Source organism: Pongo pygmaeus, chromosome 12 (assembly GCF_028885625.2).
Source record: "Pongo pygmaeus isolate AG05252 chromosome 12, NHGRI_mPonPyg2-v2.0_pri, whole genome shotgun sequence".
Lineage (NCBI taxonomy): Eukaryota > Metazoa > Chordata > Mammalia > Primates > Hominidae > Pongo > Pongo pygmaeus.
The window spans coordinates 36137649-36281827 of record NC_072385.2 but is presented as its reverse complement, the minus strand read 5'-3'; the positions used below and the strand labels follow the sequence as shown (position 1 = coordinate 36281827).

The 144179-nt window shown below is 39.9% G+C and overlaps 1 protein-coding gene across 1 annotated transcript; it reads right to left on the bottom strand.

Annotated features, from left to right (window-relative positions):
* Positions 1 to 54395: 54395 nt before the first annotated feature.
* On the bottom strand, positions 54396 to 115183 carry MRPS9 (mitochondrial ribosomal protein S9). Its single transcript, XM_054476606.2, has 11 exons — positions 114480 to 115183; positions 103924 to 104103; positions 82877 to 82939; positions 82763 to 82793; positions 74249 to 74328; positions 65236 to 65321; positions 64313 to 64388; positions 61751 to 61919; positions 60681 to 60789; positions 57023 to 57192; positions 54396 to 54674 (listed from the first exon to the last, which is right to left on the bottom strand). Exons 1-11 carry the CDS (start codon positions 114612 to 114614, stop codon positions 54583 to 54585), a joined length of 1191 nt encoding a protein of 396 aa, XP_054332581.1. The 5' UTR covers positions 114615 to 115183; the 3' UTR covers positions 54396 to 54582.
* Between the last annotated feature and the right edge of the window lie 28996 nt (positions 115184 to 144179).

Sequence of the window (144179 nt, the reverse complement as noted above, 5' to 3'; positions counted from 1 at the left end):
CTAAAGAGAATCACATAAAAATGCTTAGACCAGTTCATGGTACTCAATAAATGTTAGCAATTACCATGTGCAATATTTTCCATCAAAGAGCCCTGAAAAGTAAAGGAATACTAGGGATGATCTGGAGGAATGCCTCAAATCAGTCTCTATATGCATGAAATTTCTTTTAAGGCTGTTGTTACATGTTAAATATTTGTGCAATTTTGCATTCCACTCAAGATAAAGTTGAGTTTGTTTTAATATCTGACTAATATTTCTTCTGGAAAAATATCTAAGAAAAAATTATATTCTAGAAAGACGCCTCTCTGATGAATCTCTGGCACCAAGTGGAATCTCAGTGGCACATTCATACATTGGAGGTGCACAGTCCCTGCAGGCCTTGAGCCAAAGATGCACAGGACCAACCATCAGGCCAGCACCAGAAAGCGTGTCTCACTCATGAGTGTCATGTGGGGTGGGTGCAGCCCCTGCCTTCCCATTCCCTGACCTTCCGTAAACTGAGGCTCACAGTCTCAGTCCATCTTTTTCATTCGGTAGCACTTGCCTCTTGTTGGATGTGTGAAATGTGGTCAATGTCAGCATGGAAAGAAAAATCTTGGCTTGGATTTCCTGGGCTATGATCATGAATAAAATAGGGCTAAAGAGAGCTACAATCTAATGCACTATATTACTATAATTAGAGCTTCATGCATAGAGCTCTCTCCCGCCCTCCCTCCAAAATAATAAAACAATTTAACATAAACAGTAGTGACTTTAGTCTCTATCATGCAGTGTTCAGTGATTGGGTAATTATGGTAACAGCATATAGTTAATGGATGCTGAGTTCAGAATGTAAGAGAAAAGAGATGAGAAACAGCACACAAATGAATAAAGTCATAGAATCATAGCACTGCAGAGCTGGGTGGGACCCTGGCAGTCATGCACCTTACATACCCATTCTACAAAAGAGGAAAGTGAGATTCAGAGAGATTAAATGACCTGCAAATGTCAGATGCTTAGATAGAAGTGGAGTCAAAACAAAAACAAAGTTTCCTCTCTCATGTCCAATATTCTTTCCCACCCACGATGTTGTCTCTGGGAAACTGCATAAGGCAGTTTCTAGAAAACTAGAAAGTTTTCTGCATGGCAAGTAAACTGTGTTAGACAAAATTTGCTAAGTAGAGACAATGTTTCTGTGAGATTAAGCTGCTCTCTGTCTTTTCATTGTATGTCATGGCACTGGATGTCAACAGCAGCCAGCAGTAAATATTTTTCATTGTATCCATTTTGTTCATTTGATGTAGAAGAGAAGAGAGATTAGCAAATGCGCAAATTAAGATTATGTTTAACTGCTGATGAGATTAATTATTTTAATTTTAATTAATTTTAATGTTGTTAGATTTTATTTATATTACTACAATAAGAGCATCAAATAAATAATAAAACTTCTCATATGAATATTTACATTTCATAGCCCTTTCTTTTTTTTTCCTTGAGACAGAGTCTCACTCTGTCACCCAGGCTGGAGTGCAGTGGCACAATCTTGGCTCACTGCAGCCTCTACCTCCCAGTTTCAAACGATTCTCCTGCCTCGGCCTTCAGAGTAGCTGGGATTACAGGCGCACGCCATCATACCTGGCTAATTTTTGTATTTTTAGTAGAGATTAGAGTTCACCATGTTGGCCAGGCTGGTCTCGAACTCCTGACCTCAAGTGATCCAAGCACCTCTGCCTCCCAAAGTACTGGGATTACAGGCTTAAGCTACTGTGCCTGTCATACATTTCATAGTCCTGTACTACATGGAAGAAACTTAGGCAGAGTCAACACTTTTTGTAATGAAGGCACATGGACTTCCTAAAAAAAAATAAGCCAAAAGTCCTCATGGTACAACTCGGAACCAGATTCCAGCTTGTAGATGTTTTACCCATATTTTTCACAGTGTGTTGGACATAAACACAGTCACAGTCAAAGTCATCTACACACCCCCTCTCTTCTCTTCTCCTTCCTGTAGAAAGGGAGAGGCTGATGTCACTGGAGAAAGGGTGAGCTCATGTCTTCCACTAATCCCTGCTGACTGTCATCTGCTTCTCAATCCCAGAAAGCCAGACCTAGGGGAGGGGGTCAAGGTTCTTCCTCCTTCTTACTTTGTCCAATAACTGTCCAATAAAATGCCCCTGACACCACTACGAGCTGAGGCTAACCTGAAGGAGGTGGATGTGTAAATCCTATTCTGCCTATGGTGAGAACATGCACCACTTTGGAAAGAGCAATGGGGGTCATAAGGCCAGGCACCAGACCAGGTGGGTACTTGCAGGAAGTAGCAATGCAGTTGGAAGTCTTCTCTAAAGAAGCAAGGTGTACGCCGTTACATCCAAAAGAAATAAAGACACCACTAAGAAGCAAATTGCTCCTCAAAGATAACAGTCTTTCTTTCCTGGACTTTGACCTTCCTCCTCCCCTGAAAGGCAGTCAGGGGTCAAAGTCAGACTTCACAGAGCCACGCCAAGTCAGATTTCAAGATGGGAGTAGGAGGATGTTGAGGTGGCGAGGGACGCAGGCATGGGAAGCAGAGCTGAGGACAGGGACATGAGCATGGAAGACCCCTTTTCCTGGGTGCCTCTGCCTTCCTGTTGGGGCTATCAGTGGGGCCCCTCTTGGTGCCCAGTCCAGTGTAGTAATGGGTTCAGTCAGTGGCCCCACCGACCTGACATCTGGGAGTGTATGTGTCTCTAGAGCACATTCCCATCACAGTACTTTCATAGTCAAAGTTTTATTTGAATGTTCCCCACAAGCCTACTACTCAGTGGTAGGGCAAGTACTATTGTCTTCATTGACTGGAGGAAACTGAATTTAGCACTTGAAGATGCTAAATTTTCTGAGGATCTACTATGCTCCAGATATTCAATAGTGTTGTAGCTACTTAGTTTCCCCACCTGTAAAATGGGACTAATAATGGTACCTCTCTCATAGGATGTTATAAGGATTAAATAATATAATGCAGGAGAAATCTGTCACATGGTGCACAGGAGGCCTTCAATGTAAGTGTTAGCTGATCCCTACAATATCCCTACAAGTGCCTATTATAAGCTCCATTTTAAGGATCGGACACTGAGGCACAGAGAGGAAAATGGCGAACTAGGAGTCAACCAGCATGTTAAGAGGCCTCCTCAGGCCTTCAATGCAGATCGGCACTGTTTGCACTCAAAAACATGATTTTTCTGGGAGCTTCTGGTCTGTTTACAATTTCCATGCACTTTCCTTGACCCATTCCTCCTGACTAGAGACAGTCTTCTACATACCATGTTGTGACCTGGTTTGAAGAGCAATCACAAAGCCTTTTGTCTCCAAAAATACACAATGATTTGTCATCTTCCAAATAAAATTTCAAGCACCAGGTTTTATGAAGACTTCTATGACATAAAGAAAGAAGCTCTCACAAAAGACCCTAGAGCTGTGAAGCAATTTTAAAACAGGTTGAGTGTTTGAGGCCAGTAATAATATGAAAGTCAAAAGGATGTTCTCATCAATATTCTTACAATTTCACAACTCCTTTTTCTTTATTGCCTAATTTCCATCTCAGTCCTTTTTTCGTAAAAGGTTAAGGGATGGAAAAAAGATAATTGGAAAAAAAATTCCTTATTTCCATGGTTTCTTGTATACAGTAAGCATTCCATAAATGCTTGTAAGATGTATGAATAAACTGATGGTGAAAGAATGCGTCTATTTTCTTCATGTGAATTGGTTCAAAGACCAGTTTTATGGGGACTGACTATAACCTGCATCCTTAAGAACATCCAGTAATGCTTTCCTATAAGTCCCACTGCCTTTATATTTTTTATGTACCCGATGCAAGGATATGCCCCCTGATGCAGCCCAGAGGCTCGGGGGTATGCTAGCTCCATCGGAGCTCACTTCTGCTTTGCAGACAATCAACTTGAGCTTGAGCTTGAGTAGGAAGCCCCCGTGCTTATGTCAGGATCAAAAGCACATGCAGGCAGTCACCTTCCTTTGGGTAGTGTGCACATTATGTGCCCTTTACTGGCGACTTGCCAATTCTGATCCCATTTCCACCCACTTGATGAGTCTTCAAAAGAATCAACACTCAAATGAGATCAATAGGCTGACACCTCTGAAGTACGACACATGTTTTGCTGGGAGTTTCATGACTAAGAAGTTCTCAGGTGAAAAGAGAACTGGACTCGCCAGAGTACTTGAGTTGGAGTCTTGCCTCAGTGGTCTCACTGGGGAATGTTTCTCCTTCTTCCTCATCTGTAAAGTGGCAACACCTACTTAACAGGATCTGTGTGCACTGAAAATGTTTGTGAGAGCACCTTGCAAATGATGGAGAGATAAGCTGGCCTATTTCTAAGGATCATTAGCACCAGCAGAGGGGCAGGAGGAGGAGCTCATTGTGTGCCACTGGCTTGCCGTTGACTTGGAAAATAAATCACTCATGATATATTCTCAATAGCAAGTAACTTCAGATTTTTTTTTTTAGACAGAGTTTCGCTCTTGTTGCCCAAGCTGGAGTGCAATGGCATGATCTCGGCTCACCACAACCTCCGCCTCCAGGGTTCAAGTGATTCTCCTGCCTCAGCCTCCCGAGTAGCTGGGATTACAGGTATATGCCATCACACCTGGCTAATTTTGTATTTTTAGTTGAGATGTTAGTTTAGTTCTCCATGTTGGTCAGGCAGGTATGCACCCCATGCTTGGATACATTAAGCTTACCAATGACAAATGTGTGTGCACAAATGAATGAGACATCCCCAAAACAGAGTAAAAGTGCAGTCCTAACATTTAAAAGCAACCCCAAATGACAATCCATTATCTAATCACATAGAGCATGGATTATTTACATTCCTATAGCGCTTTACAATTTTAACAACACATTCACGGCCATTATACAATTTGGTTCTGACCACAAACATGGCAGCAAGTGGGGTGGGTGATACTATCCTTTCACATCAGGAGCTCAGAGATGTTAGAGAATTTGAACAAGATCACATTAGAAATAAGGGACAATGTCACTAAGCCATCCAAGTCTTCAGCCCAGTTCAGCTCATTGTACTGTACCTTCCTCAGGTGGAATAATATTTTTTAAAAGACTGTTTTTGCCTCTTTAGGTAGAAGTCTCTCACACCATCTTTTATCCATTCACTCTTTCACCTCCCCATTTATTTACCCATCCATCTACCCTATCCATCTATCCACTGATTCATCCATCTACTCATCTGTTCATCCATGCATCCATCCATGCATCCATCCATCCATCCATCCATCCATCCATCCATCCATCCATCCATTTATTGATCCACCCACCCATCCATCCACATATCCATTCTTTTGTCTGCCCTCTACATGTGTATCTATATCTATCCATTTATCTTCCTACCCACCCACTGATTCATTCATCTATCCACCCACCCATCCATCCATCCATCCGTCCATCCATTCACTCAACATTTGCGGTCCTTCTTTGTGCTTGTTACTATACAGATTACAGGAACTACTTACCAGTTTTTGTTCTTATAAAAGGCAAAGTTTTCAGTAAACAGGGATAACTATAAGAGTAGTTATATATATATCTGCATCAGTTTCTTCTCATTTACCATAGGTTTTCCCTGATGATAGCAAGACAAAATATTGTGTTCTAATTCTTCCCATGAAATGCAATAAAGTACCTGGGAGGCTGGCAACAAAAGCACCAGGAAAAGACCTAGTTAGTAAGAGTTCTTTCCTTTATAAGTGCATTAGAAGTACAATAATTATGGTTACGTTGTTGGATCACTTGAGATGAAAAGGGCACACTTCCAATTACTTCTCATGAGTAACAAGCTCAAATAATTAGAAATATTTCCCTAATAGGGTCTTGGAACTTTTTGGAAGAGCTAAATTAACCATCTAGGTGTTTTCTCAGGCTGCCATTCAGAGTTGAGACTCACTTATCTTTATGATTGCACTCTGTTTTGGGCAATGAACCAATATCAATGATGCAGGTGCCTTAACATGTTGAGACCCTGTAAAGTGATGTGTTTCAAAGGAGATAGGAACGAAACTTCAAAAATCTGAACAGATGGGAAAAAAATGTGGATCAACTATCAATGAATAATCAAAGAGGGGAAAAAAACCCAAACTGTGCAAAAGAAAATAAAAACATTTTTATTGCAAAAGAAAACAAAACATTTGAAATTTCTAAACAAATAGAATAAAACTTTAACAGTCCCACGAAACATTTTTAAAATTTGCCCAAACAGGGTGTAAATTTTATGAAGTTACTTTCACCAAGTTCCTGCATCACCAGTGACTTATCAATTAACACAATAGAGCTGTGGTGCTCAAACATTAGCATGCATCAGGATCACTGGGAAACCTTGTTAAAACATAGATTGCTAGGCCCTTCCCTCAGAGCTCCCAGAGTCACCAGGTCTGGAGTAGATCTCAAGAATCTGCAATTGCAACAAGCTCCTAGTGCTGCTGCTGCTGGTCTGGGGACCCCACTTTGAGAAGCACTGCAATAGATCATCTCTAGTCCTCATCTCCCTTAACTTCACAGTTGTGTATGACACTAGGAATCACTCCCTAGGCCTGTGAAGCCCAACTTCTCTTGCTTTCCTTGCCATCTCTCCTCTGTTCCTTCTTAGTCTCTTAGCGTTCTTGAGATTTTATCCTGGGCTGCTGCTCTTTCACTGAAATCTGACTGAGCCATCTCATTCACTCTGAAGCCTTCTGTCACCACTTAAACCTTGTGGGTCCCCAGGCTGCAGCTCCCACCTGTGCTTCACAAAGGCAGGGTTTTCATCGTCTTGTTCATGACTGCATCCTAAGTGACAGAGCAGGCCTGGCATATGGAGTGTGCTCAGTCAGGATGAGTTACAATTCCCCAGTAGATATTTCTACCTGAATGCATCACACTAACTTGCAACTGAAACTAAGTCCACACAGAAAGAAACATACCAAAGGAGGATATAATATATACAAGATTCTTCTCCCATCTTTCCAAGAGTACCATTATCCATCCATTTTGTAAGATCCAAGAAACCTAAGGGCTATCCTTGAATTCTCACCTGGCAAACATCAACCTGTGTTCATTTTACCCTGTAATTCTCTTTCCATTTCATTCATTTCTCCCCATTCCTGTTGCCACTGCATAGTCCGGGTCTCCACTGTCTCTTACCTAAATGACCACTTGGCCCCCCACCCGCACCTCCTGCAATCTCCCAACCCCAAGGCCGCCTGCTGAGTCCTCAAGTCTCTTCCTGCCATGCCCACCACGCAAGCCTGTCCTAGAGCTCTCCTAGCTCTTACAGCCAAGCCCCACCCCTCAGCAGGGCCTTTGTGTCAATCTGAAAGGGTCTCTATGGCCTTTCCAGCATTATTTCCCACTTTTCTCCCGCAGCCCTATACTCCAAGCATCTTCAACTTAGCTTTGCTCTTCAAACACTCCATGATCTCTTATTTCTAAGGCTGGAATTCAAGATGTTCCTTCCACCTAGAATAGGTTTTCATTTTCCCCCTACCACGTTTTAGCTGGATCACTTCTACTCAACTTTCCGTTTTCAAATTAAAATTCACATCCTCCACTTAAAATTCACATCCTCCAAAAAGCCTTCCCTTTCCCCCCACAAACAAAACAAAACTGGGTTAGACCCAGACTCTCGTGGGTTCCCCTAACCCTCCATATCTGCATACACGGTATTGCTTCTGCTTGTTGAAGTTTTTGCCTTATGTGTTAATAACACCACGTCTCAGGTCTATACAGTCTCATGTCTACACAGCACTGGGCTCAGGGCCCCCGGATTTGGTCATAAATGGAATAGGCCAAATGCATTTAAGGAATAGGCTAATTGCATTTAATGGAGTGACATGCAAAATAAATTACTTAGAAATTATTTTAAAAGAAATTATTTTTCTATGTTGATAGAAGTCCAATAGTGGCTCCACTGAAGGGATAGTGGCTCTGTTGGGGGGTACCGACTAGAAAGGGCATCAGGGGATCCCCTAGGCCTGTGGAAATAGTCTGTATCTTATTGCAGGGGACACATAGGCAAAAATTCATCAAGCTGTCCACTGAAGAGTTGTGCATTTTATGTATGTAAATCGTATCTCAACAAAAGCAAATGAATTGTTCTTAAATTAACATAGAATTAGTATAGGCTATAACAATTTGTATGGGCTAAAACAATGCGTGTTGGATATAACTTGGTACTCAATGCCAACCTATCACAGTCTGAATGTTGGTGTTCCCACAGATTCATATGTTGAAACCTAATCCCCAAGGCAACAGTATCAAGAGGTGGGACTTTAGGAGATTAGCTTCTGAATGCCCGATGTCATGAATGGGATTAGTGCCCTTATAAAAGAGGCTCAAGGGAGCCTATGTGCCCCAGGTACCACGTGAGGACACACAGAAGGTGCCATCTGTGAAGCAGAGAGCTAGCCCTCACCAGACACTGAATCCACAGCACCTGGATCCACGACTTGCCAGACTCAAGAATTGTGAGCAATACCTTTCTCTTGTTCAGAATCACGCAGTCTAAGGCATTTTGTGATAGCAGACCCAAAAGACTAAGACACTATCATTGGCATGAAGCTTCCTTGAGATGCTAATTATTTCCTAAAGATCCAGAATTAAAAACATAGCTAAATAATTCTTTAAGTCTTTGTTCTGAAAATGTCATTGTTTTAGACTGACTATGCCTTACTTCAACTTCAGGTCCTCAGAATGATTTCAGAGTCATTCTCCACAGAATTACATACCCTATTTAAAACTCTACTTCACAAATTAGAGAGGTTTGAGTTAATGACATATAATTATACTTCAACATTTGAGAAATCTTAAACTATGGTAACGACAAACGCAGCTCAGCTGGGTTCACATTATTTTTAATATGATCACTTTCCTTCTTGAATAGTAAAAACAGGACACAGGGCAAAAAAACCACCAGGTGGGGGACTTCATAGCCCTATTAAAAAGGAGCCCTGGCTGGGCGTGGTGGCTCACGCCTGTAATCCCAACTCTTCGGGAGGCCGAGGCGGGCGGATCACCTGAGGTCAGGAGTTCGAGACCAGCCTGGCCAACATGGTAAAACCCTGTCTCTACTAAAAATACAAAAATTAGCCAAACATGGTGGCCCACGCCTGTAATCCCAGCTACTCGGGAGGCTGAGGCAGGAGAATCACTTGAACCCGGGAGGAGGAGGTTGCACTGAGCTGAGATCATGCCACTGTACTCCAGCCTGAGAGGCAGAGTGAGACTCAGTCAAAAAAAAAAAAAAAAAGCAATAAATAAATAAATAAATAAAAAGCCCTGCTACATGGCTTTTCGGGAAGAAGATTTTCCAAGCATGTCAAGAAACATAGGCTTGTCTAGCTGTATTTTATTAGACTAGAACATAAGACGCAGTTCAAGATTCACTTTCTAACCAACAGGGGAAAAGGCGGAGGGTTTAAGAGCTTGTTTTTTGTAAGTTTTACTTCTCTTAAGAAGGTTCATGCTGTCTGGTGTTGGGCTTCCCAACAGCCCTGGGGCTCTGTCCCTGTGTTTATTCTGACTGGTCAGCCGTGCCTGGGGCTTGGTGAAAGCCAATTTTAGGTAGGGTGAAAACCCCACGGAAACTGTGCATCCAGACTGAGGAGCTCCCCGCAGACACTTGGCACTGATGGGGTGCTTTCTACATTGCAGATGAAAACCATTGCCTGCAGCTCTCTTGGGTGATGTCCCTACAAAAGTGCCTGTTTTGCATCTATTCTTGGCATTATGTTAGTCAAAGTTTCACTTTCCTTATATTTCTATTTGCTACTGGTATACTGACGCTCAGAAGTCAAAGAAGAGTAAGTCTGAAAACTCCCAACTGTCCAATTTAATGAAGACATTACTTTATCATCATCATTACCAAGCATATATAACCGTCCAGTGCCAGGACTGGAAAAACTGGAAGCAACCCAGCCATCTCAGTGTGATTTAGAGGAATGAAATGCCATTGTGCCCCCTTTCCTGATGAGAAAATTGAGGTAGCTAAATAGAAAGGGGAAGATAAATGTCCCACAGCGGATGTACTTATTCCTGACTTGGCGCACTCTGTCACTTTTCCAAAGTAGTACCCAGTGAAAAGGAGATGATCTGATAAAGTTGGCACTGCACAGGGATATGAGATGGGAGGTGAGGCAGGGGAGCTGGGATGGGCGACAGTCAGTGATGGTGATGGTGGTGGTGGTTGGTGATGGTGGTGACGGTGGCGCTTGGCCGGCTCCTCTCCCGTTTCTCCATCACAGCCCGTCCTCTCTGCCTCCTCCGTCCCCGCGTGGCCTCTGCCCAGAGAAACAGGATTTGCACCCAAGCCGCACGTCTGTGGGCGCCAAGCTGCGGCGCCCCGCGAGCCCTCACCCCCTCCTCCGGCCCCGCGGCCCGGCGGGCCCCGCGCCCCTCTCTGCGTCCCGCGCCCTCCCCGGCGGTGACCCCGCTTGGCTCTCCTCGCGCCCCCGCGCGCCGGCACCGCCCGAGCATCCCGGGACACGCGTGGCGGGAGGATCTGGCCGGCCCGGCCCCCCAACTGCAGGGAGCGCCCGCGACCCCCAGCCCACTCCCCGCCGAGCCCCCAGCGGCCCGGCCACCGGTCACTTACGCCTGCGCTGGGCCCCGCGCGCCCGGCGGCCCGAGACAAAGGCTGCGCGGCCGCGGCGCCGCCGGCTGCTCCCTGAGCCGCAGCTGCCGGGGGCCGGGAGGAGGATGGGGGACCGGGAGGAGGGAGAGGAGGAGGAGGACGCGAGGAGGAGGGGGCGGCGGCCAGGGAGAGCGGGGGAGGGGCCGCCGCGGTGCCGGCCACCCAGCTGCAGCAGCCCGAACCCAAGTCCTCCTCCCGCGGCCGGCCACCCTCCTGGGCGCAGTCCTCCGCGGTCCTCCGCCCCAAAACCTCCCCCGGGAGACTAGGGTACCGCCCCCCGGGGGGCGGGGTGAGAGGAAGAGGAAGGGAAGGAGGAAGGAGGTGTGTGTGTGCGTGCGTGTGTTCCTTCTTAATCGTGATGCTCTCCACCCACCCCCGCGTCCGAGAGCAATCTTACGAAAATGCTCGACTCCCGGCCTCACCTGGTCACCTCTAGGAAGCACCCTCACCTTCCTCCTTCCACCCGCCCACACACCTTGCCTTCGGATGGTCCAACCATTTTATGAGCAGCAAAACTGAGACCTGGGAGTTGAAATGCCCGAGGACGCAGGGATACTGAGTGGCAGGCTCAGAGGAGAATGCCGGATCTGAGCCCTTTAAGAGGAGGACCCAGATGCTACCTGTTCTGTCCTGGGCCCGATGCCCAGCACCCGTAGGGATGGGTCCAGGCTGGGAGTGGGACAAGTACGTGCCATCCTGCCTGGGCCTGCGAGGAGACTCCTAGGCTTCCTTTCTGGGAGAAGTAAGATTCTCAGTCATTTGCTTGACTCAGACGTTTGCATCTTGTTATAAAGAGTAGCTTTGATTTATTTTTATTTAAAAAACTTTTTATTGTGAAATCTAAAAAATTTAAAGTAGAATAGTATAATGAACCCACAAGTACTCAGCTTCAAAGATTGTCAAGATTTTCCATTCTCTTATCTACTCCTTCCCTTCCCCATCAACGAGGCTAAGGACTTTTAAAAAACATAATTACAATATTATTATGCCACTTTACAAAATTAAGAAGAATTCCCAGTGCCCTCCTACTATCACCGAACAGCTGATAGTTATTCATTGAACAGTTATTTTCCAGGTCTGTGTTTAGCGCTTTGACTGTGCTGCTCAGCTTTGTTTGGGCCCGAATTTTGTCCAAAGCTGCTGGTGGACAAGAGTCCTGCAAATCTGTTGCTGGCCTGCAGTCACTGAGGGACCATGAACTACAGAACATGATCCATCAAGGGCCAAACACTCATTACCCTGTCCCTGCCTTCTTGAAAATTTTGATTGAAGCCTATCCTTCTAGAAAAATGCATGCATAGAACTTTGATTTGAATGATAAAAGTTTCCATTCAATTCACACAAACTGTCTGAACCCTAGTGCAGGTTACAAACTACAGAGGTAGGCTGAAGTGTCCCCTGCAGTCCCTTGGAGTCCCATGAGTGGGCTCCTGAAGGCTCTGCAGGGTCTGGCCCCCAGCAGGAGAGCTGCGTTTGCCACTGGTTTCCCTGGTGTCCTGAGGCTGGAGCACAGCAAGGGAGGGAAGTTCGCGTGCCAGCTTTATTCTATATTTAAGACCTGTGCAGGTGTGGGATGGAAATGGATGCTCGGCTGTACCTTAGAAGACCACCTGAAGAGGATGAAGAGGCTCGGCTCAGGCTGTGGCAAGGGCACCTGGACAGTCAGCTTCCCTGAACTCCCCTAGTGGCAGAGTCGAGGCTGGCTGTCAGTAAGTGGCTTGAAGGGCAGTGTTAAGAGGTGGCAGGCCAGAGTGGCCAAGAGGCACGCTCTGGACTCAGACCACTTGGCTTTCAATCCCACACCTCTTGCTAGCCGTGTGACCTTGGCTGAATTACTTGGCATCTCTGTGCCTCAGTTACCTCATCAGGAAAACTTGGGGTTGTGGATCGAACCTGTGTATTGGGGCTGCCAGGGGCATTTATAGGTGTACAGTGTCTGGCACAAAATGGCTGGCAAGGTGCTTGGAGCATTCACGCTGCTGCTACCCCCTACATGGGAGACCACAGTGACTGAAGCCCAGAGGGATGACTGCCCCAAAGGAGTCACAGCTTTACTTTAAGCAGACAAACAGGGCCCATGCCTGCTTTCTGCTGCAGTAGAAGCAGAATGTGCAGAAGAGAAAATGGCTCTTCTCTCCTCGCCAAAGGCCAGAGAGTGGGTGTGGATGCCTACTGCCAGCCTCAGTGGGATTCCTAGACACTGTGGGTTTCCCTACTACCACGGATCCAGGAAATGATCCTTGGGATGCTGAAGGGAAGGGTTCATTCTCTGTCCCCTCACCCCAGTCGAACTGATCTCAGTTAATGGAACACGATGTTCCCTCTCCTGCCTCCCCACGCCTTACCTCCTCTTGTGAATCTGTCCCTGACAACCTCAGGCTGAGGAAGGTCTCTTCAGTCTGAGACCCTGGGCCTGTGCTGCATTCGTGATTAGAGCTGTTGGTTGTGATGAGAGCTGTTGGTTGCTGTGTGCGTTGTATCAGCCTCTCTAGACTGTGCACGTGCTGAGAGTTGGAACTGTTATCAAGTCTCAGTGTTCCCCATAACATTCTGTCCATTGCCCGACCTGGTACTGGTACAAACAATACTTCATATAACATACACACAGATAATAGACTGTCCTCCCAAGGGGTTCGGCCCAGGCCAGGATTTCCATGTCCTGTAGCCAGCCCAGCAACTAGCCCAGGTGACTCAAACCTGCTCACCTGCCAGCACTTCCCTGGGGTGGGCAGGGCCTGGAGAGGAAGAGACCTGCCTCTGTGAGGGACATTCGAGTGCCCCAATGATGAGTCTCTGATTTTGTACCTTCACTTCTTGGTTGCTGTATATTCGCATCCCCAAAAGAGGAAGTGCAGTTACTTGCCCTGGCATGGTCCTGGATTTCAGTGACCTTGTTCCGAAGAGAATAAACTTTCTCTTTTCCTTGTACCTTTCTACCACCTTCATTCCCTCACTTGCAACTCTCTTTTCCTTCCCTCTCTTGTAATATGGATTATAGTGATTTTTAAAGAAACCTTTTGGTGTACTTTGTATCAATTAGACATAATGTAGCCATAATGTAAAATTGAGTCTAAGGCTTTTGTGGAATGAGATGAACAAATGAAATGTAGGGTCTGGTTCTGCTCATGGGAGAACTGTCAGATTGTAGGTCTTCTTGAAGAATGAAATATTTTGGGGATACTCAGACCTTCTGATTCTTTCGGGAAATCATTTTTACCAAAAAATGTCTAGTAATGTGCTCAGATGAAACACAATGAAGAACTTTATGAGGACCCATTTGTTCTTTGTGGACAATCTGACACTTCAAACCAGCTCTAAGAGAGAACTCTATAAACTATGAAAATGACAAAGAACTTCAGTCTTGATAAAGAAATAGAGTTTGGTTTAGCTAAATGGAAGACCATACAAGTGTGGAAAGGACAGCTTGCGGTGAGGAATGGATTAGATGGTTATAAAGATCAACTTACAGAAGATTAATAGAAGGGGACCTGTATAATATCTGGGCTTCCAGCTGTTGAGGAATGCTAAGCTTATTGACATTGAAGATAAGCTTAGATAAAAGACATTTAGTCCAAATGGAGAGAAAATACTTTAAAATAAGCCTAGTGCTAGCAACTAAATTAAGGCAGTAAATATATGTGTGGTTCCAGCCCATTTACTATTATAGAGATGACAGATCATTCTAATGAACAGCAGATTATTAACCACAAAGTGCTCTATGCATCACAAGGAATTTGAGCCACTCACTCTCCCACATCAGAGGAAATCCAGTTGTCCTGACAAGGAAATTTCATATCCTAGTTGGAAACTAAAAAAAAAGTTGAGAATGTCATATAGGGTGGTTCTAAAACATCAAGAGGTGGGGTCCATGTCCCCTCCCTGTGGACCCCTGGATGGGCTTGCCAATGGGGAATGCTGGAAGAGCTGATATGTGGTCTCCTGGGACTAGATCATAACACACATGCACCCTCTGGCTCACTTGGAATGCTTACCTTCCAATATTCCCTCCTGGGAGACACCCACTCGGAACTCAGCCTGGGAGAGGTCCAAGCCACAGAGAGAGGTCATAGAGAGGTGCTCAGGTCAACAGTCTCAGCCTTTGAGGCATCTCAGCCCAGGCACCAGATGTATGAATAAATGTGGTGATTCCAATGTCTGGCCTTCAAGTTACCTCCAGCTGTTTGAATCTTTCTAGCTGTGACCCCAGCATTGTAGAGAAGAAATTAGTCATCCCTCCGACCAAGGGAATCCATGAGCATAATGAAATATGGTTGTTTAATGCCATTAAGTATGGGTAGTTGTTATGCAGCAAGAGATAACACGAATACCAAACAATAAACAAACATATGTCAGGTGGAATGAGACAGATTTTGCCTTCAAAAAGCTTACAGTCTTAGCAGGAATCAGTGTGAAATAAGCTAAACATGAAGGGATCATGCTGAATTTCAGGCTGTTTTCTGCCCTTCCTGGCTGCACAGCCCTGGGAAGGTGTTGGTTCTTGTGCCCAGTGTCCCCATCTGTAAAATAAGCATAATAATAGTACCTCCTGCATGGAGGCTTGTGAAGAAAGAATACGCGTGAAGCACTTAGGACATGGTGGCACTCCATAAGTGCCAGCCCATTGTTAATACTATTATACTCCAGGCACACTTATTCTGTGGCACACGCAGGAGAAACTGTTCCTGAACCCTGACCATATCACTGGGTGATTTGTGTTTCAAGAAAAGTAGATTCATATAATGGGTTTGATTAACAGGCCCCAGGGTTTTATAATGAGTTCACAACAGCTTCTCTTCAATCAGGGTTTTATCATCTTTTCTGGACTGTCACCTGCAGTAAGAAATACATTTCACATTGTGACCCGTGCACACACGTATCTGCCTATGTAAAACCATATTAAAATTTTTATAATACTTGACCTTACTATGTGCAACATACTCTATTTTCTATCTTGTCCCATTGCACTTTTCAAAATCCACTAAATCGATTTCACAATACATGAACGAGTCAAAACCTGCAATTTGAAAGCCATGCAATAAATAATAATTTTTATATGGTTTGTGTGATGGTCCATCTCATGTGTCAACTTGACTGGGCTAGGAGATGCCCAGATAACTGGCAAAACATTGTTTCTCTGTGTGTCTGTGAGGAAGAGATGAGCATTTTAATCAGTGGACTGAGTCAGAAGATCGTGCTCACCAGCATGGGTGGGCATCATCCCATCCCATGAGGGCCCAAATAGAACAAAGAGCAGAGAGAAGGGCAGTTTCGCTGTCTCTTCTTGAACTGGGACATCCATCTTCTCCTGGCCCTGGACAAAAGAGCTCCAGGTTCTTGGGCCTTGAGACTAAGACTGGGAATTACACCATTGGCTACCCTCACTCTGAGGCCTTCGGGCTTGGGCTAGAACCAAACCACCAGCTTTCCTGGGCCTCTAGCTCGAAGATGGCAGATCATGGGACTTCTCAGCCTCCATAATCATGTAAGCCAATACCATATATGCAGTCTCTTTGTATCAATCTCTCTACAGTCTATGGGTCCTGTTTCCCTGTAGAACCCTGATGAACACAGATTCCTTGCCCTAAACTTTGTGTTGCTTTTGCCCTTGTTTGCCCAACTCTTCTCCACTTTCTATAAGTCCTGCCCCTTCATGACTGCCAGTCTGTTGCCTCCCCAGCACAACTGACAATTCTGAGTTCTGGCAGAGTTGTGGGTCTGTCCCACGCAGTAATGCTGGATGTCAAGCTGTTTGATGTCATGGTTGCTATATCAGATGCATTCCTACTGTTTCCACAGTCCCTAGCACCATGCTCAGTACATAGTAGGTGTCAGACAGGTTCTTCTGAGTTGATCTTGGCATGGGAATACTAACCTATATTTTTCTGTTCATGTTATGTGTGTGCTAAGCAGTTAGCTGTTCTCAGATGGTGTGTAATTTGATGTTATTATTGATGATGATGTAATTTAAGTGTCAGGGAGAAGCGAGTTGGCCAGGCTTCTTTCCTCTGGTGTCTTAAGCAAACATATTTGAGGAGTTCTACCTCCTCACCTCCGACATGATGCCTATCCTTCTTGAAAGCTGTTTTCATTTTGTAACAACAAGGCATTTAAAATCAAAATCCAGAAAATGCCTCCCATTAAAATTTTACACTGCCTATTGCTGCATGCCAGCTTTGTTACTGCTTGTTGTTGCTGCCTATTATAAATAATGACCCTAGGACATATTTTGTTATGAGAGCCATTAAGCAACAACCATTCTGCTCATATGAAAGAAGCCACGTATCTGCTAAGGTGACTCGTGGACAGGTTTTTTGTTGGTTTGTTTGTTTGGGTTTTTTTGCTACATAAAGTGGAAATTTTATAGAAATGTAAATTACAGCTGCTCCTGATTTTTCAGGGCTCATAGTTCAAAACACTTTTTTCTGTTCTCAGACTGCTGTATCAAGAGTGTATTTGCATGGGGGTGTCACATTAATTAAGGCCACCTTAATGCTGTGGCCTCAGATGAAGAGAATTTCTTTCTCTTCAAGGGTAGCAGTGTGATGGGGTAGAGAGTGGTTTTGAAGTCACACCAAATTTGGCATTGAATTGCAGCTCTGCCATTTATTAGCTGAGCAACTGGAAGCCAGCTACTTTAGCTCCGTAAGCCTCAGTCTCCTTATTTGTAAAGTGGGGATAATATCATACCTCTCGAGGTCATAATACTAGAGAAAAGCTCATGAACAAAACGTGGCCAGAAGCCATTCCTTGTTCATATGAGGAATGCCTGCCTTGTACCATGGCATTCTGTCTTCCGGACTAAAATGGAAGAGGCCAGGGCTGATGGCTGAGTGAAAAGCAGCCCACTACAGGCTGACCTGTGACCAGGCTGTGGCCTACATAGAAAGTCAGCAGTGATAAATGGGCCCAATCAATTCATCTTTAAAAATAACTTTATTCAAAGAAATGATTACCATAAAAATCCAGACAGTCAGTATGGCAGTCAGAATAATGGCCCCAAAGATGTCCACATCCTAATCCCTGGAACTTGTGAATATGTTACATTATATGTTAAAAGGGCCTTACAGATGTGAGTAAGTTAAGGATCCTGAGGTGGAAAGGGTCAAAGCCCTTTTTGCCTTGTAAGGTAACATATTCACAGGTTCTGGGTGAGCACAGAGTAATCATAAGCATCCTTCTAAAAGGGAAGCAGGAGGGTCAGAGGAGGTGCCATTGCTGGGAAAGGCCAGGAACAGAAGAATGCGGGTACCTCTAGAAGCCAGAATAGACAAGAGCCTGATTCTCCCCCAGAGCCCCTGGAAGGAACACAGCCCTGCTGACACCTGGATTTTAGCGTGCAAAACTCATTTGTAGACTTTTGATCACCAGAACTGTAAGATAATAAGTTTGTGTTGTTTTAAGCCACTAAGTTTGTGGTAAATTGTGACAGCAGCCACAGGACACGTCTCTGAATGGAGAAAGGAATACACAGAGTCAGTGGGCTTCGGAAATGCTGACCACAGTCCAGTTTTCATTTTTGGGTGGTGGTAGCATGGGTGTTCCATTTATAATGACCTGTTCAACATTAGATCCATGTTATATACGTTTTTCTTCGTGTCAATTATATTTCACAATTTTAAAAAGAGTTTCAATGGATTTTTTATCTTTTATTTTATTTTGTTGTTTTCAGACAAGTCTGAGATCCAGCAGGAAGTAAATCAGACTGTCCAACTGGAATTGAGAAGAGTTTAAAGAAGAGATATTGACAAGCTGTGGCCAGGGGTTAGGGAAGGAAACAAAGACTAGTGCAGAATCCTGTGACTAGCAATGGTGGGAGGCGGTGACCCCTCATGGCCCTGTAGAGGCCAAGGGAGAGGATGGCTACCAGAACCTAGAGGAGCAGCTCCAGGCAGACAGGAGCTGTCAGTAGAGAAACCCACTGTGGGGGTGGTGACCTCAGGTTCCTAATGGTGCCACCATTGGCTGGTCCCAGCCAGAAACCAGAGTGCAAGGGACCTAGTGGATGCCACCCAGAGAACCTGCCTCCCAGCCACGAAGCCGGAGAAGGATGGAAAGTGGATCTGGATGGGCTGATGCAAAATATCCTGTAGAGTCTCTCTCCTTTTGTCTTCTGTTCAGCTAAAAAATACTCATGGTCTCTAAAGAGGGACATGCAAAATCTCGCTAGATATCGCATCATTGCACGTGATGTCAGTTCAGCCATAGGCCCCTGTGAAACCTGACATTTTAGCCCTAACAGTGCTCTTCATGCAATGTAGCAGGGGTGATGAGAAAAAAGGAAGAATGAAAACAATGAACACAAACCTATCTGCTGCCATCTCCTCTTCTGTAGCTGGTTCTGAGGCCCACCCGGGAACTGCAGCTGATTTTATAACATGTTCCTCCTACTCTCTGCAGCCCTTAGCTGGGCGAGGGTCTCTGTTGTAGGGTGTTGACCCAAACCTCCAATCCAAACAGGTTTGAGTCCTCAGTTCACTGCAGTTTTCTGTGGGTGAGGAGTGCTGGGCAAGAAAGTACTAGAAGGCTGCAGCTCCTGAGAATCCCTGGGCTACCTATGCAATCCTCCCTGTCCCCATGGGGTAGCAATAATGCAGCTTTTTTTTCCCCTTGTAACTAAGATCTGTCACCCTCTCAGTTCAGTGACCCTTTCCAGGCCTTTTGGTTCAGCAGCTGAGGAACCCCAAATGGCCAGGGGTCATCTCAGCTTCTAAATTAACACAGTGCCATGGTTGTGTTCCTTCTGGGACTTCCAAAATCATCCATTCCAAGACAACAGAACGAGAAGCAAAAATTCCTCCAATGAGTTTTTAGGTATTACAGGCTCAGAAACACAGCCACCTCACCCATTTGATTCTTAGACCCATGTATCTGGCTCCTGGGGAGATCAACCAAATATTGGCCATTGGTTTGAGGTATTTGCTGATTGTTGTTAGACAGCCTCCAGCAACTCTGAGGGTGCCACCTCCCATCTGCTACCATAACTGAGCCTCCAGCAGACCATCCTCCCATTCTGTGAATGCTGCTTCCAGGTGAAGGTGGGGCTTGGGGTAAGACCAGCGCATTTCATGAACTTTCATCATCATACATGGTGTCTCCTGGCTATTTGGCTATGAATCAGGAATTCTTGAAGCCCACACTCTGGGGGTCTGGCAGAACCCTGAGGACAGGAGAGGCAAATTCATACCTAGATTATGAGTTTATCCTTTTGAAGACAGATTGCTGTCTCCTCTATGACGACAGAGGTCAGCGTAATAAACCCCTTAAGAGGTAGCACGTTGCCCACCGTATGTTCCATCTCCCCAAGAGAGTGATGCCATATCAGGGGCTCAACTGGGTACTATTGGAAGTGCCCAGATCCATATTAGTAGGGAGAAGGCCCTGTTGCTCAGTCCTGCACAACTCTCATCCTGCCCCCAGGGCCACTTTGTAATTGTACAGTGTGGTAGGGAAAGGGGCTGACTGACAGCTACAGGACATGCCATCTTGTGAACCTGATTATTGTAGGACGGCCTTGATTCTGTTCTCTTAGGAGGATTCCCTTGGATTGTGAATTACTTCACATTCCAAGAGCTTTTTTATTCACATTCCTTTCTCCAAGAGCTCCTTGCCACCAGCTCTCTAATTTTGTTCTTTCATCCCGTAAGTCACCGCTTGTGAATCAGTGTAGATCCAGACCTCTTCGTCCACACAAGTGGACATCCTGATGTATGACCTGAAGTTTTGGGAAGATTTCCCTTCACCAATGTCCCTGACTGTGACTGCAGTGTCATCTGCCTCTGGTAAAATAATCAAACATAAAATTTGGTATGTTAACCATTTATAAGTAGAAAATGCAGTGGCATTAATTCCATTCACAATGTTTTGCAAACATCATCACTACCTATTCCCAAAACTTTTTCATGATCCTAAACCAAAATTCTGGAACCATTAAGCAATAACTCCCCATCTTCCCCTCCCTGCAGCTGCTGGTAACCTCTAATGTACATTCTGCTTGCCTAATCTAGATAGATCATATAAGTGGAATTATACAATATTTGTCCTTTTGTGTCTGGCTTGTTTCATTCAACACAATGTCTTCAAAGTTCAGCCACATTGTAGCATGTGTGAGAACTTCTTTCTTTATCCTGGCCAGATAACATTCCACTATATGTATATGCCACATTTTGTGTATCCATTCATCCATTGATGAACACTTGAATTGCTTCCACCTTTTGACTATTGTAAATAATGCTGCTGTGAATATCGCTGTACCAGTATCTGTTTGAGTCTTGTTCTGAATTATTTTGGGTATAAACCTAGGAGTGAAATTGCTGAGTCATATGGTGATTATATGTTCGGCATTTTAAGGAAGTGCCAAACTATTTTCCATACCACTCACAATGTACAAGAGTTCTACTATCTCCACATCCTTGCCAACACTTGTTACATTCTGATTATTGTTATTATAGTCATCCTTGTAGGCATGAAGTGGTATCTTATTGTGGCTTTGATTTGTGTTTCCCTAATGACTTAAGATATTGGGTATCTTTTCATGTGCTTATTGGCCATATGTGTATTTCTTTGGAGAAATGTCTATTCAAGTCCTTTGCTGTTTTTTAATTGTGTTGTTTGTCTTTTTGTTGTTGAGTGTTAAGAGTCCTTTATATATTCAGGATATTAATCCTCATCAGATAAATAATTTCCAAATATTTTCTTCTATTCCATAGGCTGTTTTTTTACCCTCTTAACAATCATCTTTAGATGGAAAAAGTTGTACAGTTTGATGAAGTTCAATTTACTTTTTCATTTGTAACTCATGCTTTTGGTCAGTCAGAGAAGGAGTTGTGATGACAGAAGTGGAGGGTGGAGTGATACCACTCCTGGGAAAGGGTCATGAGCAGAGGAAAGCAGATGCCTCTAGAAGCTGAAGAATACAAGGAACAGATTCTCCCCTAAAAGCCCAGTGCCCAATCCAAGGTTATGAAGACTCAGCCCTATTGTTTTCTTCTAAGTTTTTTTTTTTTTTTTTTTGAGACGGAGTCTCACTGTCGCCAAGGCTGCAGTGCAGTGGCATGATCTCGGCTCACTGCAAGCTCTGCCTCCCAGGTTCACGCCATTCTCCTGCCTCAGCCTCCCAAGTAGCTGGGACTACAGGTGCCCACTACCATGCCTGGCTAATTTTTTTGTATTTTTAGAAGAGACGGGGTTTCACCGTGTTAGCCAGGATGGTCTCGATCTCCTGACCTCATGATTCACCCGCCTCGGCCTCCCAAAGTGCTGGGATTACAGGTGTGAGCCACCTCGCCTGGCCTCTTCTAAGATTTTTGTAATTTTCTTTCTTATATTTAGGTCATTGATCCATTTTGAGCTAAGTTTTATTTATATGTGAGGTAGGGGGTCTAATTTCATTCTTTTGGAAATCCAGTTGTCTCAGCACCATTTGTTGGAGAGACTGTTCTTTCCCCATTGACAGACTTGGCACCGTTATCAAAAATCAATTGGCCACACATGTATGATTAATTTCTGGACTCTCAATTCTATTCCATTGGTCAATGTGTCTATCTTTATGCCAGTACCATATTGCTTTGATTACTTTAGCTTTATAGTAAGTTTTGAAATCAGGAGATGTGGGTCTTCCAGCTTTGTTCATTTTTTCCAAGATTGTGTGGCTATTTGGGGTCCCTTGCAATTACATATAAATTTGAGGGTTGGCTTTCCCATTTCTGCAAAGAACACTGCTGGAATTTGAACAAGGATGGTGTTAAATCTGTAGATTGCTTTGGGTAGTGTTATTATCTTAACAATATTAAGTCTTTCTATCTAGAACATGGGATGTCTTTTCATCTATTTAGATCTCCCTTCTTTCAACATGTTTTTTAGTTTTCAGTGTACAAGTCTTTCACTTCCTTGGTTAAATTTATTCTCTGGTATATTATTCCTTTTAGGTCATTATAAGTGAAACCATCTTCTTAATTTTCTTTTGGGATTGTTCATTGCAGGTGTTTAGAAACAAAACTGATTTTTATGTGTTGCTCTTGTACCCTGAAGCTTTGCTGAATGTATTTATTAGCTCTAGTAGCTTCCATGTAGATTCTTTGGAATTTTCTATATGTAGGATTCTGTTATCTGAAAATAGAGACAGTTTTACTTCTTCCTTTGCAATTTGGATGCCTTTTATTTCCAAAATATATAATTAGCTCAGCGTATTTAGCAGTTGATGCAGCCCTCACATTGGGTCCTTGGCCTGTGGGGTAAGAGGTACTGTGAGAGTGGCCAAGTGGAAACCTCTGAAACTGTCCATGTTTCCACCCAGACAAGATAGTTGGTCATAAATAATGTTGCATGGGGTGGTGGCAATGCAGACATTAGGGACACTTTTAAGAGTGTAAAGGATGCAGAGATGGTAATCCCTATCATATCTCCTTTTGATCACCAGTTAAACTGGTTGGATCCTGGAGGAAGACTATAGATATACCACAGGCTCAACCAAGTCATGCCCTGATTGCAGCTGCTGCACTAGGTGAGGTGGCTTTGCTAAAGCAGGGTGATTGCCTTAGTCTCTTTGAGGTGCTTTAACAAAATACTTTAAACTGGGTGGCTTGCAAGAACAGAAATTTATTTCTCACAGTTCTGGAGGCTGAGTAGTCCGAGATCAAAGCATTGGCAGATTTGGTGTCGATTCACTTTCTGGTTCGTAGATGGCGCTTCTCACTGTGTCTGCACATTGTGGAAGAGGCAAGGAGTCTCTCTCAAGCTTCTTTTATTAGGGCACTAACTAATCTCATTCATGAGGGCTCTGCCTTCATGACTTAATCCTCTCCCAATGGCTGTACCTCTTAATACCATCGCTTTGGGTGTTAGGATTTCAACATACGAATTTTGGGTAGACATAAATATTCAGAATACAGCAGTGATTCAACCGGAGGCACATGCTATGCAGCCATTGATCCAGCAAATGTGTTATTTTCTATCACAATTAGAAAAAGAGGGTCAGAAATAGTTCACTTTCACATGGAACAGACAACAATATACATATACAGTTTCCCCCGAGGTTATGTTAACTCACTCTCTGTTGTAATGTTGTCTGAAGATATCTGCACTATCTGAACCACCTGCATTGATCCATTACATAGCTGACATCATGTTGACGGGGCTAGATAAGCAGGAGGTGGCTAGGACATTGGAGGCCTTGGTAAGGCACATGTGCTCCAGAAGGTGGGAGTTGAACCCCTACAGAGATTTGAGGACTGGCCATATTGGTAACATTTTTAGGGGTTCTATGGACAGAAACATGCTGGAACATCCCTTCAAAAGGAAAGGCAAATTATTCCATCTTGTACCTCTAATGGTGAAGAAGGAAGTACAATGCATGGTGGACCTCTCTAGTTTTTGGAGGGGGCCTGTGTCACAGCATCTTCTATACTGCTTCTGCCCATGTACTAGTAACATAAATGTCTCCCAGCTTTGAGTGGGACCCAGCATGAGAAATGGCTCTGCAGTGGGTCTAGGCTTCAGGGCAAGCATTTATGCCACTTGGAACTTATGGTATTGGAAATATCAATGTAGGAAAAGATGATGTGTGGAGTTTGTGACAGGGTCCAATGGAAGAATCTTGTCATAAGAGCCTGAGGTTCTGTAACGAGGCCATGCTATCTTTTGACAAGCAACTTCTGCCATGCCGCTACATCCTGGTAGAGTCACGTCTCCTGACCACAAAACAGCAAGTGACCAGTGACCAGGCAGGAAGAATTACCTATCACAAGCTGGTTCCTGGCAGACTCCCCAAGTCATAAGGTTGGGTTGACTCACAAGAATCCTCTATAAGATGTTAGATGAAACTGATGCATTCAGGCATTCCAGACTCAAGGGAATGCATGTGCAAGTGTTCCAAATCTCGATGACATCTACCTCTGTTGTACCAGTTCCCATAATCTCAGTTCACATCTATGGCCATGTGTGTTTGTGCGGGTCCTTTACAACCAGAAGAAGGAGGAAGAGAAAGCCTGAGCTGGGGCTGCAAATGGGTTGGCTTGGTATGTGGGTGGAAGCTGCAAATGGACATCAAGTACATTACAGCCTATGCTGCAACAACTAGTACTTTCAAGGGTGACCTTGAAAGACAATGGCAAGGGAAAATATTTGCAAAGGCCAGAGCTTTGAGCAGTATACTTGATCATTGACATTGTATGAGAAGGGAAGTAGCATGAGTTAGAATATATATTGACTCCTGGGCAATGGTGAATGGCCTGGTTGACTGGTTAGGAGCCCAAAAGGAATAAGATTGGAATATCATGTATAAAGAAGTCTAGGGTAAAGTCATGTGGATGGATGTGTGGGAGGCATCGTGAAGAATGACGATAATTGTAAAACATGTTGTCTTCCATAAGAGTGCATCCACCTTGGAAGAGACACTAACTTGTCAACATTACTGATATTTTGGGCCATATAATTCTTTGTTGTGGGGACTGTCCTGTGCATTGTAGGATGTTTAGCAGCATCTTTGGTCTGTATCAACTAGACACCACTAGCACCCTCCCACTTGTGACAACCAAAAATGTCTTAGGCATTACTAAATGCCTTCAAAAGAGGGGTGGGCAAAATCGTCTCAGTTGAGAATCGTTGCACTAAACAACCAAATAGACAAAATAAGTCAAATATTTGATGGCCAGCCAGTCTCTATCACTAACCACTCCACTGCTGGCATGGTGAGCACATGAATTAAATGGCCATGGCAGCAGAAATGGAGGGTACACATGTGTACAATAGCATAGATTCCTACTTACCAAGGCTGTTCTTGCCACAGTCTCTGCCAGGTATCTGACCTGCCGGCAACAGATATGGACAATAGGCCCTAATATGGCACCATTCCTCAGAGTCCAGTTGGTCAGTTGGCAAGATGATTACACTGGACGTCTTTCCTTCTGGAAGGGTCAATGGTTCATTTTCACAGGAAAGATACACATTCTGGATCGAGGTTTGCCTTTCCCATTCATGCGGCCTTAGCCCCACCATCATAGTCTTACAGGGTGTTTGAGTCACTGGCATGTGAGCTGTATTGTGCATATCTTTTTATTCTGATGCTTTGTCATGTGGGGCCTTGTTGACCATAGGGAAGCTGCCCTTCTTTTTTTTTTTTTTTTTGAGACAGAGTTTCACTCTTGTTGCCTAGGCTGGAGTGCAATGGCGCAATCTTGGCTCACTGCAACCTCTGCTTCCCGAGTTCAAGTGATTCTCCTGCCTCAGCCTCCTGAGTAGCTGGGATTACAGGCATCCGCCACCACGCTCATCTAATTTTTTGTATTTTTAGTAGAGACAGGGTTTCTCCATGTTGGTCAGGCTGGTCTTGAACTCCTGACCTCAGGTGATCCGCCCGCCTCAGCCTCCCAAAGTGTTGGGATTACAGGCGTGAGCCACCGCATCTGGCAAAGCTGCCCTTTTTAGGGCTTGCCAATTCCTGGGGACAGTAGATGACTTACCTATGAGTGTACTTTTCATATGCACCAATCCAGAGCCCACATACTGACCACTTCCTCTATGAAGGTCTCACACTCTGGGCTAGTATTTCCCCGCCCTTCATACCCCAGGGCCAGGTACCAAATAACTAGGAAGCCCCTGCACCCCACAGCCTGCCAAAATTATTCAAATGAACCAATCCTAAATCTGCAAACCATGCCTCACTCATTACTTCCTGTGGAAGCCACAATGAATGTTCTTGCCCATGCTAGCCAGCATCCATCCCTCTGCCTTCTGACTGACCCTGGTGTTTCCTCATGTGTCTCTGCATGGTGTGGCTGCACCCCTAGTCCTGGGAACTGTGAGGAACAGACTATCTTTTCAAGGGCAATCATCTCCTGATCTGCTGGTCTCACCATACCTACATAGTAACAAAATCTGCATTGTAAATAACGGGCCCCACACAGCCTCAGACTAGAGGACCAATTTACAATGACAGCAAAGGAGGTGTGCAGCGAGTTCCTGACTGTGGACGCACTGGTTGTATTACAGACACGTTTTCTCTCAGAGATGGAGGTCTACTGGGATCCAGGAGAAGATGCAGTTACATGAACAGGGCGAGGAGTGGGCTGGGATAGACACGGAGATGTGCCACTTTCTGTGAGGCAGCACCGCCCTGCCCAGCGCAGGAAGCACAGGCCACAGGCACAGGCACCTCCACTCATCAGCTCCTTCTGGTCCTTTGAGCTGCAGAGAGCTGCCTTGCCTGAAGTCACACTCACATAAGGGCCACTCACGTCCGCAGACTAAGTGAGGGAAAAGAGGGAGGCACAGGTGTCTTGTGATTCTGGGGAGCCATTCTTGCTCTAAAGCCTCCTGCCAGATTGGCTACAGCTTTGTGGGGGTGCATGTCACAGTACAGTTTCCCTCGCTGCCCACTCTTTCCTCTGCCCTTTCCCTTCACAGGTTCTGATCTCTGTGTTAGTCATCTTGGACTGCACAGCAAAGTACCACAGGCCTGTGGCCTTAAACAACGGAAATTTATTTTCTAACAATTCTGGAGGCTGAAAGTCCAACGTCAAGGTGTCAGCAGGGTTGGTTTCTTCTGAGGCCTCTCTCCCTGGCTTGCAGATGGCCACCTCCCTGCCATGTCCTTACGTGGTCTCTCTTCTGAGTGTGTCTGTGTCCTAATCTCCTTTTCCTCTTGGAAGGACACTAGTCCTATTGGGTAAGGGCCACCCTAAGGGCCTCATTTTAACTTAATCATTTCTTTAAAGATCTATCTGCAAATACAGTCACATTCTGAGGTACAAGGGGTTAGGGCTTCAACATGTGAATAATGGGAAGACATAATTCTGTCCATTTAAATCTCCAATGAACATCTTGCATCCAAGCTCCGTCTCAGCATCTGTTTCTAGAAAACCCAGCCAGGGACTCAAAACCAATGGGCAAAGTACTGATTCCTGATGATAACAGGCCTAGCCTGATCTATTCTTGTATGTCCTCCCTTCTGGTCCACAACCCTTATCATGCACCCATCTACACTCCTGCACTGCTCCTTCAGTCAGTGTAAATGCTGTCTCCTCCTGGAGCAAACAACTGAGGAAGAAGCCTTAACATCTTAATATCAATACGAAGTATTTCTTTATCTTATTTTATTTTTTGGAAGTAAGTTTATTAAGTAAGTAAAGGAACAACTAATGGCTCCTCCATTGGCAGAGCAGCCTAAATATTAATATTTGTTTAATTTGTCTCTTTGAGATTCCACCGCCCCGCCTTAGTTAAATTCACCACCATGCCTTGCCTGGGTTTTTGCAATAGCATCCTCAATGGCCTCACTCTCTCCTGTCTTGTGCATGTTTAATTCATGTCCTGTACTGCAGCCTGAGTGATCTTTCTGAAGAACTCTGCGGGCATAATGTTTTTGTGCTATTAAACTGCTGTGTTTTCCTTTCTTGTACATGATGCAGGCTCCCCTTGCATGGGATCCGTGGCAGTCAGAGCTTGGGAGGAAGACTGCAAATGCCTAGAAAAAGGGATCCCTGCTCAGGTTTGATGACAAATCAGGTATTTTCAATCCATGGCAGGAGTGTACTCTTGTAAACCTGGCTGGAGTGAGAAAAAGGTTCATTTGTTTTTATTTCCTTCTATGTTTCAAAAGCATTCCTTTGCACATCAGGAGTCAAGTGGAGAGTCCTGAGCACAGTTTGCTGAGGACATGGAGTAGCAGTACAAGGAGATTCCCCCTCTGGAGTTGGGAGGAGGAACTACAGGAGAGAAGGCGGACCAGGATGTGGAGGGGAGGACGCACCTGCCCACGCCCACACCCATGTCCACGCCCACCTGAAACTTCTAGACAGCTTTGGGGGAAACCTCAGGACAGGGAGGGTTTCATCTCTATCCTTTGGGCAGAGGCCATCAACTACAGAATACCCTCCCTTCCTTCCTCCTTTCCTTCTTCCTTCCTTCCTTCCTCCCTTCCTCCCTTCCTACCTTCTTCCCTTCCTCCCTTCTTTCCTCCCTTCCTACCTTCTTCCCTTCCTCCCTTCTTTCCTCCCTCCATCTCTCCTTCCCTCCCTCCCTTTCTTCCTGCCTTCCTCTCTTCCTCCTTCTAAATTAACCAGTCCTGAGGCAGGGGTATAACATGGTCAGGAGGGAAGACCCAGAGATGCTAGCTTTGAGCGGGCTGCTACAAATGGCTTGAGCACTTGCTTGCTTGTATGCTTGTATCACCTGATTAGCCTGTTCTGGTGGACAGATGGCTATGAATGCAGCAGTTGAGTTGGAAGGACTGTAGGGGGCTCCCGAGATCCTGCCTCCTCCTCATGTTATTCTCCTCCCCTTGAGTGTAGGGGGACCCAGTTAACAACTAACCTCAAGATTGGCCTGGAAGGAAAGACTAGAAAAGGCGATATTTGGACTTTCAAGAAGCCATCTCCTTGAAGGCAAAGCTCCCTCCCCAGATATTAGCAGCACATGCCATGTTTGCATCTACGATGATGAGCAGTGCCTAGGTGCACAGAGCATCCGGATGCACTGGGAAGAATTTCCTTGCTTCAGGGAAGAGGGTGAAAAGTTGGTAGGCTTGGGGGTGGGGATGGGCTTTAATCTGCCCTCTGTTGAGGGGTAAGGCTGCCTGTCCTCTGAGCCTAGATGCTGGTGAAGGAGTAGGTTTCAGAACCCGGGGTGGCCTCTTAGAATTTTCCCAAGTAGATGCTTATCCTGCAACTATGTTATTTTGTCTGAATTGAATGCCCCCAGAATATTAAACATACGCATAATGAAACATAAGTACAAGCCCACATTTGAAAGTCAAATAGAAAAGATTCCTGGATTTGTATCATTTTGCATTATCCAGACCTCTGCTTTCATCCACAAGAAAGAATAAATAAGAGTAGTCTCAAACCAAAATAATTTTCTGGGCAAAGCAGAACAAGTGTGTTAAAATGAAGAAGAAGAAGAAGATGAAACCTCTGGAGATGAAAAGGTTTTCACCCAAGATTGAGCTCAGAGAGATGGAATCTGCCTGTTATTTTCAATTTTTATCATCCAGCTTTTTATTATCAAGGCAATGATAGGGGAGTGGAGCCATTGTGGAGGGGAAAAAAGGAAGCCAAAATGAACACGCAGTGCTCGTCAATTAGCCCCAAGCAGGCGCTGCTGGAGCCCCCGATACAAACCTCTGAACACATTAGATTCCAATCAGTTCTCCTCAAGGTCCTAATCAAATTCTTTTTTTTATGAAAATCAAATTTCGTTTGATAAACTTAATTAATATTTTCAGAGGGAGCTTGAGAAAACAGCCCACCAAGACCCTCAGTAGGCTGGATGTTCATTCAAATTAAGGAGATTCTCCATTCTGTTTCCTCTTTCTATTTTAGAAAAGAGTAGACATTTTATAGCTTGAGGAATTTTCAAACGCTTCTACATTGAAGAGAGATAATTTACTATAAAGCTATTTCTCTTCTGACAACTTGATATTTCTCATCTTGAGTTCTCCAAGAAGGCCTATCTGTAGTTGTAAAAAAGGCTTTCTTGATAATATTTATGCAAGAATTAGTTCTATTTTTAATTACACACAGATCTCCCCTTGTCAAATTTAATAGGTGCTTGGATTAGAGAAATGGAATCCACGGCTTGAAATCATATTTTTAAAGGGGCTACTTAGATTTTTCCTTCTCTGAATGCAGAGAATGCACTTTTTACTGTGGAACATAATGTGCATATAGACATGCAGAGTTTAATAATTCTGAAGAGAACACTAGCTATATCCACTACCTAGATCAAGAGCTAGAGCATTGCCAGCACCCCAAAATCACACCCTGTGCTCGGTCCCTCACCCACAACCCTGACTTTGCTGGCGACCATCTCCTTCCTTCTTCTTACATGTTTACTTCCTAGATATAGATCTCTAAAGACAAGCTTCTCTCTCCTTGCACTTCTCTCTTCATTCACTCATTATGGTGCCCTAGATTTTTGTTTACTCCTTGTTTTGTTTTTATTTTTCATTTTTAGAGACAAGGTCTTGCTCTGTTGCCCAGGCTGGAGTTCAGTGGCCCGATCACAGGGGACTGCAGCCTCAAACTCCTAGGCTCAAGCAGTCCTCCTGCCTCAGCCTCCAAGTAGCAGGGACTACAGGCACATGTCACCACACCTGGCTAATTACATGTATTTGTGTGTGTGTGTGTGTAGAGACTGGGCCTCTCTGTGCTGCCCAGGCTGGTCTTGAACTCCTGTGTCAAATGATCCCAGGTGAACACCTTGGCCTCCCAAAGTGTTGAGCCACCACACCCAGTCCCCCTTCCTTATTTTAAAGTGACGATTTTTTTTGAATGTTCAGATTGTCCTGATTTGACCAGAGGAAGCCCTTCAAGGTGGCTTCTGTGTCCTTTTGACTTCCCAGTTTAATCTTTTCTTTAAGTGTCAATTTAAGTGCAATATTACTTGTAGAAAATAAAATGCAATCATTCTAACTTCTGTGGAGTTCAGAAGTTTTTGACAAAGGTAAACACCTGTATGATCCCACCACTACCAAGACACAGAATTTCCAACATGCTACCAGTTTTCTTGTGCCCCTTTTAGGTGAGTTTTGGCCCCACAATATGCTTTCATCACCACTGATTCATTTTGTCTTTCTCAGTTTTAGTATCAATTAAATCATACAGTACGTGTTCTTTTGTGTCTGTTATTTTTTCATCGGCATAATGTTTTTGAGATTTATCTACAGTTTTGTGCATCTTTGTGGTTGGTTCCTTGTTTTTTCTCAGTAGCCCTGCACTGTAACATATACCAAATTTGTTTATTCATTTACCTGTTGATAGACATTTGGGCTGTTTCCAGTTTGGAGTTTGTGAGAATGAAGCTGCTATGAAATTTGCAGTGTTTGTGTGGATATACTATAGTTTTCACAGGTGTGGGATTGCTGGGTCATATGGCAAGTGTGTGGTTAACTTTACAAGACATTAGCACAAGACAACCATGCTCGCTTTGCACAGTCGCTGACCTAGACACTCCTGCCATTTCTCCAAGGAGTCAGGATTTCTTTGAAATAAACATGAATCTTTAGAAATCGGGATTGGTGGCTTGGTGTGCTCATTTTTACTGGTACCCACAGGCAGAAAAATGAATTTTGACTTAAACATCACAACTTATACAACTAAAATCAACTGAAAACGAATCACAGGCTTTTAAAAATGCAAAATGTCAAACTATAAAACTTTTAGAAAAATATGGAGGAACATTTTATGGACTTAGGACTAGGAGCTGGAACTCAGACTTGATTCCAAAAACACAATTCATAAAAGAAAAAATGGACCCAATCAAATTTAACAACTTTTGCTCTGCAAGAGATCCTGGCAAGAGGATGAAAAGACGAGCTACAAGAGTGGGAGGAAATATTTGCAAATCCCACTTCTGATAAAAGACTAGTATCTGGAATATAGAATTCTCAACACTCAACAACAAAACAAAAACAAAAACAATCCAATTAGAAAATGGGCAAAAGATACGGACAGAGATATAACACATCTCCACTGAAGAGGATACAGATGGCCAACAGGCAAGTGGAAAGATGCTCAACATCACTGACCACTAGGAAATGCAAATTAAGCCACAATTAGATATCAATACAGACCTGGAAGAATGACTAAAATAAAAAATAGTGATGACACCAAAGGCTAGTGAGGATGCTGTGAAACTGGGCCACTCATACATCGCTGGTGGGAACATAAAATGGCACAGCCAACTGGGGAACAGTTTGGTAGTTTCTTACAAAACTAAACATGCAATTATCACACAATTGTGCTCTTGGGCATTTATTCCAGAGAAATGAAGACCTATGCTCACTCCCAGACAGGTACATGGATGCTCATAGCAGCTTTAGTCATTCCCAAATTGAAATAAAAAATATTTTAAGTTAAAGAAAAAATTTTAAAAAAGCCGTATTCATCAGTACTTGCAAAAATAACCACCCCCCCCACTTAACAAAATTAAAAATAAAAGCCTTTTATGAAATTATTTCCTGCTTTGTAGATAATGCGAATCAGTGGATAATCAGGAAAAGTTCTTGTTATGATAAGCAGTTTTCTATTTAATTTATTAATATTTCAAGAAGATTCTCTCACAGCTGAAATGCCTTTTGAGAACAGAAGTAGAGAGAAATTTCTCTGTTTAAATGCAGAGACTCTGCCAGACCCCGGCGAAGAGCAGCACACTTCCTTCTAACAACATTTTAACACCTCTTATCATTTCGATGAATCGGCAGAAATCAGCACTCGGCTTCATTTCTTGCCTCTCTCATTAGAAAAACCCATAAACCTTACATTCTACTTATGCTAATGTTTTTAAACAAAACCTTTCTATCTTATGTGCATAATATCAAAATATTGTTTGAAATCTTATATTCATTTATCCTGGTTCATTTCAAGCTCAGAGATATGTGAGCACTGAGATAAGCCAAAACCCTCTGTGACCCCTAAATTCATCTGCTCTGTGAAACCTAGGCCTCTCTGACTGACAGGTAGGTGCTTTCATCATCACTGCTGCTGGCAGTGCCAAAGATGCTGAGAGAGCGGCCTCAAACAGACCAGCCTATGCATTCCTTCCAGAACTGGAGGTATTTCTCCTACAACTTAGTGCTGGATTAGAGACTTCTCTACAACTTGCTATGTGCCGGGCACCGTTCTAAGCATTTTATATATGCTAATTAATTTATTTCTTATAACCACTTCATGAAGTAAATAATACTGTAATTCTCATTTTACAGTTAAGAAAAGTGATGCAAGGGGAGGCAAATAACATGCCCAAGATCACACAAGTAGGTGGCAGAGCCCGGATTCAGGCCAAGTGGTTCAGATCTGGACTCAGGCTGTGCTACCTCCCAGTTGAATGAAAGAGTAAATGGCTGGAGACTGTGTGAATGTGCGAATGATTGAGTCAACAAATAAACAAGTTTGTCCCATGTGGCCCTAAGGTGTGGGGAGGATCCCACCAGTCCAGGAGCTCCACGGTGCGTGGGGCCTGTCTGGGACCTCTGACCTTGTTCCTGGCCAGGACTCGCTTTTCCATGAACGTTATGGTTGCTGAAATGTAGTATCAGGACTTCAGAGTCGGGAGGCGGGAAACCTGCCTTCTTGTTTTGGCAGCACCAACCAACTTGCTGTCTGTTCTCAGGGGACTCAATGACCTATTTCCCCTTCCCTAAATGAGAGTTCAACAAGAATCATTTCTAACATTCCACAATGCCATATGCTGGCTTGTGCAAGTGAAAGTCTATTGGCAAGGCTAGAAAAGTCCAGCTCTGATTTTGAGACTGATTTTGGAGACCATCCTCATCCCCATGTAGGAAAGCATGGGGCCTGAGGTCTCTAAGTGGTCTCCACAAACAGGTTTTATATGGGCAGGTTACAGGTCTACGTACTGTAGACATGTATATTCACCTCACAACTTGGGAGTCAACTTGTGTTGACTGTTGAGTTTAATAAGGGAAGGATAGAAGTGAATGCTTAGTTAGATAGTCCTGTGTTCAGAGCTGAAGGAAAGCTCTGTGCAAAGCAGGAATTATAGGGAATGTGAAAATACACCTTCAAAAGTTGAATAATGCCCCAGAGAAAACCTAATTCATTTTACGAAAGGGGAATTTACAGTCAGATAGCTCCATTCATTCTATGAAACCAAGTGTTCTCGCAGAAGTATTCATCATGTGTGTGAGTTTCAGAGATTGGGGACAGGACTCCAGTAATTCTGCTGCAAACATCTCCATAGATCTTCAAACACAAGCGGCTTTTCCCTGAAGTCCATCCAGTTTGACTTTGCCATTTCTGATATATAATTTTGCTTCTTATCTCTATGGGTGATTCAAGTTGGAAAGAGAGAGAAATTAGCTCTTTTTTTCAGTTAACAGGGCATGAACACGTGTAAATTCTCTGCATTCGTCCCGAGCCCCTGGTTCTTCCCATTAGTGGGAACTGAGCTGTGTCGAGGTTGTCTGAGAGCCCGGGCACAGCACAGGGCATGCTGCCCACTTCACAAGTGACATGGGGCATTCCCTGGTGAACAGCTCTTCAGTTTCCCTGCTTACTGCTGAATTTAGGGTAATGGCTATAATTGTTTCAAATATACACTAGTGCTGGAGAGACAATGTACTGGGGAGGGGGCGTCAGATTATCTTGCACTTGCAACTTTTCCCCAATTTTCTCTCGAGTCAGCTTCATCTAAACCAGTCTTCCTGACGAGGAGGCAGCCAGGATGGTCCTGCAAGCACACCCTCGTCAAAAACATTTCCACAGTGAAACACTGTCAGCAGTTGTTAGGGTGAGAAGGAAGTTTAGGTAGATGGACTAGAGGATAATTACTATGATTAGCATTTAGAGAAATTAAAAACTGCCATTTATTCCACAGCCAAGGGACATAATGAAACCAAGCAATATGACTGCCTTGCTACAGCCCTTGTCTTGAGAAAAGATTCTTCATTTCCTCTTTTGGCAAATGTGAGTTGATGTTTTACTCTCCATCACAGACTGGGCTGAGGCAGAGACGACAACCTGGCTGAGGCAGAGACGACAACTGAGTCACGTAAGGGAGACTGGCGCAGTGGACGCCCACGCATTGGGGTGGGCATGTGCAGTGAGTGCGCGTGCTCAGGGCCCTCCTGGGGCTGCATGGAGGCCTCACTTCCTGAAGGCGGCGCTGTGGATCCAGTCCCACGGACGCGGAGGGCCAGGCCGGGGACCAGGGGAGAGCCGGGCAGAGGCAGGGTGTTGGCCAAGGTCACGGCCCCAGAGACCACAATAGCATTGTGTCGCTGCAGCCAGGAAGAGCAGGCGACAAGGCCTGAAAGGTGAACTGAGACAGATCCCCCATGGCTCCGCACATGCCCTGGCCTCTCAGCTGCGTCTGTAGGCAGAGAGGAGACACTGAAGGGTTTTTTTTTCAATTGAATTTTTCTTATTGTGGTTTTAAAAATATGTGCATATGCACATAAACTATATATGTATGCATATTTAATAGATAAAACCATACATTATATATACATTTTGTTTTATATATAACATATTTTATTTTGTTATGCAAATATTTTATACACAAAATATTTACTATAAAATATACAATATTTTATATATAATTTAAATTATATATAATTTGTATATTTTATATTTATTAAAAATATATAAAATGTATATTTTTCTGTTATAAAAACATAAACATATATAAATATATATAACACAAATGTATATATGTATAAATTTATAAATATGTATAAATATATAACACAAATATATAACATAAAATTTATCCTTTTAACCATTTTAAGCACAAGTTCAGTGGCATTAAGTACATTCACATTGTCACACTACCATCGCCACCATCCATCTCCAGAAGTTTTCCATCTTCCTCAACTAAATTCAACCACTGTAGTTCAACTAAACGTAACCATTCTACAATAACTCCCTACTCCCCTCTCCCCAGCTTCTGGCAATCACAATTCTACTTTCTGTCTCTATGGACTGTCCACTCTAGGTATTTTCTGTGAGTAGGATCACACAGTATTTGTCTTTCTGTGACTGGCCTGTCTCCCGCAGCACAGCGTCCTCCAGGTCCGTCCACGCTGCAGCATGTGTCAGATCTCCTTCCCTTTAAAGGCTGGATGACATTCTATTGTGTGATAAGCCACGTCTTGCTTATCCACTCATCCCTCGATGCTCATCGGGTTGTTTTCACTTTTGGCTGTTGTGAATAATGCTGCTAAGAACACGGGTACAAATATCTGTTCAAATGGATGGGTTTTGAGCATGATAGTGGTTGGAAAAACCCTTTAGAAAGAGCTCCCTGCTGGTGCAGAAGATGATGATGATGATGATAACACAACTAATACTGAATGTGTGCTAGGTGCTGCGCGAAGTACTTGACATACCAACTCATTTAATCCTCACAACCGCCTCATCCTCACACCTACTTTTTTGAGGTTGATGTTGTTATTATCTCCATCTTAGGAGCCAGTGGAACCTACCCAAGTTTGCAGACAGCAGAAGACAGAGCCAGGAACTGCATCTGGACAGTCAGCTTGCAGAGCTTCAGCACTCACACTGCACCACATGGCCTCTGCTGGCAGACTGGGAGGGGTGAGCTAATGCATGGAGGCTGTTGCTGGGTCATGGGAATAATACAGGCGGGAGCTGACAAGAGCTGTGAACTGAGCTCAGGAAGCAGTAAAGAATAGGCATGTGGCCAGAGACTTGAGATGCTTAGGGAGTGAGATGGACAAGCTCCCCGGAGTGACTGTGGGTGTGAGGAAGGGGAGGGGTCTAGGATGACAGACAGCTTTTGAACTTGATCACCTAGGTGGAGAGTGGTGCCACTGACTAAGAGAACATGGGTAAATTGGCAGGTATAGTGGGAGGGGAAAAGAATGATTCTATTCAGTACCTGCTGAATCTGAGATTCCACAGGACATTTGGATACAGGTGCCCAACTCATATGATATGAGTCAAACTCAACAGAAAGATCTTGTTGGAGACACAGATTGGGAAGTCATTAGCATAGGGGAGAGTTGGAATCTTGGAAGTAGATGAGCTTGTCCATGGATCATGTGTGTGGAACTGAAAAGAAGAGGTGGAAATTGAAACCCAGGAATGGGGAGTTGAAAAGCTGGAGCAGTGGGAACACACTAGGGCTTATAAATTTCAGAACTGTCACGACAGCAGAGAGTGGGTGAGGCCCCACTGCATTGCCACATGTGCATTAACCTGCACCGTGCTCCCTTCTGGGGGAAAACCAATGGTTAGGGGCCAGGTCAATAAAGAGGGGATAGCAGGCATTTGGTGGGAAGCATCAGAAGGGTAGGAAGATATGGAAGACAATATGGGGAAAATATTTCTGGAAGGATGGTATCAAATGCCTCAAAGAGATCAAATTAAATGGGACCAAAACAGTGCCCACTAACTTCGGCAGGTAACATTGCTGGTGACCTTACAAAGGGACATTCTGTGGAAAGGGTAGGAGCAGGGGCCATCTTGCCCCGGACTGAGGCATAAAGGAGAGTGTGGGTGTACATGGAGTATACATCCACACAGAAGTGTGCATCTGGGGACTAGGGGAACAGGCAGTAGCTCCTAAAGCCTGGCCTGCGGGAGGCCAGTGCAAGATCTTGAGCTCATTCACAGATAGAGGGACAAAAACCAGTGCAGAAAGGTGGTCAGGGGGACCAGGCCTGGTAGGTCAGAGGACAAGAGGAGGAGCTCATGTTTGCGAGCATTCCCCTTCAGAAGAGGAGGGCTGCCTGAGACTGGAGAAGAGAGCGGCTGGGCAGGCACCGCACAGGGGCCGTGGGGAAGCCAGAGCCTTTGGAAAATGCAATCTCTCAAAGCTGATCTTGACACAGCAAGGCTGGGACACACACATCGGAAATGGCAAAGTCCTTTTGGGAAGTCATTTGGCAATGGATATAAAGTTAGTTTTGGAAATTTACCCAAAGGTTAAATGAAAGAAAAAGCATCCGTACAAATATGCTCCCGGCACATTATTTACAATATTATTTTTAAAAAGCACATGTGGCTAATGGTATGGAAACGAGTTGAGTAAATTATGGAACATATGCTCAATGGATGGAATATTATGAGGTCATTAAAGTTATAATTACAAAGCTTATAGCTACACAGAAACATGGTTATGATAGTAAATGGAAAATTCATCCTAAAATTGTATGTATACTCTAATTGCAACTATGTGAAGTATGCTTTCCCATGAAAGTACATTACAAGAGAATCCCTAAACTGATACTAGCTGTTGGCTGGAGATAATGGTAAGATTATGGCTGACATTTTTTTTTCTTTTTCCATTTGGAAAGCTTGTTTTGAATCCTAATGCTACAGTTCTCATTAAAACAACAACAACAACAAAAAGTAGCCTTATATCTTATTAGCTATTACCCTATTTAAAACAGAACATCACTGGATTTTTTCCTCTCTACCTGACAGTATTGAGGCCTAATAGGATGGATTTTATGTGGTGTGGCCATTCCATTAAAGCTCCTCACCTCTGATGTTGAGATTGAGTATTGATGGTAATGGGTGTCTCCTTCCCACAGTCCAAAGTGTACTTGGATGCTTCTAATAGAAAAGATGCTCGCTAAACCTTCAACAACATTCCCAGACCAGGCGCCATGCTGGGATGGGTTGCGAATGGCAGGCAGGGGCAGAGACAGCCATCCTTGCCAGTCGTGTATCCAGCACACGGGTACGTAGCTTTCATTCTACTGGGGCATGTCCCTGGAGGAGCCCACTAGCAGCTTGTCATAGAACCCCTACCTTCCTCGCGCCCAAATCTTAGGATAGACTGCAGTCCTAAGCCTCAGCCTCTTAATATTTTTCTTCTATTTTGAGTTAAATTATCTCTGTTTTTATCTTTTTTGGGTACACTAACATTTAGAGAGTTTATGAATGGTTCAAAACATTGATACAAATAGGCATTTTGAAATGGCAACTCAAAGTCAAATGGTAGCCATTCTATGCTAGGGACAGAGCAACATGGGGTGGAAGAAGTGGATCCCAGCCTCCCATCTGCAAGAATTTCCCTTCATTAGAAGAAGCTTGGGAGCAGCAGCCAAGGTTACAGTGAGCTGTGATGGCAGCACTGAACTCCCGTCTGGGTGACAGAATGAGACCCCATCTCAAAAAAAGAGAGAAAGAAAGAAAAAAGCCGCTGCTGTGTTTTTCTAGTACCTTAGCTCTGGCTTCTAGTCTTCTCTAATAATTTACCTCTTTCATTGAAAGGAATCAATGTAATAGGTGAGATAATTACAGGCTCAATGTGAGCATAAGAAAAAATCAGAATTTAGAGATTCATCTGCAAAAGATGGATTAGAAAGGATAATTAATACGCCTGATGTTTTCAAGAGGCATTAAAATGCGCATGAATCACTAGATTAAATCCAGGAGTGGGGCAGGAATTGCATCCTCTTCCTTCTGGTCTCTGTGCGCCTAGTTGCTTATTCGGTTGTAAACTACTCCATCTTGTGGCTAAACTAGGGTACTAATAGAGATCGAGGTGCTCTTATTTTCACACCAAAAATCACTGTATTTTCCCCTCTTAAAACTTATGCATAGGCTTTAAGAAATCCAAGCCATTTAAGAATTATGAACAAGCTTTAAAAAATTCCAAGCATATATAAATGAAGAAAGTAAACATTATCCATAATCTTGTTATCTAGACATCCACACAGACATATATTTTTAGGCAAATACAGGCACATAATATGCATACTGCTTTATACGAGAACTAGTTACAATTTGTCTTTTTTCACTTCGAATGAATCACTACGTTAACACAATTCAGGAATGAGGGCTGGTCAGTATTTGATAAAATTAACAGGTTGAGCTTTTTAGTTTCTATTGTAAACAGAAAAATCAGGAAATCTATAACTTTGGACAGGAGAGCTTTATTTCTTATAAAGGATTACAGACTGTAAGGTGGGCATTCCTATATGCTGGGAGGTGTAGCCTCCAGCCAAAGCCATAAAGGCAGACACTTGGAGGGAGAGAAGGAGAAGACAGGAATTTCAGCTGAACTGGTATACATATTCAACAGGATGTGGGAAGAGCCATGAATATTCATGAAAGGGGGTCTTGCACATGTGTGATAAGCAAACATGCATGTTATATACATCCCAGGCTCTCCTTGGGGTGGAGACGTAACATTTAAATGCATTATAATTAGGCCCTATATGTCAAAAGGTGAAGCAGGGCGTCAACACACCCAAGTGGGTATACTCTGTAAACCAGCCAGAACCAGTCCATGGCCTGTGATCTCTTATCAGGAGAAAGTTACAGAAGTCAGTCTCTTGTCCAATCAAAGCTGTAGTTATGGCTGGTGGAAAGGGGGTGAGTTAGTCAGTGTCTGGTGGTGGATGAGCTGCAACTAATTCAACACTGCTTATGTCAAGGCCAATGCTGGTTTAGCTGCTAGAGAGAACAACCTCTGGCAGTTAGAACCTAGTTTATTCTTTAAATGTTGGGTGCATGACTTAACCCTTCCCTGCCATGGCCTTAGGTCCTGTTTATAATTTGGTACCTTATTGCCATAATGAGTTTGTTCTGTCAGTCTTATGGTCTCTATTATAACATTAATGCCGGTCAGTTGTGTCTAAACTGCAAAAGGGAGAAGGTGTTATATAATGAGACTGACCTCCCGTCCTGTTATGGCCCAGAATTTTCTTTAAGGCTTCTCTGGGGTCCCCTTGGCCAAGAGGGAGTCCATTCAGCTTGCTGGGGGCTTAGGGTTTTATTTTTAGTCCTCACTCTACATATTTTCATAGCAGTTAGGGTAACCACAGTCTCCTTGGGCCTGGGCCTCCTGATCTGTTAAAGCCGATGAGGGGCGGGTGTCAGAGATTGCACACCAGTGGACCCCAAATCTCCCCCCGCAGACCTTCTGGCCTCCAAGGTGCCCAGGGTCTTACAATGCTCCCTGCATTTGTTGCCTGCCTGGGGAAGCATGTGGCTTGCAACAGTGGGATTAAATGATCCCTAAATTCCCTGCTGCTTGAGACATTGAGTTGATGCTGCTCCTGTCCTGAGAACATTTAATAAACTAGAGAAGTGGTTCTCAAAGTGGGGTCCCTGGACCAGCAGGATCAGCATCAACTGTGAAGTAGTGAGAAATGCAGATTCTGAGGACTCCTCTCGGGTGTCCTGAATGACCTTGGGGTGGGACCAGCCACATGTCTTGGGCCCTCCAGGTGATTGTGATGCACACATAACTTCCAGAACCACTGATGCAGAACATCAATGAGATCACCCCTTTCTTATTCATGTATCTTTCACCCTGTCACTACTAATTACTAATTTTCACAATCTTATCTCTACACAGATTAGGCTACTGCAATTCAACTGATCACAATACAATAAATCCAGAGTCGGGCTCCTTTCCTCCAGCTCCACTGCTAGCACCGAGGGCCAAGCCACTGCCATCTGTCACCTGACTCGCAGCAGCCACCACCCTGGGTTCCCTGCTTCCATTCCCGCCCACCGCAGTCAGCTCTGCTCAGAAGGCTCCCATAGCTTCCCTCTCACCCCAGGAAACACTGCTGCCTTCAATAACACCAGAGCCTTATAGGCTGCCCTTTGGCCTCTCTGACCTCATCTCCTACTACTCCCCTGTTCTCTCTGCTTGAGATGCATTTGCCTCTTCCTCATCCCACCACAGGGTCTTTGCATTAGCCGAGCTCCCCGCCGAGAGCCCTTGGGTCCCATATGTGCGCGTTGCTTGCCCTCTCGCTGCCTTCACACCTCTGCTCAAACACCACTGCGGTGTCGAGGCCACCCTGATCACTCTATTCAAGTTGCAACCTCTTCTATCTTGAGAACTCTTAATAAACTAGAGAAGTGGTTCTCAAAGTGGGGTCCCTGGACTAGCACCCCTCCACGTTCCTCCTTCCCTCCTTCCTGGTGCTTCCTACAAGGAAGAACATCAGGTACTTGGCTCAGTTTAAGGTTTGTTTCCCCAGCTGGAACGTAAGCTCCATGAGGGCTGGGCTTTTGATCTGCTCCAGGGACATCCTCAGCGCCTAGCACAGGGCTGCGTGGGGCAGTGATCAACAAGCATTTGCTAGATGAATGAAAGAAACAGATGCTTATTAGGGGCATGTGTGCCCTGACGTCGGGGGCCCATGACTGAGGACTGAGGGCAACCCCACTCCCACGCTTTGGCCAGCTTGCATCATGCTTCACCACCTGTGCATGCTTGGACTGCCCAGGAGGGCCCTGGGAGATGCTCTCACAGCCCTTGCCCCGCCGAGGTTACCTCGAGTCCCGCAGGGCTCTTTCTTGTCCAGTGAAATTCAGATTCTGAGTCCTCCCAGCAAAGGGCTCCAGGCTGCCACACCCGGTTAACCCATCCATGGGCAAGGCCCACGACTTGGCCAGTGAGAGGCTTCGCCATACGTAGAGGAAAAGAAACATATATTATTTGGTTTGTATCTGGCACATCTCTCAGGCACCTTGAGTTGTCGCACCAGCCTGATCTCATCATTCTTTTTATCTGTTCTGAAACATAAAACCACCAGTCTCCATTCTTGCTGGTATAAAAGTAACAACTCGTACTCTATAAACACCTGTAGCAGCTTCTATGGCTGCTGTGATGGATTACCACAGGCTTAGTGGCTGAAACCAGCACGATATCTGATCTGATGACACCTTAGGTGCAGCCTCGCTGGGCTAACAGCAGGCGTGGGCAGGCTATGCTCCCTTCTGGAGGCTCCCAACACCTTCACAGGGAGGCTAGGAATCTATTTTGAGGTTAGATTAAAAATAAAGAATATGAAGGAGACTCAGATCTAACAGTTACTGTGTGCTTATTGAGCTCAGAAGTTAATCAAATAGCTTAAGATTATTCTAAAAGACTTTAGAGCTACTAATATAAAAAAATGGGTCACAGCCACATACTGGGTGTGTTAGAAATGAGAAATACCAGGCTGGGCACAATGGCTCATGCCTGTAATCCCAGCACTTTGGGAGGCCGAGGCGGGCGGATCACTTGAGGTCAGGAGTTTGAGACCAGCCTGGCCAATATGGTGAAACCCAGTCTCAACTAAAAATACAAAAATTAGCCAGGCATGGTGGCGTACACCTGCAATCCTAGTTACTCAGGAGGCTGAGGCAGGAGAATCACTTGAACCCAGGAGGCGGGGGTTTCCGTGAGCCAAGATTGTGCCATTGCACTCCAGTCTGTGCAACAGAGTGAGTGAGACGCCGTCTCAAAAAAAAAAAAAAAAAAGAAAGAAAGAAAAGAAATGAGAAATATCCAACACTTCCAGAGCCACTTTTGTCTTGTTATCCTTCCAGCCTCACAAGCATCGAGGCACGCTCCCTGGACAACAGGACATTGTGGCTCTCCTTCTAAGTTACCCAGGAGTGGTTCCATTCTATCAGGAGAGCTGAGTTTGCAAGTTCAAGATCTGATTGGAGTTTGGGGTGGCTTATTAGAGGTCACCAAATTCTCCTGCTGCTTCGTCGACCCAAGAAACCCATAGAGGTTTCTACCGATAAGCACGGCAGCCTCAGCAGCGGCGAGTGGAGACCCAGGCGGCTCTGTGGTGATGCGCTGCCCCTCGCCCAGCACAGCCCCCGCTTCCTTGCAGATCCCACATTTGGAGGCAGGAGGGCTGGCAGCAGAGGGGAGGGAGGGAACGAGTCAGTCTGGGCAAGGAGAGTCCCCACATGGGGAAGCCCCACAGGCAGCTAGAAACACCCATCACATACCACACGATACCTGGGGCTTATGTTTAGGGAAATTATATACAAAATTAATCAAAATTAATCCATGATGCTTTTTAAAGGCAGGAGCAAGAAAATCGGAAACTAAATAAATGGTGATAAAATTTGACTACAAAATTTTGAAGGCTGGGCACAGTGGCTCACGTCTGTAATCCCAATTACAATTGAGAGGCTAAGGTAGGAGGATCACTTGAGGCCAGGAGTCTGAGACCAGCCTGGGCAACATAGAGAGACCCCATCGCTATAAAACATTTAAAAAATTAGCTGGGCATTGTGGCACACACCTACAGTCTCAGCTACTCGGGAGGCTGAGGTGGGGGCATCACTTGAGCCTAGGAGTTTTATGCTGCAGTGAGCTAGGATTGCATCATTGCACTCCAGTCTGGGCAACAGAGTGACACCACATATCAAAATAAATAAAAATTTTGAATGTGTCCCATCATAGTAATGAACTGAACAGGAATTCTGAAGCTGGTGGTATGTGGACCCCAGCCCACGGTGTGTGTCAGGGGCACTGTGAGTCCCTTGCTGCCATACAGCATTGCTTGTCCATGCTGCTGGCCAGGGTGAGAGTCCTTTGCTTTCATCTGACTCCATTACCCCAACATGGCTTAATGGAATTCTGAGGTCGTTTAAATTCACCTTATTCTGAAAGAAGGCCAAAGTGCTGACTGTGTGCACAATGGCCTCTAGCTTTGATGTTCTTTGTTTGCAAAGATGTCTATCGAGAAAGGCCTCCTAACCTTTGAGTCAGGCTGCAGCTGCTCACCCTGTGACTACAGTGCTGGAGCAGGCAAGGTGCAGGGAGACAGGTGAGGACCAACAAGGGCCCCCAGAAGAAAGAACATCACCACGAACTCCAAACCAGCCAATGCAAGCCAAACCAACTCATAGATGGAGAAATAACCATGGCCTGGGACTCCCAGACCCAGTACAATAGCAAGTGAGTATCGTTTTCCAATTAATTCTTTTCTCAGGGAGAAGAGGCCTGCCTCTCTAAACGCTACCTGTGAGTCAGCCTTCACTTTCCCCTTGGGACAGCCTTGCTTTTGCTGTTGATGCAATAACGCCTGTTTACCTAGGGTCTATCCTGTGTCAGAAACTCTGCTGGTGTTGCATCTAAGTCCTCGAGTGGCCCAGAGCCCTGAAGGGTACGGTTTTGTCAACAATTTTCAGGCAGGAAAACGGAGGCTCACAGAGACGCAAAGAGAGGCGTGGCACCTGAGCACCTAAGATGTGCCGGGCACCATGCCAGGCCTCTTCCAGCGAGAGCCCAAGACCCCACAAGGCTGTTACCTGCCACCAGCCTGACCCAACAGGTGAGGTCATGCCCCCACCATGTGGGGACAAGCCCTCAGCATTGAGTCATTACCCTGACACTCACAGTCGGCACCTCACAGCCAGGACTTAATTGCCTTCTAATTGTTTTCTCTGTTTGTTGTTTTCTGTAATTAGACTCGAAGCTCTCAGGACAAAAACTCTGACTTGACTGTATTTTGTAACCCTGACTGCTGGACCCAAAGGCGTTATTAGTAAATATGGATTGACTGACAGAAGAATCCAGACTGCACAAGGCAGATGGGTGGGCAGATGGCCACCTTCCAAATTACCTGAACACCGTTATGAGGCATTGGTCGTGAGGTCCTCCAGCTACTAAGCAAATACTGATTTCTGTGCTTTCTGTGTGCCAGGCCCTTGGGACCAAGGATGGGTGGAACAGGATCCCTGTGTGTCTGGGGGGAGGAGAACACACGCACGACTGGCCCCCATAAGAACCCTCATCAGTGCCCCAGGCAGGTGCTGCGGGGCATGAGGAGACGCAGGGTGAAGGTGGGAAGGGGCCAGGCCTCCCTCGTGGGCAGAGGCGCAAGGAGGTGCTGGGGCCCGTGTGGGCTCAGCCATCTGGGATGGCGGGTGGGAGGGTACTGTGGGGAGGAGGAAACAAACCTGAATGAAAAGATGAGGCAGGAAGACATTTTGTGAGGGGCCCCCAATAACCTGTGGCAGAGAGAGGCTTCAGACTGCATTCTACAAACTGAAATGACAACTTCTACTTTAAGATGGCTCTTTTGTCTGTGCGACTCACTACCTTCTGGGAAGAGGATCTGCTGTCTTCTAGGAATTACTCCTGCTCCAACCACAAACTTCAACTGGAGCTGCCATCATTCCAACATGATCCCAGCTCCCTAGAGCCAACTCAAGATAAGCTAGTGGGTGATTTCCTGACATCTTTTGGAAGAAGCAGTTCTGCCTAGAAGGGAAGAATGCAGACACGGTGGCGACGAGCACTTTGGGGGCATTTCAGCTATGAGACCCAGATGCTACTGCCCTGCCTGCAGGTCAGCTGTTCAACTGTTCTCTCAAGAACACTGGACATCCCAAGAGCATCTCAATAAACTGAAAGAGCTTCCTCCTTTCAATTAAAAGATAGAACAAGTTGGACTTGTGCAGCCTGCAACCATGAGTGTCCTAATGTCACCGAATACAACCCCTGACTGAAATACAGTCCTCAGCGTCCTTTATTTTATCTATTAAACACCACTATGAAAAAACACCTTCCCTCCACCACTTCCTCCCCTCACTTCAAAGAAGCAATATTCTGAAATTACAAAAAAGAGATTCAACTTAATAGAGGGGGACACTGTGAGGGAACAGTTTACTCCGCAAAAGTAATCATGGCATCCTTGGTGGAGAAGGTTTGCCATGAGGTTAGATACAATTATGGAGAGTTCTGGATGAATCTTTCATTCCTGACATGGAGGAAAAGAACTCTTACTGTGAGCCTGGCTCCCCTGGAGAGGTTTCAATCTTTCTTAGAAAGTACAATCAAGTCCTGGGAAAATGAAAAAGGAATAAATTTGAAGTTCTCCTGAACAGTCTTCATAGAAGATCCAACAGTGGCTGTAACTTTTGTTAACGCTTCCATAGCAGTAGTAATTTAATGAAAAGTGACATGAACTCACCACTCTAATAAAGGGGTCTTCCTTCTTCCTTTTCAAAAAATTTTCTAGAAGGAACTTTGGCTGGCTGATGTTTATCACCTTAGTAGATAAATATTTGATGAGTGAATGAAAATCAAATACAAAAAGACACAAACACAGGAAAGTTACACTCTGATCTGTTTTACTCCTGTAGTAACAGTGCCCGACACAGAGGCCTTGTTTAAAAAGATGGGTTTTATTATTATTCGTATGGGGAGGTCAATAGATCAGGAGACGACTGCCATAGAAAAGACAGTTTATTATTCATAGACCCCAGGAGGGGGCAGCCACGCTGTGCAGGACCACATGGGGAGGCAGAAGGAGCGAGGGTACGCATGGGCAAGAGCCTTGACTGTGGCTTTTCCTGGAAGAAGAGGCAGGGTAGGCAGCTGAGTGGATTTAGGATTGGCTACTTTGAATCATTTCATTTGGTTTATGATTAGCTACTTTGAGTAATTCCAGTGGAATTACTACTGGATTAGCTACTTTGAATAATTTCAGTAGGTTTCGGATTGGCTACTTTGAATCATTTCAGTGGGTTTAGGATTAGCTACTTTGCATGATTTCAGTGGGTTTAGGATTGGCTACTTTGAGTAACTCCAGCGGGTTTAGGATTGGCTACTTTGAATCATTTCAGTGGGTTTAGGATTAGCTACTTTGAGTAATTTCAGTGGGTTTAGGATTGGCTACTTTGAATAATTTCTGTGCATTTAGGATTGGCTACTATGCATTATTTCAGCAGGTTTAGGATTAACTATTTTGCATAATTTCAGTGGGTTTAGAATTGGCTACTTTGCATTAAATTCAGTGGGTTTAGGATTGGCTACTTTGAGTAATTTCAGTGGGTTTAGGATTGGCTACTATGTATCATTTCAGCAGGTTTAGGATTAACTATTTTGCATAATTTCAGTGGGTTTAGAATTGGCTACTTTGCATTAAATTCAGTGGGTTTAGGATTGGCTACTTTGAGTAATTTCAGTGGTTTTAGCATTGACCGCTTGCATTAATTTCAGCAGGCTCTGGCATGTGGGGGTTGTCCTTAATTCTCCAATGCCCTGGGGTGATCAGGGCTGGGGAGTTTCTGCCTAGGGTGTGACAGCCCATAAAGGAGGTGGCTGGGTGTGGCTCTGGATTGGCTGGTTTGCATAGGAAAGGTGTACTTGCAGGCTAGTCCTTCACTATCTCTAGAAAATTTACTATTTTTAGACATTGGCCAGCCCTGGGAGGGGCAGTCCCTCCAGAGTCAGGAAGACCCCAAAATTTTGTCAAAGCATCAGAAAAACACGGTTAAATACAGGCCTTCGCTCCATAAAAATGATGATCTTTAATTCTCTTCTAATTCTAATATAATTCTTTATTATTATTATTATACTTTAAGTTTTAGGGTACATGTGCACAATGTGCAGGTTTGTTACATATTCTAATATAATTCTTAATTCTATTGTTTTCTTGGCTATGACATTAATTTTATTGATTATTTAGTTTAAAAGGCTAATGGCCTGTATTGAAGGAAAAGTAATGCAGTAACATGACTTGAATTATTTTTAAAATATATTTTAATATTTCGTACCTCAGTATTAATCTGTATTTTCTGTGAAATGACAGAAAAATTCGTTGTAAGATTTTGCTTTTGTATTCATTTTGATTTTGAGTCGAGTTTCAGTAGTTTTTATAGCTTAGTGTTCAAAGATTACTTTCAATTTTTAGTAATGGGTTTATTACATTTAAAGTGTTTTAACCAAAGACTTAGAATAGGAAGAAAGGCTTAAGCTACACTTCTGTAGCCTACAAAGTTATTGAGCAAAGGTGGCAATAATTGTTTGCCTGATTATTATTATTACTCCTTGCCTCTTAATTTTGGAGAATGCATTATAGCCTTTCTATTAAACTTCAATATTTATAAAAACAATGTACTGATCCTTTCTTATAAATATTTATACGTTCTTAGCAGGAGCTACCTAATATGGTTCTGATGGTTCTGTGAGAGGCTGAACACACTCAATGCCTGTGGGGTTTCCTGAATGGAGACTAGCTGAGGTATTTTAACTGGCATAAAAACATCTGGTCTACGACATCAAATCACTCCAACATTGATATCATCATGTTTTAATTTTTTCTGAGTAGTCAGGTCAATGAACTTAGTGCTAAAAAAAGGAGGGAAAATGTACCAAATGACTTTGTCATTCATTTTCAAGGAAATCACTTATTTATTCCATCACTCTATGGCTTCCTCTTCCACACTCTTGGGTCTCTGTGCACCCTTGTTGAACCCTATGACAGAGGTTAAGAAGGGATTTTCTGAGGGGGGAAGAGAATCATAACCAATGTTTATAGAGCTCTTCCTATAGACTAAGCGGCTCACGTGGATTGTTGCGAATCCTCGAAATCCTCGGACAGGTGTTGCTATTCTCTCTTCTTCACAAATGAACAGTAGAGGTTTAAGGTGATCAACTCGTCCAAAGTCACACAGGAACTCTAGAGCCCGTGTTCTGAACCACGTACATACTTCTTCAGGTGGTTTTTCATCTACTTTTATGATACAGTAGTGCATAATAAGCATGTAAGTCGTATTTGGAAGGTATAATAAAGTGGACACTAAGGTAACCACCTCCCAGCTTCAGATAAACATCACCACCAATACCTCTGCAGTCTTGGGGGCCCGCCTTCCACTCCCACCTGGTACAGGCCTTATCTCCGGAGCCTCCTACCAACACCTGCTGCACTTCCCCCACTGGACTCTGTGCTGCACACAAAGGCTAGGCTCATTTTCCTTGAAAAAACAAAAAACAAAAACCAAAGTCCTTACGCCATGGGGATGGCCCCCTTAGGGCCTGTTCTGAACAAGGGACCTATGCCCAGAAACAACACACACATCTATGACACTCTGGAAATGATTTCAATGTTTGGCAGACTTCCTCAAACTCATGATTTATCATTCAAACCGGGACACTTGGGAGTAAAAGGGGGAACTATCTAGTAGTCACACTGGGATAGCAGGATGGTGGGGGCATCCTGGGCAAACAAGTGGCACAGTCACCTTGACTTCATCCCTGGACTCTCGTAGCTCTTCCCATCACGTTGCCCGGAATGCTCTCCTCCAATCATACGGCCCACGGACTGTCCTTATAATGATCCCAGCTTGACAGAGTGGTTATGACATCGCCCTCCTGAATAAGACGAGGGTTCCAGCTTGGCTGGAGATCATACTATAATGCTTACCAATCAACACCCATCCATTAGGATCTGGCTGACATCCACCTCTCCCAACAAGTCTTCTGACTGTACCAATGCAGTCTTCTCTCCTTTCGCAGACGGTTTTAGCACAGGCTGTGTGCCTGGCTTGCATGCCATCATAGCCGGCCTGGTATTCTTCCACAGTGGTTCAGAGCACTGGCTCTGGAGCCGGGATTCTAGGTTCCAGCCTGGCTTGGGCACTCACTAGCTGTAGGACTTTGGGCAAGTTATTGAACCTCTTTGAGCACTAATTTTCTCAATATCTACCTTATAGCGTTGGCTGAGAGGATCCAATGTGTTACTTGTATTTAGAACAGTATCTGGAACAGAATAGGAGCTATAGAAGCATTAGCTCTCACTGTCACCTTAAGGCAATAATCTTGTCAAATGCCTATTTAAAAAAAATAGCCCCTAGAGAGCCCTTCCCAATGTATGCACACAGTGTGTGTCAAAAATACTTCCCAACAGGTATTTCCCACAAAGGTGTGGGATGTCTGAGAAGCTAAGTGCTCCTGTGGTAACAAACCTGGTGACAAAGGAGACTATGTCAAGCCTGAACAAAGGAACAAGAGCTCCGATATACTTTAATCCTCTTCCCTGGAGGCCTCACATCAACACTGTCCACAGTCTGGTTCCTGTTACAGCTGGAATGGAGCAGATGGCTGGTGGTTTTACACGTATCTTACTTGATCGTCACACAAGGGCAGATGGGGCTGGTAGGGCAGAAAATGACCCCAATTTGACTCAAAGAAATTGAGACTCAAGGGGTACAGTGGCCTGCGAGGTTACAAGCCAGTATTTTCTCCAGACGTCGCGGAGAAAGGCACCTGTAACATCCGCCTCTCCTGGAGGCCGCTTCTTTGTCGTCACTGATGTCCCTGACCGCTGTGCCTGGCTTGCTATCTTCCTATCACCGCCCACCACCCCCTTTGCTGGCTCTTCCTTCCTTCCTACTTTAAACTTGACGGCTCTTTCTCCAGTTGAGCCTGGGCCTTCTCCCTGCCCAGTCCTCCGTGCTGATCCAGCCCACGTTTCAAATTCCCCTTCCATGCAGCAGCCTCCCAAATCTGTCAGCAGGCTGACCCGTCGCCTGAGTCACAGCCCTAGTTTCCAACTGTTTCAAGCATCTCACATGAGGTGGCCCCAAACACCTGAAACTCAAGGAAACCCGAGCCGACCCCTCTGGTGTCTCCTCCTCTCTTTGCATTCCCAGCAGCCTGTGGATCTCATACCGAATACCCGCCCCTAGCTCTCCTGCAGCCAATCAGCTATCGCACTTGGTCCGGGCGAGAGTGGCAACGTTTCTCACAGCTACTTCCTTTCTGTTCCCTGCACTGGGTCCCATCCCCTCCATGTACAATAGCTGCCTGGCAGGTCTCCTCCTTCTAGCAACTCCCTGCTCCTGCAGTCCCTCCGTTACCTTCCTGATGGGGAGATCCTCAAGACTTTTCCCAGGAGCTCGGGGCTCCTGAGGCCCAGAAGGCGGCTCCGATTTTGTTGTTATATTATGCACTATGAATACGCTACTTAATATATATATTTTTTAAAGGTTTAAAATATAGTTTAAAAACATAGTTCTAATTTCAACCCTCATCTGTTCTCTCAAAGGAGAAAAAAAAGGCTGATTCCTCTTTGGCAGTGCAGGAACATCACCGTGAATTTCAGGCCCTCCACAAACCCACCTCAGCCTCCTTCCCAGGTGGTTTCCACAGGGACCTCCTCCCTCCCCAGCAATACCCTGGCCCGCCTGGCTTCACTCCCTGCACACTTCCTGAACTCTCCTTCCTGCTTTCTCGCCATTTCCTCCATCTGTACTCCCACCCTCTCCTTCCACGGCCTCTTTTTTCCCCACCACCTCCTCCTCAGAGTGCTACTGTCCTCAGGGCCCCCTTCCTCAGCTCTCCTCCTGGCACTGTAGGAGCCGCACTCCAGGTCTCCCGTTAGACTTGAGGACTTTGTCTCCTGCACGATACCAACAGTAGCTAATGCAGGGCCAGATGGCATATACTTCAGGCAGCTCTGCACTGCCCCAGGACACCAGGTATGGCAAGAGCTCAGCAAGCGGGCGATCGGTGCCAACAGGGCCACCCGCCATCCCGTCTCAGCACACCCATGCCACGTGGGGGAACCACTTGTCACTTCTCTCTTGTCAAAGTGGTAAAAAGTATACTCCAACAGATACAGGCTAAACCAACACCACCGACCAAAACCTGCCACAGACAATTTCACTAGAGAATGACTGCCACACAGAAAGAACCCCAGAAAGTATTTTCTAGTTTCATCTGGAATAAAAGGGCACTGGGTACCGCAGGGTACTGGGTACTCGCTCTCACTTGTTCATCACCATGTTATTTTATTTTACCACATAAAGGATTTGATGTGTATATACATGTCTCAGAACTTATTCAAGATTATTTAAAAATAGACACGAAGAAATCAGTGGTACACAACTCTTTATATAAAGGGTAATTGAGCATTGAGGGTCTAATTCTTGAAGCAATATTTTTACTTAAAATAACTGCATTGAAATGGAATTTTTTTTTTTTTGAGACAGGGTCTGACTCTGTTACCCAGGCTGGAGTGCAGTGGCACAATCTCAGCTTACTGCAGCCTCTGCCTCCCGGGTTCCAGCGATTCTCCCACCTCAGCCTCCCGAGTAGCTGGGACTACTGGCGCATGCCACCACACCCGGCTAATTTTGGTATTTTTTTGGTAGAGATGGGGTTTCACCATGTTGGCCAGGCTGGTCTCAAACTCCTGGCCTCAAGTGATCCACCTGCCTCAGCCTCCCAAAGTGCTGGGATTACAGGCGTGAGCCACCACACCTGGCCTAAAATGGATTTTAAAGTACCCCTGTCACCAACTGCCCCTTTCCTCCCTCAAAAACCTACTGCACAGTTGCATTAGAGTTAAACTGCCAAAGCTTCTTCATTTTAAGGTACTTTAGAAATCCTAGAGCAAAACTCAATTGAACACTTAGCTATGACTGAGGAGTCTAGCTCCTGGCCAAATACCTATGGTGTGATCTTTCATGCCAAACCATGGTCAATCATAAAGACTGCCTGGTGAGCCTCACGGGGGCAAGCTACACTCCCCACACCTGACTTGTGCACAGCCAGTGTGTGACAGGTTCTGGGGGCTGTAGTCAAGGACTCAGCCCACCTCCCCGGCAGCCCATGCTCTTCCAGAGCTATGTGCACTCCTGGCTGGGTGCCTTCATTCAGAAGGATCTGTTCCCTTCATGGAAATCCTCTCTCAGGCACCTCAGCTGAGACTTCCTGGGGAAGGCAAGCTTGAAGCCACTTTTCTCTGTATCTGTGCTGATCCAAAATGGAATCCATAATTGTTTCAATAAAGAAACTGTGGCATATATAAACACAATGGAATACTATTCAACCTTGAAAAAGGAGATCCTGCCATTTGCTACAACATGGATGAACCTAGAGGATACTATGAAGTAAGCCAGGAACAGAAAGATGAGTAGTGCAAGATCTCACTTAGCTATGGGGTCTTAAAAAGTCAAATGTATAGAAGCACAGAGTAGAATGTAATCACCGGGGGTAGCGGGTAGAGGAAGGTGAGATGCAGGTCAAAAGGTACGAAGCTGCAGTTACATAGGATGAGTAAGTCTAGAGACCTAATGTGCAACATGAGGACGACAGTGAATCATACTGTATTGTATGCTGGAAATGAGAGGAGACCTTAGATGCTCTTTCCACACACCCACACATGGGAAACTATATGAGAGCTATGCTAATTTGCTTGACTGCAGTAATCACTTCACTCTGTAAATGTATATCAAAACATCCTGATGCATACCTTAAATATACACAATAAAAAGATTTTTAAATACCCCCAAAACAAAACTGATCCAAAATAGGGGGCAGGGGTGCCTTCTTTGCTGCAGCCTTGCTCGTATTCCTGCAGCAAGTGAGCACAGACAGGCTCGACTGTGCCTTTCACTTGGCTGTTGTGTATACCAGCACCTCCCACACCTGGCAGCTCAGCTCCCTGGCTCTGCTGAGCTCCTGACCAACTGAAGTTACTTCATTCTTCTGAGCAAGCACTCTCACTTCTCATTTTGAAAAATATGTGGTGACAATTGCCAAGTGGGGAAGCAACAATCAGGGGAAATGAGTTTTGCTCTAGCATTAAAAGTACCAACAGTATGGCTCTGGCTGGTTGCTTAATTTGGGGGGCTAAGCCTTCTTGTCTGCAAAATGAGGTAACTTGACTATATTTTGCTGAATATTCCTTTCAGGTCTAATATGCCAGATTCTATGAATTATGCTTCTTAAAACTATATTCTGAAAAAGTTTAAAAAAAAAGTGGCAGAATGAAACTAACATTCTTTATTTTCCTTTTATTTTTTAAAGGTCACCTTTACAAAGTAGCTTCCATCTCACAGCTCAAAGAAATTTCTGACAGTACTGCCCTCATGCTGGTCAGCCATTATTTACTGTGTGTCTGCCACATGCCGGCACATATATATAGCTCTTCCTCTTCTTTCCTGGGAGCAAACCCTTAGCGCTTCTTCCACGTAAACTTTCTGCGGGCTCCCTCTTGGCCTGGCTTCTTCCGTTCCCTCACACGTGGATCAGTAGTAAGTAGTCCAGCTGCAGCATAAAAAGAGAAGCCTTTAGGAACCATTAATATGCATGCTGCCAAGAAGAAAAGCAGGTTCATAAATTTATAGGTACTGTTGTCTGAGAAAAAAAAACTAGAGGAAAGCAACCAGACCAGTAATAATTTACCAGCCCAGTATCAACCTCATGACGGCAGTTTGCTTCCACTCTTTCAGGATATTTTTCCAACCTCTGAGACAAACACAAGTTACATTATTTAAACCTGCTTTCCTTAAATTATAAGAATCATGGCTCCCTTTTGGTTTTTAAGCTTGCTCAACCTAAGTGAGATAAAGCTGCTCTTGTGTGGGCGGTCACTATTCACTGTAAGGGAACTGAACCTGCACACTTACTATTGCAGAGGCCAGAGTTTTAATGGAGACAAGAGGCAGAGAAGAAAAACTTACTGTAAAGGTGAAGTATGAGAAAGCACTTAGATACCATCTATTAACAGTTTACATGAATATGCATATACATACAAATATGACTTGTCAAACATTTAAAAAAGGAAACTTTCATTATTTTCATTTATGCCATAATAATATTCCCTGTTTTTTTGTTTTAGAATCTAAAAAGTAAGTTTTAGAGTTGTATTCTCAGCACAGGCAGTTTCTTCTAGAAGAATAAAGTCAGTTTAAATGGGAAACTTTCATTCTCCCAATCATCAGGAGTGATTATGTTTCTAGGCAACTGCTGGGGTTACTCTTAGCTATGGCCCATAAGGAAGAGCCCCAGCAGTGGCTGGGGCTATAGTAAGTTAGTAAAGACCATAGATTCCAAGAATACCACTGATGGGAAAGCTCTTACATTGCTTTTATAAATATGTAAATGGACCATACTTTTTCCTTGTCTTTTTCACTCTTCCAACGTTAGCACTCCTCTTACTGTATACAAGGCTTGGGTATTTTATTAAGGACCATTTAATGTACACATAGCAAAGGAAAACTTTGTTTATTATATACCCATAACATTTACACTTGCTTGTACTTAAAGGACATGCATGGAATAAAACAGCAGTATTTGACAAAATACAGCAAAGACCTAAGTTCTAGTTTCAACTGTAAGTAAGAATGCTTTATTACTTTCAGATATGCACAGTAGCTCAAACTAATCAAATTGTTAAGGTTCTAGCAAATTACTTCAATGACTAGATATGAATCCCATATGATGACAAATTGCTTATAAGCAAATGGATTTTTAAGAGCCTTAAACAATTAAGTAGCCTAAGCCATAGGTAGTGTTTTTAATTGAACCCCAGTGGCTTGTACTAGAAGGTCTGGTGCACAGAGACCAACCTACTTGCCCAGAGGAGGAGCTTATAGACTTAGGTGCTAAGTGACTTGCCCAGGACCATGCAGCTGGCCGATAGCACACATGGTGCTCTCCTCTTCTCATCAACAGTGCAAAGATAGTCTTCAGCTCAAACTTCCCCGATTTATTTTAACTGCTAAAGCAGTACCCTAAGGAAAGAATCAACTGCCCACCCTTTTTCACATTACACAGGGACTCTTGTATTCATGCCCAGGTAATAGGGTTACACAGAGTAGGGTAAAAGAAAATTCAAACACCACAATGGGAAAAAATGGAAACCTCCAATAACTTACAAAAACAAAATACCCAAAGAACTTTATCATTAACCAAACAATTACTACAAATTTCTATGACAGGCCAGGTGTGGTAGCTCATGCTACCTAATGTCAGTGCTTTGGGAGGCCAAGGCAGGATTGTTTGAGGCCAGGAGTTCGAGAACAGCCTGGGCAACATAGCAAAATGCAGTCTCTACAAAATATACAAAAATTATCCGGGTTTGGGAGTATACATCGTAGTCCTAACTACCTGGGAGGCCGAGGCAGGAGGATTGCTCGAGCCCAGAAGTTTAAGGCTGCAGTTAGCTATGATAATACCACTGCACTCCAGCCTGGCTGACAGAGAGAGACTGTTTAAAAAACAAAAACAAAAACCCCACACATTTCTATGATAAAACAAAAACAAGCAATTTGTCTCTTAAATATAACTAAGCTAAGCACTTTGTTAAGCTGGACAAAAGGTTATACATTAAGGCCAAAATTAACTTTTCCCTGACCTTGGAACTGAACATTTTAGCAGGGCTCAAATAATCAGTGTGGGGAGTGCTCCCCTTTTTCTAATTCAAGCTCACCTTGTAGAAATCAAACCTGAGAAATACTGTTATGGTTCTGTAGCAAGAAAGAAGATAGCGAAGTGAAATAGTACACACGTAACTATGTATTTTCTCACGAACTTCAGGCACTAGGACAAGAAGCAGATGAACATGTATAGCCAGTATTGGGCCACCATGCCCGTCCCACCTAGACTCATACCTTGTCTCATCCACTCGACCTCGTCCTCGGTGACAAAGCTGCACAAGGCTTTTGCCATTGCCAATCGTATTGCTCCAGCCTGCGCCGACCTCCCGCCCCCTGAGACTGTGCAGGTCACATCGTGCTTTCCCAGCCGGTCAACAAAGTGGAAAGGGAACATCAGCTGTTCTCTAAAGCACAGCACAAGTAAATGTGGTTACATTTACTATAAAGATACATAATAATGTAAACAACTGAAATTCTGAATATTCATAAAAACAATATTCTGCATGCCACTGCTATACTTTTCATACTTCTCAATCAATCCATTTTACTAAGCTATAGAAACACTAACATTTCTGACATTTCGAATGATTTGCTGAGAGATTAAGATTTATTTCTTTTTCTTGGGTATAGCAATACACTCTTACTGTTTGCTGATCCCCTTTATCTCAGAAGATCTTTTCAAAGCTTGAAAATAACCTCGTAAAGAAGTCTTACAGTTGGGGAACTCCATTAATCAACTGAATTTAATGTCTCTGGATTGAATGATCAGATATAAAATCAATAGGCCTTCCCAAACAATTACCACATGTCATTTGGATTCACTAAATAAAGTCTACTATACATGTATCTGTATAATGTATAATGCTCATCTTGATATGGTTAGTTTTTAAAGTTTCTAAAACTATTTTCGACCTTGCACTTCCCTTATTCTTACAGTTCTCTAAATCGTAGGGTCCTGCTACCTTCCTGGGGCCAGGTGACATTCTACACAACCCCTGTCAGGCCTGCTCTTTCAGGGTCAGTCAGGGACCACAAGATCCTGGGGCAGGCACCACAGACAAAACACGGCCCTGGACTTTCTCCTGCTCAACTGAATAAGTATTTGTTGAATATCATTTTCACGCCAGGTAAGATGTTCACCATTACCTTTGTCAAGCACTTTGATTTTGCTATTTTGCCTTAATATCTTGCTACACTTTTATGCAGAAAAGCTCACTTATATTGCATTTGCTTTCTTTGATGCTGTAGTGTCTAGACCCAAAATAAAGTTTATATAACACAGTTAAGCTGAGAGACAGGTATGGACAGGACATTCAAGTGCTATTCTTCATACCACACTAGTAAAATAATCACAAGCAGATGGGCAAAAGATGACTTTCAAAAGCCATAGCAAATTGGAATTTATAACAATACGACATAGGGATGACATAACTTCTACAACAACAAAAAATTCATAAATCTATACTGTCTTTTTGAACAAATGCTTCCAAGAAACCAAATAAAAAGTAGCCATGTTATAAAAACAGTATTATAAGCAGTAGCTATTAATATACTATGATAACTAAAGAAAATTTAAGCTGAGCACCTGCAGTACAAGCTACTCAGGAGGCTGAGGTGGGAGGAGTGCTTGAGCCCAGCAGCTTGAGTCCAGTCTGGGTCCAGGAGTTTGAGTCCAGCCTGGGTGACATAAAGAGACCTTGTCTCTTAAAAAAAAAAATAGTAAATATAAAAGAAAATTTAGGCTGGGCACAGTGGCTCATGCCTGTAATCCCAGCATTTTGGGAGGCCGAGGCGGGCAGATCACCTGAGGTCGGGAGTTTGAGACCAGTCTGACCAACATGGAGAAACGCCGTCTCTACTAAAAATACAAAACTAGCCAGGCATGGTGGTGCATACCTGTAATCCCAGCTACTCAGGAGGCTGAGGCAGGAGAATTGCTTGAACTCAGGAGGCGGAGGTTGTGGTGAGCCAAGATGGCACCACTGCACTCCAGCCTGGGCAACAAGAGCGAAAAAAAAAAAAAAAGAAAAGAAATGTACAGACTGAAAATCTAATTCCACTATTGCATTTACCTCGACCATCTGGCTCCATGACTCAGTTATATATCTAGTAATTACATTATGAAATCTATTTTTCTAGATTTTAATTGAAGTCTCTTTATTTATCTTTATTTATATAAGCATTTGTTAAAGAATCATAAAATTTTAAAAATTAAGCCAGGGAAGTGTTTAAGCTCCCAAACAAATGGCTGTCCAGAAGCCTCCTTTGTAACTTCACTTACGTGGCTAACCCACTTAACTGTGTGTTAGGTGATGACAGAATTCCGATCAAGATCCCTGATTCTGGGTTGGTTAGTCTTCCTATTAGTCAATGGTCACCTCACTGCTGATTTGTAAGTTCCTGAAGTGGCTGCCCCAAATCCTTACAACTACTTTAAAATAGCTGTAGGTGCCCATTCCCACCAAGACTAGCCTTAGGCTTCCCAACCATGTAGGAAGTTTCTCGCCAATAGGAATCATATCTTAAGTATCTCTGATATCTTCACAATGCCCAGAACAAGACTGGAGACATAGATGATCCTTAGTAAATAGCTACTGAATTCAAATCAAAGAATAAGATCTAAGGATGTAATTTCATTATGAGATCAAGCCAGAATTGAGACTTGCTGTTAAATCATCAGGAGTTATGTCTGAATACAAATCCACAGACAGGTTATTGGTTAAAGGACACTCCTCCTATAGTTCCCAGTGTTGAAGTTATCAGACCCTGGGGTATGGGTTTCTCTCTGGCTTTTCCTAAGGGAAATAAAAGCTTCTTCCATTCCCTGCCCTGTGAGGATAATAGCAGAACTAATTCATCTTAAATGGAGTTAAGAATGCACTGCTTGTTGGCACAGGCACACACAAATAAAATAAACATACATTTCCTAAAGTAATTATTGTGTTCAGAAGCTTACACTGTATTAGGAGGGTCCTCTTTTGCCTATATCAGCATTGGTATCAAAAGAGCTTTAGCCCTTTTGACCTTAAATACTGTAACACATGCAGGAAACAGGAGAAGGATTAGGAAAGGAGGAACTAATCACACCAAACTTCTGTTACTCGTGGATAATGACAGTAACTACTGGGAAAATAATAACCATATCAAGAAGAGGCCTTTATATAGCAAGTCAGAGAGAGTTCTGAGATGAGTATATTTAGATTAGAAGAGCTGTAGTATCTATTTATGATTAATGTCTATTTCTCCATAGGATACAAAGTTTAAAAATTAAAACTGCCATATTTAGCACCCAGAACTAAGCAAAGCCTGATGAGTTCTTATTTTAACCCATAAATGCTAGGTTTCTTTGCTTGCTCAATATATATAATCACATTCCTCTGAATAGGAAAAAATCCAAAATGATAAAGCAGAATTTTTCTAATACTTATGATCAGAAAAACATACACAAGCCACAAGAAATTACTTGCACTTTTCTTTGCCTAGTGGGTTAGGTCAGTTTTAAGTGCCAAGGCTGGTTGTTGTGGTGGTGGTTTTGTTTTGTGCACACCCATCCCCAAACTAGAAGGTGGAAATCTAAATCAAAATTTCTCACATTTGGGCACAGTCTGCACTTCAGAACACAAGCTACATCTAAGACTACTCAAACTGCAGTAGGATCTGATGAAAAGGGGAAGAAAAGTCAATTAATGAGGAATTCTAGAGATGCTTTTTAAAAAATCTGGAAGCTGCTTTAAAAAATAGCTTCAATAAGCTAGTTTGATATGTTACATTGGTAAAGAGAAATAATCATTCAGATAAACAGAATTAGAAGATCACAAGCCTTCTTAAATGATCATGATGTATTATAAAGTATGTTTCCTTTAAAAACAAAAAATCAGAACCCAAAACGAACCTGTCCTGTATGATCGGGAAGTAAAGCTGGTAATCAATTCCATTGACTTTTATTCTTCCGCTTCCATGTTTATAAACAATTGCTTCTGCTTTTGCAGTCTTTCTTTTACCTTCAAAAATATAAAATTCCTATTAGTAAATATCTTGAAGACCTGCGCTTTGAGACAGGTAAAACTACATTAAAATTTGTTTCCCCAAAATAATATACAACACTGTACATAAGCAGGTCCTATAACTATTATTTCAAGTCAAACAAAAATAAAGCAGGTAAACTACACCACAACAGATGCAATAAAGCACACTGTGGGGTAATTTTGTTCTTCAATTCCTTTTTAGAAACACTACAATGATTTTAAATTAGTTTGAACAACCAACAAAGTAATTTATATTCATTTCCCTTACGAGAATCCACAACCAATTTACATAGCATTCTTCTTTTATAAACAGTAAGAATATATCTAACAACATCAGTTTTAAAAATATATAAATAGTATGATGAAATATAACCAGTAGAAATAAAAAAATACTCAGGAAAGGTCACATTTCTTTGAAAACACCACAGTAGTTAAAAATGACAATGATGTGAAATCTTTTAAGAGTTGTAAATATTTTAATAGTTCAAGTCGTAAAAGTTGGACTACGTCTAATGGCTCTGAACAAGAAAAATGTGAGTTAAGGATGTGAAGTTTTCACATTACATAGTTTTGGCATTTGATACGCAGATTCACTTAGCATTTTCATTTTTTGCAAAGAAAACTTGATTATAAATATTTTACCGATTCTAGCAGCTTAAAATGTGAAAATTAAAAGATTTAACAATATAAATGTGTGAAAAGAAAAAGTGTTAATATGACTGTATAGGTATGCATCCACATTTTTTTCTTAGGGTATTATACAGTTCAGTTTTGAAAAACTTCAACAGAATCTTAAAAATTAGGAAATCCAAAGTAACAGTAGCAAAAATAAACAAATAAAAAAATCTAATGGATACCAGAGAGCAATAGCAAATAAAAATAATTGTAGTTTTTCAACCTTTACTGAATTTATTTTCTCTCCACAGAATGTCATTACCTTCGCTTTTGCTGAAGGCCATTCCTTGCTCATCATACTGTACAGGTTCAATCAGCTGTTTTTTTGATTCAAGAGTTACACTTCTTCGAAACCTCTGCACAAATTCTTCCTCAGCAGCACCACACTGCAATGTCAATAACTTTTCTAGCAGCCGAATGAACTTCATATACTGCAGACAATAAAAATTCATTAGAAGGTGCAAGTGTAATTGCATTTGCTAAATTTTTTCTATTTTTGCATACTTGATCTTTCCAATGTTGCTTTTCCTGATGAATTTTGACAGGATGACACTTCTGCATCTTCACGCTGCTTTTAAAACAGCATGCAGATGCATCACTTTTCCTGCGTATCTTTAGTGCCAAATCTTTTCTTTCAAGAAACAAAGAGATTTATCATTCAAAGAAAAATCAATTTCTCTGTATTATGATTATGAAATTGAGATTTAAATTCACTTTCAAAAAGTATTTAGATGATCTTCAAGTGTAATTTCCACTCTTTTATTAGAACTGTATCAAGAGGAGCTTTATAAATAATTTCAAGTAAGTTATGTATAGTAATATGGAAAGAGTTTGATTTTGAGAAAATGTACCTCTTAAATTATATTTCATAATACATTTGGCAAATATATCTTTGGCTGTTCAAGCTGTGTTACTTTAATGTTTATGATTTCCTTTAAAACCTAACAATCAAGCTATTTAAAAATTCAAGAGATACTTGACTTAAAGGGCAACCTCTTGAAATAAATTATCCTTGCTCCTCTGTGCATTTTTTTTAATAGTTCTTGAACATGTGATTAGAAAGTAAACAACTTGGAATTAACCCCTTAAAATTAGAAGCCAGAATAATCACTCTAAAGTGTTTATGGAGAAGGAAACAACTAATGCTTGAGATTCTTAGTTAATATGGATTGTGAAACTCAGTTTTTTATAACCTTATTTATGTTTTTTGTCGGCCTTAAACATCATACTCATCTTTGTCACTATTGCCTTTATTGTAAAAATCTGCCATTAATAGTTTGAAATTTTTAAAAATCTCACCAGTAAGATTAATATTAAAAGAACTACTTTGACTACAGCTTCCTATGATGTAATAAAAGAGAAGGCACTCTTCTAGTAAGGGTGAAACACTCAGCTACCTAGGATATTGGGTGGACAGAGCTCCACGCTCCTCTCCAGTCACTGGCCTGGGCGTTCTGTGCTCAGCTACTCTCTTGATTCCATCTCACAGACTCTCAATGACTACTTCTGCACCTACAAAGGGGCACTATGGGTGCACTCAGCCTTGCTTCTGAACTAGGTTAAGAAGTCACTGACCACCTCCACATCCCTCATCTTGATACCAGCCATAAACATTAGGATTTCTTCTGATATCCAGTACCCCAAAGTATAAAGTATCATATGTAACTTGTTTCTTTTGTTTTCATAGTTGTACACCTGTATTAAAGTCCGTGGGATATTACAAAGCAGAAAAAATACCTGAGTTATTAAAAAAAAAATCAAAGCAGCCAGAAACAGAGGAAATAATGAAATTACTTGTTCAGTGAAGAAGCAGAGAGATTTTTCAGTTAGATTCAAGTAGAGCAGTACTTGGCAGTTAGGATATTAGAAATTAACTCTGGATCTACCACTAACCAATTGTCTGACACTTTGTTTAAGCAAACTGCAACTTTTCCAAATCATTAATTTCTATAATACATTAAATGAGAAAAAGAACAATTCAAGTACATGACTTAAAATCTATATATGGTGGCAAAGTACTAACAATGTTAGCCACCGCCATCAAAGAAAAACTCCATCTTGGAAAAGTTTGTGAAATTTATCTACACCCCAATCTTCCAGAAAATAATAAATTTGGAACATCAAAATGTTTAAGACATCAACTGTCCTGTGAAAATGTTGACATATTAGAACATTTAACAAAATAAGAATGCAATTAAGACCTAAAGCAGGGGGTCACAAACTTTATAGGGTTTAAGATTCACCTGGAAAGTTTGTTAAAAAGATTCCTGGGTAACTCCCTAGAGATTCTGAGCTAGATCTAGGGTGAGGCTTAGGACACTGTAGTTTGTAACCAGCATTTCAAGGGATTCCGACAGAGGTGGTTTGCAGATCCCAAGATAAAAACCACTGACCTTACAGATATGGCACACAAGGTAAGCAGTAAATTGCATGAAGGTAACCATGTGCTGCATCCCTTTTCTACTTAACCTATAATGACTCCTTACACTTATCAACAGCTTGTAAAATTAGCTACTGGCCTTACGTAAGGAGATGAAACAACATCTGCCGTGCTTCCCTAAAACAACTGGCACAGGACATGAGGGCACTTACAAGAGGAGGACCTGGAGACTTGACAAGTCACCTCCCTGACCACAGATAAGGTCCTCCCAAGGCAGAAATCAATGATGAATGTGTTTTGTTTTTTTGTTTTGTTTTTAAAGAAAGAAAGGTCATCATAGGAACACCTGCCTCTGAGGAACATTACTATTAGGATCCTAAATACAGCAATTGTTTGCATTCTTATTGCACAGGTCCCCTTAAATTAAAAAGATTAATTACTCACATCTTGATCTGACAGTTTTTCCACTAACATTTCTTCTAGTTCCTCCTTAATCAGCCATCTGCTGCCAATCATGTCTCTGTTAAAATATCAGATATATTCTATTTTTAATTAGCCATGCAATTAGTTATATCACAAAAGATCCCACATATAGTAGCAATTTTATGATTTGAAAATCAGTTTTTATATTATATAGCAGTAATTTTACCCAACTAAGCTATTTTTGACCTACATTCCATTTCCTCAATCTACTTTAGAAAAGGTATCTACTCTAGCAAATGTTTTAAGAGTTAAATATGCTACTATGGAACTCATTTGGTATTAAAAGCCCACCAGATTTCTTAAAGATTAAAATTGTGCCTGTATAACTTACTTCAAAGAAGATGTTATAGATACAACGTTAACCTGTCAATAGACTAATGTGGTAGCAAGTCCAACTAAAGGGACAGGAGTGCATTTAACTTAACTTAAACAAGGTGTTCTTCCTTTATGGAAGAAATCTTGAATAGATAGGCCAAAATTTAACACTGGCTGATCAGTTTGATGGATCTGATCTATCGCTGTCTGCCAAATGGAAGCAGAAACCTTGAAATACCAAAATATAAAAATAAAATGTAAAAAATTAAAGCATGCAAATGCTAAATAAATGTGCAGCTATATACATAAAAATTCTGAGGACATCATATCCAGGTATAGTAGTTAAATATCCTATCATATATAAATCTGGGATAAAATAACATAAAAATAACTTCAATTCATGCTTCCTCCTAAACAAAAACTACCTATTATTTTGAACCCTAACCTTAATGCTTAATGCTGAAATACTGAACAAATTTTAGGCTTCAGGTGTGTCTAAAAAAATACCAATGAGTGGCATGTTTTTAGTTCAAATTTTACTTATATTTTAATGCAAGAAAAGAGCTTACCTGATTACAGTTTTTTTTGGAAGCAGACTTTTGGCTTGCAAGTGACTTTGATGTTTTTCTAAATTGAGTAACATTCCATATACATCCTATGGCAAACAAAATATACAGTACATGCTAAAAATAAGAGCAATGGTACATTATAACTTCTGATATATTTTATAGTTTTCTCCTGTAAGTATTTCCTAAGGTGTCCTCCTCCTCAGAGAATCAAGCTGCAGAGTAAATAAAACTGAAAATGCTTTTAATAACACTATTTCTCATTTAAACTAAAGGATGATAGAGTAATTTCAATGAGAATTTAGTGTCATACATCACAGCACACTTAACTTTAGCTGATTTTAAAATAACTCTATAAAAATTTTACAACTCTACTTCAGTGAGGTTGGTTAAAAAAAACCAAAAACCTTAAACTATTTTCCTTTTCTTTCAGAAAAAATCGTAATTTATATGGCAATGTGCACTTTAAACTTAGAGAATTATCCAGTAAAATATATGGTATTTATAGATACTTATGTATTATTTAATACAACTTACTACTTATTTAATATTTAAATAATATTGAAGTCCTTATCATATAGTTTTTATCTTAAAAAGAGCTATTATATTTTTTATTTGATTTCTTCCTATTAATTTACTTCCTAACAAAATCTGTGAATGCATGTCACTTGTTAAATTACAATGGAAGTAGAAGTTTGCCATTTTGTTAAAACTTGCAATAAGCAACAATCCAGCAATAAGGATCACCAATGAAATATATTTTCTAGGCAATGAGTTTACAACAAGCAAAATAGTACAGCTTTTGCCTGAGCAAACTTAACTTTTTGAGACTAACACTCAATACATTTGTATTTATTCATTTATAATTTACACATAACCTACCATACTAATACCCAATGAGCAGACAGGCATTTCAAAAGAATGAGCTAGAGATGACATAAATTTACTTTTTTTTTTTTTTGCTAATCATGATACTTCCTAGTATCAGCAAATCTCAGAAGATACACCTTGTTACTGACAGAGATGTGTCAATCCATATCTCAAACAGTCTTAATAATTTCAAGTTTTCAGGGGCAACTTCTTGTGGGCTCTGATTAGACTGCCATATTACCTCATAATGTTGCTGATAAAGTTTTATCTAAGTGTAGGAGAAACGTCCCTTTGCCACTGTCATCACATTTGCCAGTGCTTGCATTTTAGCATGGTCTTCACTCTGCAACCTGTTTTCAGGAATCAAAGGAAGGAAGGAAGGAAGGAAAAAAGGCAGGGAGGAAGGGAGGGATGAAGTACAGACTGAGCCTTTGAATTTTTGTAACATAGATGAGAAAAGCCGATATAATACTCAACGGGTAGGACTCCTCAGTGAATAAGGATGTAAAAGTTCATTCCTTTTGGCTGGGGAGATTCATGTAAGTGTTTTTTGCTTTGTTTTTCATTAAGGGTAGTAGAATTGATAGTTTAGAAGAGAAAAGAAAAAAGAAGCAGAGAGAAAAAGAAGAAACAGCACTAGAAGCTACAAAACTGGTGGTGAGCTAGACATTACCAGTAGACACAAATATCTCAAACTGAACGTAAATCCATCACTCCAGCTCAGCAATTCTAAAAGTGCAGTCCCTAGATCATCAGCAGCAGCAGCAGCATCCAAGCCTAGACTGGCTAGAAATGTACTCTAAGAACTACAGAGAATCTAGTTCAACACAATAGCAAAGGGACAAATGAAGTTAATTTAATCCTAGTATTCATATTAAGTGGAACTGTCCCTACAACTACATCCCAAGTACATATCCATCACCTGCAGCAGCAGAGGAATGTATCTGACAATCAAAAAACAAACAAAAGCCAACTGTCCACCCTAAAGCAAAACCACAAACCATCCACATATAGAAAAACAGGGGTATATATCCACATATAGATATCCCTGTTACTCAACTGAAAGTAAAAGTTTACAATTTATCTCCCAAGAATTGGTAAGCCTTGTTGACTGTGGTTAGGGTACTTTTAACTCACTTTTAAAGGCTAAAATACTGAGTTGGGACTTCAAATGGATAGCATATAAGAAAAATTTCAATGCACCTCTGTTTCTAGAAGCAATTCTCAAATGATCTGAACAAATAACTCCCCTCACCAAAAAAAATGAATGCTCCCCACTTATATGAAATGGACAGACACAGGCAAACAGCATGCCACTGTGCACCCAGCACAGCCTGTCAGCAGGCTGGACCACAGGCAGACTGTGGCTCCATAGGGGTGCTCTGGTAAGGAAACTACATTCCAAGTACATATCCATCACCTGCAGCAGCAGAGGAATGTATCTGACAATTAAAAAACAGCTCTCAGCTGCCGGGTCCAGAGTCCTGAGATTCGGAGAGTGCAAGTCTATCTCTCAAACTAGCGAAGAATATATGAACTTACAAGAATGCCAGCAATAGTAGTAAATTGCTGAATAATTTACTATCCTTCTCCACTTACAAGGGTTTACTTAATTTTCTGAAATTATTAAGGCAACTAAAATAACAACAATCAACCTATCTTGTATGTAAGTTTTAAGTCAAAGTATAGGCTGTCATTTCCCAATGACTTTTGAGCAATTTTTACTCTCAGTCCTTATTTTTCTTATTCTTCCATGATGCCATTTCCTCCTGTTGTACTGAGATCCATGATAATTTATAAACGGTACAAGTAAAACAATCAGAAAAAAATGTGGAAGAGGAGAAAACAACCCATGAAAAGGACACGTCAGATTTCAAACACGATGAATTCGATTCATTTGTGGCAAATGCTTACAATTTGATGATTGTAACCCATCAAATCACATAATGCCCATTAAGCCACTCCATACACTTCTTTAAATAGGAAAATATATGTAAAGTACGTACTTAGCACAGTGCCTGACCTATAGTAATGGTCAAGAATGATAGCGGGGGTGAGGTATGGCTTTCAAGAGTCAAATAAACAATTTTACTGGTGCATCATTTCCATTTATTCTTCTCTTTTGCATAATAAAACCACTCTAAGATTCTATCTTGGTTAGAGACAACAGTTCTCTGGAAAGTAGATTCTATAGCTTCAACTCCCTGAAGAGATGTGTGCTAATTTACATCAAAAAAATCCTTAAGGGTATAAAATATGCCAAGAACTGTCAACATCACAGATTACCACTGGTAGCTTCTGGTATATTGTTAAGTTTCCACTTAATTTTTAAGGGACACTAGAGAATTAGTATGACCCACCTACACTAAGTTTATATACTGTATCTAACAGTGTAATTTTCAAATATGACAGGAATAAACCAGATGTGAAATGCTGAATCATTAATCACAGCTATGATTAATATTTCATAAAATCAAAGCAAGCCTATCCACCCCTCGTGTCATCAGATTTCCATAATGTATGAGTCAAATTTAGAAGGTGCCTAATTTGAAAATACCAGATGCTCAGGTTGCAGAAAAGAAATGCTTAAACTAGACCCTTCTGAGAGTATGAGCACTATGATTTTTAGTATCCTTCTGAAATCTGTTTTGGTTCTATTAATCATGTGGAAATTCCAATTTTAGGAAGTGTAAACAAGTAACATTTCATGGGGAGGTGATATAGAAAAAGTCTATTGTATTTTGGTACACAACATAAATAGTAACTGATAGTAATTATCTTAGATATTAGTAGGGTAACAGTAAAGTAACTGACTTAAAATTTGTGTTTGTTAAAGAAATCACAGAAAATCAACTTCTTAAATTATCTCCTCAATTTTTTGGCCACTGGCATATACAAAATCAAATCAAACAAATATAAATATAATCCACTTATCATTAACTAAGAGGTTTACGCTATATATCTCAAGTTCCAAGTGATAAACTTATGTTATAGACTCTTGCTATTACTTTGTGAATACAATACGACATACTATATAGATTGTACATCATGTAAATGCCATTCAACATACAAAGAAAATCATCTCAAGATGGAACACATGAAAAAGGACTCTGGGGAAGTCCGCACCCAGGAGTGATGACCTGAAAGGTCTTGTAACTCAGACAGCACATATTTTTACTATGCAAATTAAAGCCCCATTATATATTATAGTAATTATACCATTACAAAGAGGTAATCTAATTAAAGACAACATAGAGACAATAACATGTTGAATCCTTTTCTAAAAAATTAATTTTCTTAATTGGTACACTTGGAGCATACCAGATATACAATGGTAATTATTCATATGGGAGGAAAATATACATTAAAGATACCTCTAGAACAGCAATTTCGACTGCTGAATTAATTACTGAATTAACTCCTGCTGTCAAGGAAAGTCTTAAAACAGCATGCAAATATATTTTAGCACCAGTTTGTAGCTTTTTTAAAATAAGCACTTTACATAGTTGTAGTTATTTCACGATACCTCACTGCGAGAAGGGTCACTATCTTAATTTTTAAAAGACAGCACTACATCCAAGAGTTTTAAATATTCTCTGCAAGGTCACAAAGAGGATCTAGACACATCTGAACTAAGTAAGAATTCTGTGATACTCAGTCCCCAGGACTTCTGCTAAGAGTCTGGAATCTTCACATAATGAAGCAGCACACTTCTGGGGCTGCTGTTCCAGGCTTTAAGAACTGAGTAGGTTACTGAAGTCCTTTCAAATGAACTGGAGATTCTCCAAATACACCAGGAGCTTCCTTCACAAGGCAAATGAACCCTGTTTACACATACGTTATAAGGATTAGAATTACCTGGTTTTCTCTCACATTTTAAACTTTACTACTTATCCCTTCATTTTACATTTTTTTTTTTTTTGGTATAAATTTCATCTGTGGCCATGTAACTCCTTCAGTTTAAAGAAATACTTTGAAAATACTCAATTGTTTACTGTAAAACTGGTTCTAAAACATAAATGAAGTTTCTACACAATGCTAAATTCCTAGTGCAGTGTTTAGAGTTGCATACCTTCCTTTTCTTAAAGACTGGGATGAGGGGAGCTTTTGTAAAACTTCAATAAATGCTTAAGGTATTGGGGCTGGTATCAGTCTTAAAACTGGGACTTTATTAACCTCTCTTTTGAGAAAATGTATTTATCTAAGGTGAGTAATGCCTACAATGACAATGTATAGAGTTTTCAATATTCTGTACTATGGTCCTCCCCAAGCACTGGTTTCATGGGACATTAAAAGGGGTTTGGAGTAGGAAGTGTTCTACAGCCCACTCGGTTTGAGCAGCGGAGTGTTAAAGCAACATGTTTCTTAAGGACTTCACAGAGCTTTGATCCTACTAAGTGTCTCCTTATTAGAGTTCCCCAGTACACACTATGTAACATTCCTAAACTAACACCACTGCAGAGCCTCTTTCTTGAAGAAGGTTTCACAGTCTGTATTCTGCAGAAAGCACTTTGGGAAGAGCTGTGTTACAGACATGCCTTGACTTAATGAGCCATGTTTTACAAAAGGGTTACCACTTCAACGTCAAATAATCCCCTCCCATTATGAGTTTTAAAGGATTTTCAACTTACTTTTAGTTAGTGAATTTTGATTTTTTTTCAGAAACATATGTATTGGTAAATGTTTTTTTCTTAAAATTAAAGGACCTTCACAAACTGAACCATGAACACCAAGGCTGCAGCCCACCGTTCCCTTTGCCACCAGCTTGGTTGTCCTGGACAGGCCCAAGCTGCTGCGGGAAAGGGGGTAACCCTGGTGGGGTTTACAGCCTTGGACCCAAAGGGCAGCCCACTCTCTGGCCTAGTCCTTTCTCCACTTCCCGCAGTCTATACCTAGGCTAGTCACAACTCGGTTATCTTGCTGTATAGCATTTTATTTTTTACACAGACATTTATATCCTCTTTAACATTCTTCCCTCTCCTTCACACCTTTGCTCAATTGTTTCAGGAAACTTTATTCTTTCTCTCTTTCTTGAAACCTAAAGCCCTAAATCATGTCTGAAAAGCAAACAAGTTCTACTGGTTAAATGGCTATTAAGGAAATGAGAAGCCATCCATTTTTGGTGAAAAAGCCAGCCAAGCCAGTGCCACCATGCAGGGGATCCCTTCATGGTACTCAATGATGCTTTGAGAAACTCAAGAAGTTTCTTATTTTTTCTTACTTAAATTACTTTTTATTAAGAAATTATTTGTTACTATGGTTTTATACTTTTTTCATTATATACATACATTTTATTAGTGTAAAATAAATGAGTTTTTAATCGACTTTCCCAGGAACCTGAAGACATGTGGATCATTATATCCATAGGAAAATGGGAGCCCCAAGTGCTCTGCAAGTGAACCTGTGGAGTGCGGCACATTTCCAAAATGTGAGAACATCACGGATCAGCAAATCCCCCTTCACTTTATACTTTCCTATCACGGTTCATTTCTGGGCAGGAACAATAAACTGTACCTTATATTTCATGGCCATTTTTCCTCAAAAACCTCCCCATTTCTCCACAGAAAGTGGATGGACTAAATATAGGTCAACTGGTAACAGGATTCACTAAAGCATCATACACAGATCTTAACTGCAAGGTGCATCAGGGCCATCTTTTATTAATTGCTATAACGTAATATATATGCTTCCTATGCAAACAGTCACCAAATACTAAAAAGATCTGTCATCTTTACAGAGGATAAGAAGGTTAATCGGCATCAGAAGGGTCTCCTCACACAACTGCACACAGGCGCTAGATGTGTTTTCCTGTCACAACTCCTGGGCAATGGCATCCGGGCCTCATACAATTACAGTTGGGCAACGACGTGGGAAAAACAGTTTGACTTAGTGTCTGTTACCCTGCCACATGGGGAAAAAATTATATCAACAAAAATAAATGGTAGCAACAAGGATTCATTTCCAACTCTTTAAAGCTTGCCACAGTCTTCAGGGGCGACCTCCAGTGCCGCAGTGGGGACAGCCATCCTGTGATCACTCACAGTGGGAAGGGGACGGCTCCCCCCACCACCAAGACCAGGCAGAACAAAGAGAGTGCAAACAGGCGAGATGGCTCCAAGTGTTATAGGTGGACTTTCTAGGCAATGCCTGGCCACTACAAAAACACTTCTGTAGGGTGAATGATGAACATTTAGTCACTATTTCAAAGTCTCAGTATCTCCTGCATATGATCATGATATGCGTTATCTGGGAAACTAGGCTGGTGTGACTGCGGCTGTAATTAATGACACCTGCTATACATAATGCTGAAATGTATGCATAAGGCGTACATTTAGAAATTACTGCATTGAACTAAAATATAAAAGCCCAAAGGACTCTTCTATCGATACATAACAAAACTTAAATTACTCAAAATCGATACATAACAAAACTTAAATGACTCAAAAACAAAGAATGTTTGTTAATCAGATATCATTTGACATTTTAGTCAGAGAGTATGGTAACATTTCATCCACTTAGAAACTGATCAGTTTCTTGAACAATACCTTTTGAAACATAAAAACAAACTTAAAAAAAAAGTTAGGTCTCTTATAGGATGTGTAATTTCCTCATTATGATGGAATGTAACAAAATATCTTGCCCTTGGGTTGCTCAGTTTCAGCCAAAACAAATGCAAATGGCATGTCAGATGACAGCTGTTTGATAAGGCTCCTCTACAAGACCTGCATGCTTTACTTTTTTCCGTGAAACTTGGGATGAAAGGCAGAAGGCAGGAAGAGAATTAATGTAGCATACAGTCTAAAGGCAATGCTACAACCGTGATTAAGTAGAAAAGTTAAAAGGCACAGATTTTCCACAGCTTCGCTGCGTGCAACCCATCCGTGTAACAAGTTGACAGGCCTAGCGCGTCAGCTCCATCATCCCCTCCGACAGCTAAAACGCAGCACTGCATCCCTTTTCAGAGAAAATTTGCGTCTGCACCATGAAGCGTTGTACATTATTTCTTAGCACTGCAGGGGGCTCAAGTCCATATGGAACCTTCACAAATATTACCACAGATCAAACCGGCGGCGTTTGGAGGCAGATTTGACATACCTATTTAAATGAACAGCAGGGGTCCCCGGGCAGCCTCAGGCTGTGCGGGAGAGAACCTCTACAGAGCCGGAGCCGCAGCTCCATTACTCAGCAAAGACACACTCTACATTTATCATTCATTTCATTTCTGCCAGGGCAAGAAGCTCATTTGCCCAAGGTCAACAAAAAGCGAAAAGAAGGTTTTCTTTTTTTTTCCCAAGAAATAAATGTACCTGACAAGTGGGAATTTTGTCCTTTGGGTTTGTGGAGCACAAATAAACAGCAGATAATTCTAAAAAGCAGAGTAAATGTGTGCACTGATTCAAGCCACTGCAATCTGACTGTAGATGGGGGAAGCCCAATAAATATTTTTGAAACTTTAAAAAATCATATAATGAGTAAAATAGAACTTGATATCATCTTCTAAAAATAAAAACAGAATATTGGCATCCAGCCTTTTTTTCCATAGCAATTCTGGGGAGCTCTTCCAAATTTGCACACTATCAGACACTTATAGCTCTGAAAACAAAACAAAAATTGTTCACAGCATACTAAATGTAGTTGGAAGTCAAACTGTAATAAAATCATTTCTTAGGTTGTTTTGGGGCCCAAATTCTAGGCTCATACACTGCATTAACCTATGAAAGGCAAAAATTATACATAAATTATACATAAATTATACAAAAAAAAAAAGAGAAATAACCATTTGATTCTTTTTCAAGGCAAATGCCTCACAGCCCCTGACAGCATCATACACTTGGCCTCCTCCTTCTTTACCCTGGAAGCACATGCACACACTATAATTGAGTTGAACATCTATCTTGGAACATGATTTCAACTTCTAAGTAAAAGCATTTTAAAGACAAACCATTCTGATATAAATTCTATAAAATTTACCTTTAGCAAAAGGAATTAATATAAATCATTTCATCAACACACTGTCTTACCTCTAAAAGTCTTATTTTGTCAATTATAAGATACTAGGTAAATTCTGAAGCTGAGAACAGTATCCAGTACAATTAGTTTTGTAGCTTACAGCTCGTATTATTTATCATAAATGCAATATACTTACATGCATTAATGAATAGTATGACTGTTTGCCAGTATAGAAGAGATAGTGAAATGGACGGCCATCTTCTCCCCACTGGAAGGCTGATAAAAAAAGCCAGATGAAAGCAAATAAAAATATACACACAGACAGACCAAATAGCTGCATTTAACCACAGTTATGAGACACATTTATAATTGAGTAATAAAAAATACAAGAAATCAACATTTAGAATTTTAATATTTAGTTTAGCATATTTATATGGAAATATTTAGGATATTAAATATTTCATACCATTAACATAAAACAATGTTTACATTTAATTTAAAAATTACTAAATATTTCACTAGGAGAATTTCTGTATTGTTTCAAATAAAAGCTTATAAAATAGCCCAAATCATCTTGTTAGAATAAAAAAATTTAGGTTTGGCTATAAACATAATGCCCTCCCATATTTTTAAAAGGGAAAACTGATAAAGTAAAAAAATGCAGTACATTCAGAGAATCTAAAACAGGTAAACAAAGATGAAAACTAAAGAATGTATTTTTCTATGCTACATCATTTTTTCAACCCGGTGGTCATCAACCTCTGAGAGTTTAAAACATCAACAACAGAAAAGCCTCAAAAAGGTGTTGGGTGTAATTCCTTCTGAAATACAGATGGGCATTCATATCTAACCACCACCAAGCAAACTGAGAAGTGGTGTTAGTCTAAGAAACACTATCTCTGTTGTTTCTCTGAAGCAGATTATATTTCCTGGTCCATTATAGAAGTTGTAAACTATTTTCCCCCAGGCTGTCGCTTGCCTTTTACTTTTACTTATGTTACCTTTCATAATCGAGAAGTTTAAAATATGTAAATAGTCAAATCTGTCGCTTTTCCTCTATGGCAGCGTGACTTGTTTTCTCATGATTCATCCCATGAAGGAATCCTTTATAGGCATTTTCTCCCTAATTGCCGCCCCCTCATGAAATGTTAATACCACAGATACACTACACATCTGCTGAAGTATACTGTGGCCCACCGGAGGGCCACAAACCATTGTAACAGTTAGGTTTCCCCACCCCCGTGAACCAATCTTTGTCCCCACTGAGGAAACATGCTTTAAGGCTTTGGGCTCTCTAAAACTATTTTCCTGTATTTCTTCTGGAATTTTTATTTATTTTCATGTTCAAATATTTAATCTATCTGGAATTTATGTTTGTGAGGCAGAAATCCAAGAACTATTTTGTTCAGTAAAGAGTCATTATCTCTCTACAGTTCTTTGAATAGTACATGCTTTTCTATTGAAATACCACCTGTATTATATGTAGGATGTCTTTCTTCTGAAACAAAGACCACATTTTCATAAATGCTAAAAAGAAAGTCTTGCTTGGGTATTTAGCTTGAAAAACCAAATTCTTATTTGCTAATGGCTTATGGTTGATTTCAGCACTTTTCCAAAATCATTGTCATAGACTTCATGAATCAAATCCAGCATATTTTCTAATATTTTTCTTTTCTTATGCAATTGATTTTCACTGTATGGTTAGTCCGTCAGAAAGTGATAAAAAATGACAAACATCATGGCTGCAGATAAGATTCTACTGGTAAGCTTGGAGAGATGCTTGAGTTGAGTCTCATATCATGGGATTGATTTCATTACATATGTGAATGTGTATATATACACACACAGACACACTCACTTGACTTTACTGAACCTGGGGTATCACAGATTTTAAGATGCCTCATCATGTATTTTATATATCACAAAGAAAGAGAAAAAATACTGTCAAACCATGATATGTATCATAGTTCACAAAAATTGTAAAGTGTTCCCTGTTGTCAGACATTAAAATTTGAAAAAAAAAAAAAAAAGTCTTAGAATTAACTAAATAAGGCACAAACATGTGCTGCCAGGACTTTGCTCATTGGTCTGTCTACTCTGCGTCAGTAACCGCCATTTTAATTAGCAGAGCTTTTAGCTGGGTTTTGATACCAGGTATGATGAGCTCCCTTCATTACTTAAAACAATTTTTTTCCCACTGCTTCTTGCACAACTAGACTTGACAAGTTTCTCCCAAAAGTTGTACCAAAACTTTAAGTAAAATTATATTCAATTTATCAATAACTTAGAAAGCAGCAACTTTGGAATATTGTCTTCCCTTAGAGAACCATGGAGTTTTTCCAACTATTCAGATTTTCACTTCTGATCTTTAACTGAGTTATCATAATTTTCCATATAAATCTCATCTATTTTGCAAGTCTTATTTGTGTATTTTAGTTTCCATTTCTCTTGATACTGCCCTCTCCTATTCAGTTATCTATAATATAAACATAATTTTACACAAGTAACACATACTTCCCAGATCACATGTTAAAATTCCTTTGCCAGAGCAAGGCGGGAGTTTATTGTTCTGGACTCTCTGTGCATTTACATATGTATGCCTGCATGAAATAGGGTTGTTTGTGTGGTTCTTTTAAAGATATAAGTGGTATTAAACTGTATTTACACTACATACACCATTTTTACTTGCTTTTTCCACTCAATATTACACCTCTACTAGCACAACTAGCTCTATCTCACTCTTTTTACGGCCTGTATATTATTCCACAGCATGAGTTTATTTAGCCACCCTATGATGAACATTTAGACTTTTTCCAATTTGTTGCTGATAAAATATTTACAATTTCCAACCTGATGATTGTGATAATTGTCTCTCATTATTGTTTTACAAGATGTTATTTCTTTTCTTCTTTTTTTTTTTTTGAGATGGAGTCTCCCTCTATTGCCCAGGCTGGAGTGCAGTGGCACAATCTCGGCTCACTGCAACCTCCACCTCCTGGGTTCAAGCAATTCTCCTGCCTCAGCCTCCCGAGTAGCTGGGACTACAGGCGTGCACCACCACGCCTGGCTATTTTGTATTTTTAGTAGAGACGGGGTTTCCCCACGTTGGCCAGGCTGGTCTTGAACTCCTGACCTTGTGATCCACCTGCCTTGGTCTCCCAAAGTGCTGGGATTATAGGGGTGAGCCACCATGACCGTCCATAAGATGTTATTTCTGATCTCTGATATTTTCAAATGCTTACTGGTACTTTAATTTTTTCCATTTATGAATTGCTTATTTTCCTTTGCTCATTTCTCTAGTAAGCTGCTTTTGTTAATTTGTGAGTAATATATTCTAGGTATCAGGCCTCTGGCATGTTTCAAATTTCCTAGTGTCTTTGTCAAAGAGAAATTTTTAACTTCAATATAAGTAATTTGTCATCTTTGTCCTTTAGTTTTTGTGATTTAAGGACATAATATCTATTACTTTAAAAGCACTGAAAGCTGTATATATATTCTTCAACTAGCCACCTTATTTCTGTTCTAGAGTTTGAATTTCTTAACTCCAAAAACACACAATAATTTTTAAAGTCTTGACCAAACTCTGTTATCTTCTGCATACAGTCTATTTTTCAGCATTCCATTAAATGAATTGAGAAAAAGGAGGTATATGTATGTATATAAGTATGTATGTGTCTGTATGAATATGTAGGTATGTATTTGTATAGTTGGAATTCAGCGTTTTTAAAACAGTTCTTGTCTGCCAAAATACATAAAGGAAGTGATAGATTGCAATTCATTTGCTACCAATAAGACCATCTGTTATTTAGTTCATCATTACATGCCATTCCACACTGATTTCCTTGTGTGTAGATGTGGCCGCCACAGAGTCATCAACTGACAGGATGCTCATATGATCTCTGCAGGATCAGCATTTCACCCTGTAACTATACTGTGGCATGCTTTTATAAGAGGGTATCATTTTTAAAATTTTCAGAACAATTCATAGTTTAAATGTTTTGAATTCAGGTACCCAAATAATGGTAGTCTACTGAAATTCTAATATAGTTTTTAGTGTATGTTTTCCATTTTCTAAGTAGGCAGTCATAACATCTGTGAATAATAATCAATTTTCCTAATTTCTTTCAGTTTTCTAATTCATAAGTTTTTCCTGTTTAGCCACACTTTTTTTTAACCATGCTAGTTAAAACTTCCAAAACAATGCCAAATAACACAGGTGAGTATGCACATACCTGTCTTATTCCTGAACTTAATGGGATCTATTGATATATTTTTAAATTTGATGTGTTTCTGTTTGTCATGATAGGCTTTCTCAAACTAAGAGAGTTTCTTTTTATTTCTAGTTTGTGTTTTTACCAAAAAAATTAATGCTCAATTTTGTTAATTAACTTTTTTATTGAAATGTTTTAACCTTGACTCAATTAACACAGAGAATTACATAAATCATCCTTATTTTCCTGGAGAGAAAAAAAGGCCCTCTGGTATATTCTCTTAATGTAAAGCTTTACTTGGTTTGCTAGTGTTTTATTTAGTGACAACAGACTATAGCTTTCTTTTTCATGAAATTTATGGCCAGATTTGATAATTATGTGACCCTCTGAAGGGAATTTGGAAGCTTTCATTCTTTTCTTCTGCTCTACAACAGTTTAAATGATAACAATAGTTACATCCTCCTTCAAGGTATGTCAGAGCTTCCCGACAAAACCTTCTAGGCCTGGGCCTTTCTCATTAGACCTTTGGTGCTCCTTGATAACTTCTGCAGCTTTTAGATTAACACGGGGTACCCAACCCCTGGGCCACAGACAGGTACCAGGTTCTATTGATTTGTATTTGCTGTCATGACTGGTCAACTGGGACCAGAGTGGGTGTTTCGCAATAAGAGCACTTGGGTCTACAGTAAGGCTCCCCAGCCCCTAGACCACAGACCAGCATAGCTTCATCTGTATTTATAGACTTTCCCCATTGCTCACATTACTGCCTGAGTGCCACATCCTGTCAGATCAACAGTGCCATTAGATTCTCATATGAGCGTGAACCCTATTGTGAACAGCACATGCGAGGGATCTAGGTTGCATGCTCCTTATGAGAATCTAAGGCCTGATGATCTGTCACTGTCTCCCATCAACACCACATGGGACCATGTAGTTGCACAAAAACAAGCCCAGGCCTCACACTGATTCTACATTATGGTGAGTTGTATAATTATTTCATTATATCTTACAATGTAATAATAGAAATAAAGCTCACAATAAATGTAATGAGCTTGAATCATCCTGAAACCATCCCCCAACCCCTGGTCCGTGAAATCGTCCTTCACAAAACTGGTCCCTGGTGCCAAAAAGGCTGGGGACCACTGGTTTAACCAGTATTCTCCTGATTAAGACAACTGTGGCAATTATATTATTCTTTCAACTACATGTCTGAGAGTCAGTTGAGTCTGGTGGTCATACATATGTATGTGTGCCACAACTGCCTGGGCCTCCCTACATTCTGACTCAACATTTCCTGGCTGTTACGTCCTTGGTAAGTTAAACTCCATGTGCTTTTAATTCCTACATTTGTGCAGTGGGGAAAATTACAGTATCTACTTAATAAACCTGTTGTGAAGAGTGTAGGTTAACACATAGGAAGCACTTAGAACTATGCCTGGCCTACTCTGTTTCAATAAATGCTAACAATTCTTACTTGAGAGATTTTTCAAGTTAGAATAAAGTTACCCATAACAATTGCATACTTTAAAATTACCCTCTGAATATTATTATTTACAATTCTTAATATTGTCCTCTTATGTTTTCTCTTTTTTCCCTGGCCAGATTTGCTAGAAGTTGATTGATTTCACTAGCTTTTTCAAAGAATGACATGGTTTTGTTTATCATACCCCTTCTTTTAAATTTCTTCGCTATGTTCCTCTCTTCTATTTTTCTTTTTCTGGCTTCCTGAACCGAAAATTTAGTTCATTTATATTGTCTTTCTTAATTTCTAACAAATATATGCTTGTCTCTGTATAATACAATGTCCGTATTCCATAGGATTTAATAGGAACTGCTGTCATTGTCATGTCTGTAACCTTAATTTTGATTTTCTCTTTAACTCAATAGTCATATGGTTCTATTGATCTTAACTCAGAAAAATCTAATGATATGATTTTTACTACTTGGAATTCGTTAGGTTTTCTTTATGTCCAATTACATCATAATTCTATTAATAGTCCATAGGCCTCTGCATAGAAAACGTATTCTTTGTATCTGTAACTATAAAATCATGCTGTGTTATTCAAATTCGTTATAGCCTTAGTTAACAGCTTTTGCTTTAAACATTTTGATGCTAAATGTTGGTGCAAAAAGGTTTGTGGTCATCAAATCTACTCAATGGAGATTAGGTTTTATCAACATAAATTAACATTCTTGTTTCATTGAAGTATTCCTCACACTCCTTGAATTCCATTTTGTCTAATATGAGTGCTACTCTTTGCTCCTGTTGACCCAGTAGTTATCTTTGTTTCACTTAATATTTTTATCACTTGCTTTAAAACATACAGAGCAAGACTTTTATGTTAACTCAATCTAGAAACTTCCATCTTTTAATAAGGAAAGTGTTAGTACACTATAAGTGTCATAACCTACCCAAATCTAAAATTCACTATTACTTTTTTAGCATACAAAAAAATCAGTTTATCCTATATTTATGAAATACAACAAAATTGGGAGGTAGGTAGGTAAGCAACAAAAAATATTTTACTAATTCTAGAGGAGTACTGTTTACATACAGTTACATATAGTAAACTACAACTTAAGATAATCCTACCAGGAGTGACCTATTTTCAAAATAACACATGGGCATTTTGCAGGGATATATAGAAGTTTCAGTTGTTACAACCTGGCTGCTAGTAACAATAAACTTCTAATACTGAGAAGCTGGTATGATTTGAAAGAACAAACCAGTCTTAAAGGGGCAGATGTATAAGAAGAGATGCAACTAGTAGAGATATAAAGAACAAAGAGAGAGAGAGAGAGAAATAGGTGAGGAGCCTGAGAGGTTAAAAAAAAATAGAAGAGTTACTAAAGAAGAAGAAGAAAAAAATCACTGTCATTACAAACATTTACCGAAAAGCTACTAGGTGTTTAATGTAAGTTACTGTGCCCTGTGCATAGTAACTTCTGTAACACTGAGTTGTATCTGCAAAAGTGATGTGCACTTTTAACATAGTCTTCATTTATTATTTCCCCAAAAGCTATTATTAAATCGATTGTATAATTTATAATCAACCATGATTAAGAATTGAGGGAATACAAATGATAGAGCATATTTACAAAAGGATTCAAAACATTTATAATAAGATTCAAACTAAAAGTTATCATTTCCAAGAGTGAACTGGAGTAAGAGAAAGAGTGAACTGGAGTAAGAGAATAAATGCCTAGCTTTGAATAAAAATATGACTTAGTAGAAATACCGCTGCAAAATAAATAAGTCTTCTATAGAAATATCTGCTGTCTTACCAATTTCTATTTAATTCTAAACACAATGATAAAGCGGCCTGCGTATTGAGAACCTGTGGCCACCAAGCTATTCTCAAGTAGATCCACACATTTTTGCTGCTGAGTTTCATGCTTACTAATAGTTGTGTTTACTCCCAAGCCTATTTTATTACAGTTGTACTTATTTCTATAAATACATGAATTAAGTATTACATAAATAAATTAAATATGAGTGCAAACATAAAAGTTGCTACTTCTAAGAAAACTAGGTTGAATGCTCTAGCAAGGCAAGTTGCTAAAAAAAAAAAAAAAAAAAGTTGTGTCAACTTCAGTAAGGTTGATGGGAAGAATTTGTAGAAATACAAAAATATTCTCCACTCAGATTTCTTAGGAAGTGTAAGTTCACTGTTCCACTGCAAGAAAATCAAAACTGAAAGACTGCGATGATGCATCAGCAGCGTGGTTATATAAAAGCAACAGGGAGCAGCAGACACACTCAAAAACACCAAACCTCTAGGGTCACAGCAAAAGCTTGATGGGTAAGTACAGGTTACATTTTGAGTGTTTTTTAAAGAAATGATTTCTAGCTTTAATACTTTTTAAGTTAACAGAGAACTACTGGTCCTCACTGGATAAGAGGCTTCTAATGTATAGTAAATATATTATTCAATTTCTTGACAACCTTAAAGCTTGCTGTGTATTTTCTTCAATTTTTTTTTTACACATTTAAAAGATAAAGAGAACATCTTAATAGAAGCCAGAGAAAACAGGAGACACAATTAGAATGATGGCTAACTGCTCATTAGAAACTATGTAAGACAAGACAATGGAACTACATCATTAAAGTATTGAAAGAACAGAAAAGAAAATCTATAGTCAGTGAAAATGTGCTTCCAAAATCAAGAAAAGTTTTAAATTTTCATATAAACAGAAGTTGAATTAGTTGCCAGCAGATCTGTACCAAACTCTCCCTCAAAAGGACATACTGGAATGCAAATAATTAGTATGACATTGGTATAGTCCTAAGCTCTAAACACATCTAATTTTAGTATTTAATTTAAAAGATATGGTTTGCAAACTTCACTCATTCATTGTTACAAAATTTTTTGACCTACTTCACAACTACTGTGACACAGGAAGGCCACCCTACATTATGTGAGCAACCGCTGATACATAACCTAACACCGGAATATGGTAAAGAAAAAACTGTTTATCTCATTCTTGAAGAAACTTACCTCTTTGTCTTGGAAAAATCTGTTCAGGATGCTGTAAAATAAATTAATAATGTATTAAATAATTATCATAACATATAAAAGTGAAATTTTTAAAATAGTAATTAAGATAACTACCTTCATTATTGGCCTGGCTCGTTTCTCAAACAAACCACTTGGGAAAAGGTAAGCAATAGCTCTCTGAAAATATACACAAAGGTTAGTTAACAACTGTTATATAAACAAGGTTAGAACTAATAGTTATAGAGTGCTTTCTATATGCTGGACATTGAACTAGAGTTTCAAAGCATTATCTTATTTCATAAATGTTTCAACGGGATGATAAAATTACTACACACACCTCCAAAAAGAAAAAAATTTAACTATTAAACTGGTTATTGACAATTCTCAAGTGTCAGCTTTAAACATGTCATTCCTTGAATATGAGAGCACAAATAATCTCTTTTAAGGGATCACTTAGAGATGCTCCTGTCTGGCTTCTGTGGAAATGTGCTTAAGAGCAATTGTTCCAGCTCCCAGCCAGCTGGTCGTGCACATATCAAAGAGCAGGCTGCAAAGAGCAGGCTCTAAGTCTCACCCATCATGACACCCCTGATGTTTTTAGATGTTCTTTCAACTTTTTCCAGAGCTTTTAAACTACACTCTTTCCAAACAAGTTCTTCTTCCATATCTGTTTTTCAATAGGGATGCTACTGGCATTGTGGGTGTGACAGCTCCATCATAGGCACCGTTTCCCCATACTGCAGGTCATTTAATATTCCTGGCTTTTTTCCAGTCGGCACCAGTAATACCCAGTGCTCGTGACAAATCTCACCCCCACACCTTTCCAAATGCCCCTACGTCCTAGGGAGCAGCACTGCCTCCCAGCTGAGAACAGTAGCTTAAGCCTTTATAGTGTCTTCTCCAATGCCCCACCTCACAACAACAAAATGTACACTCTCCTTCTTGTTGAACAGTGCCAAATGAAGAGTCTATGGCCCGGGATCCGGTAGTGCATTTAAATACACTTCTGCTCATTTAGAGAGCCTGTTCTGAGTGGGCCTTCTCTGCCCACCCACATAGTAAATGTGTTGGATCAGACTCTGCCACCAAAAGGAGAGGTCTATAATTTGGGGGTATAAATTCAGTCATATTAGGGAGCCTAATTGTATCTCTGGGTCAAGCTTCATTCTCTTATTCAACTTTTTTCAGAACAAAATTATGCTTAAAACAAAACAAAAAACCTAGGTCAGGCACAGTGGCTCATGCTGGTAATCCCAGTACTGTGGGAGGCTGATGTGGGAGGATGAGGCCAGGTGTTATAAACCAGCCTGGGCAACATGCTTTGTCACGCAGGCTGGAGTGCAAAATAAACAAACAAATAAAAAACTTAGATCAAACATCAGTGTGCCCCTTTAGCAAACTCTTTTTCGTTTTAACCAGGTCCCTCCCCACCCACCCCTTTCCTTTGCTGCAGGGAAAAAAGGTAGACTTTTTCTTTTATTAGATCAGAACCTCAGTCTGTCGCTGAGGCTGGAGTGCAGTGACACAATCATGCTCACTGCAGCCTTGACCTCCCAGGCTCAAGCAATCCTCCCATCTCAGCCTCAGGAGTAGCTGGGACTATAGGCTTGCACCATCACATCCAGCTAATTTTTTTTTTTTTTTTTTTCTAGAGACGAGGGTCTCACTATGTTGTTCAGGCTGGTCTTGAACTCCTGACCTCAAATGATCTTCTTGCCTTGGCCTACCAGTATTGGGATTACACACATAAGCCTTAATAAGTGATACTGCAACTGATTGCCATTTGGAAAAAGATACAACCGAAATCCAAACCTCACATCATATACAGCAGAGTAAACTCCAAATGAGTGAGAGGGCTAAACATACAAAATAAAAACAAACAAATACTCACATACGACATGAGTGAATTCCTTTATAACTAAGCAATGGAAAAGTCTTTCATAACTATGACTCAAAATTTATAAGTAATTTTTTTAAAAAGATTGACAGGCTGGGCCTGGTGGCTCGCGCCTGTAATCCCAGCACTTTGAGAGGCTGATGTGGGTGTATCACGAGGTCAGGAGTTCGAGACCAGACTGGCCAACGTGGTGAAACCCCGTATCTACTAAAAATACAAAAATTAGCTGGGCATGGTGGCGGGTGCCTGTAATCCCAGCTACTTGGGAGGCTGAGGCAGGAGAATCGTTTGAACCTGGAAGGCGGAGGTTGCAGTGAGCTGAGATCGCACCATTGCACGCCAGCCTGGGCGACAGGGCGAGACTCTGTCTCAAAAAAAAAAAAAAAAAAAAAAAAAGATTGACCAATTAAACTATATTTGTAAAAGAAGTATATGGCTCATAATAAGATAAGTGCAATTAAAACTACTGAGAGAACACATTTTATCTAATAGGACTAGCAAAAGTTCAAAAGTCTGACAGCACACTGTTGGCGAGGCTATAAAAAAACACCCTGCCACCTTGCTGGTGGGAATGCCAAGTGCTATAACCTCTTCAGCGGGAAGGTGGGAGCTTTCTAACAACATTACATATATATTTCCCTAGCAATCTGACTCGATGAATTTACCCAGAAGATACACCCCTGTGAATACAAAAGAACATAAGCACGTGTTATTCACTGATTTATGAGAACAAAATACTGAAAACAACCAAATCCCCATACATAAGAGGTTGGCTGAATAAATGAGGGCACATCTGTGCAATCAAGTACTATAGAGCTGTAAAACAGAGAGAAAAGCCAAGATACAAAAGAAAAGTACCTAGAATGCTGCTTTGGTGTAAGAAACAGAAAAAGAAAAGGCTTATAAGTACAGGGGGAAAATACACATAAGCTTCTTTTTGCAAACATAAACACAAAAAAGTTAAGTAGAAACCAATAAAAATCACTTATCAAGGGTTGGGTGAGAGTAGAGGGAGGGGCATAGGGATGAGAGCAAACTCCTCTGGGCCTCCCTTGTATGGTTAAGCCCTGAAGCATGTAAATGTTTTATGTATTAAAGAATAATATTTACAAAGAAACTCTAAAAATATAACCAGAAACAAATAACAACAACAAAATAACTGCAAAGAAATCTTCATCTTTACTTGGTAGGCTTGTAGTCAGTCATAACACTGATACTATAATTCTGAAATACTTTGTGTATACTGCAGCATAAAGCAAATAAGTAAATATATTAATTTTATGAAGACTGATATTTTATTATAGAAGAGATACAAATGTAAAAGGGAAAACCCTATAATGTTAAGTAATATAAACTCTTGTCTTAAAAACTATTTCCTGTAATATTCAAAAAATATTATTTCCTAGTTCTGTTCCCTGAAAAAGCATAAAGCAATGGAACTTTAGGAGCAATGGGAGGGTCAACTGGTTTCTACATACATCCCAGTATAAGGAACCAAGTACCTTGGAGAAATGGCTGACTCTAGGCATAAGACAGACAAAGCACAAAATGAGTCTGAGACATTCTCACTATCTCTTTTTAGAGATACTGAGATCCCATCTCTACAAAAAAAATTTTTAAGAAGTGTGGTGGCACATGACTGTAGTCCCAGCTACTCAGGAAGCTGAAGTGAGAGGATTGCTTGAGCCCAGGAGTTCAAGTCTGCAGTGAGCTGTGACAGCGTCACTACACTATAGCCTGGTTGATGGAGCAAGACCCTATCTCTGAAAATAAAAGAATAATGATAATGCTTCACAACACACTCAATATGTGAAATGCACGTTCATGTGCATGCACACGCACACATGTACACATACACGTACACACACACGTACACATACACGTACACACACACACACACACTCGGGAGGAGGGGCAAGAAGAAAAAGAAAGCTACTTTACAGAACAATATGTTATAAAAGTAAAAGGAGTGACAGAAGTAGAAAATCACCATTTTACAACTTCCAAATTAACCATCAATTTCAGGCAAGGATCACCAACAAATGCTAAAGCCACTGGCTGAAAGGTTACTAAAGAATGGAAAATTCGCACGAACTGAAAATATTACCCTATATAGATTGGTTACAAAGGGAAAAGGCTACTTTTACAATAAAGAGGTCTAGTGGTCACCACTGTAATCAAGGAATCAGTCATATCATCATCAACAGCAGGACAAACTGACTATGTACCTCTTAGACTTCGTGGATGTAACGAAAAGTATACAATATCACCTAAGCAGTATCCTTTATACATTCTAGGTCTGATCATGAGAAAGCAAGCAGAAAGCCAGAATGTGACACAATTGTACAAGACAAGTGGCCTGGATTCTACAAAACAACTAGTCATCTACAAAGACATTATAGGGAAAACTGAGGAAATTTTCACGAAGATTATATATACGGCATATAGAATTATTTTAATTGTATCAGATGTGATAATGATATTGTGGGAGATAATGGTATGAAGAATGCATGCATTTAGGGGTTAAGTACATACATACTGATGTATTTGGGGGCTAAGTTTATAATGTGCAATTTTCAATGGATCAATAAAAAATGTTTTACATATACAAAGAGATAAAAATGTGGCAAAATGTTAAAATCTGGCAAATCTAGGTGATGGGGGTATGTGTTTATATTTATTCAATGAATATTCAATTTTTCTGGAAATTTGAAAAGTTTCAAAATAAAAAGGTGGGAGAAATGTTAAAAATTTAAAAATAAATAAGATTTTCCCAAACGCAACCTGTCTCAGCAAAGCCAACACTAGCCTACAGCACTTGTGGGCCATCTAGACCTCAGGCCTCGTTCTCAGTCATACAGGGCAGCCCAAGGCTGGTTGGCATCTTAGCAAAGGGACCACTGAAGCCAGGGCCTGGATCAGAATACTAGATGACATGGAAGACTAAGCACAATTCTTCAACTTAGAGTGAACACACTGCAACCACAAAGGAGACAATTCAACCGAGTTTCAAGCTGTCATCGGCATCATTTCCAAATATGAAAATTACTGTTAATTTAGGTGACCAATGAATAGAATCCTAGACGGAAATGAAAATTGAAGAATTCCAACCTACAGTTGGATCTGTCATGAAGACTAAGACAGAAAAGTCATGAGGAAGCTAACTGGTGGAAACTGAAAAGAAAGCATTGATTGCAAAGGATGTCTGGGGCTTACAGGCAATCTCTCTTTTAAAAAGACAAAAATAAGCCAACAAAGAATTTGCTAGAAGTCTTCTGAAAGTATCAGAAAATGTGTCTTTGCCTTTAAAAAGTTTTCTCAGCTAAAAGTAAATTAATACACACTTATTAATTTATAATCCCTCACTATATTAGGTATTGTACCAAATACTGTGGAAAAGGTCCACAGAGCAAAAGATACCATGTCAGATAAAAAGCAATATTGCAAATTCAGTGAAAACAATGAAAAACAAAAGATGAAAGAAAAACGAACAAAAGATGGAATAGGAAATAAAATAAGCCAGTTGTTTCAAAACCAAATAACAAAACATACAAAACAGAAAACGCACATTCCTGGCACGCTGTCTGCCATCTGTTTAGTATGCATGGAATAGTACTAACACGACCTAACCTATTACTTCCATTTATCTCCTATGGGCATTCTATGCAGATTTTTTTCTTTTTCTTTTCTTTTACAAATTCTGAAGCAAACAAAGGACTACCTGGCTATGAAAAAAAATTGTGTCGCTTTTTGTGTCTGCTTAACTTTCAGTTACCACACACTTGTTAAAACACAAGTAGATGAATATCCTTTTGAGATAAACAACAAATACATATAACAAGAGAATCTTGAGTGTTAGTACTGAGTTGAACAGCCTACAGATATGTTTTGGGCAGAGCATTATGTGCTATAAAACAGGAAAATCTTTACTTTCACTAAACATTGCAGAGTTCAAAAGAAAGGAAGCAGCGAACATGAAAACATGATGAAAGTGTAAATAATAACATAATCCTCACTGTGTCTTATTATAACCATAATAAGACTTTTCAAATACTACCACTCCCAGTGATTCTGATGTGCAAGGATATCAACTTTATCTAGTTGTTGTGAGAATTTAAAAAGGTATTTATAAAAATACAACTAGTAGTCATTCAATAAATATTAATTAACTATACAAAAATGTTCAGTTTATGTAAAGCACATTATTTCCCATATTATTTTATGACATAAAATAGCATGCATTCATGAGCTCCATTTTACAGATCAAGAAGCAGCAGTTAAGTAGCTTACACTGAAATAAACGGCAAAGCCAGAACCTGAACCTTCTGAAATTTAATTTCATAATGTACTCTCCTTTGTCCATACCAGGGAACCAATCTTCTCTCAGATAACAGATTCACTTCTTCACTGACATCAAGGATATCCAGCTATTTAGTAGTAAAATTAGGAGAAAAAGCCAAATGTGCTTAAAGAGAAAGAAATAGATTATTTACCTAAATAAACTGTACTCAACAAATATTTATCCCACCTGAGTTCTAGGCACTCTGCTAGTTTAGAAAGATAAAAATTAAGATATGGCTCCTGACCTCATTCTATCAGTGGAGACAGATGTATACATAGTCTCAAATACAGGGGCTGCTGTAATAGTACACATAAAACGGCATGACAAAATAATATACACAGGACCTATGATAGAAATACTTACAGGTTACACAGAGGGTACAAAGGAGAGTGGTCATCTACTCTTTTCAGTGATACTTTGCATCTGTCTCTTTTTACCAGTCATTTCTTCCTTTCTAAACAAATGCCTTTGCAAATTGTTTTGTCTGCCTGCAATACTGTTGTTCTACTTCTCCACTTAACACATTGCTGTTTGTCTTTCAAGATCTTTCAAGATTGCAGATCAAATGCAGCCTTGTCTGGAAGTCCTCCCTATTCCACTGGGCTCTCCATTACTTCTCTTAGTGCCACCTCAGTCAAACAGAGAACAAGCCTCTTTCAAGGTCCACACCATCTGGCCATTCCATTCCCTCCCCATCCTTGTCACTGCCTTCAGCTTCCACATCGCTCACAGCACTCACAAAGGGGTGAGGCTCACCTTTCTCCTTTCCATACCAATGATGCCACATTTGTGAGCAACCTCAAGGATCACGTGAAGCACCCATCTAAACAAGACTGTGCTCCTGGTGGCATCTAGGCCCATAAACAACTCAATTCTCATTCACATTCCTGTCCTGAGAAGCATCCACCCACTCCCTGAAGTACTCACTGCTTTCTTCCCCAGATTTCAATCTGGCCTAGCCATAATTCTGGTCCTGTAATTACTTTGTCAGGGGTCACTGAGGCCTTTTTCCAAATCCTGTGACCTACTTTCAGGTCTCACCCGTATGAGACTGCTGTCTCCCTTCCTCCTTGCAGCCACATTCCCCTCCTACCTCTCTGCAAGTTTCCTCTTGATCTCTCCTAAACACACCTCTGCTCATCCCTTAAGTGCTGTTTCCTCAGAGTTCCATCTTTGGTTCTCTTCCTTTCAAGCAAATTTATGTAGGGAGAGAGACCAAATCTATTTCCGTAGTTCTAAACTATTTGTCAACTGCCTTAGGGATTTTTCCATTTATGTATCCAAACAGCACATCTAAAACTGTTCCTCAAATAACTTATTTTGCTTTCTACCAGTTCTTCTTTTTCCCATGCGCTGTTGCCAAATCTTTGATTTTACCTTGGTCGTGTCTGCAGGTGTGTTTTTGAAGGCAAAGGACCTTGTCTTAGTCAATAATTTCTCACTTCAGAATTAGAACATAGCAGATACTCAAAGAATACATCAACAACCAAATGGATTGCAGGGCCCTTGAGAGAACCAACTATAAAAACTCTTCTATAGACAACTAGGGAAATGTAAATACAAACTCATAGATAAAATTTTCCACCTCCTGCTATAGACTATATTCAGATTAATTTTCTTAGATGTGATAGTGATATTGCAGTTACATAAGCAGATGTCCTAATTTTTTGAAGATGTATTTAGGAGTGAAGCATCATGATGTTTGTAATTGTATTTTACTTTAAAATAAAATAGTGCAGCCAAAAAACATACAGTTGAAGCAAATATAGCAAAATGTTAAGAAGTTAATCCAGGTGACAGCCATTCCCTTTTTCTGTATGAATGAAATTTTTCATAAGAAAAAGTACACAAATTAGTATTTACTGCTGTTGCTATTGGATTAGAGTGTTCTGATATTTCTCAATTCTGGTTCCAACATCCATGCAACATACATATTAATATATAAATACATATGTATATACATATAGAAGTCATAAACCTTTTGTTCTTCTATAATTTGTGATTGTTTCAATAAATTTTTGTTTGTTTTTTAGAGATTGGGTCTTACTATGTTACCCAGGAGAGCAGTGGCTATTCACAGATGTGATCATGGCGCACTACAGCCTTGACTCCTGGGCTCAAGAAGTCTTCCTGCCTCAGACTCCCAAGGAGCTGAGACTACAGCACGTGCCATGGCACCTTGCTCATTGCTGTTTTATTCAGATAAAAGAAGCAACCATGTTCTATACTTCTAAATTTCTATTTTCTCTTTTGTAGTATTTTTGAACTGTTTTCGAAGCCAATTCTTCAGGTGTTTTTAATTGTTTCAATGAAAGACAAAATAGAAACTGCAAACAAATATTACTTATACTTCCAAGTATTCTCTTTCTTGTAAGTAACACAAAGCAAAAATTATAAACTCTTACTTGGGAAGAAATGAAGGCGCAATCCTAACATGTCCAGTAGAACTTCCTCTGATAATGGAAATACTCTATATAATCTGTGCTGTTCAAAATGACAGCCAGTAGCCTATGTGGCTACTATGCTCACTGAAATGTGCTTGGTGCAACTGAGGAAGTAAATTTTCATTTTATTTACTATCAATTCCATTTTATTTACTGCCAATTAATTTTAATCATGCAACTCAGCACTGTACTAATGTTACTGAGGTGTATTTCAGCAAGGTTTTTTAAACTTCATTAAATGGTTACAAGGTTAAAGTCTGTAATGTAATGTTATTGGTCTAAATTAACAAACACATATCTATTGTTACAAGACAGAATATTAACAACCAAGTAGTCTCCGAATAGAGGATTTCTACAACAAAGCTGGTAATAACGGCCATTCCTAACTTTATCTCCTGTGAAGTGAAAAGGCTGGAAGCAGTGTTTCAGTACTTAGATCTATGACTCGATTCCTTGAGGGCTTGGATGGGTAACTCAGTATCAAGACAACCATCTGTAAGGCTGCATTTCCTGACATCTCTTAACACTACAGAGGCTCTCTGCTACTAAGCATGATAGCCTAACTTTACTCTCTTAAAGAGTAAAGGTAAGAGAACTGGGTTTAGATACCCTATTTCATTCAGCCTGGACTTCAAAGTTGGGTATGTGGGTGGAAATATTTACATACAGGAAGCAGTAGGAAAATGTAAGAGAGAAAGACAGAGAGAGAGAGAGAGAGAGAGAGTGTGTGTGTGTGTGTAACAGAAGTGTGTATATGGAGTAAAAATGAAAGTAATATTACAAAAGCCGTCACTTTCCCAATCAGACTTCTTGTAGTCTGTATTCATTCAGAGGTCCTTACTGGATCAGCTCCAGTTTCCCCCTATCCTTTGTTGTTCATTTGAATCATAGTTAATCTTAACTTGCTACTAGAAAGAAAAATATATAAATATCAAGTTGTGACAAATACTGAAAACCTTTTCTGCTTGTTTTTGCAGTTTCTTTCTCCTAGAACAAAGCATAAGCAAGAAAAACCAACAAAGCAAAATGACAAGCACAGACCTCCATCTTACTTTCTAGGAGGGTCCACCTGAAGGAATAATGTTCTCTCTAAGCACCCACATGAACAGTATCTTACTTGCAACGTGCCCTCCAGGGAATACTGTCCCCAATGTTCCTCCTCCCAGGCAGTGCAACTTTCAGTCCAGTTCCGCAATAACTCTTCCCCATCACCATTCTAAAAGCAGGGATGGTGGGGAGGAACGGGGCACTATCACCTTTCTCTCTAAACCTGCTGCGGGTAGTGATGCACTACTGGAAATTCTGTGTGTCAGAAAACATCAAAATGCATCTGCTGCAGTCTGCATTTCAGCACCAGGCACAATCTTACTAGCACTGTCTTACTGAAGTTATTGCTGTCTCTTGTCACTGGAGGCTCTGCCTCAGGTATGAGGAAGCTCACCCCATACCACCCCTGTAGCAGGAGCAAGGCCCACTCAGGGAGCACAACAGCTTTCCAGCTTTCTTCCTCTCAGATTGCCTTCCCACCCCACAAGGCCCAATGTTAAGATTTCAACTTCTTTGACCACGATTATGCAGACCTAATTCAAAGCCAGGCTACGCAAAACCAGCTCAGTGCCACACATCTGACTGTTTTAGTTCTGACTGCCTGTAAGCTGGTCTATTAGGCCATTGTAACTTGAGGTTTATTTCAGTAGAAAGGCATTTGCTCAAGCCCTTCCAATACAATATTTAACTTTTTTTTTTTTTTTGAGACAGAGTCTTGCTCTGTCGCCCAGGCTGGAGTGCAGTGGTACGATCTTGGCTCACTGCAAGTTCTGCCTCCCAGGTTCACGCCATTCTCCTGCCTCAAGTCCTGAGTAGCTGGGACTACAGGCACTCACCACCATGCCTGACTAATTTTTTGTATTTTTAGTAGAGACAGCGTTTCACGGTGTTAGCCAGGATGGTCTTGATCTCCCGACCTCGTGATCTGCCTGCCTTGGCCTCCCGAAGTGCTGGGATTACAGGCGTGAGCCACTGCACCCGGCACGATATTTAACTTTTCATCTCTACTCTTACCCCCAGTAATTTGCTCTTTGGCTTCCTCCATCAGTTTCTCTCAAATGCCAATGCTTCAAGAGACTTTCCCAAGTTCTCCTTGCAAATGGTAGACAACTTTGTTCTTACTCCTCAAACTCAAAGGCCTTTGCCTCATATTGAGAAAACACTTCATTGAAGATAAAGTCTTCCATGAGCTGATCTCCTGAGTCCTTGGGGTTTTCCAAAACACAACAATAGCAGCCAGGTACGGTGACTCACGCCTATAATCCCAGCACTTTGGGAGGCCAAGGTGGGCAGATCACTTGAGATCAGGTGTTCGAGACCAGCCTGACCAACATGGTAAAACCCCGTCTCTACTAAAGACATAAAAATTAGTCGGGCGTGGTGGCGCCGCCTGTAATCCCAGATACTTGGGAGGCTGAGGCAGGAGAACCACTGGAACCCAGGAGGCGGAGGCTGCAGTGAGCTGAGATTGCACCACTACACTCCAGCCTGGGCGACAGAGCAAGACTCTGTCTCGAAAAAATAAAAACAAAAACACACAATTGTAATTTCCCAATCCAACATAAAGCATTAAGCTTAATATAAAATTAACACTAAGGAGTGTATTTCAAATAAGATAATTACAATGAATAAGTATCAAAAATAGTTGGGGTAATAGGGCTACTTCACAAAAAAATTTAGATTAGGGCAAAGCTGTGGTTGGGAAAGGCTCAGAAATATAAGAAAAGAAAATGAGAACCATGAAGGCAAATAAAATGTTAGAATACTTCAGGGTCTTTTTTTTTTTTTTTTTTTTTAGCAGTTTTCCTGTTATGTGATTCAGAAACATCTATATTAGCACGAAAAATAATGCAAAATTTAAATATTATGAAAGGTAAAATTAGGTCAACCAGAAAATCACTGGGGGAAGGTGGTGAGGAAAACACTCTCTGTTAATGTTAACCTATCTGTTCACTGGCCCCAGAATGTGTGTGGCACTTACTAGGCACTAGAAAAAAAGTGCCAGCAAGTGGTTTGGGCCCCCAAGTATCTTACAATTAAAGAAAAATTGGCATTTCACATCCAAATTGTGGTTTGGCCCACTTGGACAAGTTTACCAACCATGACAGAATTAACAGAAATTTCATAATTATCTGAAATAAACAGCTTTTCACTTCTAAACCAACCTTCATGAAAAATTATTATTTAAACTAAGAAATACCCAATCCTTCCACAAAAAAAAAAAAAAAAAAAATGAAAACGTGTATCAATTGGGACTCAGTTAATAGTTTTTCCATAAGCTTCAAAACAATCCTGCTAGCCAGGTATTTGGGTTTGTATTTGGTTTAGCATTAGTGTTTCAAGATACCTTTTTCCCAGTCTAAGAACCAGATTTTGGTGGTGCCTTTAGTAAACACACTAGTATTCAAACATCCTCACCATCCACGTCCATACAGCTCAACTACACACAAAAATCATCGCCTGACTCTTTAAGGTTGCTGATGTCCTAATCTTTCAGTTTTAAATTCACTCAGAAGAAAATCTGCCACAGAAATAGAAAACAAAAGGCATTTTCCAAAAATAAGTGGTAGCTTAAAATTTCCCATATTCAATTCTAAAATTGGCATGAAATTTAACTTGGCAAAGTTGTTAGGTGTTTTAAACTAATGTTACACTTTAAGAAATTGTTACACATACAGTTTAGGTTCAACGGTTGGTTGGTCACCAAAAAAAAAAAAAAAAAACCCACAGAACAAAAGCAAAAAACCATGCTTTTTCCAAAAGAAAAAATGGAACATCTATTTAGTAAGTACAGAACTCTTTACAAACTCATTAAACTGTCGGGCATGGTGGCTCACGCCTGTAATCCCAGCACTTTGGGAGGCCGAGGTGGGTGGATCACAAGGTCAGGGGTTCGAGACCAGCCTGACCAACATGGTGAAACCGTGTCTCTACTAAAAATACAAAAATTAGCTGAGGATGGTGGCGGGCACCTGTAATCCCAGCTACTCAGGAGGCTGAGGCAGGAGAATTGCTTGAACCTGGGAGGCGGAGGTTGCAGTGAGCCAAGATCGCGCCACTGCACTCCAGCCTGAGTGACAGAGCAAGACTCCGTCTCAAAAAAAAACTCACTAAACGACAGCATGTCATCTATACTTAATGTGAATTCAAAACAAAAAGTGCTGAGAGAAAAGAAAGAAAAAGTAAGAATGTAAATTTTAAAAATTTAATCCAAATAAGAAATGGAGTAAGGTAATCCTCATTAGTAAACATGTTTCTTCCATTTTTAGGTTTAAACTAGAATACTGATATTCAACAGTTTCCTAAAATGAAGGCAAAGTATTTGAGTATATTCTTAGGCTTAAGTCAAAGTATGAAAGGATTGCAGACTCAACCCAGAAGCATTGGGTCAGGAATGCAATCTCTATTAATTAGGCATCCCAGCTGGGCAGTGGGTTTGCAGCTGTTAACTTGATCAATGACTTACCTAAATGTCATCTCTACTGATTCGCTTATAAATTACCAGCAAGTGAGACTAATGTACAGGTGCTAATTTATTTAAACTGTTCTCTACAGTTCTACATAGCTTTATAAACTGCATCTGGCACCTAATGTTAGCTGTCAGTTGTACTTAGACATGCCTGTCCTAACGACTCTGTTCATTAGAAGTGAGCACAAATTATGAAATATTGTGAAAAATGATACATCAAATGGAATGGGCACAACAAATCAATTAGAGAAACTTCATACAGCATATTCACACTTAGGAGAATAAAACATTCTGGTTTCAGAATGAGGTCTATAATACCAATTAAAAAGTAATTGGTAGACTTCAGCAGTGCTATATATCAATTTGCTGGCTTTTTTCCTGAAATTCTATAGTAATATAGAACTTAACTTTTAATTCCCAAATAAAGACATTAGTAAACGCAAGTGCAAGTCTGTATTCATAATATTTAATATAACAGAAAGGTCTCCCAACTAAACTTTATGACAACTACATGCTTCATTGGAAAAGGAAAATGCAAGTATCATTGGTCCTCAACTTTTTGGTGTTTACAGTATGATTTTGAGTAAAAGAATTTTTAATAGTACACATGACAGGATTAAGAAACTTCACTAAACAGGTTAGCAATCATTGTTACCCCACGTCTGCTCTAGCACAAGGAGATGTTACAAGGTCTATAAAGTTCCATTGGCACTTGCTGCATTCCTCACCTAGCTGTTCTTCAGTCTTGGGGTCAATAAGGAAAACTGTTTCTGCTGTCTCTGTTACACACTCATGGGCTTAGTTTTTCAGTTTCCATACACATCAAATTTTCTTTACACTAAAAAACAAGACTCACTCAGCTCAAGGTTCCATCTGACAGATTCCTCCTAACAGTTATGTATACTGTTAACAGCCAAAAAAAAATTTTTACACACTGATCAACATTTGGCAGTAACCTGTGAAAGACTGATGAAACAGGAGTTGAGGATAACAGCATTAAGGTCTATTTGCTAAATATTTAGCCTGCATTTAAAGTACTTTCAGCATAACACCATATACACTACTAATTTTATTAGAGGCTACCCGTTTTTCCTCCTGTTAGATCTTCTAAAGGTTATCAGTAGCACCATCATGGTTCAGTGGGTAAGAACAATAGGTAGTTTATTTTGTTTCAATATAATTTAAGAAACTGGGCAAAAATTAAACTACTTTGAAATGAAGAAATTCTATACCTGCCAATGACTAATTCCTTTTTAGTTATAATACTTTACTTTTTCACCAATAAGATAATATTTTTCTTGTAAATTTAATAAAAAGATCGAGCACCAATTTGAGCTAATTCTGGAAAAAAAATTCCGAAATATATAGAATCCTGTAGCCTTAATAATGATAAATCTACTAAGTGATAAAACTTTAAAATAAGTACCACCAGTGACAAGCAGAATTATTTTTATTCAAAAATTTTATCCATCTTATTCCTTTTTACCAACTCACATTGTACTCTTTAATAAACCTTATTAAGGAAGCACTAGTATATTACATTAGCTAGGTGTAATTTTCACACATAAATTATATATGCTGTATTCAGCGAGGCCAGATTTCTATTCAAACTTAACCCTCTGAAGTAAAGTTGTAAAACTAGAAATCAATGAAAAAGACCTATAAAGAACTGCAACAGCTGACACAAATTCATGAATTTTACTTACTAGGAGGGGCATGTAGGTCCTCATTCAGAGTCCAATGGCTTTTAGTTTTAATTCACACACTTAAGTTTAGTTATGCCAGAAGGTTGGAAGACAGGTGAGGGTGGCTAGAGGCAGACACATAGACATAAGACATCCTGACAGCAAAGGAGATGACAAGAATCAGTAATACAGCATAGCTGAGCCATTCATCGCAGGGACAGTTGTGCTCTACAAGCCACAGTCAGGGGCTAACAAACATACTAAAAAGGAAGATCCTAAAGCACTGTAAGGTTAAGTTATACTCACTATACCCTACTAGATAAGGCTGGGGAGACTGAAATTTATTTTAGAAAATGTTACCTAAAAAATTAATCTGAAAGTGTAGAAAGAACAGTGTACAGCCTTAGTATTGTTTAAAAAAAAAAAAAAGATACCTATCCCATAAGGTTTTTACAAAGACAAAATGTGGCAATGTACATCAGGCTCCAAGATGGCACTTCACACATAACATAGAAGGTTTTTAGTATGCGGTAGTAGTTTTCATTACAAATAATACTTAAAAATAGGTTTCCCTTATCTGGAAAATTCACTTTCGTGGAATATCTAACTTCCTGATCAAACTAAATAATTAGAGAAAAGCTACTGCACCTAGTCTTAATTAATATATTAAAAGCCAAACATTTTAAAAGCATTATAACTTCTAAATATGTAACAGCAATTGCAAAGGAAGCTTAAAATATTTTCTTGATTTTGGATAAATTATTTTTGTTTTCAGAAATAACCCATTGTTGCAGCATGGAAATGCTGACTCATCAGCCATAGTGTCTCTTTCAGTTGATATACACTGCTAAGCCACTTATAAAAACAATAGTTTAAAAAACATAAATGAGAACAGAAAACCATATGAGTATATAATTTTAATTCTTTGGTAACAGTTGTCACTGTCTGTCCTCTTTTGCTTTTACATCTACTCAGGTGCCACAAAGGTGGAGGGGGTCCACTAAATTTAATAAAAAGCAATACCAAAAGGGGTCCACTATATTTAATAAAATGCCACAAGAGTCAGTGAAGCCGATCAATCACTTGCAGCAAAGTCTAGCACAGCAGAATTATGTCACTGGTGTCAAGGAAAACAGTTAACACTCACTTCCATATGGGCTTTTTAGATACCAAGCTAGGTGAGACAATATCAACCTACAGGAGATAAAGCAACCTCCCCTTTAGTCAATCAGTGATAAATCAATGTACCCAACAGTGTTTCAGATGATTCTCCCCAGCACTCATTCTCAGGTGACATGGAAGACTTGTGTGACAAAGCAGAGAACTGGGGAATGATTCCAGTTATGGCAGATGGTATTTATTACTGTTAATAGTAATAGGAATAATAACACACTGCATTAATCTCATGCCTTTTAGATATATTCTGAGGTAGGCAAGTCGGTATTATTATTTTAGAGATAAGAAAATCAAGTGACAGAGAGCCCTGACTTGCTCAACGACACTAGTTAGTGACATCGCAAGGAATCTCTTAATCCCAGGTCCTGTATTTTTCTACAAGATCATTTCAACTACAATGAATTTTTAATAAAAAGAAAGAAAAAAATCAATCTAATAAAGCTTTCTGTATGTTCTGCATTTATATTCCACACAATAAATTCAACCTCATTTTAGAAGTCTATATATTTTAAAGAAGCAATTGGATGTTTTTCCTATTAATTCATGATTTGATTACTTAATTGGCTAAATCTAAAGGTAGATTTTTATAATATTCTGTTAACACAATCACACAAGATGACATCAAGTTGCTTTTACCATATACACACACACAGAGTTTTAAAAGTACAGAATAGCTGCCACCACTTATCTTTATATAGTGATGTTAAATATCTCTTCTCTGGAAAATAATTCTATATTTTGAGAACCAGAACTAAATACATTGTTTAAAATTGGTTTCTACCTGATTGAATGATAATGTATTCACTAAGCTACAGGATCCTTTTAGATTTCTCTAACTATTAAAAATGTACTCTAGATGGAATTACCAGTTTGTATCTGTTGTAAATACTTTAACAACATTTTTAAAAGATATTTTAATATATGAAAGGGTTGTTTTAAATCTTAAATGTTTTGCTCAAATGCAATTCATAAATGGTCTTCACGATCATTATTTTAGTAATTGGATAACTAGTATGAAAAAACTAGTTTCTAAAATATATAAAATAACTAATAGCTTAATCTGAATACAATGGTGCCTAATTTGTCTATGTGAAAATTATAGTGAGCCTAGACTTTTAACTATGTAATTGAATTAAATTATAGACCATAGCTACTCTATATAAATTAAGTCCTCATGAAAATAATATTAACATCCCAAACTAATATTCTGAGTAAACATCCAAGCAATGAACAAACTACTCCAAACAACAAAATTCATGTTTAATACTTACACTGTGAAAATACTTATACCTTCAGATAAAATTACAAAATTGTTGAATGATTCTGCTTTTTTCAATAAGCTACATATGCCCAACGTACATCCAAAAAGGTAGTTAAGTGGGGTTGTGCGTGGTGGCTCATGCCTTTAATCTCCCAGCACTTTGGGAGGCCAAGGTCAGAGGATGGCTTGATGCCAAGAGTTCCAGACCAGCCTGTCAACAAAATAGCAAGACCTTGTCTTTATCAATCAAACAAACAGACAAACCAAAAAGGTAGTTAAGAGTTGCTCAAAAACATCTTAGTAGTAAACTCAATTGGGTAATGAAATCCTCCTGCTGAGAACAGTTACTCAGGGACACACAGACCACAAGGAGAGAGGTAGGACCATTTTAAAAAGTAAGCAGTTAAAAAAACCCAACAACAACTCACAAAGAAAAGCCCAGGCCCAGATGGCTTCTCTGGTGAATTCAACCAAATTCTTAAAGAGGAATTAATACAAATTCTTGACAAACTCTTCCAAAAACAGAAGAGGAGAGAACACTTCCTAACTCATTCGATGAGGCCCATATTACCGATATCAAAACCAGACAAACATTGTAAGAAAACTACAGACCAATATCAATTAAACATAAAAATCCTCAAGAAAATGCTAGCAAACCAAAGCCAGAAACATATAAAAAAAGAGTATACACACTGAAGAAGTGGGATTTATTTCATGAACACAAGGTTGGTTAAACATACAAAAATCAATTTGTGTGATACATCATACCAACAGAACAAAAGACAAAAACCAAATCATCATCAAAATGGAAGAGCATCTGACAATATCCAATACCATTTCGTGACAAAAACACTAACCATAACAACAAAAAAGTTCAACAAACTAGGTATGGAAAAAAACTTACTGAATCTGATAGAGCATCCATGAAAAACTCACAGCTAACATCATATTTAATGGTGAATGACTGAATGCTTTCCCCCAAGATCAGGAACAAAATTGGGACGTCCACTCTTGCCATTTCTACTCAACATTGTTAGAAGTTCTAGCCAAGGCAATTAGGTAAGAAAAAGAAATAGAGGTATCCAAATTAGGAAAAATGAAGTAAAACTATTTCCATTTGCAGGTGAAATATCCTACTAATTCTCGTAGTTTTTAGTGGATTCTGTGGGATTTGTAAATATATGGGATATCCTGCCATACCCTTCTATATATGGGCTATCTTGCTATATCCTGTATTTAGAAAATCCCAAGGAATCCACTAAGAACTATGAGAATTAGTAAGTTCAGCAAGGATGTAGATTCAAAATCAAAAATATACAAAAACCAACTGTATTCACTTGCAATAAGAAACCCAAAAATATTATAAAATAAAACAATTCTATTTACAATAGAAGTTTTTAAGACATTAATACTTAGAAATAAATTTAACAAAAAAGTGCCAAATTTAGACTCTGAAAGCTACAAAACATCACTGAGAGAAATTAAAGAGGATCTGTATCTATAGAGGGACACCTCATGTTCAGAGATCAGAAGACTTAATTAACATTAAGATGGGAATACTCTCAAAATCTATCTAGAGATTCAGCACAATCCCTATCAAAATCTTAGGTGGCTCCTTGCAGGAACTGACAAGCTGATCCTAAAATTTCATATGAAAATTCGAGGAGCAAAGAACAACCAAAATAGTCTTTAAAAGCAAGAAGGAAAGAAGAGTACTTACGCTTCCCAATTTCAAAACTTACTATAAAGCTATAGTAATCAAGACAAAGTGGTACTGGCATAAGGATAAATGTATAGATCAATGGAATAAAATAAGGTCCAGAAATAAGCCCTCATAGTTACGCTGATATTCAATATAAGTGATAAAATAATTCAATGAGAAAAAATAGTCTTTCCAACAAATGATGCCAGAACAACTGAATGTCCACATGTGAAAGAACAAAGCTAGATCCCTGCCTCACATCACACACAAAAATTAGGTTAAAATGGATCAAAGACCTAAATGTAAGAGCTAAAACTACAAAACTAGAAAAAGAAAATATAGAGGTGAATTTTCATGACCTTGGATTAACAATGGTTTCTAAGGTATATACATAAGAGAAATAAAAACATATGTCTGCACAAGAACTTTATAGCATGCACATTCTTAGCAGCATTACTCATCACAACCAAAAATGGAAACCCAAATGCCCATCAACTGATGACTGAACTCTTAAAATGTGGTATATCCACACAATCAAAACCTATTCAGTAATAAAAAGGAAGTACTGACACATGCCACAATGTAGATAAACATGAAAACATTGTGCTAAGTGAAAGAAGCCAGTCACTAAAGACCAAATACTATATGATTCTACTTATATGAAAGTCCGGGGTAGGCAAACTTAGAGTCTAGAGAGTCTATGTTCTAGGTGATTTGAAAATTAGGACCTGAATTCTATTCCTGTTGCACTCTTCAATTATTACATTCCTAACAAAAGCAATAACGGTCAATAATTTTTTTTGCTAAATGCCCCAGGATAGCTAGCAAAGGAACTTAAATTTAACAACTGTGAATCTTGTTCTAATTTTTAAAATGTAATATCTAACATCTCATGATATTTTATACTTAACTGAAGAATAGCATCTCTTTATAGATAATATCCCCCAATACTGTCCAGATTACCATAAAATTCAAAAAGTGGACAGCAGCTACAAAGTCCCTAACTACAAATCACCTAACCTAGAAGAGAAATAAGAAATCCTTCTGGACCGGGCCCGGTGGCTAATGCCTGTAATCCCAGCAATTTGGGAGGCTGAGGTGGGTGGATCACCAGAGGTCAGGAGTTCAAGACCAGCCTGACCAACATGGTGAAACCCCATCTGTACTAAAAATACAAAAATTATCTGGGTATGGTGGTGGGTGCCTGTAAGCCCAGCTACTCAGGAGGCTGAGGCAGGAGAACTGCTTGAACCCGGGAGGCAGAGGTTGCAGTGAGCCAAGATCGTGTCACTGCACTCTAGCCTGGGCAACAGAGCAAGACTCTGTCTCAAAAAAAAAAAAGAAAAAAAGAAAAAAATCCTTCTGGTTGAATAAAAAATGTTGGTCTGGGGCCTGAAAGTGATACTACAGTACCATTTATAAATAGGAAATGTATACAAAAAGATTGAAATTAAACTAAAGTGCATAAAATGACTAAAAATAATATTAAAATAGTGTAAGAATATTATTATCTATACAAAGATGTTGTTCTTTGGTTAAATATAAAACATCATGGGATATTAGATGTTACTTTTTAAAAATAAGGACAAGATTCAAAGTTGTTAAATTCAACTTCCTTTGCTAGCTACTCTAGGATGTCTAGCAAAAATATTATCGACAATTATTGCTTTTATCAGGAATATAATAACTCAAGAGTGAATAGAATTCTGATCCTAATTTTCAAATCACTTAGACTATGCCCCCATTTTGAAAACTCAGATATATATTTAAGTTGACAAAAACACTGGGCCAAGGTTTACTTATGGGACTTGATATAAATTTGACTCTATTTTCATTACCATTTGTTTTATCATTTTGTAAGAAAGCTGAGTCTAAGACTATACAACAGGTTAAACATTTCCCAACAGTGTATGAGCATTTACAGACTCATTCCTAGGTAACACCTAAAACTCACCATACTAAGTAAATCCTGCACATTTGTCTTTGAAACCATGGCTCCAACTTACAATGTATAGCAGCATTTTTCCTTATTCTGACAGCTTGATTAAAACACAGAGCTAAGGGGCTCATGAAGAAAAGTGCTTGTAATATCTAAAACTCTACAGCAATTACTTTTTCAACAGAGTAACTGTACTTACATCAATATCTTCTTGAGTGAAAGTTTCTGGATCTTCTCCCATCATGTTGGCTAAATGTCTCTTTCCTAGGTTGAACTCTTCAATCTGCTTTTTAATAAAATCCTCTGTGTAAGTTTGACGTTTTGAAGTAGGAACGTTTTTCTTTGGTATTAGAAGTACAGTATGTCTTAGCCTTAATATCTAACAGAAAATATAGATGGAAAGAAAAGAAAATAAATTAAACTGTGATCTTCTAGGCCATTGTCCTTAAATAAAATAGTATATGCAAGTAGTTGTCTTTTTTTATTATGGTATTCAAGTGACAGGAGTCCAAAAAGAAAGTTTAAAGGGCCTGCTAAGAAAGTTGTTAGAATGTGTCCCCTACTCAAAGCCTTGCTTACAATGTAGTTTAAGCTACTAGCATTTCAACACATTAAAACCAAAAATACCTGTAAGTGGTATGCTACCTCCTGATCTATTTTAAACATCCACTTTTGATAATGAATGGTCAGTGTCAGTGAGTTTTGATATTTGGCACATGGGATAAAGAGTAAAAGGCTACTCCCTTAAGGAGGCAAATACACATGCACCAGAAACCAGCAAGCAGAAAACATGACAGCAAACGGCATGGCCTGAGGAAGAGCCCCTTACACTGTGGGGATTCACCTTATTTGTGGGTAAAAATACGTCCTATCTTTAACCATCTTTTGGCTTAGCTTAAGACTTTATTCCATGGTCCTTATAATAAAGTGATAAAAAGAAAAAATTGCTTGACTAAACATTGAGAAGATTTATTATTATTAATTTGGTTCAACATGCTAACTGAAGAAATAAGGGCTCGCATATCTTTTAAAGGCATCAGTAATTCTATCACACTTGCTGCTGCTGGTCCTTCTATGCTGTGGCACTAGGAATTTCCCTCCAAGGCATTAAGATTTCGCCTTCAATCAAAGATACTAAAGAAAGAGAAAAATGTTTTCAAATGACATTCAGCTGCATCCAGTAGCTGGAAATAACTAGAACAGATCTTTCTGGTCCTGGCTTTTCTTAAGATCTCAAACCTGTAGTTCTCAACCTTCATCCTGGCCCCAACAATTCTAAACACTCTTAAAGCAATATTCAGGCCTTAAAACCACAATCTTGGGAATCCACTCACTTCCTTTTTCATAAACATAAATCTCTCTCAGACAGACATCATTCACTGGCACCATCCCTCCTACCTCCATCCCCTTCCCTTCCGAGAGTCCGAAATTCAGATGCCTCTACAGTAATTTGTCACAAAAGTTACACCAGAAAATATAAGAAAAAATACAGGAGAAACATAACAATACCCAATTAATGAAAAAAAAATATGTTTTTAAACTCTTCCGAATTAAGATAGTAAAAATAGAGTTTCTTCTTACTTTTTAATGAGTAAGAAAAGGGCAATTTAAAATTCTCTGAAACTTGAGTTTATTTTTACTTAGGAGATCACATCCTTCTAAAATATATTACTAACCAATCATTATCATTTCTTACAATGCTTTATGAAGATATAGTATTGCTGTCAATGAGTAAAAGCATGACCACAACTGGCTAATGCATGGTCCGCTCTTTTATAGACACAGCCTGTCTGTACACCCCTGCTCCCCTTGCCACAGCCCAGCGCCACCAGCACCAACTCCCTACCATAGTGGCTCCCATCTTAACATTTTTACTGTTTTCCAGGGGATTTTAAAATTTGTTCTTTATGAGTCTACGTCTTCTTTGGGCAATGGAGAATGTTGCTTCACATATTCAAAGTGAAGAGAAATTATCTTTCTACCCCAAGAATCATAGCAAAGGTGTGATTTGGGGACCAAAAAGTAGCAATCATATAGTAGATAATTCTCCCAAATGTTCCATTGCCAAAAGGATGATTACACTGCTGGTTTCTATAAATAACATGACAAAATGTTTTTGTTCACAGCTAAAACAACTCTAATACAGGTGAACCCACAAAGACTTTCTTTCAGGTCACTACAACTACACTCCCTGCCAATCACCAACCACAGCCCTCAGGAAATGTGCCTCCTGGAGCGTATGGCTCCTTTCACTGAAGGGATTCCAGAGGAGGAGCAAGATCGGGGAGGAAAGTGATGCGTTCAAATTTGAAAATGTGTGTGAGATGTTGATGGACATCCCAGGAAGACAGATGTCCAGGAGGCAGGTGGCTTTGTGGGTGTGAGCATGGACAGACCTGAGCTTCAGATACAGGTCTATTAATAATCCACCTGAGACATGAGGTTGACACTTAAAGAGAAGGAGAAAAAATGGCAAGCATTAGCATTAGGACAAAAAACATGTCTTCAACTAGTAATGAAACAAATTGTAGGTGAGGGAAGGTAGGCAGAAAGGCAAGATTACTTATGTCTTACACCCACTATTTTCTCTATGAAATAGAAGATGGTCTGCTGAGAGCAAAAGGCGGTAGGTTTAACAGACTGAATACCTCACATTCAAAGAACTGTGATGCAGTGGTTGTAAAGTATAGACAGAAAAACTGTCAGAAAGAAATTAGAGATGTCTGGGTGCGGTGGCTCACACCTGTAATTCTATCACTTTGGGAGGCCAAGGCGGGTGGATCACTTGAGGTCAGGAGTTTGAGACCAGCCTGGCCAACATTGTGAGACCCCATCTCTACTAAAAATTACAAAAATTAGCAGGGCATGGTGGTGTGCACCTGTAATACCAGTTATTCAGGAGGCTGAGGCAGGAGAATCGCTTGAACCAGCTAGCCGGAGGTTGCACTGAGCCAAGATCGCACCACTGCATTCCACCCTGGGCAACAGAGGGAGACTCCATCTCCCAAAGAAATTAGAGCAAAAAATTTTAAGTATTCATTCATACTTAGAGATAATTCTCATTACTAGTGAGCCAGGAGAATAATTCCAGACAGGAATCTATATCCATACAATGTCTGTAATCTTTTCTTTGTCAATTTTATTTCCCTATGGTTGGTTTCTTTTGTATGTTTCATTGGTATATTCAATGTGCTATTTAGTTCCAGAGAGTTATATCTTAGGGTAGATTGTACCGTTTAGCATTACAAAGTTTTCTACTCCCATGTAATATTTTTTTTCTTCAATTCTGTTGGGTCATAATATTGCAACCCTTTCAATCTCCTATTTACATTTCCCTGGAATATCACTGCCCATCTTTTTCATTTAAGTTTTAGACTATTTTAGGTTTTGTTTTTTTAACCCAATCTGAGATTTTAGTAGATAAGAATACCCAAGTTACATGGGGTTTAACAGCTATTCTGTCTTGTCATTCATCTTATTTAATCTTTACATTTTTTAATGCTTCCTTCCTATTTTCTTTCTTTTGCTATATGAAGAAAAAAAAAAAAAAAAAAGAATTGGGTTTTCTTTTTTTTTGGCTTTTGAGCTGGCAATTTGGACCGTATACAGCTTGCTCTCATTTTACCAGTGACAATACATGTGTCTCTGAATAAAATGTTTAAATGTACTCCTATCAACTTCAAAAATAAATATCCAATGAATTCTTACTTATTCAGTTCTCTTTTTCAGCCACAGCAATTATCTGTTCTTCTGTTCTCCATAGTTTAGATCAGCTTCTCTTAGTCTTATTTCTTATCCCTTGTTTCTGCATTCTGTATGATTTTGAAATCTTTACTCCATGGTTTTTTCCCTCTTTCTGCAGTGTCAATTCTGCTTACTGCAGCCACTATGAATTTTTAGCTTTTTATATCATTGGTGTATCCTCAAAATTCTTGCCTCAACAGTTTCCTTTAATCATATCTTCTTGTCTTATCCCATCTTATAGAGCTCCTCCTCACTCAACTGATTTTTAAATGTCCTTGACAGTGTTAAGTAGCTGTGGTAAAATAATTCTTCCATTTTGTTAGGTAAATATCCCTTTGTATTTTCTTCAGCTGTCTCTTCCACACTGTTCCTTTTGCTCCTACAACATTTTAGCATCTTCTCAAGAGAAAGAGTTGATTATTGAAGACTTGGTTTTTCACTTGATTTAAAATTGTGTCTGCCTATAGTCTCCAGAGTTTGTGACATAAGGTGGCGGCTTTCCTACTTTTAACATAATTCAGGTTTAAACATATTTATAAACATTTTCATTGTTGTCCATTTAGAAAGGGCTTTAAGAAAATGGCCCTAATTTGCTATTTTTCATAAAAAGTCCTTAGGATCTTTTTCAAAGACATTTCTACACATTGCTTAAGAGTATGACATTCTGGAAATTCATAACATTAAATTTACAAAGTTAATCACAGCATCAGTAGCAGGATATTGAATATGTTTATTAAATGTCCAGAATTATCCCAGCAATGAATTCACACAAAAATATTTACATTCAAAGGAGTCCATTATTCATTGGTACAATCCATTAAATAAGGTGAGGCTAAGAGTGTGAAAAAAACAGATCTTTAGCTAATAACACCAAGAATTCTTGAAGGGAATTTGCTTTGCCACTGTTAAGAACAATTTGCAGCCAGGCGCAGTGGCTCATGCCTGTAATCCCAGCACTTTGGGAGGCCGAAATGGGTGGATCAACTGTCAGGAGTTCGACACTAGCCTGGCCAACATGGTGAAACCCCGTCTCTACTAAAAATACAAAAATTAGCTGGGCATGGTGGCAGGCACCTATAATCCCAGCCACTTGGGAGGCTGAGGCAGGAGACTCACTTGAACCCGGAAGGCGGAGGCTGCAGTGAGCCGAAATCCCACCGCTGCACTCCAGACTGGGCAACAGAGCAAGACTCCGTCTTAGAAAAATAAAAAATAAAAAAAATTGCGGCCGGGCGTGGTGACTCATGCCTGTAATCCCAGCACTTAGGGAGGCCAAGGCAGGCAGATCACAAGCTCAGGAGTTTGAGATCAGCCTGGTCAACAAAGTGAAATCTTGTCGCTACTAAAAATACAAAAATCAGCTGGGTGTGGTGGCAGGTGCCTGTAACTCCCAGCTACTTGGGAGGCTGAGGCAGGAGAATTGCTTGAACCCGGGAGGTGGAGGTTGCAGTGAGCCGAGATTGCACCACTGCACACTCCAGCCTGGGTGACAGAGCGAGACTCTGTCTCAAAAAATAAAAAATAAAAATAAAAATTAAAAAAAAAAAAAAAAGGAAAGAAAAAAGAAAGGAAAGCAGGCAGGGTACAAGGGATCTCTATCAGCTAAAAGTTATCCATGCAGGTTCATTCAGAATGTGTCCATTAAGACAAAATGGTATTCCAACTGTCCTGCCTCTATGCTCAGGATCTCAGGAGCAGGAACATCTGATAGGATTACTTTGAGTCAGGTGCCCCAGATTATTTGGGACTATAGCTAGGTCTTCTCAACTATAACCAGCGAAAAAACTAATTCCTCCTGGGGAAACTGGGATACTACTATGAAGGGGAAACGGATACTATGTTAAACAAATAAGAAATACACTTACTTAAACAAAATTTATCATTTACATTAATTCTACAACCTGTTATAAATTAAGACACTTAATGCACTTACCAATCAAATAAAACACATAAACCCTGTTTAACTCCCAATTAAAATAAACCAACTATAAAAAGCTACTGTTGGGACATTCAGGGAAATTTGAACATGAAATAGGTAATAGAAGATAAGAAATTACTGTTCATTCTGTTAGATATGGCGGTGGCAAGGAACCTATTTTTTTAAAAAAACCTTTATGTTAGAGATGCATATTCAAGTACCTATAAGTAAAATAACAGAATGTCTGGGGTTTACATTAAATGACTCTGGGGGGTGGGAGAGGAGAAATAAAAACAAGACTGGGAAATTATTAATAACTGTTGAAGCTGGTTGACGGATCTGTGGAGTTCATTATATTATTCTATTTTTATATGCTTCGTTTTGCAGAATAAAATTCTAAAAATAAACTACAAGTTCATTTAACAAATTTGAGCAATTATTATAGACCAGGCTCTGTATTAAATGTTAACAGAAATAATTGTAAAGAAGAAATGAGTGATGTTAAAGTGAGAATGTTGCCATAATGAGATAAGAAAACAAAACATAGTAAAGATTCAGTTTTCTTTAAGCTAATAATCCTATCTGACAAAAAGAATGATATAGCAGGTGTTCAGATGTACCCACACGTGCACACACATAGGTACCCATATATGCCCACACATAAGAACCACAGGGGAAAGACCTAAATACACGAGAGAGACACTTAGATAACAAGAAAATAAGTACATGTGGGTTTTCCACTGTTGTAGGCAGCTTCCAAGATGGCTCCCAGTGAATCTGCCGCCTGCTGTTCTTCTCTCTTGCTTACCTTTTCTTCATCAGCCTGAGGGAAGCCAGATGTGCTGAGTTGCCCTAGAGGCCCATGTGGCAGGAGCTGAGGAAGGGCTCTGGCCATCAGCCAGCAAGGACCTGGGGCCTTCAGCCCGACAGCCTGCAAGAATCTAAATCCTGCTAACTATAACACTGAGTGAGCCTAGAAGCAGACTCTCCCCACCCACAGTGGAGCCTTGAGATGACTGCAGCCCCAGCCAATACCTGGACTCTTGCCTTACCAGAGACCCTGAGCAAGAGGACCCAGCAAAGTGTGCCTGGAGAACCCTGACCCACAGAAACTGTCGATAACAAATGTCTGTTGTCTAACCTGCTAGGTTTTAGGATAATTTGTTATGTAGCAATAAATAATTGATACATTCATCATCCTAATTACAACAATGAAGCACAGTACAAGAAAGTTTACTTATCTTGTTTTACAAGGAAAAGAAAGGTGGGAATGATAGTAGCATTTATTATCAAGCTCTTATTATATAAGAAACGTATAAATTGCCAAATAAAGTGTAAATTTTAATGTAGAGGTATTTTTCATAATTACAGCAATGAGGAACACACTCAATTCTGTCCTTACAAGGACAGGATTAGATCTCAAAGGGAATAGTTTACCCTACCAAAGGGCTTTTCTTTTCTGTTGCTAATAAACTGGGATTAAAAATAAATATATTCAAAAATTATCAGGGGTAGGGGCATAACTAATTTACAGAGCTGTACAGAGCATCTGATACAAATTCAAGTCAATGATACAATTTGTTTTTCAAAGTGTTTTTTAGCCATTTGTCAAAAAAAAGTATTAAGATCCTACTAAAGCAGATCAATAGAATGCTGTGATAAATACAGGATATTATAACCTCCAGAAGCACGGGAGATAAAAAAAAACAACAACAAAAAAAACCAGATACTTTAGACAGAGACAGGAATGTGTTTACAGTGGAAACCAAAGTATAAAGGGCCAAGCCATTTAATGTCATTCATCACTTCTCTGGCAGACGGTCTAAATCAACAAAGGCATCTTGGCTTGGCAAAAACTGAATATTTAAGCACTAGGAAAGTGTTCAGTAGTAGAGAATAATTAAGAAGACACCCTATTAGTGTTTTGTAGAAACATTTTTCAAAATAGCAATTGGTCTTTTGTTTTTCCTTATTATAAAAATCACAAATATTATAGAAAGCCAAATTAGCATTCCTATATTAGCTATATTGATAGAGGATTTATGAATTCATGGGTAACCTTTGTAGTACAGCATGGAAGGAAACTGTCAACTGCTCATAATAATGCTAACACTATTTTCATTTGTGACAGGTAAAAAATTCAGCTACCTTGGCATAGCAAAACAGATCATACTGATTCCTGCCAAACTTTCCAGACCTGTCTCTGCACCCACCACTCTCTCACCAATTGTTGCTATAACCAATTGTTGCTGACAAAGCCCACTATTACTCAGTACATCTCTATTCCCTTATGCACCTATTATATCTTCCCTGACAAAGCCCACTATTACTCAATACATCTCTATATCCTTATGCACCTATTGTATCTTCCTTGAATAGAATAGCTTTCTGTTTTCATATAACTCCTATTTGCTGCTAAAGACGCTATTTTCCTTTGCCTCCTCTGGGAAGCTGCCGATGACAATCCTCTACCTGGTCAACAATTCTAGTCTGACTCAGGCATATCACTTCGGTGCTCTTCCGTATTTACCTCTGTAAATATCACAGTACACCACAGATCCCTGATATTCATGGATATACAATCTGAAAAGTTTGGCCATTCATAAGTAAGACTGCCTCTTCTGCCCCAAATTTGGGACACTCAGACATCTGCAATTGTATTGAGGCATTAATACAAAACATGCATACCACAAGATTGGTATGCAAGAGGTAGTCTGCTAGTGAAGGTCTCAACTGAGAACCCAGGAATAGCTTAACAAAACTCGCTTCTTTTTCCTTACTGTAACAGTGTTTCTCAAACTTTTTAAATTGTGACCCATTGTAATATCTACTATGTATACATTTACATATACATAGTATACCTAGTATACATTTACATATATAAACAAAATGCAAAAATACTCTGCATGAAATGCACTTTATTATTATTCTATTCTCCCACACCCTTCAAGTTTTCTGTAACCTCTGAAGAGATTTTGTAATTAAGGAAATTAAAATTTGAACAAACAAAAGACCAGGTATAGTGTTTTGTCACTCATTAAGTGATTAAAATTTTTATTATTTTATAAAACATGGGCTACCAAGAGAAATCTATCTATTAATGTTGGAGGCAGAAGTGAAAAAACGTTAATGTTTAAGACAGATAAGCTCTGCACCAGGATAAAAAAAAAGCTTTATCAATGTCTTTAGGTATATGTATGCAATCATAAGAATCTAAAGGGGGGTCAGCTAAGTGTTTCAGTTATATCTGAGCTGTACTTCATGTGGTAAAATATATGCTGTAGTAGTATTCACGAATCTGGGGATTCAGCCATTTCAGGACCATCCCTTAAGAGTGCTAAGGGTGGATACTGTCTTGTAATTGTTTGACTTTAAATTGTTTACTTCACAGTGCCTGGCTCAGGTAAAGTGCTCAGTAAACATTTGCCATATGGGGGAAAGAGGTTGTTTCAAGAGCGGTCAAGGAGATGAAAATTAAAGTAACAAGGAGAAATCATTCTTCATCCATTTTACTAAATCAGTACTTAAGAACTAGACCAGATGTTTACTGAAACTTTATTAGTGCAAAGAAAGTAGAAACAAAGCAAATGTCCATCAATTGTTACATTAACTTTGATATATTCTTATCATGGAATAGTATGCAGCAGTTAAAAATGCTTTTAAAAACATAATAGGGGACCCTGAAGGATTTCTACTTTACAATATACTGCATATGTACAAGAGAAAAGCAAAAAGTAAAACGCAATCAAATATGGTACCATTTTTTGTAAAGTACACCTGTGCATGTATGTTTATGCATGATTATAAGAACATGGAAAAAACACAGAAGAATAGATACCAGGAGGGACAGAAAGTTAGCCATCCCCCAATACACACATTAAATGTCAACAATAAAAATACTCTGTATGATATAGTCCCTCTCATAATCATGTGTATGTAGCAAAGATATACTCAAAGAGATGCATGAAAAAATAAAAATTTCTAGCACATTTTCCAGTAAGAAAAAAAAAAAAGTCTACATGAATAGATACAATGGACTGGTTGATCTAGGTTAAAATATACAAGAAAGAACATATTAAAAAATAGTTTTTTTTTTCAATATAGTTTTTAAAGTATGGTATTTGACTTCCCTGCAATAATTGGTACTGGTTATCACTCTCCCTCCTTGAAACATTCACCTGTTTTCCATGACACCACACTGGCTGGTTTCTCTCCTGCTTCTTTGGTCCCTCATTCTCAATCTCTTGGGGCCTCTTATTTCTTATTTGTCCTTCAGGGCCCTGTCCCTCTGCCTACTCCTCAGTACACTCTCCCTAGGTAATTTAATTTGTTTACAAGACCTCAGTTACCATTTACAAGGTAACATGGCATTTCGAAATCAGTTTTCCTCCTGAACTGTAGACCTGCCTATCTGTAGACCTACTGGAAATCCCAGATGTCTAAAACATAATCGCAAACTAAACTCGTTTCTTCCCTCTCAAATCTTTTTCCTGCTCTGAGATCGCATGTCAGTAAACTGGCATCATCAGCCATCCAGCTGTTGACTCCCCACTTCTCTCTGGATTAAACGAAATGTACAAGTTCTGGCCTGCATCTTTTCATAGACGGAGATTCGGGAAAATTAAGAAACCAGAAATTGCGCAGATTGAAGGCACTTTTAAAAAGTCACTGTCCTCTACACAACGTGACTTTCTCCACTGTCTTCCAGGCACCCGCAGGAATCCAATTCCCATCATTCTTTTCTGGCGCGGCCCTCCTCCCCGCTAGACAGCAGGGCAGGGTAGGACTGGACCCAACACAGACCTAGGCACCGACCCTTAGCTCAGCAGCCAAATGAAGGAAGAGGTCACTCCACTTCTACCTGCAGGTAAGTTCCCCTCGCTGCACCCCGCAAAAAAACAAGTAACAACCTCCAGAGCGGCTACTGCACGCCAATACCCACCTCCTCACCCCCAACCTCAGACCTCCACTAAATACCTAAGACCCTAGGGTCCCTGCCTGAAGGCACGCGAGACGCTGGGGGAAGGTGTCCCCGCTGGCTCCACATCCTCGCGCGGCAGAGATAAGCCGCTTCCAGTCTTCCCAGGCCTTACCTGGGATCTGACATTTGTTTGCAACTCAGGGGCCGCGGTTTTCCAGAGGCCTTGCTTCCGGGCGAGGCTACCCCTACCCCAGAGAAAAAGCCGGTAGGAAGCTGCTCCGCCGTAGGACACACAGGGCGCCGCCATGTTAGCTGTGGGAGCTCCAGGACCGGAGGGGTGAGAGGGCGGGGCCTAGAGACGGCGCAGGCGCTAATGGGCGCGGGGTTCCAGAGGCTGTCCTGTGCAAGAGCTTCTCGGGCGTTTGGATCAGGGGGCGTGTCCCGCGAGCCGCAAAAGCTCGTCGCTGATTGGATACATGGTGTCCGTGGGGCGTATCCGACTCCACCCCTGGTCGGTGTCGACCTCAAGAAGGAGCGCTGGTGGGTCGTTTATCTGGGACTCTTTCTCTTCACATCCCGAATTCAGTCTCTTTGGGACTCACTTCCACGCTCTCCTAGTCTCTTTGGCAGTCACTTCCACGTGGCGCTTTAGCCAGCCCTTCCTTTCCAGCCCCCTTGCTGCACCTCGAGCCGGCTCTTCCTCCACCTTGGCAGGGCGGCCAGGGCCCCAGATGGACTCCAAGCCTTGATTCCTGTCTGCCTTATCCTAGTAGGGGTTTTCCACTCCTCTAACTTTCCACATTCTTCTGGTTCCAAGTCAAGACTCTCCTGCAGCAACTGTCAAACCCCTCTCGGTTCCCTGGCACTCTCCTGCGTTGTTTCTTAACTGTATAATGCACAGGATAAACCTTAAACCGGTGAGGTCAAACACTACCTTTCTCGTTTTTGCACGCCCCTCCCTAAGCGTTGGTGCTAAGCCTTACTTGAAACCGAATCAGAACTGATTAATTGTTGAATAGAGATGAGTATGTCTTGCTTTCTGAAACTTGCGTGCTCCTGGCAGTTAACTCCCAGGTTGCTTTCTACGAAACACATATTAAATGGTGTACGCACTTTAAAAGGGTTTACACACACTTAGATTTTGAAGAGTCAGTAAAAGTAAAACACACAGAAAATCTGAGATCATACAAAGTTGTCAAGCAAATAAATGCTATCTACTATCACCATCATTTCACGAAACAGAACTTTTTAACGTTAAAAAGGTAGAATGGCAGAATTACACAATAAAGAAAAATCTTTTAAATGGAATGCATTTACTTGTGTAAAATGCTCGTCTTGTTCTTTTTGTTATTAGCTTTTAGACTAGCAAAAAATATTATGAGAAATTGGCAGAGGTCGGAGGACTAAACTCTGATTTTTTTATCTTGCCCAAAATTCCTGTCTACAGGATTTGGGGAGTAATGCCCTACAAATCATAAATTCTTATTAGATGGGTTTTACTTAACCCTATGTATGGTGACTTACTTTCCAACCTGACTCTGGCATAACATTATGAGACAAGGAAGAAAATAAAAATATTTTACCCCAAAACATGTTTCTTTGCCATATCTTGAAATGGCCCTGCAAAGCTGTCCTTGGAGGGGTGGGATATGCATTTGTAAAGAATCTCTATTAACATAGCTAGATCTTTTTCTTCCAGACCCTCCCAATCCTAAAGAGATTAACTAAGATCTGAATAGGAAACATTTGTCATCCATTGTCTCTAAGGGCAGCCACTGTAAGACTTACAGAGAACTTTGGTCTCCACAATCTTTATCTTAAACTGAACATTCCCTTTCTATCAGTCCCAGGTCTTTCTGTACCAAACTAATGTATTCTTAAATGTGTTTGATTGATTTCTCATGCCTCCCTAAAATGTATAAAACCAAGTTGGGCCCGACCACCTTGGGCACAAGTTCTCAGGACCTGCTGAGGACTGTGTCACTGGCCATGATCACTTATATTTGTCTCAGAATAAATCTCTTCAAAATATTTTACAGAGTTCGACTCTTTTTGTCAACAGATGGATAAACTAGCATTTGGGAATCAAGACTTTATTTATTTATTTATTTATTTATTTATTTATTTGATTTATTTTGAGATGGAATTTCCCTCTTGTCGCCCAGGCTGCAGTGCAGTGGTGTGATCTCGGCTCAGTACACCTTCTGCTTCCCGGGTTCAAGCGATTCTCCTGCCTCAGCCTCCTGAGTAGCTGGGATTATAGGTGCCCACGACCACGCCCAGCTAATTTTTGGATTTTTAGTAGAGACAAGGTTTCACCGTGTTGGCCAGGCTGGTCTCGAACTCCTGACCTCAGGTGATCCACTCGCCTTGGTCTCCCAAAGTGCTGGGATTACAGACGTGAGCCACCGCTCCCAGCAGAGAACCAAGACTTTATAGCTCATTAAAATAGATGTCTTTAAACAGCAGTTCCTACACATTGTGAGATTATTTAAAATTTTTTTTAAATCTTAATTATGGAAATTTAACCAAGTAGAAAACAGTAAGTATGTGGAAGCAGGATTTATACTATTAAAAAATTATTGATGTTGGACCATATAAGAACTAAGTACTAAAATTAAGGTTAGGAGTGGTGGAGATTTTTCCTTTTTTTGAAATTCATGTCATAGTCCTTTACTAGCATGCAGTCATGCACTGCATTATGCAGTTTCAGTCAACAATGACCTTCACATAAGACAGTGGTCCCATAAAATTATAATAGAGCTAAAAAGTTCCTATCTCCTGATGACATAATAGCCATCAAGACGTCATAGTAAGGGAGGATACCACCCCTTATATTGTCTTATGCCCAATTTCTCCCTCCAAAGAAAGAAGAAGTACAAACTAAAAGGCAGAAATGGAATCCACAGGGAGATAGCCCAGCACTGCGTCCTGGGCCTGGTAGTTAAAAATCAACCCCTGACCTAACTGCTTGTGTTATCTATAGATTTCAAACATTGTATGGAAAAGCATCATGAAAATCCCTGTCCTGTTATGTTCCATTCTGATTACCAGTGCATGCAGCCCCCACTCACATAACCCCTGCTTGCTCAATTGATCATGACCGTCTGATGTGGATCCCCTTAGAGTTGTAAGCCCTTAAAAGGGACAGGAATTGCTCACTTGGGGAGCTCGGTTTTTGGAGACGTGAGTCTGCCAATGCGCCCAGCTGAATAAAGCCCTTTCCTTCTACAGCTCGGTGTCTGAGGGGTTCTTGTCTGCGGCTCCTCCTGCTACAATAGTACAACGCATTGCTTACCCATTTGTGGTGATGATAGTGTAAACAAATCTATGCACTGCCAGTCCTATTAAAGGACATACAATTATGTATAATACATAATACATGATAATGAACTATCTTACTGGTTTATTTATTTACCAGGCTATACCTTATAGTTTTTATTGTTAATTTGGAGTCTACTGCTTCTACTTATAAAAAGAAAAAGTTAACTGTAGAACAAACTCAGGTAGATCCTTCAGGGGATATTCCAGAAGGCATTATTGTCATAGGAGCTCCATATGTCTTATTTCTCCTGAAGACCTTCCAGTGGGACACACTGTGGAGGTAGAAGACAGTGACATTGGTGATCCTGACCCTGTATAGGATAATGTGTGTGTTTGTGTCTTTGTTTTTAACAGACAAGTTTAACAAGCTAAAAAAAATTAAAGAATGAAAAAAAGCTTATAGAATAAGGAATAAGAAAAAGAATATAAAGAAAGAAAATGCTTTTGTACACTGGTACAGTGTGCTTATGTTTTAAGCTAAGTATTATTACAAAAGAGTCAAAAACTTTAAAAATATTAAAAAGTTTATAAAGTTAAAATAAGCTAAGGTGAATTTCTTATTGAAGAAAGGTAATTTTTTAACAAATTTATTGTAGCCTAAGTGTATTGTGTTTGTAAAGTCTACAGTAGTAAACAGTAATGTTCTAGGCCTTCACATTCACTTACCACTCACTCACTGACTCACCCAGAGCAACTTACAGCCCTGCAAGCTCTGTCCATGGTAAGTGTCCTATGCAAATGTACCATTTTTACCTTTTATACAGTATTTTTACTGTACCTTTTCTATGTTTAGATACACATTTACTTACCATTGAGTTACAGCTGCCTACAGTATTCCAGTAACATGCTGTGCAGACTTGCAGCCTGGGAACAATAGGCTGTACCATACAACCAAGATGTGTAGAAGGCTACACCACTGAGATTTGTGTGACTATACTCAATGATGTTTGCGCAGTGACAAAATCACCTAATGACACATTTCTCAGAATGCATTATCGTACAATAAAGCAAATGTAGTATATTTTCCACCTCTGGGGGCAATACTTGTACTCCTGCATTAAATTTCCTGTGTAACCTTTGAATTTGGGAACAAATGCACTGCTATGTGTTCACATTAGGTTCATAATTTGGAGACATAGGAAAGATTGAAGTGTGCTGATTAATCTTTAAAATATGAAAAAAGGGGGCCGGGTGCGATTGCTCATGCCTATAATCCCAGCACTTTGGAAGGCTGAGGCGGGTGGATCACCTGAGGTCAGGAGTTCAAGACCAGCCTGGGCAACATGGTGAAACCCCGTCTCTACTACAAATACAAAAATTAGCTAGGAGTGGTGGCACGTGTTTGTAATCCCAGCTTCTCAGGAGACTGAGGCAGGAGAATCACTTGAGCGCAGGAGGCGGAGGTTGCAGAGAGCCGAGATTGCGCCACTGCACTCCAGCCTGGGCGACAGAGCAAGACTCTGTCTCAAAACAAAAAAAAGAAAAGAAAAAAAATGTACTTTACCAAATGGCTAAAGCTTAGATTCTTTTCGTTTTGTTCTCACTTATTGAGCACCTATTGTAGGCATCGGGAATCCTAGGTCCTAAAAATCCAATATAGTGGGGTCATGTCTAATGTGAGGGTTTTGTTCTAAAGTCAGCTTGTTAAATGAACATCAGGAAAATCAAAATGTTGTACTAACACCAAGTGTTGTTGAGATGTTGGGTAGCAGGAACTATTAGATGCTGCTGATACTAGTGTAAATTGGTACAGCTCTCATGAAATCAACCAGGTAATTAGTAGCCTACTCAAGATGAGCACACCCAGCAACTCATCAATTACATTCCTAGATATATACCCTGCAGAAGGTCTTGCACAGTGCATCAGGAGACATGTATTAGGATGTTCATAGCAACATTTTTTTTTGGTAACAACAAAAATAACTTGTCTGTTGATAGGAGGATGGATGGATAAAAGAGCACCATACAGCAATGGCAATGAATGAACCTTAACTATACATATGAATATGGTTGAGGTAGAGCAAAAGATAGGAAGTCACATTTGCATAGCCACAATAGGATTCCATTTTCAAAAAATAGGCAAAACTAAGCAAGATATTGTTTAAGGGTTTATCCCTACATAGTAAAACTGTAAAGAAAAGCAAGACAATGATAAACACAAAATTCAGGGTAGTAAATACCTCTGGGAGAAGGGAGAAGAATGCCTCCAGAAGGGTACAGGAGGTGCCAATGTTTTTTATCTTTAGATGACTGGTGGATGCATAGGTGTGCAACTTACCATTATTCTTGAAATGCTACATACTTGTTTTATATACTTCTGACAAGAAGAGTTGTTTTTCACCTTCCATCTCTCTCTGACTCACACTGAAAGGTATGGTAGGCTGTGGCACCAATGTAAATTGGCACAAATGTAATTTATTTCTCCTGTGTTCCTCATACCTCATTTCCTTATTCCTGTCTCCTTTATCACCTCTTCCCCATCCTCCTCCCCTCTTCCTACCTAGTGAGCATAGCTAAATGATGTAGTCCTCAAAAAATTGATGTGCCTCTGCTCTGCCCTGCATTACAGGATTCCTGAAAAGCGTCCTTGGAGCTGCAGAACTCTGTGGATCAATACAAAATCTAAGCTTAGAAAAAAAACACAAAGACTTACTGGTTTCCACAGACAAGTGAGATCTTCAGAGAACATTGGGTCAAAGATTACCAAACACTGAGTGGTTTATGAAAAGTGCCTTCAATGTGGACCAAGAAATCAGGGTTCTCATCTGACCCTGCCACAGCATCATTCTGACATTTGCATGTCGTTTAGCTTAGAGGAACCCTACATTTCTCACCAGTGCAATCAGGGAGTTAGATTAGACCAGTGATTCTCAAAGGGTGGTTCCGAGAGCAGGAGCATCAGCATTACCTGGTTAAACTGTGTCCAACAAAAAGATGGTAGAGTCCCACCTGCTATACCTCCTAATGTGACTTTACTTGGACATAGGGTCTTTACAGAAATAATTATGTTATATAGAGTGATTAGAATGAGCCCTAATTCAATAGGACACGTCCTTACAAAAAAGGAAATTTGGGCACAAAGTCAAACACATAGAGAGGGAAAGCAATGTGAAGATACAGGAAAAAGATGGCCATCCTCAAGCCAAGAATCACTCAAGGCTACCATAAGCTGGGAAAGAGACCTGGAACAGATTCTCTCTTACAGACCTCAAGGGAAATCTATCCTGTTGACATCTTGATCTTGGCTCTCTAGCCTCTAGAAATGTGAGACAATAAATCTCTGTTGTTTAAACCATTTAGTGTATGGTACTTTGTTACAGCAGACTCAGGAATACATCTAGTGTATGGGCTTTAAAAGTCCACTGACAGAGCAGGATCATTGCCATCTTGGACAAGCACGGCCATTTTAAAGTTCCACTTGATCAAAAACCACCTAAATCCAACCCAAAGGGCATCAGCCTAATAGCTAATGTGAGCATGACCATAAACCACAAATAACATCTCCAACCAGAAACATTCCAACCCTAAAATAAACCCCTCCCCGACCAGAGACATGCCAGCCCTGAAATAACCTCCCCTCCAGCCGGAGAGATGTCAGCTCCAAGATAACCTCCCCTCCGACCAGAGACATTCCAACCCCACAATAAACTTCTCCTCCATACAGAAACATTCCAAACCTGTGATAAGCTCTCTGCCTGAACCGTTAAATACATTTAGTCTGTGAGAGAGAGTATTCCTGACCAAAACTGGCCAGAAGCCCCTCTCAGGTTTATTCTCCAGAATAAAAGACTGTTGAGCCACTTTTCCTCTGTCTTTAACTCTTACGTCCACCAATTTCTTTGATACTTCTCTCTTCAAAAGGTAGAAACTTTTTTCCTGAGCATGAGCTGAATTTAACAACCTGTCTCTGAAAAACAGAAGAAAGCAGAAGTCTTGGTGTATAACTTTGGATACTAGTCACAAAAAGTACTGTGGCTTCCTGCTTGCTCTCTTTCTCTGCTGAAGGAACTACTCTGGGAGAACTCGGACGCCATGCCCAAGACAGCCCTACAAGAGGCCTGCCTAGTGAGGATTCGAGCCTTTTGCTGACAGCCATGTCGATAAGCTATCTTGGAAGTGGGTCCCCAAGCCACAGATTTCTGTCACTGCAGCCTCTGTCAACATCTTGCTTGCCACCTTGTGAGAGATCCTGAGCCAGAACCACTGATTTCAGGCACTTGGACCACAGAAACTGTGAGATAATTAACATTGTTTTAAGCCACTGTATTAGGCTATTCTTGCATTGCTATAAAGAAATACCTGAGACTTAGTAATTTATAAAGAAAAGAAGCTTAATTGGCTCATGGTTCCTCAGGTTGTACAGGAAGCATGATGCTGGCATTTGCTTGGCTTCTGGGGAGGCCTCAGAAAACTGAGAATCATGGCAGAAGGTGAAGGTGGAACAGACACCCAGAGCAGGAAGACAGAGAGGAGGAAGATGCCACACACTTTTAAACCACCAGATCTCCTGAGAACTGACTCACTATTGTGAGAACAGTACCAAGTTTGTGGTCCTAAACCATTTGTGAGAAATCTGCTCTCATGATCCAGTCGCCGTTTACCAGGCCCACTTCCAACATTGGAGATTACAATGCAACATGAGATTTGGGCAGGGACACAGATCTGAACCATGTCAGCCTCTAAAATGTGGGACAATTTGTTATGCAGCAATAGATAACTTGTATACCTGGGAACTTGTTAGAAATGCAAATTTTTGGGTCACTGTAAAAACATATTGTTTCTGGGTGTGAGACCCAGTACAAAGCCCTTCGAATAATTCAGGATTCTTATTTTGGTTTGTTTGTTTTAGTCTACAATATTTAATTTATTAATAGGTCAGATTTCATTATATTTAATTCACTGGCAATGTTCTTTTCCATCTTGTTCATCTGGCAGATTCCTATAGATTTTTTATTATTATTACTGTGATAAAAATATATAACATAGTATTTACCATTTTAACCATTTTTAAGTATACAATTCAGTGGCATTAAGTACCTTCACATTGTTCTAGAAGCATTGCCACCATCTATTTCCAGAATTTTTCCATTCTCCCAAACTGCAACTCTGTACCTATTAAACACTAACTCCCGGCTGGGCATGGTGGATCAGGCCTGTAATCCCAGCACTTTGGGAGGCCGGGGCGGGTGGATAACCTGAGGTCAGGAGTTCAAGACCAGCCTGGCCAACATGGTGAAACCCCATCTCTACTAAAAATACAAAAATTAGATGGGCATGGTGGCACATGCCTATAGTCCCAGCTTCTCAGGAGGCTGAGGCAGGAGAATTGATTGAACCCAGGAGGTGGAGGTTGCAGTGAGCCGAAATCGTGCCACTACACTCCAGCCTGGGCAACAGAGCAAGACTCCATATCAAAAAAAAAAAAACAATAACAATAATAAAATAATAAATAAACAGTAACTCCCCAAACTCCTTTCTCCAGCCCCTGACACCCAACATTCTACTTTCTGTCTCTATGAGTTTGACTGTTTTATGTACTTTATATAAGTGGAATCATATATGATATTTGTCCTTTTGTATCTGACTTGTTTCACTATGCATAATTTTTTTTCATTTTGCCATTTTTTTCCAACTTTTATTTAGATCTGGGGGTACATGTGCAGGTTTGTTATATGGATATATTATGTGATGCTGAGGCCTGAGGTATGAGTAATCCCATCACCCAGGCACTGAGCATAGTTACTAATAGGTAATTTTTCAGTCCTTACTCCCTTCCCACTTTCCTCCCTCTAGTAGTCCCCAGTGTCTGTTGTCCCCAACTTTATGTCCATGTGTACCCAACATTTAGCTTCTACTTATAGGTGAGAACATGAAGTATTTGGTATTCTGTTTCTGTGTTAGTTCACTGAGGATAATGGCCTCCAGCTGCATCCATGGTGCTGCAAAGGACATGATTTTGTTCTTCTTTTATGGCTGCATAGTATTCCATGGTGTATTTGTACCACATTTTCTTTATCCCTCCACTGTTGGCAGGCATCCAGATTGATTCCACCTCTTTGCTATTCTAAAAAGTACTGCAATTAATATACTGTCTTTTTGGTAGAATGATTTCTTTTCCTTTTGACATATACCCGGTAATGGGAGTGCTGGGTCAGATTATGGTTCTATTTTTGTTCTTTGAGAAATCTCTAAACTACTTTCCACAGTGGCTAATGTTAGTTACATTCCCATTAACAGGTTATAAGCATTCCCTTTTCTCTGCGGCCTCACCAACATCTCAATTATTTTTTGAGTTTTTAATAATAGCCATTCTGACTGGCATGAGATGGTATCTCGTCATTTTGATTTGCATTTCTCTGATGATTAGTGATGTTGAGCATTTTTTCATATATTTCATATATTTGTTGACCAGTTGTATGTCTTCTTCTGGGAAGTGCCTGTTATGCTTTTGCCCACTTTTTAATGTGGTTATTTGTTTTTTGCTTGCTGAATTATGCTTCTTATAAATTTTGGATATTAGTCCTTTGTCAAGTGCAATTTGTGGAAATTTTACCCATTCTGTAAGTTGTCTGTTTACTCTGTTGATAGTTTATTTTGCTGTACAGAAGATCTTTAGTTTAATTAGGTCCTACTTGTCAATTTTTGCATTGGTGCAATTACTTTTGAGGACTTAGAGATAAATTCTTAGCTAAGACCAATGTCCAAAATGGTATTTCCTAGATTTTCTTCTAGGATTTTTATAGTTTGAGGTCTTACACTTAAATCTTTAATCCATCTTGAGTTAATTTTTGTATATGGTGAAAGGTAGGAGTCCAATTTTGTTCTTCTGCATGTGGCTAGCCAGTTATCCCAGAACCATTTCTTGAATAGGGATTCCTTTCTCCATTGCTTATTTTTGTCAGGTTTGTTGAAGATCAGATAATTTTAGGTGTGTGGTTTCATTTCCGGGTTTTCTATTCTGTTGCATTGGTCTATGTATCTGTTTTTGTACCAGTACCATGTTGTTTTGGTTACTGTAGCCTTACAGTGTAGTTTGAAGTCAGGTAATGTGATGCCTCCAGCTTTGTTCTTTTTAGCACAAGGTTTCCAAGGTTCATCCATGTTGTAGCATTTGTCAGAATTTTCTTCCTTTTGAAGCCTGAGTAATATTCCATTGTATAGATATACACATTTGTCTACTCATTCATCTGTTGATAGTCACTGGGGTTGTTTCCACCTTTTGGCTATTACAAATTGTGCTGCTATGAACATAGATATACAAATATCTATTCAAGCCCCTGCTTTCTGTTCTTTGGGGTATATACCTAGAAATGGAATTGCAGAATTCTTGTTTTTAAAATGGCCAGATTTTTAAACTCAATCCTCGCAGCAAGATACCCACAAAAGATAGCTTGAGTGGTATTTAAATCTACAACTTGAAAAGTCTCTAATTATCTAGGCCGGGGGTCCCCAACCCCTGGGCCATGGACTAGTACTGGTCCATGGCCTATTAAAAATTGGGCCACACAGAAGGGGGTCAGTGGCAGATGAGCCAGCCACTATTACTGCCTGAGCTTTGCCTCCTATCAGATCAGTGATGGCATTAGATTCTCATGGGAGTAAGAACCCTATTGTGAACTGCATATGCGAGGAACCTGGGTTGCGTGCTCCTTATGAGAATCTAACTAACGCCTGATGATCTGAAGTGGAACAGTTTCATCCTGAAACCATTCCCCAAACCCCATTGGTGGAAAAATTGTCTTCCATGAGACTGGTTCCTGGTGCCAAAAAGGTTGGGAACCGCTGATTTAGACCACTCCCAGCTAAATAAATATATATGGGGTAAGAAAATGAGTAATGTAAATTTCACTGAAATTTACAAGTATTTATTAGAGATAATTTTAGTATATAATTGCTATATATTAAGCTTCTATACTATTCAAAATGGAACCTGTCCTAGCCTACAAGTAAATCTATCCCAAGATGCATATATTTTACCATGTTAATTGAATCTCAATAAATAACAAATAGAGCAAGTATCTTCTTTGATTTTTTTTCACTGTGCTCAGCGTGGACAAAATCCATACACATATGCAGCTCTTTAGCTATAAGCTGTCAATTATGTTTGCTATAAAAGATACAACACTTAGAGAGCTGTCAGTCATGCTGTTGTGATGCTTGAAGCATCATTTCTCCAAGTTTAGCTGTCAAAAATAAAACAAATTTACATGAAACCTAAAGGTAAATTGATCACACCACTGGCTGTGTATTGAAAATGACTTCGAACATACCCAAGTTCAGAGACAATATGCTTAAGGTCAGTGTTTCTTTGGCCATGTTTGTAATTACTTTATATAGACTTTGTTATTATTATTATTTTTTAAAGTGCAGGCCAGGCACAGTAGTGTGCATTTGTAGTTCCAGCTACTTAAGAAGGCTTGACCCCAGCGGTTTGAAAGCAGCCTGGGCAACATAGTGGGATCCCATCTCAAAAAGCAAACAAACAAAAAGCCCCCTAAAAGTGCATGTAGACAATGAAAGTAGTTGCTGTGAAATGGTGATGGGATTGTGAGTGCTTCCTCTATTTGAAATAATAGTGTGTAGACAATTTCTATGGTGTTATGGACATCTCTTTCACTCATGGATTTGGAGTCAATGCGGGACTCCCCTGTGATGAACAGAGTAGAGGTAAAGAAGATCTAGCAAAAGAGAACTAAATGACCACGATTATAGACTGGATTTATTCAGGATACCAGGACTTTCTGAATGAAAGAAATGAACGTGAATAAGGAATATAACTAAAATCAATAAAATCATGAAGGGCATGGTGAAAATAAATAAGACTTAATAAAATTTCAAAAACTAGAACCCAAGTGAGGCTGCTTCAAGCATAAAAGAGAGGAAGTACCACATTACACAGCAGGGAGGCAACTTAAAAATCACATTGTCCCTAAGAAGTGGATGCAGCTTGAAAATATAACTCAGTAGAAGATGGTGATTCAGATCCCAAAAGTGAGAAACATTCTGAAGTGGGTAATTTTCATTTTTTTTTTTTTTTTTTTGAGATGGGAGTCTCACTTTCGTTGCCCAGGCTGGAGTGCAATGGCATGATCTCGGCTCACTGCAACCTCCACTTTCCGGGTTTCAGCAATTCTCTTGCCTCAGCCTCCCAAGTAGGTGGGGTTATAGGCACCCACCACTTCGCCCGCCTAATTTTTGTATTTGTAGTAGAGATTGGGTTTCACCATGTTGGCCAGGCTGGTCTGGAGCTCCTGACCTCAGGTGATCCGCCCACCTCGGCCTCCCAAAGCGCTGGGATTACAGGCGTGAGCCACCGCACCCAGCCAATTCAATTTTCATTCTTAATCTTTTTTTTAAATTTATTTTTTTTATTTTTAGATGGAGCCTCGCTCTGTCGCCCAGTCTGGAGTGCAGTGGTGTGATCTTGGCTCGCTGCAACCTCCAACTCCAGGGTTCAAGCAATTCTCCTGCTTCAGCCTCCCAAGTAGCTGGGATTACAGGCACACGCCACCATGCCCATCTAATCTTTTTATTTTTTTTATTTTTTTTTTATTTTTGGTAGAGATAGGGTTTCGCCATGTTGGCCAGGCTGGTCTCAAACTCCTGACCTTAGGTGATCCACCTGCCTTGGTCTCCCAAAGTGTTGGGATTACAGGCGTGAACCACTGCGCCTGGCCTCATTCTTGATCTTTTGAGGAAGCAAAGGTAAGAGCGACATATCTCTTGTGTCTCCATCAGAGAAAGAGTATTGATTGAGAGAGACCATTGGATGCAATTCTGAGAAATACAACAGAGAATAACATAAATTATACATATATGTGCATATAAACAACACACATTATATATAACATTAAAAATTTTCAAGAACATTATATAACATTCAGTGTCCAGGCATGGTGGCTCACGTCTGTAATCCCAGCAATTTGGGAGGCCGAGGTGGGTGGATCACCTGAGGTCAGGAGTTGAAGACCAGCCTGGCCAACAAAGTGAAACACCTTCTCTTCTAAAAATACAAAATTAGCTGGTGTGGTGGTACATTCCTGTAATCCCAGCTACTTAGGAGGCTGAGGCAGGAAAATCACTTCAACCCAGGAGGCGGAGGTTGTAGTGAGCCGAGATTGCGACATTGAACTCCAGCCTGGTCAACAAGAGTGAAACTCAGTCTAAAAAAATACAAATAAAAATAAAAATAAAAATAAAAATAAAAATAAATTCAATGGCATTAATTGAGCACTGTACTGAGTACCTTAAGGGTTTTATCTCTGTTAGTCATAACACTGTCCCTGTGAGGAAGGTACTGTTAGTACCCTTGCATTAGACGTAAGGAAGCTGAAGCACCTCCTAGTCCTAGCCCCTCATCCTCGCCTTCATCCATGTCCTCTTCTCTATGTAGCCCTTCTCTTCAGGCACCCAGCTCACTTGTCATCCTACTTCAGCACCCAAGCCCCACTGGTTAACTCTGCCCACTGTTCTCACAGTTATCACCTTCGTCTTCTCCTGTGTAAGGACATGAGATTATATTTGTCTAGGTTGCTTTTTAGAAGTGAAAATCTGGCAACTCTTCAGCTATGGTTTCTATGACCTGAACAGTATTTTAGGGGTGTGTGTGAAATTTAAACGTTGATGCTATGATTGATCACACAATGTCCCTTCACCATGTCCCCAGCACCCATGGTGTTCCCACGTTCACATGACAGCCTTGCTTTCTACAGTGCCTATCATGAGTTCAACACATGCACACTTGACAGATGCAAACTTGAACCCCAGAATTGTTGAGGCTTTGCCTACTCAATGAGGGATCGGAGTGCTGGGGCTCTAAGACCCCCAGGATTCTTCCAGGAAGGCCAACTGGGGAACTGGATATTTCACAATTTGGAGACATGGACAATCCTGCCCAGCATTCCTGCTGACTTTCCTGCCCTGCTGGAAAGTAGAAATTTGGTACTTTAGGAATTAAAGTGATAATTTAATCTACACAAAGATGATTTTATCTTTGTCAACCAATATTTAGTGGCACGTGCTTTGCAAGGCTCTGTTGTCAAGAATCATCTAGGTGTTAAGATGATACCTGCCTTTGAGAGGCTTATTAGCTTATAAAAAAAGAAAAGATATTTACATGAATATGATAATTGTAGGAAGACCATGATAGTCATGAAAAAATTTACCAAGTAAGTTGGGAGTTCAAGAAGGAAAACATTACTTCCTGCCAAATCGTTCAAGATGGTTTTATTTCCTAAATGTTTTATAGAGTTGCAAATCAAAATAAAGAAACTGTCTAATTCATTTTTTCACTCTTATGCAGAACCACTTCTAAATGCTCTCTGAAAGCAATTAACCCATCCCATTTTATAGTACCTACAAAGTAGAATCTTCTGTCTCAATTTATCAAATCATGTGATTAACAATTATTCTTCAGTAACCTTAAAAGATTCTTAAGCATTTGCATGCCACCTTTCTTATTTCCACTGGAGAAACATTCTTGGCCCATTTTCCAAGTGTTTTCCAAAATCAAGTATCATATCTGATATTTAAAATTGTGTCCAATTTCAATGAGCATATCACAGCCTAGTGTGTGATTGAACTATCTCATCTCTTTATGAACAGAGTTTGCTGTGATTAAATTGTAAACACCTGCATGATGTTATTTTGACTTTAGACTCAAAGGAACACTTTATCCTGGGAAATACAGACTTCCTGAAATAAGCATATCAGTTTTCCAACCAAGCTATTAGCATTACCTTCTTAATGACCTTTGAAGCTTAGAAATATTTTTGTTTATATGGCAAATCCATGTTTTCCTGTCGTCTAAATTATGTGTCCAGCACTATTTAGATATAGATTGCTAACCTCAGGGCATGCACTTGTCAATATTCATATTCTCTGTAACTTCTTATCCAGTCGGGCAAAATGTTTATGTTGTGAAAATTAGAGTTCAATATAGAAATTCAACAAGCTCATGCAGTTTATAGCAGGGAAGTTAAAACTGATAGGACAAATTAGCATAACACCTAGATTAAAAATATACATATATATACACATTTGGCTCATTATTGGAAAGAGAGAATGTTAAAAAAGCAATGGAATTGTAGCTTTTGCCATCTTTTGTTTCCTGTGTATGTTGTAATCACACAAAAAATCATCAGTATTTTAGGTGCACACCATCCTAGCAGCAGAGAGAGATTTCTGCTAAACAGTAGGCACAAGCATTGGGTCAGAAACAGCACATCCGTTGTGGTCAGTTGCAGGCAACAGAAAGAGCTCTAACTGGTTTCAGTGAAAGGAATTTATACCAGGTATTAACCGTATAAAATTATTGTAAGGGAAGCTGGGTCAAGCCTTAGCTGAACTTTGGGACCACCTCTAGCCCCTGAAATGCCATGGCCTCTGCCATGAACTGCACCAGCCAAGGGATGCCTCATTCTCTGCGCACCTATTCCTACTTAATTCAGTTCCAAATTCAAGTCTCATGTGAGTGTCTCTGATCAGTAGAAATTAAATCAAGTCTAGAACTCTAGCTCGCAAGAGAGTCTTTAACTTTTCATCATTAACTGTATAGTAGGAAAGTTATTTTCTTAAACTGTTTTACTCATTGCTGTAATTCCTAACAATTTTTCAAACAGTGCCCAGTGCCTAGAACCTGGAACATAAATGTTTTTGAAGGAATGAATTGGAATGGATGTTGAGCAAGCTAATCCACAGTTTTTTTTAAACAACCACTTAATGCGGATATTGCAGAGGGGTCTTCAATGTCTACTAGATGGTTTTGATGAGAGGAATTTGAAGTCTTTTTCAAATGCTTTGAGGGCAGGATCCATGTCTGTTTTGTTTATATTGTATCCCCAACCCAAAATATGCCTGGCGCATACAAGGCAATCAATAAACACTTGGTAGAATGAGTGACTGTGTACACATCAGTTGCTTTTTTCTCCTACCTCCACCATCTTTCAGTGGTAAACATTCATATTCTTCCATTTTTTTGGTGTCATATAGATATTTATGACAAAATATATTTATATTATATTTTGTCATTACTTTCAATGGCAAAAACCGTAATAACTTTTGCACAAACCAAACATTATCTTTTATAATTTTATCATTTCCTTTCCTTTTTCTAACTTCAGGATGTGTACAATACAATTTGTACATAATTTGAGAATTTATGTGTTTTTGTGTATGTATGTGTTTTTGTGTATGTACATAAATTTGAGAATTTATGTGTTTTTGTGCACTTTCTCTATACTGAAAGTTAACTTTATTTTGGTGCTTAGTTAACTTGGGGAAGGACTGGCTTCCCCAAGTTACAGTGACTGTGTGTGGTTGTCTAATGGGTTCATCTCTATTTTTACTGCACAGAAAATTATCATTGAATATTTTTACCCCCACAGAAGATGCCTTCCTTTTAACCTTAGAAAATGGTACCTTAGCTCTCAAAGGAAGGCAAACACAACATGTTTAATCAGATTATAATGGTCATAATGACAGTTTCGAGCAGCAAGTCCTTGATTCAGCTTTGTTTCTGAGATACCAGGTGAAGGCTAAACAAGGAGAAGTGCCAGTTGTTTGGCAAATGGTCCCTTATGACCATATTCACAATAGGATTTTTTTCCTACATATTTTTTACTTATAAAGAACAACCAATTTTTTCCCTTTCCTAAAAAAAAAATTCATTGGTGCTTTATTTTCTGTTCAGATATGTGTAGAAACCTCCATTTTATTTTGCATGCAGATCCAGCATCTGTGTATTTCTATAAATGAAGTATTGTAATGATTATTTAATTGAAGTACCCAAAGTTCAGCACCTTTAAGAATTAAAGTGAATTTCTTGCACATTATACACAGCTCCATGTTTTATTTCACAGACTTCAACTGTGTAAGATTTTTTGTCAAAATTAGATTTGTAACTAAGAACTAAATTCATACTTTTATTATTCAATATTTATGTTTTTCATATTTTACCTTGAGTCTCACAATGATCTAATTAGATTTAAAACATACCAGAAACTGTTAAGTTTGGATACACTGGCTTGCATGTTTTAAACACTAAAAACACATGTTAACAATGGAAAGGTGTTATTTTAACATCAAAAAAGAGAATATTCATATCGTGAAAATTAAATACTTCAAAAGAAAACAAAAATGTTATTAAGCTAGATGGGTCGAGAAAACAGAATAATCTCTTAAATTTCTTAGATGTTCTTAATTTCTTCACACACACGCACACACACCCACACACACACACAGAGAAAATCTAAAGCACTCTAAATAATATGAGAAAATCCTTTAAAAGTTTTTGAAATAATTTCATCACCACAAACACTAATTTGCCCTAGGGATTGGTATCCACATTTCATGGAATGTTCCTTTGGCCAGATGGATCAAGTTTATTCTTCAAATTCAGAACAAGAGTGAGTAAATGAGGATTTAGAAAGAAAAACAATTTGCTGAGATATTCCATCATTTCCTTGCCATTTTCCCTGATTGGCTTATTATCCTCTCCACATAAACCATTTATCTCTCAGCTTGATAGTGATGTCTCTTTAATTTTATCTTTCTAAAAAATTGTGGTAAAATATACAAAACATAAAATTTACCGCTTTACTCATCTTGAAGTGCACATTTAGTACTATTAAGTGTTTTCATATTGTTGTGCAACCATTATCACCTTCCAAGCGTTCCTCCTGGAACTCTTTTTATTTTACAAAACTGAAACTCTGAGCCCATTAAACAATAACTCACCATTCCCCCTTTCCCCTCAGTCCCTGGCGACTATCATTCTACTTTGTGTCTCTTTCAATTTGACAACTCAAGGAAACTTATACAAGTGAAATCATACAGTAAACTGGCTTAGTTTGCTTAGCATGATGTCCTCAAGGTTCGTCCATGTTGTAGCGTGTTTCAGAATTTCCTTCCTTTTTAGGGCTGAATAATATTCCATTGTATGGATATGCCACATATTTTTTATCTGTTCATCTATTGAGGGACACTTGGGCTGCTTCCACATTTGGGCTATGGTGAATAATGCTGCTATGTGGTTACTATTTGCATCAAAAATCTTTTTCCAGCCTTTCACTTTCAATCTATTTGTGTCTGTAGAGTTAAAGTGTCTCTTGTAAACAGCATATAGTTGGATTGTTTTATTTTTTTTTCTGTATTCTGCTAATCTCTATCTTTTGATTGGAGAGTTTAATCCATTTACATTCAAAGTAGTTACTGATAAGGAGAGACTTCTGTCATTTTTATTTGTTTTCTTCTTTTTTTTTTGAGACAAAGTCTCACTCTGTCACTTAGGCTGGAGTGCAGTGGTGTGATCTCAGCTCACTGAAACCTCTGCCTCCCAGGTTCAAGCGATTCTCCTGCCTCAGTCTGCTGAGTAGCTGGGATTACATGTGCCTGCCACCACATCTGGTTAATTTTTGTATTTTTTAGTAGAGACAGGGTTTCACCATGTTGGCCAGGCTGGTCTTAAACTCCTGACCTCAAGTGATCCGCCTGCCTCAGCCTTCCCAAAGTGCTGGGATTACAGGCATGAGCCACCGCACCCAACCTGTTTTCTATATGTCTTATAGATTCTTTTGTTCCTCATTTCCCAGATTGCTGTCTTTTTTGTTTTTAATTGATTTTTTGTGGTGAAACATTTTAATTGCCCTTTCATTTTCTTTTCTGTATATTCTATAGATATTTTCCTTATGGTTACCATGTAGATTACATTTAACATCCTAAAGCTATAATACACTAGTTTGAATTTATACCAGGTTAACTTCAATAACAAAACTCTGCTCCTTTAACTGCTCAATCCCCACCCTTTTATAGTTATTGATGTAACAAATTACATCTTTATACACTATGTGTTCAAAAACACAAACTGATAATTGTGTTATTGTGCATTAGTCTCTTAAATTATTTAGAAAACAAAGTGTGAAGTTACAAATCAAATTTACAATTATACTAACTTTTATACTAATAATTTAAAAATATGTATTAGTTCCTTAAATCACGTACAAAAACAAAAAGTGGAGTTACAAACTGGTGTTACAACAACACTAACTTTTATAATTGCCCATGTATTTACCTTCACTGACATCTTTATTTCTTCATACAGCTTTGAGTTCCTGTCTACTGTCCTTTATTTCAACCTGCAGTAGTCCTTTTAGCAGTTCTTGAAGGGCAGGTCTAGTGATTACAACCTCCTCACTTTTGTTTATCTGGAAATCTCTTAATTTCTCCCACATTTTTGAAGGACATTTTTGTTAAAGATAGGATTGTGTTGGCAGTCTTTATTTCAGCACTTTGACTATATCAGCCCACTGATTTCTGACCTCTAAAGTTTCCAATGAGAAATCTGCTGACCATCTTATTGAGGATACTAATATGTGACAAATTGATTCTCTTTTGCTGCTTTCAAGATTCTCTTTGCCTTTGGCTTTCTATAGTTGATTATAATTTGCCTTGGTGTGGGTCTCTGTTCATGTATTTGGAGTTTGCCAAGTTTCTTGGATATTTATATTCATGTCTAAATATAATATTTATATTAGTGTCAACTTTAGGAAGAGTTCATCCGTTATTTCTTTGAATAATTTTTCTGCTGCATTCTCTTTTTCTTTTAGACTCCCACAATACATATATTGGTCTGCTAGATGTCCCACAGGGCCCTTAGAATCTGTTCAGTTTTCCTCAATCTTTTTTTTTCGTGTTGCTCAGACTCAATAATTTCAATTGTGTCATCTTCAAGTTCACTTATTCTTTCTTCTTTTTGCTCAAATCTGCCTTTGAATCCCTAGTGAATTCTTTTTGTTTTTTTTTTTTTTGAGACAGGATCTTGCTCTGTCACTCAGGCTAGAGTATAGTGGTGCAATCCCAGCTCACTGCACCCTCCACGTCCTGGGTTCAAGTGATTCTCCTGCCTCAGCATCCTGAGTAGCTGCGACTACAGGCATGAGCTATCATGCCTGGCTAATATTTTGTATTTTTAGTAGAGACAGGGTCTCACCATGTTGCCTAGGCTGGTCTCGAACTCCTGAGCTGAGGCAATATGCCCGCCTTGGCCTCCCAAAGTACTGGGATTGCCGGCATGAGCCACTGAGCCTGGCCCCTAGTAAATTTTTGTTTCTTTTTTCTTTTTCATTTTTTAATTATTTATTTATTTTTTTGAGATAGAGTCTCACTCTGTTACCCAGGCTGGAGTGCAGTGGTGTGATCTTGGCTCACCGCAACCTCCTATTTCATATTTCAAAACAATAAAATATTCTCTATGTAAATCTCCACAAAATTCTTAATAGCTTGTCCCTGCACCAGCTAAATAATTTTTCAATAAACACCAAGTAATATATTAATGGGGAAAAAAGGATGACTTTTTTTTGCCAAAAGCAAGATATTTTTCTATTAACATGTTATTGTATCGAGGGGCAGAATGTTTTGTTTTCAAGATTATAAACAAAAGCCATCTTAAGAAAGAAACTACATCTTTTTGCAAGTGTCATCAATATTGAGACTGTTCTCTATGCCAAAGTTTCTCAACATTGGCTACATGTACAGGCTGAAAAGACACATGTTGAAAAGAGACATGTGTGGTCCCAGGCCCAGAGATTCTAGTTGAATGATCTGGGGTGTGACTTGGGCTTTGGGATTTCTAAATGTTTCCCAAGTAATTCTAATGGGCATAGGAATCTCTGCTCTATGCCTTTTTTTCTCTGATGGCAATAAGCATGCTACACAACATATGATGCTCAGATTTTTTTATATTTTTCTTTTATGACAGTGCTCATGATTTCTGCATGCACATTTATCCTTACATTATAATTCCAGGCATATTGTCACATGCCATACATTTTATGTGAGCAGATAAGGTATTCTTCCATTCTCGCAAGGAAAATATTGGGTTACTTTTATGTAGGTCATGGTGGTTCAAGAATCACTTTGGGATCACTTGAAGATGGAATGACATAGTGGGTTCAATGTAATTTCTGATTCATGAGGATCCAGAAAGGATTGCCCTAATGGTTGCTCATTTTTCCACTTAAGGCTGCAACCTTAACCAAGAAGCAAATACTAGATCAGGAATAAAAGTAACCTAAGCCCTCTTTTAAGAAGTAGTCTCTCTAGTGCAAAATTGAGGCCAATAGCCGCATAAAGGCAGTTCTTTCCTGAATACACTAATTCTAAGCTGAATAAAAGGCTTCATTTTCCAGAGCTGTCAGTCTGGTGCCTTTCTCGACAATTAGATTTACTAAAGAATTTTATAGAGAAAAAAGAGAGAGAGAGAAATTAAGCAAAATGTCCAGATGTCATCTGTTAAAAATGCTTTATTGAGACAATAAACAAATAACATCAACAAGTACTAAAATTTTAATTAAAATATGATTTACAATGTTGCTATACACGACTAGAAGCATTCTTATTGATGGAAAATAAGATTGCTTTGCTTGTATCCTTAGGACACTTAAACACCCCATTTGACTTTGTGGGTCTCCCATCCAAGTCTTATAATATCTTTTCCATGCCCATGAGCATGAACATTTTCTTCAACACTTTAAAACACAATGGCAGTATCAATCGTTCCCTTTCATTGCTGGCTACATCACTAAAGATATGTATATTATGTTCTCTTGCCTTCTGCTCAGAAAAATCTAAGTATTGCATTTCTGTCAATTCATTGATTGAAGAGCTTCCCCTCAGAATGTTGACAGCTGTTTCAGACATTTATGAAATAACTTGGATAACAGCTGCAGACGGATTGGCTACAGAAGATTTTGAACCATGTAATTAGCATTCATCAAATGCACACATTTCCATTGAAAAACCTCTTCAACCCGAAAGTTGACTATCAGGAAGCTGATAATTCTTGCTAAGTCTCCAAACAGGACTTGCTAATGCTTAACTCTCCATTGGCTGATTTTAGACGAGCATATTAATGTAGTTACTATTAAATAATTTAATATTAAATGCTGTCTGTAACTAACACTGCTTTAATTTTTGTCCTTTATCCATCTAGACACTCATCCATGTGAGACTGATCTCAGGTAAAAAATTAAAATAAATACATATATCACACACAAAAATAAAAAAGATGATAGCTCATTGTGGTGTGTGATGATCTCTTAATGATATAATGCACTGATAAATCCTGTGTATGTGAGCATATGTAATTCCCCAGATATAAAGTGGAAATAAGCCTAGTCACCTAATTAATTACCCTTATGTACATAAAAAATAATCTTAGTAGAACACAAAAATGTTTATGTATTTTAATCACCACTATATTAAGAAGTGCATTAAAATCCTAGAGGTAAACACACAAATATTAGTGATTGTTGCTTAGTGTGGCATGAATTTAAAAGACTTTTTCTTCTTCCTATATATTGTAAATATATTATTTGAACATGTAATTCTTATATAATTGAAAAAGTAAACTTTATATTAGAGTTCTTTGAGTACCTGAGGGAAGCTACAAGTGTACCTTCAGAGCCAAAGAAACCACTAGTCTACTTAACCCTCTTGAAAGCATCTTCAGTTTAAAGGAAATTCCCGAGGGACTAGGTTCCTACAGATAGATAAAAAGATCATACACTGTTTGTTGCATAAACATTTCAGTACCTATAAAAAGACTAGTGTCCTCCAAAGAATAAAGATACTCAAACATAGACTCACATTTAAAAATACATGATTCTACTTGATATTAGAAATATGACTGCAAACTGAATATCCATGGAGCAAAACTTAAGAGACCTGAAAGAAGGGATACTGCTTTTCAAGACCACCTATAAATATTTCCAAATCTGTGCATTTGTTCAACCAGCTCAGTCTACCAGAAATTCCCTTCTTTACCAACCTATTTAAATCTCTTAGGGATTGCTTTAAATCTTGCTTCTTGAAAGTGTTTGTGCATATCTGGATTGCAGCTCCCACAGAGATGGACAGAGCAGTGGAGACTTGCATCGTGAACTTTTGCTTCAGAACTACTGCAGAAATAAACCAAGAAAGCTGAGAGAACTCACGGACCCTCTGAAGGAAGCAGATTGCTCCTGCAGGACCCAGGAGACACCCCAAATACTGTGCTGGTATCCATGGCTGAGAGATCTGCAAATGGTTCACATCACAAGACTGTGCTGACAACCCCCAGTACCAGCCCAGAGCCTAGTAGGCCTGCTGGGTGGCTAGATCCAGAAAAGAGATAACAATCACTACAGCTCAGCTCTCAGGAACACATCCCTAGGAAAACGGGGAGAGTATTACATCAAGGGAACAACCTGTGGGACAAAAGAATCTGAACAGCAGCCTTGAGCCCCAGACCTTCCCTCTGACAGAGCCTACCCAAATGAGAAGGAACCAGAAAAACAATTCTGGTAATATGACAAAACAAGGTTCCTTAACACTCCCAAAAGAATCACACCAGCTCACCAGCAATGGATCCAAACCAAGATGAAATCTTCAATTTACCTGAAAAAGAATTCAGAAGGTCAGTTATTAAGCTAAGCAAGAAGGCACCTTGCTTGGAGGTACCTTGCTTGCAGGTGAAGTCCAATTTAAGGAAATCAAAAAAATGGTACAAGAAATGAGGGAGAAATCTTCAGTGAAAGAGATAACATAAATAAAAAGCAATCAAAACTTCAGAAAATAATGGATGCACTTAGAGAAATGCAAAATGCTCTGGAAAGTCTCAGCAATAAAATTGAACAAGTAGAAGGAAGAAGTTCAGAGCTTGAAGACAAAGTTTTTGAATTAACCCAATCCAACAAAGACAAAGAAGAAAGAATAAGAGAAAATTAACAAAGCCTCCAAGAAGTCCGGAATAATGTTAAACGACTAAACCTAAGAATAAATGGAAAACATATTTTGGGGAATAATTGAGGAAAACTTCCCCAGCTTTGCTAGAGACCTAGACATCCAAATACAAGAAGCTCAAAGAACACGTGGGAAATTCATTGCAAAAGTCATTACCTAGGCACATTGTCATCAGGTTATCTAAAGTTAAGATGAAGGAAAGAATCTTAAGAGCTGTGAGTCAAAAGTACCAGAAAACCTATCCGATTAACAGTAGATTTCTCAGCAGAAACCCCACAAGCTAGAAAGAATTGGGGCCCTATCTTCAGCCTCCTTAAACAAAACAATTATCAGCCAATAATTTTGTATCCAGCAAAACTAAGCTTCATAAATGAAGGAAAGATACAGTCTTTTTTCAGATAAACAAATTCTGAGAGAACGCACCACTACCAAGCCAGCACTACAAGAGCTGCTAAAAGGAGCTCTAAATCTTGAAACAAATCCTGGAAACAGAACCTGTTTAAAGCATAAATCTCACAGGACCTATAAAACAAAAATACAATAAAAAACCCACAAGGTATACAGGTAACAAATAGCACAATTAATGGAATAGTACTTCACATCTCAATACTAACTTTGAATATAAGTGGCCTAAACGCTCCACTTAAAAGACACAAAATTGAAGAATGGAAAAGAATTCACCAACCAAGTATCTGCTGCCTTCAGGAGACTCATCTAACACATAAGGACTCACATAAACTTAAAGGGGTAGAAAAAGACATTCCTTGCAAATGGTCACCAAAAGCGAGCAGGAGTAGCTATTCTTATATCAGATAAAACAAACTTTAAAGCAACAACATTTAAAAAAGACAAAGAGAGACACTGTATAATGATAAAAGGCCTTGTCCAACAGGAAAATATCATAATGCTAAATATATATGCACCTAACACTGGAGCTCCCAAATTTATAAAACATTTACTACAAGACCTAAGAAATGAGATAGCAACACAATAATAATGGGGGACTTCAATACTCCACTGACAGCACTAGACAGGTCATCAAGACAGAAAGTCAACAAAGAACCAGTGAATTTAAACTATACCCTGGAACAAATGGACTTAACAGATATTTACAGAACATTCTACCCAACAACCACAGAATATACATTCTGTTCACCAGTGCATGGAACTTTCTCCAAGATAGACCATATGATAGGCCACAAAATAAGTCTCAATAAATTTAAGAAAATTGAAATTATATCTAGTACTCTTTCAGACCACAGTGCAATAAAACTGGAAATCAACTCCAAAAGGAACCTTCAAAATCATGCAAAATCATGGAAATTAAATAACCTGCTCCTGCCTGGGCATGGTGGTTCATGCCTGTCATCCCACCACTTTGGGAGGCCAAGGTGGTTGGATCACCTGAGGTCAGGGGTTTGAGACCAGCCTGGCCAACATGATGAAACCCCATCTCTACTAAAAATACAAAAATTAGCCAGGTGTGGTGGCCCATGCTTGTAAACCTAGCTACTTGGGAGGCTGAGGCAGGAGAGTTGCTTGAACCTGGGAGGCAGGGGTTGCAGTGAGCTGAAATCACACCACTGCACTCCAGCCTGGGTGACAGAGCGAGACTCCATCTCAAAAAATAATAAATAAATAAATGAATAAATAAATAAATAAATAATCTGCTCCTGAATGATCATTGGGTCTACAATGAAATCAAGATGGAAATTAAAAAATTCTTCGAACTGAATGACGATACTGACACAACCTATCAAAACCTCTGGGATATGGCAAAGGCAGTGCTAAGAGGAAAGTTCATAGCCCTAAATGCCTCCCTCAAAAAGTCTGAAAGAGAACAAGTAGACAATCAAAGGTCACACCTCAAGGAAATAGAGAAACAAGAACAAACAAAACTCAAACCCAGCAGAAGAAAGGAAATAATCAAGATCAGAGCTGAACTAAATGAAATTGGAAGAAGAAAAATACACAAGATAAGTGAAACAAAAAGCTGGTTATTTGAAAAGATACACAAAATTGATACACCATTAGCAAGATTAACCAAGAAAAGAAGAAAGAAAATCCAAATAAGCTACATTAGAAATGAAATGGGAAATATTACAACTGACACCACAGAAATACAAAAGATTATTCAAGGCTGCTATGAGCACCTTTATGCACATAAACTAGAAAATCTAGAGGAGATGGATAAGTTCCTGGAAAGATACAAACCTCCTATATTAAATCAAGAAAAATTAGGTACCCTGGACAGATGACTAACAAGCAGCAAGATTGAAATGGTAATTAAAAAAAAATACCAAGAAAAAAAATCCAGGACCAGATGGATTCACAGCTGAATTCTACCAGACATTCAAAGAAGAATTGGTACCAATCCTATTGGCACTATTCCACAAGATAGAGAAAGCAGGAATCCTTTCTAAATCATTCTGTAAAGCCCAATATTACCCTAATACCAAAACCAGGAAAGGACATAACCAAAAAAGAAATCTATAGGCCAATATCCCTGATAAATATAAATGCAAAAACCCTTAACAAAATACTAGCTAACCAAATTCAGCAACATGTAAAAAAGATAATCCACCGTGATCAAGTGGGTTTCATACCAGGAATGCAGAAATGTAGAAATGCAGGGATGATTTAACATATGAAAGTCAATAAATGTGACACACCACATAAACAGAATTAAAAACAAAAATCACATTATCATGTCAATAGATGCAGAAAAAGCATTTGACAAAATCCAGTATCCCTTTATGATTAAAACTCTCATACAAGGGACATACCTCAATGTAATTAAAGCCATTTATGACAAACAATAGCCAACATAATACTGAAGGGGGAAAAGTTGAAAGCATTCCCTCTGAGAACCGGAACAAGACAAGGATGCCCACTCTCACCACTTCTATTCGACATAGTACTGGAAGTACTAGTCAGAGTAATCAGACAAGAGAAAGAAATAAAGGGCATCCAAATTGATAAAGAGGAAGTTAAACTGTTGCTCTTTGCTGATAATATGATTGTATACCTAGAAAACACTAAAGACTTCTCCAAAAAGCTCCTAGGACTGATAAAAGAATTTAGCAAAGTTTCAGGATACAAAATTAACGTACACACACACACACACAAGAAACAAAATTAAAGTACACAAATCAGTAGCTCTCCTATACACCAACAGTGACCATGCTGAGAATCAAATCAAGAACTCAACTCCTTTTACAATAGCTGCAAAAAAATTAAAATACTTAGGAATATACCTAACCAAGGAGGTGAAAGACCTCTGCAAGGAAAACTACAAAACACTGCTGAAAGAAACCACAGATGACACAAATGGAAACACATCTCAAGCTCATGGATGGGTAGAATCGATATTGTGAAAATGACCATACTGCCAAAAGCAATCTACAAATTCAATGCAATCCCCATCAAAATTCCACCCTCATTCTTCACAGAACTGGAAAAACAATCCTAAAATTGATATGAAACCAAAAGAGAGCCCACAGAGCCAGAGCAAAACTAACCAAAAGGAAAAAATCTGGAGGCATCACATTACCTGATTTCAACCTATACCATAAGGCCATAGTCACCAAAACATCATGGTACTGGTATAAAAATAGGCACACAGACCAATGGAACAGAATACAGAACCCAGAAATAAACCCAAGTACTTACAGCCAACTGATCTTCAACAAAGCAAGCAAAAACATAAAGTGGGAAAAGGACACCCTATTCAACAAATAGTGCTGAGATAATTGGCAAACCACATATAGAAGAATGAAAATGGATCCTCATCTCTCACCTTATACAAAAATCAACTCAAGGTGGATTAAGGACTTAAATCTAAGACCAGAAACTGTAAAAATTCTAGAAGATAACATCAAAAAAACCCTTCTAGACGTTGACTTAGGCAAGGATTTCATGACCAAGAACCCAAAAGCAAATGAAATAAAAACAAAGTTAAATAGCTAGGACTTAATAAACTAAAAAGCTTTTGCACAGCAAAAGGAACAGTCAGCAGAGTAAACAGACAACCCACAGAGTGGGAGAAAATCTTCACAAACTATACATCTAACAAAGGACTGATATCCAGAATCTACAATGAACTCAAACAAATTAGCAAGAAAAAACCAATCACATCAAAATGCATGCTAAGGACATGAATAGACAATTCTCAAAAGAAGATATACAAATGGCAAACAAACATGAAAAGATGCTCAACATCACTAATGATCAGGGAAATGCAAATGAAAACCACAATGCAATACCACCTTACTCCTGCAAGAATAGCCGTAATCAAAAAATCAAAAAATAATAGATATTGGCATGGATCCGGTGAAAAGGGAACACGTTTACACTGCTGGTGGGAATATAAACTGGTACAACTACTATGGAAAACAGTATGGAGATTCCTTAAAGAACTAAAAGCAGAACTACCATTTGATCCAGCAATCCCACTACTGGGTGTCTATCCAGAGGAAAATAAGTCATTATATGAAAAAGATACTTGCTCACTCATGTATACAGCAGCACAATTTGCAATTGTAAAAATGTGGAACCTACCTAAATGCCCATCAATCAACAAGTGGATAAAGAAACTGTGATATATACATACGATGGAATACTACTCAGCCATAAAAAGGTATGAATTATGCCATTCACAGCAACCTGGATGAGATTGGAGACTATTATTCTGAGTGAAATAACTCAGGAATGGAAAACCAAACATCGTATGTTCTCACTCACAAGTGAGAGCTAAGTTATGAGGATGCAAAGACCTAAGAATGACCCAATTGACTCTGGGGAAGAATGACCCAATTGACTCTGGGGATAAAAGACTACAAATTGGGTTCAGTGTATACTGCTCAGGAGATGGGTGGGCCAAAATCTCACGAATCACCACTAAAGAACTTACTGATGTAACCAAATACCACCTGTTCCCCAAAACCCTATGAAAATTTAAAAAAAAATTAAAAATATTGCTTCTTCCCCAAGGTCTTCCCTACTTCTCAGAGGAGGTGTCCCTTCTCCTCCTTGAACTGACCTCTTTTTTTTAATTTCTCTAATACACTCACTGGGCTCTGGCTTCCTCCCGTCTTCCAGACCACTACTTGCTCTCTCACAGAGCTCCTGTCCTGCAGGACGTGAAGTTTTCACAGGCAGAATTAGTCTCCTTCATTATCCATGACAATGAGATATAATATTTTTTATTTTTGTGTGTGACACACGTATTTATTTTCATTTTTACCTGACGTCAGTGATTAATTCATAGTTCTTTTTTATAAGTTAATTGAGGTATAGTTGACATACATAAACTACAGATGTTTAAAGTGTAGATTTGATAAATGTTGACATATGCAATATACCTGTGAAACCCTCACCACAATTATGATAATGAATATGTCCATCATGCCCCCAAATTTCCTCATACCCCTTTGTAATCCCTCCATCCAGCCCTGATCCCAGGTAATCACTGAGCTGCTTTCTCTCACTGTGGATTAGTTTGCCTTTTCTAAAATTTTATATAAATGAAATTGTGTGGTACATACTCATTTTTGGTGGTGGCAGGGAGGGTATCTGGTTGCTTTAGCTCAGACAATTATTTCAAAATTAATCCGTATACTTTTGTATCAATAGTTTTTTTTTTGTTTTTATTACTGAGTAGTATTACTTGGCATGGATTAACCACATTTGGTTTATCCATTTAATAGTTAATGGGCACTTGGGTTGTTCCCAGCTTGTGGTTATTATCAATAAAGCTACTAAGAATATT

Bases quoted from the DNA above. Each gene is read 5' to 3' on its own strand.
- MRPS9 (XM_054476606.2), bottom strand. From the start codon at position 114,614: ATGGCGGCGCCCTGTGTGTCCTACGGCGGAGCAGCTTCCTACCGGCTT. The intron at 82,794-82,876 runs GTAGTTATCTTA...TTTATTTTACAG, and splicing joins GAGCCAGGCCAATAATGAAG to CATCCTGAACAGATTTTTCC. The intron at 61,920-64,312 runs GTGAGTAATTAA...TATTGTCTGCAG, and splicing joins AAAAACTGTCAGATCAAGAT to TATATGAAGTTCATTCGGCT.